The following is a 144179-nucleotide window of genomic DNA, read 5'->3' as shown; positions in this document are numbered from 1 at the left end:
GTCGCAAGATAGATAAAGAGTCATCGAAAATTGGCTCAATGTGTAGTAGTGAGATCACTTATGCTCGTCTTTAAAAACTGCTCACATAAACTCACACTTGAGCATTTCTAGCAGAAATTATTTCCAAGCATCCAAAAAAGAATTAACAATCTTTGGCCTTCAGCTCTGATAGTATATCATCCAACAATTGTAACTAGATTCTTGCATCATGGAATTCAACTTCTAAAAATCCCTTTCATTGCAAACTTTGCAATGAATCGTTCACAAGATAAGGATGATTATAACACTTTCTTAATGGAAGAAGGATACCCCTAAGTTCTTTAGTGTTATTTTTATTCGACGCTACACATAATGAATCTATATATACAATGAATTCTGACAGCTTTCCCTTCAGTTGACTCTCGACTTTTCTATCCAATATCAAGGAAGGCTAGAAGATGAGAAAATTCAGTAGAATTATCCTTCAATTGCTCATGGAAAAACACAAGTCAAAAATCAACAAGTAGGTGTTGCAAATGTTAGGAAAAAAAAAATGAAAGTTTTAAGTGGTTTCCCAATCATTGCTTCCCAATGAAGGAATTTCAAAGTGCCCAGATCCGTAGTAACAACATCAAAGTTCAAAAATACAATTTGAACAACACCCAAGCTTCCACATAATGTGTCTTATTCTCTAATACTATAATAAGCCACCATATTTATAGATGAATTCCAACACAAAAGTTCTGACTCCCACCTTAAAAGTTGATTTTCTTGTGGCAAATGAGGATATCCAAATTGTATCCAGCTATGAAAGGGTAAACAAGGCCCTCCAAATGACCCAAAACCTGTATATGGTTGCTTACAAATATAGTATCTTATAACCTCTCTAATGGGAATGAAATGACATCCACCTTTACCTCACTGTAATGTGCAGAACTAACCACTAAACACTTATCTCAACCACATAACAACATCAAAAATGCACCCAAGAATTCAAAGGTTACAACTGATATGAGCCCACCTTAGGTGGTTCCTTTCAAAATCATTCCCAAGGGGATGAGAACACCCAATAAGCTGGTATATTTCTGGAAAAACTTTAAAAAAAATTGTGACATTTTGCCGAGAAAATGTTAGAAAAAAACTCATAGCATTTATACAAAAGCATTAACACTTGAATCAAAAAGTAGTGCTACAACAAGAAAACTTTTTTATAAAGTTAAAGTTCCAACTTGTTTAAAAGTATGAACTTAATGCGGCCCTGATCCCCCTGCTTTCTGAATTTCCCTTGCGATTATATTTTTTGTTGACTCTTGTCAACTCACATCCTTGTCCTCTTGCTTGTTTCCCCTCTCTCTTGTCGCTTCTTCCTTATTATCTCTCTACGTGTAGGCCCATCTCTATCTGGATCTACTCCTTCTCATTGTCCCTTGACTGCTTCCCCTTCTCTCCTTGGTTGGACGGTCAACCATGATCAGTCCATCCCATGACTTCCCATTAGCCCAGGAGATTGTCTCTTTTAGTTCCTTGGTAACCAATGGGATGAAGTTTCATAAATCCCCTCCCTCTCATTTCACCAAAAATATCATTGACATTTCGAAGGTTGAAATTTCAGGCCCCCAGATTAGATCGTGAGCCCTTTAACTTTATGAGAGGGGTCTTACGGGTCAATTTATGGGTTTATGGCCCTCTCCTTGGACTATTCATAACTAGATTGAACTCAACTGGAAGCATCTTATTAATGGGGTAGACTTTTCTCCTTTTGTAGAAAATGGTTCTACACATTATTCTTTGAAAACAAGTCAGACAGAGATTTCATCTTCATAAGCATTTTGTACTTCATGGGTCTGCAGGGTCTCTAACTTGATTGAGGGATTCATAACTTCAATCCCCATTACAATATTCCCACTTCAATTAATGTTTGGGTTAATCGCCCCTTCCTCCCCCTCCACAATTGGAACGACCCCACTTTCAAATGAATTGGTAATTCCCTTCGAAAATATATCAATTGTGTCGAGCCCTAGGACAACCTCTTCTCTTATGCTCACATTTATGTTAAATTTTATCTCGAAAAAAGGTCTCCTAGCAATCAAATTTTGCCTCGATTGGTCATACATGAAAGAATTTAATTATGATCACCTTCCATTCAAATGAAAATTTGTCCATGATTATATGAACTTTTCCAGAAATTGTCCCAAAAGCAATGGGATTCAACAAAGAAATGGAAACAAGAAAATAATAAACAAGGTACCCCCTTTCAACATCCCCCCCCCCACCACCCCCACTCAAGCCTCAACAAATGAAATATGGTCAAAAGGAAAAGGACCTACCTCCTCAAAGAAGATCACCCAAGAGAATGGTGAAGGCACAAGCAGATGAGCAATCCTATAAATAAATGTGAAGAGGTACAAATCCCTAGCGATGCATTTGGAAGAAGGGGAAATCCCTTAAGGCACCCAAGGTCTAGCAAGGAAAACTGAGCAACCCCCTCTCCCAGAGCTGGAAGTTGAACCCAAAAATGAACCAAAAAACAATTTAGAGTTGTAAAATAATTCAAAAGAACAATCGAATGAAGAAGAAGCTTTCCTTTCTCCAAGAGAAGCCACAATCTTCTATACCTTCGCTAACTCAGCAGATAAAAAATTAGAAGCATATAAATATAAGGAAATCCAACGCCACTTGCACAGATCAAGGAGGAAAATAAATAGGGAATTATGTATCGAAAAAATAGAAAAAGAGAGGGAGCTTGGCCACCAAGATACCATCCCTCATCAACTGGAATCACATGGTAGCAAAGGAGGCAATAAAGGAGTGGGAGAAACCACAATAAAAGGGGCATCTCAATCTAAAAGTAAATGATGATCGTCGTCTCATGGAAATATAGAGGCATTAGATCAAGAAAAATAAATTTTGAAGCAAAATATCTAATCAAAAAATAAAATCCCATGGTGGTCCTTCTCCAGGAGACAAAACTGGAAGAATGTGAGATTTTTTCAAGATATTCCAAAATCTTAAAAAACGACGCCCTCTCCTCTATCGGCTCAAAGGGAGCCTCGAGACGTTTATGTAAATTGTGGGATCCTATCCATCTCTAGCTCATTAACGTCCACAGTACAATAAATTTCCTTGCAACCTCCTTCCATATCCTAGCAATTGATCATGTATGTGTTATTTTCAATTTTTACATGCCTATTCAATTTAAATAAAAACAAGAATGTGGGAACTCTGTCATGGGCCTTAAAGATTTTGAATATGGAATCAATTGTATCTTTTGAGGAGACTTCAACACCAGCCTCAACCATATGGATAAAAAAGGAGGCTCCATTATCCAAGATCCCTTCCAGGAATATATGGAATACCTCATAAATCACCTCCACCTACTTGATATCAAGCCCCCTAGATTTTGGTTCACTTGGAATAATAAAAGGCTTTTTCTCTACCACATAGTTGCTAGAATGGATCACTTTATTGCCTTTGAATACTTCCTAACCCTCAACATTTCACTCTATTTCTCCATCCTCCCTTGGAATGGTTCATACCACCGCCCAATCCTACTTGCTCTATCCTCCATATCTAACCATGGACCCATCCTATTTCATTATTCCTCACTTTGTTCCTCGTCCTCGTTCTTTCAATAGATGGTATCCTCTTCATGGTAAGCTTGGGTTGATGGAAGAATAATTTGTATTTGGGATTCCAAAATAAAAAGGCTTAAGGGTAGCATTAAACTCTAGCTTGCAGACTCAAAGATTAACAGAAAAACAGTATCCTAGAGATGGAGAAATAAATATCCCAAACTCAATTCCTTATAGAAAGTGAACCAGTCACAGATGCCTTTCTTTCTCAGGAGAAGACCACCTTTGCAAAGTACCATTCCCTCCTAAAAGAGGAGGAAGAATACTAGAGGCTAAAACCTCATAGCTTATGGCTCAAACCATGAGATAGAAAAACTAAATTATTTCATGAGAAAGCCAAGAATAAAGAGTGGAAAAATAACATCAAAGAAATTCAGCTCTATGAAACCAAAGTTGACAACTTTTAATCCATTAAAGAGGAAGCTGCTCTCCACTTAAGTAACCTATACAGACAGAGCAACCCACCCTCAACAAATGATGAAACTTATATTCTTAAGCACATCCACCACTATTTATTGATGAGATGATTCTCCCATTAACTTCCCACCCCAAAGAGGAAGAAATAAGAAAAGTGATCTTTTCCCTTCACCCTGATAAGACTCCTAGTCCATATGGGTTCTCATCCCACTCCTATCAGCGCTTCTAGAAATTCATCAAAATATATTTACACAAAATGATAGGATACTCTTTAAAGCATATTTGTATGGTTGTGGGGGGGGGGGGGGGGGGGGGTGGGGTGGGTTTAATTCTTCTTTCTTGACCTTAATCCCAAAAGAATACAATCCCTCCTTCTTTGATCATTTTTTCCCTATCTCCCTCTATAATGTCTGCTATGAGATCCTTTCTAAGCTTCTGGAAAACCACTTGAGGAAAATTATTCCCCTCATTATCTCTGAGAATCAAGGTGGCTTTGTCCCGAGAAGTTAGATTATAAACAAAATTATCCTAGTTTAGGAAGCCAATGATTCTAGCCGATCTAGAGGAGATCAAGGAATGCTCGGTAAACTGGACCTAGCCAATGTGTTTGATAGATTAAAAATAAAAATTCTTCTGAATTTCATGAAGAAGTTGGGTTTACATGATAAATTCACCCAATGCATTGCTCTCTGCATCAACTCTCCCTGGATCAACCCCCTAGTGAACGGTCGGGTCGCAAACTTATTCAAAGTGTTGCGAAGTCTATGCCAAGGCTACCCTCTCTCCCCCTTTTTATATATCATCATGGAATATTCCTTAAGTCATTTGGATCATGAGCGAAATAATGGTCATCAACCTAAAATCAAATATGCTCCTAATGTAAAAAATATCGACCACTCCCAATTTGTTGATGACATTATCATATTGGGTGGAGCTTCTTTAACCATAACTAAGAGATTCAAGCATGTTATGGATAGATTTGTTTCAACTTCTGGATGACTTGCAAATGTGGCTAAATATCACATCTTTTAATGGAACATAAATGGGGTCAAAAAAAATCAAATTTGGGATTGTCTCGGCTTTAACACCTATGGAAAGTTGGATTGAATTTAAGTATCTCGGGATAATCATCTGTCCCAAATGCTACTCTCCTCAAGCATGGTTTTTCACTCTAGAGAATATTAAATGAGTCCTGGGGTGCCTGATTTCTTAACTTAGTTGGGCATATCATTCTCATAAAGGAAATCTTATCAGCCATCCCCCTATTCCACATCTCATCTCATCTTGCTCCACAATATCTTCTTCATCGCCTCGATTTCTATATCAGGAAATTTCTTTGGGAAGAGGGTAAATCATCCACCAAGAAGTTTCACCTAGTTAAATGGAATAATGTGTGCACCCTAAATCTACATGGATGACCTGGCATTCAAGCCCCCATTTTAATGAATCAAGCCATAGGAGCCAAGCTGGCCCAGAAAATAAAAGATCAACCTGAGTCCTGGTGGGCACAAATTCTAAAAACTAAATATATGCAACATGGCTATCAAAGCGATATGTGACCCTTCTATCCCACTCATCAAGGATCCCCAATTTGGAAGCTTATCACTACCTCTCTGTTACACTAAAAAATGTCACCTTGACTACTTACAGTTAGTATGGCTCAAATCAACAGTCATGCTACCCTCTTAGGCAAGTCTCATGCCTCTGTTATCCATCTCAAACTCAAAGAAGAGAGAAAGTCTTGTAAAAACTATGTTTATCTCTGGGGTCGCAGGTTCTCTCTAGCCTTACCTGCGGGGACGCTGACCATGTTCACAAAAGGTGCGTCCTTGGACGCTCTGTATGTTAAGGGACAGGTGCGTCCTTCTGTAAAAGGCAAAATGCGCAAGTTTCATCTTAAAAAAGTTACTTGTGGTTACTTCTAGAACTTTCTAGAGGTCGGTTTGATGATTTGGATGCGCCTCCAATTGGTTCATGTATCTCTATTAAGGGGGAACTTATCCCATCAATAAGGGAGCTATCCCACCCATAGAGGGGGATGATCCCATTGATAGTGGACCTGAATAACCTCTTTACAGCACTATAAATAAAGGCATTGAGCCAGAAGGAGAGGAGGTTGGAGCTATACATTTTCTTTGGGTAAATGCTGCAGGATTTAGGTCTTCCATTAGAGCCTTTGTGAGGAGAGATTGTCTTCACTTGATTCTACTTGGGAGAGGGTGAGCTTTGTCAAAGTAGAGGAAAACCCTTGATGGACCCTGGGAGGAACTTGCACAACACCAAGGCCAGGTTGTCAGAGTTTCTTTGTTTCGTTATTAATACAAACTGGTTTATTTTTCTCAATAGCTTGTGTTAATGAGTTATTTCATGTGTTCCTTGGTCTGCATGTTGAATATATGTTTTATTATATGAAATGCAAGTGCTTGGTAATTGTTTGATTGTTTGTGGTTGCAGGAATTGACTTGAAGGAGGAGCTCATCCGGATCGTCAAGAACGGACTTCAACAACAGCGTTTTGGAATAAGGTAAGCCTAAACACTTGTAGTTTTCATGTTGTAAAAGGTGTATTTAGAGAAAGATCACTCCATTTTGTCTTGTTTGTCATTAGAATGTCCTAGACTTCTAGGAAGGTCAGTCGTGTCCGCACTCTTGACTGATTCCGTGTGACAAATTGGCGACTCCACTGGGGATAGATTCCATTGATGAGAAAAGTCTTTTCCTTTATGTGAACTTTGCTCTGAGAAAATCATTTTTATTTTTCTGGTTTTGGCTCTGTGATTCTGTCTCTGGGTGGGTTAGCTTAGGATTAGTTTTATTTTGGTTTTTCTTGAGTTTTTCAGACGGACGCACCCTCTGAGTGCTGCACAGTGCGTCCCTGGACGCACTTTTGCTGTGGGCACAGAGCGGGCCCGCACCTGTGCTAACGGGTTGCCTGCGTCCCCTGCCAAAATTTGAGAAAATTCCATTTTTTGCCTTTTTTGCTCTTAGATTTTGTTTTTTCTTAGTTTTTTCTGCCCATATTCATTAGTCCCTTGCCCAGAATCTTCACCTAAGCTTGTTCCTGCTCTTAGCTTTCATCAATTGGGTGTTTTGAGTCTCTTTCTTGAGAAATTCTTGATTTGATTTCCTTTGATCATTACTTGGAGGTTTGTCTCAGTCTTTTCACAATTTTGCATCTTTTTGCTTCTTGTATGAGTGTTAATCGCCTTTGAGTGTTTTTATGTTTTGGTCTTTGGAACTCTCACCCAATTTTCTCGACTTGCACTTGATTGGTTCTTAGATTACATTAGAATCATCTTGTGTTTGAGAATTCTCTTGCTTAGATTACATTTGCATAATTAGAATTCTCCTTTTCAGAATATGAATGAAAAATGTGCATAGATTACATTTGCATACTTTTCAAGTGAATTGTGCATAGATTACAATTGCATAGTTTACATTCTGGAAAATCAATCGTAGATTTAGATCAGTTTTCTTTGATTTGAATTTACACAAAAATAAAAATAAAAATAAAAAAATGGTTTGGAATTGATTTGCATTAGTTTTTCTTGATAAAATTAGTGCATTAGAGAATTTGTTATATTTTCTCTTAATGATCAATTTTTTGCATTGTTGGAAGTGAATGGAAACTCTCTCCTTACTTTAGTTAGGATTCATCGAATTGAAAGGATTGCATTATCATATTCGATTGCATTCAGTTGAGTCGGGTCATAACACCATTGGTTTCATCTCCATTTACCCATTTGAGTAATAACAGCCTTAATAACACAGCGCTTAATTAAAATTCATCTAGTAATTTTTACATTTCTAGGGCTCTGAAACACCAACATAGCTTAGGCTAGGGTCTTGGAGTAGGTGAGTACTTAACTCTCCAAGACTACAAAACCAAACAGATAGTTTATCTTGAGTAGAATAAATCCAATTGTTTCAATTGCACTCTGGGAAAGCTCCTCTTAAAGGAGAAGCACGAGCTCGTGTCCGAACCAGTGAGGGGATCATTCCCCCTCGTTGGGAACGACGCCAGACAGTACGTATTACAAACGGTAAACCTCGGATTAACCATTGTCGAGGAGCCAGGGGTCACTTATCGGTAAACCTTGGATTGTTGTCAAGGAGCCGGTAAGGGGATTGAGCTTGCTACTCTGCCCTTGCGTGCTGTCGGAGTTTAGACTGTTCCCCCAGGTGTATTTGTTACTGTTGGTGACCTTAGTGACCATAATCTTTAGGGTTCTACCGAGGTGACGGTGGAGGGAAGGTCCCACTGTACCTGGAGCAGACGTCGGTTATACTCACTTGGATTTTCCGGGGGGTTCACTTCACTTCGAGACGGTTAAAGTGGAGGAACTTGTGCCGGTCTATTCATTAAGCAGGTTGCCGGGGTAACTGTTCCACCCGCCATTTCTGTACTGAATTTTGCGAGGTTGGGCTTCATCACCAACTAGTGTTTTCGGTCCGGAGAGCTTACTGTTTGTGTGTGGTTTGACTCCTAGATTTGATAGCGCGTGTTAATTTGTTTGTTTTTACTTTTAGAGACCATAGGTGTGAATTGTGAATTTTAGTTGTTAAGTGTGAATTGTGAATTGTTAATTTTAGTTTTAAATTGTTAATAAAATTCACTGAAGTTGAATATAATGGCAAATGTTCCGGAATTTATCAACCTAGGAACCCCTCCTAATGAGAATCCTAGTACTTTTCCTTACTTTGGAAATGTTGGTCCTCCTTATATGGCTACTTTGTCATTACCTGGATTTACAATAGGTTTACCAATATGGTTATTTTCAACTTCGTTGGCCCAAAATACTCCAATTGTTCCATCTCAACCGGATGCTTCACCTCAACAGAGTTCACCATCTCAACATCACCAACCTTCTGTTGACCCTTTACCTTCTTCGCCTAATCTTTCTTCCTCCATTTCTTCCTCTTCGCCTGGTAAAAGCCTTGATGTTAGTAACCAGGAGGCTAAGAAGAAGAAGAAAGGGAAGAAGAAGAAGAAGAAGAAGAAGCAAGATAAGAAAGAAGTCAACCAACCAACCATGGCTGTAAGTGTTAGTTGTGTTGAGGAAAATTCCGACATGCATCGTAAACCCAAATACCCTTGCAGGCTTTGTAAGGGTGACCACTTCCTTGTCAATTGTCCTGGTATTCCAAAGGTCTTGGAAGTATGGTCAGAAAAATCTCATCAACTTTCCATTGATCCATCAACCAGTGATAGTCAGGTTCCTGGGAAAAAGGGTAAAGTTAGGTTTCCTTGTAAGTTATGCAAAGGGAGTCATCAAACTCACATTTGCCCTCACATGGATGAAGCCTCAACATTGTTGGAAAACCTTACTTTTCCACAGCAAGAATTTCCAACTGGTTACCGTAAACTTTCTCCCAACCTACCGTCAACTGACGGAGTGATTGATCTAAATTCAAGTACAGTCGATCACACTCTCCCATTGGAGAGTGAAACTCATGTCACTCAGGTTGATGATCCATTAGTTGATCAAGTGGTCGATTCAATTTCACATTCGGTCGATCACACTCTCCTTTTCGAGAGTAAATTTCATACCGCTGATGTTCTTCTTGTTACATCGGATTCTTCTATGCCGGGGGGCATTTCACCTGTTTCTACAGAACCCCCTCCAAGTACTGAGGTCTTTTCCTTTGATTGGAATAGACTGACAGAACCTCGTCTTCCTTCCTCCATCCCTTTCCAAATCATTGTCAAGGCTGGTGGTAGGGACATACATCGTACTCAGGTAGATGAAGGTGCTTCTGTTAGTATTTTATCCTCAGCTGTTTGGAAAGCTTTGGGTTCCCCTCAGCTTGCGCCTATTATGCAGAATCTGAAAGCTTTTAACAGAACCATTAGTGAACCTTTAGGGATCCTTCCTAAGTTTTCCATTACATTGGAAGGTAAAACTGTCTGTATTGATCTTATGGTAGTTCGAGGTCCCTTGGATTTCAATTTACTCCTTGGGCGAGACTATGTTTATGCAATGAAAGCTGTCGTATCGACACTCTTTCGCGTGATGTCTTTCCCTCACAATGGCAGTATTGTGACTGTAGACCAGCTTTCGTTCCCTAGTCTTGTTTCAACTACCAATAATATGACACCCCTAACTGTTCCTGATTCTAAAGTGGTATCTACCCTGCCACGGGTTAATTATGTGGCAACTGATCCCATGTTTTCAGTCACCGATGTAAGTGCGCCTCTCACTGTTGATTTAGATCCGGTAATTGACATGGAAAACTCTATGGGATTACTTGAACACGATGTTCTTATCCCTTTTGAGTCCCTTGACATGTGTTCCTTCCAGAGAACTATTCTTCCTTCTGATGAAGACCTCTTGGAAGCCATGATCAAGGTGTGTCCATTGACATGTCTTTCTTCCAGTTGGAAGCCATGATCAGTGAGTACGAGGATAGTTTGTTCCTCTCTCAACCTCGTTAAAAAATGAAATTGGATGTAACGAGGAAATTTCCTTTTACTGTGTCAACCTCGTTAAAAAATGAATCAGTGTGTGTGAGGATAGTTCCTTTTACTGTGTCAACCTCGTTAAAAAATGAATCAGTGAGTGTGAGGAAAGTTCCTTTTACTGTGTCAACCTCGTTAAAAAATGAATCAGTGAGTGTGAGGAAAGTTCCTTTTACTGTGTCAACCTCGTTAAAAAATGAATCAGTGTGTGCGAGGATAGTTTTTTCTTGTATCAACCTCGTTAAAAAATGAAACAAGGAGAACGAGGATAGTTTGTTCCTTTTTCAACCTCGTTAAAAAATAAAATTGGATGGTCCGAGGAAAGTTCCTTTTACTGTGTCAACCTCGTTAAAAAATGAATCAGTGAGGACGAGGAAAGTTCCTTTTACTGTGTCGACCTCGTTAAAAAATGAATCAGTGAGTACGAGGATAGTTTTTTCCTATATCAACCTCGTTAAAAAATGAAATAGGCTAGCATGAGGATAGTTCTTTTTACTGAGTCAACCTCGTTAAAAAAATGAATCAGGAACGAGGATAGTTCTTTTCCTGTGCCAACCTCGTTAAAAAATGAAACAGGCTAGTATGAGGATAGTTCTTTTACTGAGTCAACCTCATTAAAAAATGAATCAGCTAGATTTTAGGCTAGGTAGATTGTAGAAAGTAGCGTTTTGAGGACAGTTCCTGTTACTGAGTCAACCTCATTAAAAAATCAATCAGGTTTGAGGATAGTTCCTGTTACTGAGTCAACCTTGTTAAAAAATGAATCAGGTATGAGGATAGTTCTTTTCTTGTGTCAACCTCTTTAAAAATGAAACAACTCCCTTTTCAAGTTAAATATTGAAAGTAAACCTTCATTTCATCCAGCCGGTTGAATGCAATGAAGCCTGGGGGGCATGTACCTCGCTTTGCATCATTATGCTGGGGGACATGCGAACTTTTTGAGGATAGTTCCTTGTCTTGTGTCAAGCTCGTTAAAAAATGAAACAAGGGTAGGTTAAGTAGGTAGATTGTAGAGCGTAGTCATGAGCATAGTTCCTTGTCTTGTGTCAAGCTCATTAAAAAATGAATCAAGGATTTTAGAGCATAGTTCCTTGTCTTGTGTCAAGCTCGCTAAAAAATGAATCAAGGTTTTAGAGTAGAGTTTTTGTTAGGTAGATTGTAGAGTAGTTACGAGCATAGTTCCTTATCTTGTGTCAAGCTCGTTTAAAAAATGAAACAAGGGTTTTGAGGATAGTTCTTTTCCTGTGTCAACCTCACTAAAAAATGAAACAACTCCCACAAGTCTTTCCAAGATCTTGAAAGTAAAGCTTCATTCCATCCACCTCATTGAATGCAATGAAGCTTGGGGGGCATGTACCTTGGTTTGCATCATTATGCTGGGGGCATGTGAACTTATAACAAGCATAGTTTTTCGTTTCAAGCTTGCATAAACATGAAACTGAATCCGAGCATAGTTCTTTTCCTATGTCAAGCTCGTTAAAAAATGAAACAAATCCTCCTCTAATTGAGTCAAGAGATTGACTAGATCTCGTAAATGTTAAGTGTTTAGGTTAGTTATTTCAGTTTTTTGCATAATTTTCTTACAGTTTTAGGTCAAGTCTTTCAAATGATCTCGTACTTGAACCTTCATTTCATCCTAATGGTTGAATGAAATGAAGCTAGGGGGGCATGCACTCTATCGGTTATGCTTAGGGGGCATCAAGCATAGTTTTATCTCTGTTTCAAGCTTGTGAAAAAATGAAACTACTTTAAAGCATAGTTTTTATCTGTTTCAAGCTTTTGTAAAAATGAAACCTATCTCGAGTCACTTTCAGTTATTTTCAAGACTCGTTAAACTCATGAAAATCTCGAGATTATTTTGCTATCTTTCATTCTCGTAAAATAAATGAAAATGCCGAGTTCTTTCCGTCTTTTCCTGCTCGTAAATTAAATTGAAAGTCGGCCATATGAGTAAATTTTTATCATTTTTTCGAACTCATTAAAATTTACGAAAAAGTGAAAACCATGAGTACATTTTTATCCCTTTTTTCGAACTCGTTAAAACTTACGAAAAAGTGAAACCTCAGAGTCATCTTTTAAGCCCTTTTCTGACTCCTAAAACATGAAAAGATCGCCGAGTGTTTCTTTTTCACTCGTTAAAACGGAATTAAAAGACGGTCCCCTTTTAGCTCTTTTCTGACTGCAAAATCAGGAAAAGATTGCCGGGTTTTTGTCGTTTCGAACTCGATAAGGAAATAAAACGACGTGTCCTTGATCGCTTTTTACTTTTCAGGTTAACGACACTATTATGAAAGTACTCCTTGGTCGCAAGATCAAGCGGTTCCCCCAGGTATTATTTTATACTTTTTCGGGCTTGAGGGACACAAATATACGAAAAAGTTCAACGTGGAGTCTCCTTTAGTTTTTTCAGACTCTCTAAAATTGAAAAACGCCGAGTTTCTCCTATACTGGGCTCGTTAAACTTTTACAGTAGAGGACCTGTTCAATTACAAACAGGAACGAACCACTCCTTCCTAGGGTTCGAATTTAAACTAGGTTGGACTCGTCCGAAGGATGAGCTTATAATCAAGCATATGTTATCCTCCTCAAGCTTGTTAAAAATAAAGAGGTACTTGCCAGAAATGGTGGGGGAAAAGAGAGAAGAATGAACCTGTTTGTCACCTTTAGTCTCGGAAGAAACTTTATTACCACTCTTGAACACGACACTTTTCATTCACCTGGGTTGGGAAATCTTTTACCTCACAGTTGACCAAATCACTTTGAAAGTCTTTAACCGGGTTCCAGGGTTAACTTTGAGTTATACGTCACCAAGCCATCTGTTGTGTCGTTATGTGTTCAAGAGGTCTGCAAGCAAAAACTTTCATCTGCAAAATACTTGTCATCCATTTGACCATCCCTGAGTCAGTCCTTACAGCAACATTTCTTCAACTTGAACAATGATTTCGTGTTGCGGGCTTGCCTGCAACGGGTCGCTTTCTATCGACATCGACACATTATCTAGAAAGATGACTTAGGAATCGACAGTACCTTGAAGTCTGCATGCATCAATGGCAGGTTTCTCGCCTTTGACGTCAGTTTACATCATTGACTTTCGATCAGAGGATTCCGTGAAGTGTTCGACATCAAAACATCTATTCACATTTCACGGGTTGTGCTTGGTACTTTGAGAACCATTGACATCACTGGTGGTTTCTCTCACGCTTGTTAACGGTTTACATCATTGACTGGTAATCAAGTGGTTTCTACCATGTTCGACATCGAATCATTTAATCACATGGCTAGAATCGTACCAATTCGGGAAGTAGAAGTGAAGACCCTGGATCTAGTTTCTACCATCCAGGCTGCGAGGAGTTTTGTATTCATTATCTATGTAGACTAATCATAAACAGATGGCTGCGTCCATACTGTGTCTACAAAAGTCTATAAAAATGATGTACTGCAAGATCATTCCTGTATCAGAATAGTTAGTCCATTAGTTAAAGTTTTGAATCTGAGTATGGGAATGCCTACCTCAGTGATGATATAATCTTATCCATGTATTTTGTGTTGAAAATTGCAGGTTCCAACCAGGCCATCCACAAGGCAATCCTTGAAATGATAAAGTGCTTCACCCTTCCTAGAATTACAAAACCCTATTCTATTCCAGGCTTCGCACTTTAGGGGGCAATCTGTTACACTAAAAAATGTCACCTTGACTACTTACAGTTAGTATGGCTCAAATCAACAGTCATGCTACCCTCTTAGGCAAGTCTCATGCCTCTGTTATCCATCTCAAACTCAAAGAAGAGAGAAAGTCTTGTAAAAACTATGTTTATCTCTGGGGTCGCAGGTTCTCTCTAGCCTTACCTGCGGGGACGCTGACCATGTTCACAAAAGGTGCGTCCTTGGACGCTCTGTATGTTAAGAGACAGGTGCGTCCTTCTGTAAAAGGCAAAATGCGCGAGTTTCATCTTAAAAAAGTTACTTGTGGTTACTTCTAGAACTTTCTAGAGGTCGGTTTGATGATTTGGATGCGCCTCCAGTTGGTTCATGTATCTCTATTAAGGGGGAACTTATCCCATCAATAAGGGAGCTATCCCACCCATAGAGGGGGATGATCCCATTGATAGTGGACCTGAATAACCTCTTTACAGCACTATAAATAAAGGCATTGAGCCAGAAGGAGAGGAGGTTGGAGCTATACATTTTCTTTGGGTAAATGCTGCAGGATTTAGGTCTTCCATTAGAGCCTTTGTGAGGAGAGATTGTCTTCACTTGATTCTACTTGGGAGAGGGTGAGCTTTGTCAAAGTAGAGGAAAACCCTTGATGGACCCTGGGAGGAACTTGCACAACACCAAGGCCAGGTTGTAAGAGTTTCTTTGTTTCGTTATTAATACAAACTGGTTTATTTTTCTCAATAGCTTGTGTTAATGAGTTATTTCATGTGTTCCTTGGTCTGCATGTTGAATATATGTTTTATTATATGAAATGCAAGTGCTTGGTAATTGTTTGATTGTTTGTGGTTGCAGGAATTGACTTGAAGGAGGAGCTCATCCGGATCGTCAAGAACGGACTTCAACAACAGCGTTTTGGAATAAGGTAAGCCTAAACACTTGTAGTTTTCATGTTGTAAAAGGTGTATTTAGAGAAAGATCACTCCATTTTGTCTTGTTTGTCATTAGAATGTCCTAGACTTCTAGGAAGGTCAGTCGTGTCCGCACTCTTGACTGATTCCGTGTGACACTCTCCTTCTCTCATTAGCAACCATCTATGTTGGGTCCTTGGAAATGGTATGAAAGCTCAACTATGGATGGACTCAATTCTAAACTATCTTCCCCTTTCATAAATATGAAGTGCTCTACCCTCTGAAGTAATTCATTTGAAATGCAGGAAGAACTACCTTGGCTCAAATTTCCAAATGGATCACTCAGGAAATTGGTTGGGCTAGAATCTAGAGAATATCCCTTCCAATATTCAACCTTTCGCAAAAACTCTCAAAATCAAACTCGTAGGATGTGCTCCCTTGAACCAACATGTTCCTAATAAATTTGGTTGGAAATCCTCTTCTTACATGGTCAAGGAAGGATATAAGTAGCTCTTCTTCTCCTCGTAAAACCCTCCCAAGTCTTCTCTTTGGAGGAAACTTTGGCAAACAGATGATACTCCCAAATTAAATACTTTTTGTTGGATCCTCTCTCACAAGAATACGTTATCCTCTAAAAATATCAAGAAACAAGGAACCTAGGGCACGTCCCATTGCCCCTTATGCATACAGCAAGAAGAGTCCATTACCCACATATTTTTCACCTGCCCATATACTAAATTTGTCTAGGCCATTTCCTTAAATGCCCAATAGCCCCAGTTAAGATGTCCCTCGGACCTCCACACTTCTTTCCTTCCTATCCAAAGCACTATTATGTCTCCTTCTCGGGAAAACCCTACATAAGGAAACTATGTATCTCCCTTCCCAAATACCTCTGCTAGAAAATTTGGTTGTCAAGGAATAGAATTATCTTCAACAACTCCCCTGTCCCTCCTTGACCCTCTTCCTGTCTAGAACACATTTGTCTTTCTCTTTCCACTCCAAACTCTTCTTTAGATTAGTAGCCATGGTTTTTATTTTCATCAGCAAAAGAGAAGAGAATTAAATTTGAATTTATAACTCAAAATTTTGTCAAGTCAGCCCCAAGTCGGTTGGGCCCCTTTGAGGCACCCTTTCAACCTCTTTGGAAGACTATAAATATGTGAGCCTCTCCTCCTCATTTGGCACATCGATGATATATTGTTTTGTTTATGTTCTAGCGAAGGAGGAAGGAGGAGGAGGTTGAAAATTAGGGAGACTTGGTACTTATATCTGGTCAACTATTATGTTCTATTTTTCTACATGTATTGATGAATTTTGAACTCTCTCTCTCTCATAAGGAAATATTTTTGGGTTTTCCCCTTGTGGGTTTTTCCCTAGCCTCAGGCCTAATTTATGTGTCTCTTGTCTCGTTGTATCAAGGTTACTTTCGATTTCTCTTTCAAGTTTATTGGTTGAAATTTTCTTTTGTATAACTACTTAATGATATTGGATGTTATGTAATTAAGGCTAACTGATCATTGGAAGTAGTTATATGTTGAATAAAATTGTTTTGGCTTGTTTTCCCTAGAAATATCAGTATGGTATCAGAGCCATTTGAATATTAGTTTGGGAGGAAGGCACTTGAATCTGTGGCATGTCTATCTCTATTTGGTGGCCTAGATATCTCTGATATATATGAATATTTGTGGCTCCTTATATGTGAGGTTTTGTGGATTGTTGTCTCTAATTTATGTGAGCTTTATGGATCCTACATGCAAGATTTTTGTGGGCTTTGTGGCTACTTTATTGAGAGATTCCTATAACACCTAACTTATGAGGAAGTTTGTGGACCTAAAGCACTCATTCTTTGTATTGATTCCCTGTGGAAACTTTGCGAACTTGAGGCACCTATCTACTATGGAAATTTGTGAACTCTGAGGCACAAAACTCTTGTAGATTGATGTGAGGTTTGTGGTTCATTTTCACTATGGATTTGTGAAGTTCTAAGGATCATATCTCTACAAAGGTTTTGGTTAGTTTTAGTATGGACATGTGAACTCTAAGATACATTAAGTAAGACTTATATATGGCTGTAAAACTATGAAAATTTCCTCCATGGTTGAAGCAAACCCTGTATTTGTTTTGGGAGACATCCGAGCTCTTTGTGGCATCCGAATTTCCTCTATGATAATTATGAACTCACTATATCAAGGCATCTGAACTTTGTGTTGAATCGAAAGGTATTTGAGTTATCTTTGTGGTAAATTATCCAAAATATTTGAGGCATTGTCATTCAACTCTTATTTTTGTAAGTACATGATGATGGTTCGAGCTCTTTGTATTCAGAACAAATATTCATCTCTAGAATTGAAGCTTCATGGCATCTATGTTACAATTAAGTGTTAGATTATTCGAACTATGAAAAATCAAATTTTGCATACTAATATGGAGTTTAAAGACATAGTGCCTCATCTTTGTGGAATAGCAATATGAGATATTTGGCATTATAAAAAAAATATAAGAAATATGAAATGTGTAATCTGAGATATCTAATGTCATTCAAGTCTGAGTTTGTATACCATTAGTGAGAAGCAACCTAATATATTTACCTGAAATATGTGGCACTCTTTCTCTATGAATATGTGAGTTACTAAGACACTTTCTCTATAAATATGTGATTCACTTGGGCATTATCTCTGTTGATATGCGAGTCACTGAAGAAACGTATATTTGTGTTTATTTTCATGTAAACAAGTCCAAATTAATGATGACACCAATCCAAGTTTGAATACTGCTAGTCATTTGGAAACTTTGTCACAAAGAAGATCTCTATGAACAAAATTGGAGAATTCACCTGGTTTTTGAGCTCTATCTTATACATAGAAGTAGGATGACTATCATTGTAGAAGCCAACCTTATTATTGTTCTATCCATTGATTTCCTTTGTTCTCTTGAAGTGAAGATTGAATTACAAATGTTTGGGTGATGAGTGGCTTGCAAGTATGCAAAAGAAGGAATATTGCATTGCTTTTTAATCTCAAGTATTAAACAAGGCCAGAAATGGGTCTGCTAAATGTGCCTAATATCTCTACTAGAAGACCTCAAGTCTTATTTTATGAAGTATAAGACCTAATATATTGCAAGATATCATGCTACTAGGTTTTCTTGATTTGAAGTTATAAAGTCTCTCTCAAAATTTGTTACAGTTGAAGAGACTAAACCCCTCCTTAAAGACTAAAGTTGATCTTACACCTTTCTAAAGGGTTGAGGTTATGTGGCTTTTGAAAAATTGCAGCAAAGATCTAGGGCTTGGAAGACTATGTGTTGACCTATTTTGGATTTGTAAACCATAGTTAGGGTTTGAACAAGAACACCCTAGAGTTTGTAGACAAAATTCTAGGATTGATAACGAGAATGAGGAAGTTGGGAAAAGAATGTAAGAATGAGTTTGTAAAACCATATACTAAAGAATTATTAGGGTTTGGAGTCAAAACCATAGCTAAATTATTATTTACTCTATCTAATCAATTAAGGTTGGAGAATAAATCCTTGATTAATTGCTTCCTCTTAAAAGAAATAACCCTAGTTCCTAGAAGAATTGACATCTTGATTATGAGGTTAATTTGTAGGTTGGACGCAAGAAGGCTAAATATTAAGAGGGAGCTGACATGTTCTCAAATATAAGTATCTTGTATTTATTTTATTTTTTAATCATTACTGATGTTGTTTTTCTTCAAGTCCTTTTAGATCTTGTTTGGTTGTATTCGTTCTTCAATGATTGCAGGTAGATGATGAAGTTTGTCAAGTTTGTGGAAATCGTTAAAATACGGAAGAACAAAGTGAGAAGATGAATCTTGATTGGATGAGCTCTGGATTCATAGGGAGCCAAGAAGATCAACCTGATTAAATAACATTTATGATCTATGTGACTTCCAAGATGAACACGGTTAGAAGTTTTGAAGATAAATGTTTATTTGAATTTATTAAAGATAACCCCGTGATTTTTTTGTTATGTATTAATGATATGTTTTTCACAAGGGCCAAGGACTTACATGTGTAAAAGGGAGCTAGTGAAATCCTTGGTGTAATATGGCTTAATGTACTGCAATTCTAGGGACATCTCCATGATGAAAATTTGAAGAAGCTATAAGACTTTTTTGCTCACTTAGTTGATTCTTTGATTAGCTCGGTGAACCACTCGATGCATGCAATTGTTGACTCTATTTGGATTGGATGTATTAAAGAAATAAAGGGCACTTTTGGGTGTTGTGTATATTTGGACTGGATGTATCAAATAAAGAAAGAGCACCTCTCAGTTTTTTTTGGTTTGAATGACATGGATGTTCTTGCTACATGTAGCACGATTGAAGCTAGAAATGTAGTTGAATTATGAAGTAGTTTTCCTTATAAAGTTATTTGCTAATCTATTTGATCTTGTGTTGGAAATGACCATGGTATAAATGTCATTTGATGAGAAAGTTGTTGATTTTTTCTTCTGTGAGAAGCCACAACTAAATCTAAATATATAGTTGGTTGTTCAATGTATTTTTGTTTGTAGGAATGGTTGATAAAGTGTTGAAATTCACCATGGCTACTTTTCTATTGTTGAGAAGGATGTTGATGTTTTCTTCTATGAGAAGATTGGAATCTCTGAGAACCGTTGTTGGAGAGGGGGAATTTATTGATAGAATCATGAGAATATTACTTAGGAATTGGTTGAGAGATCATGGTTACAATCAGGAAGATTGTCACTCCCTTAGGTCAATTGATGAAGAGGCCAGTGAGTCTGGTTGGGGAGTTTGATTTTGAGGCCTGAAGTGATCCCTTAGGTTTTTACTAGGAGACCAATTTGGTCAGGGACATTGATTTTGTGATCTCTCCCTTAGGAAATTGTTGAGAGACCTATGGATTGGTTGGGGAGATTGATCTTGAATACCCTTCCTTGGGTCATTGATTGAGAGGCCAATGGGTTTGGTTAGGAAGGATGAGTTCTCTCCATTAGGTCATGGACCGAGAGACTGTATAGTTGGGGATTGAGATATGGATTCCTCCCTTGGGTCGTGGACCGAGATACCATGTTTATGGTTGGTGAGATGGACCTTATGTAACCATTGCATATGGTTGTAAAATTTGGCCTCATGAACAATATTGATCGAACGGAATGTGTTTGATGTTATGTATATTTTTCCTTATGATTAGACTTGTGATATCTCCCTTGGGAAATTGTTGAGATAACTATGGTTTGGCCGAGGAGATTGATCTTGATAGATAGATAGAATTGTACTTGTTATCTCTCCCTTAGGTTGTGGTTGAGTTACCTATGGATTCGTTAGGGAGATTGATCCTGAGAGAGAATGAAAAATACCTCCCTGGCTAAGAGGGAGTTGTAAATATGGTAGTCACAGTAGATATTTTCATCAAAAAAATAAAAAGGAATTAAATTTGAATTTATAACTCCAAATTTACTCAAGTCAATTAGGCCCCTTTGAGGCACCCTTTTGACCCCTTTGGAAGACTATAATATTTGAGCCTCTCCTGCTCATTTTGGCACATTGATGATTTATTGTTTTGTCTCTATTCTAGTGAAGGAGGAAGGAGGAGGAGGCCAAAAATATTAGGGATACTTGGCACTTGTTTCTGTTCAACTATTATGTGTGTGTGTGTTTTTTTTTTTTTTTTTTTTTTTTTTTTTTTTTTTTTTTTTTTTTTTTTGGCCTGGATGTATTGATGAATTTTTAACTCTCTCTCTCATAAGGAAATATTTCTAGGTTTTCCCCTTGTGGCTTTTTCCCTGGCCTCGGGCCTGATTTCTATGTCTCTTGTCTCATTATCTCGTGGTTACTTTATATTAATCTTTCATGTTTATTGGTTGAAATTTTATTTTGTATAACTACTTAATGATATTGGATGTTATTTAATTAAGGCTAATTGATCATTGAAAGTAGTTATCTATTAAAGAAAAAAATTCTAACTTGTTTTCCCTAGAAATATCAACATGAAAAGATTGGATGATCTCTCTCCCCATTCCCACTCATCTCTTCTCCTCCCCCTCCTCATGTCCTCATCCAATCAAGGAAACTTAACATTTATGCCTCTCTAATGAAGCCTTTAAAGACTGGAAAAGAAGTAAAAAATGTTGTATCCTCGGCTTTGATGGTGCCTCCAAGGGAAATACAAGGGTGGCAAGGGGGGCAGGGATTATCACTAATCTCAATGGAAAAATTGTAGTCAAATACACATGGGGTCTAGGTAAAAAAATAAATAATCAAGTTGAGTTATATGGTATACTTTTGGGACTAATCATATACTGTGATCAGGGAATTCTTGACCTCATCATCCTGGGATATTCGATGCTCACTATTCATCATTTTACTAATGACACTCACCCTGTGAAAATATCCTTGTGATTCTGCTCAAAATAATTAAGTGTGATCTCAACCCCATTCGCTCCATCTCTCTCTTTCACATCCTTCACAAGCAAAACGTCAAGGCAGATTATCAAGAAAATTTAACCTACCTTTTAGTTGAAGGGCAGAGGGATATCAATGGCACCAAGCACCTATTCCCCATCCCCTAGTTTCTTATGATTTCCCCTTACTCTAGGTCTTCCCCTCCATCCTGACGCATTAAGGCATCATTAGAGGTATTATATCCAAAGTTTTTGAAGCCTTGAATATTGATGTCGTGGCTTCTATTGCTAGTGGGTCCGACCATTATATCCCCTCGACTCTAGTGTTGCCAAGTACAGTCCATGGATCCTACACTCAACGGATTGATGGTGTTGGTGTGACTTATTCCCTAGAGCATTAATTATTATGAGATTAATCTCACATGGCAAGGATATATTCTTGGTGCTAAATCTATGGTCAAGCCTAGCTTCTCACACCATGTTGTTTCTCTATATTTAGCGAGCAAATATTTCTTTTATGGATATCATGCGTTGTTCCCCTCCTCTGGAAGTGTGGTCTCAGCTTGCTCGCGTCTCTTATGGCTCTTATGTGAGACTTGTGACTCTGATTCCACCAACCATATTCAATTTCCATCATTCTTCTCTGCTCCAATTAGCTCTGTAAAGTGTTCGACAGAGGTATCGGAATTGGTGACAACTCTATATTCAAGATATTTTATCCCTCGAGATCCCTCTCTGCAAAGATTAGAGGCGTTATTTTTGTGTGGGTCATCTCCAACTATCTGTTCTTCAATGAAATTAGGTATGAGTTTAGCTTTACAATTCACTATTCCACTATTCTCTAGTTTTCTTTCTCTTAGGTGGTGAGTTGTGCTCCAAAGATTTTCTTGAATTTCTCTGGCCCTTTGCTTTTCTAGTTTTTCTTGGCTACCCCTTGTCACTTCTCCCTTCCTATTTCATCAAACATCCCCTCTAAATCCTCTAGGATCTCTCGTATTTCTTTCTCTCTTCTTGTTCCCTACACTTTCACTATTGTCCTATGTGTTCCCCATCTCCATGCTCGCTTTTACTATTTCTTTGATTTTTCACTCCCCTACGCTCCTATCAGTTTCCCCCCATCCCAATATCATGTCTTCCATCCAAAAAAAATCAGGATCCTCTGAAATTCCCAAATCCATCATCAACAGCCTTGGAAATCCCCTCCATGTGGAAATTATGGATATTAAGTGGTAAATCCTCTAACAAGACAATTTCATAATATTTGTGATCCGGGAAATTTGCATGAATTCTTTCAAACAAAAATTTTCATTACAAAGGACCTTTTACCGATGCATATTTGCATGTGAAATCATGAGCAATGTGAATTCTTAAACAACACTTCAATAAACCATCAACATGAAACAAGGAACAAATAATAAGCAATCATATGTTGAAAAGTGTGCAACAAGAAATGCTTGTTGAGAATGCAACAAGATGATGGAGCTTAGTGAAAAGAGTCGCCTTCACTAAGTGGGCCCGCAGGAAAATTATGGCGCAAGTTCTATTTTTGATCCCAGCAGGGATGATCACAGTATGGGTGATCACAGTGTGGGTGATCACAGTGTGGGTGATCACAGTGTGGGTGACCACAGTGTGAGTGATCACAGTGTGGGTGACCACAGTGTGAGTGATCACAGTGTGGGTGATCACAGTGTGGGTGATCACAGTGTGGGTGATCACAGTGTGGGTGATCATAGTGTGGGTGACCACAGTGTGAGTGATCACACTGTGAATGATCAAAGTCTATTTTTAGACTGGCTGTCAAAAATAGAAAAGTCAAATATTATTGTATCATAATAATATTTGGACTATAAACTTGATCTTATTCTCTTGGAGCACTTCAGGATGAGCTACGGATGTGGTACATGCAGATCCCATAGGGAAATACGTGGTTACCTATGGGATGACTAATATTTGCATGCAGGACTTCAGTTAGAACTCAAGTGAGTTGAGTTTAGTGGACTGGAGGTGCAGTTGATGGAGTTGTGTTCAGTTTAGCTTTGTTAAACTGGTTGTATTTAGTCTAACTGGCAAATAAACTAGAGATGAGTTGGGTAATTTATTTATTAATTAATTCACAAGTTATTAACTCATAATGCAACTATAGAATACATCAGTTAACTCAGTTGCATGTCAGTGCATGTTCAGTTCAGCAGGGACAGGTGTTAGAGGATCAGATTGCTATCAGTTGTGACTATAGTTGTGCATGATGATTTGCACAATCAGAGGGATTGAGTATGCCAATGAATTGGCCAATATCAAGAATTGTAGCTTGTGCTCACGTCCAACAGAGTGTGAGTGATTATTTGCAGGTCAAATACAAGTTTGGTAAGCCATTCTCATCAGTTCTTGAGCAGGTATTGAGCTGGAGAGGCAGGCAAGCAGTGGAATAGATTTGGAGATCAGATCTGAGCTGTATTGTGTGTAACAGGTGGAGCTGGTAATGGATTGCTTGTGATAAGCATTGTACTTTGTAATGTTACATGATTCAATCACTATAATATACAGATAGTTGGGGTTTTTAGCGAGATGCTTTCACCGGGATACATACTGTGTTAATGAGTTTGATTGATGCTTCTATGTGCACCTGTGAATGTTTCTGCTTCTGTAAATTGATGATCAACGTAGAGGAGATTATGTATTATACATGTTCCGCTTATAATTGTATGATCAGGATAATCTTTGTGAATATGTGTTAAATTATTCAAAATTTCTACATCATAAACATATGATATGATATGTTCTCCTTCAGCATGACAAAGGAACTATCTCTCACATAAAGTGGCATACAATGATCCTCTCATAAAGTGGCATAAATGGATCTCATATTAAAATCATGATCTCAACAAAATAAAATGAACACATGGCAAAAACACACCTTATACCTCCAAGATTGGGGATGGTCTGAGAATAGGCTACTCAGACGAAGAAACAGCCTATGTCATCGCATTCCTTGTGAGAAACCGTGAAATTTGAGTATAAACACGACCCTTTTTGTCACAGTAAAATATGGGCTCCCCGATAATCTTTTAGATTCCTCATGTATAAAATCATGTAGATTCACAAGCTCATGCAATGTACTAAAGCACAAGACAATAATCACACTTCTATTTTCAACCAGCGAAAGCCAATAGATCAATGAAAACAATATGAACAAGAAGAAGATAAAGCAATGGCACATAACACAAGATGTATTTGGGGAAAGCCACTGCTCAAAACCTTGCTATCTATATTGCATATATCATAAATATGAGTGAAGATACAAAGCTTTTTCTCACTAGAACAATTCCGCACAAGTATGCTCAACTCTCTTAGCTCACAAGAAAGATCTTGGCCAACACTTAGCCAATTTTTCATCTCTCCAAGCCCTTAATCTCTTACCTAATTCCTAGAAAGAAGAGCCTGTATTTAAAGAAAATTCATGCTTCCAAAACTGGCCAATCCAAACATAGGTCCTTCTCTAATTGCATGCATGATCTATACAACTCAATAAATCATACAACTGATAGTACATTGTCCCTGCACTCTAGTCTCAACTGGATCTTTCTCTGAACTGACATGCATGAGTTTCTTATGATGGAATCTTCACTTAACTAGAGTCACACTTGTGGATGCATTAGTGCACCAACTGAATGTTAACTCTCTATTAGTTCCACAAACAGTTTGGAACTAATTTAACTGAACATAACTCAATAAACTGAGTTATCTAATTACAACTCATAATTAAACTCATCCTAGACCCCTAAAACTTAGGGAGAACATATACATGACTTCATAAAGACTTCCAAATTTAAATTCCTAAGTTATTAAGTTAATTAAACTTAATTAACTATTTACAAGTTTCTATGAGAATAGATTTCGATTTAATTCGTAGTTTAATTCAAGGACAAATTAAACTCGAATTTATTGTTGTCATTTCTCAACACCTCACAAGACTCTCTTCTGGACATCGGAGAAAAATTCATTGTTCAGATGAATAAGTGGATTGCACCTTCAAACTCCAGGTGAAATTTCTATACTGATGAGTATAAACTCGGCATGTTTCTAACACTGTCAAAATTTGCCCCCAGGGAATCTTAAAGATTCCTCATATAGAATATTATTTGGAATATTCCCTAACATATGCTATGAAAATATTCCTAGAATCTTCTTGAGATTTGTGTCTTCATTAGCCTACCTGCACTCTCATATCTCATGTATTATCCATGGTCCCCTTTGAACCATTTGAATGGAACTTTATAACAAAGTGTGAGGGTAAATAAGACAAAGTGTGTGGTTGGAATAATCATATTAAGTTACTTTTTGTTGTGGAGGTTTCTGTTTCAAAACCCATGGTCTCCCAATTTTGCTTCAATATGGTTTTAAAACCCAATTTTGGTTTTAATATAGTTTTCAAACCATATAATATATGGTAATCATATGTCCATATTATAACTCCCCAAACCATGAGAATAAGATAAAAATGGAGGTTGCACCATGCCAAGGCCACTTGGAACTAATTTTAAGTGTCGTGTGGCACCATGTTATTGATCCATATGGCAATCTCTCATTGGTCCACATCATAGGCCACTTTAGTCACCTACTTACCATGTGTCGACTTGTGGTTTTGCCACATCACTTGCTTATGGGTCCACCTGGTTTGCTGAATTGCCTACCACATTAGCTCTATGGGTCCCAATAGACCTATTGACTTCAATTCCACTTTCCATATATATAGTGTGCCATGTGGCAGAAGGTTGAGTTTGACTTTGACTTTTTTATTGTTTGGTAAAAATTCAACTTTCTCATATAGACTCGGATTGAGACGTCATTTGCATCACTTGAAAACTCTCACAGAGCTCTACAACTTGGTCCTAGTTTCATAAACTTTTGAACACTTTTATTTTTGAGGTTTCCTAGAGCCACCTGGATCATTCCTCCCCACTAAGGAGCTTTTGGTCCTCCAAAATCATAAACATGGTCTGCAATTTGTTATACTCCCTCGTCTACACAACAAGTGCTCTAACAAGCCACACTTCCTTATCCTTCACCTTTGTACTTCATAGCCATAAGTGATGAACCGACACCTGTATCTATGCAAACTTGTAGTACAATTTGCAAAATACATGTTATTTTTCAAGACCATACATGACCCAAGCAAACTCCCCATACTTTCCAAGAGTTTATAACACACTCATGGTTCTATTTACATCATAACAAAACCATATCCCAACTATCACTAAAAAAAGGCCAAAAGGATCATTATGTTGCATTCATAAGTGATGCAAAAAACTTCATTACTTTTACAAACATTTCGCAATATGTGATTTACAAAATGTTTCCATGCTCAACTACTTATGAATTCTCATTTCTTACCCAACCAGGTCAATGGGTCTTCTTCCGGTGGTCACTTCTCTTGTTGATCAACTTCATTGACTGGTCATTTTTCAATCGTTGCTCTGGATGGAGCTCGCAACATGTGGCTCTCTGATGTCCAACCTTGTTATAATGGCTGCAAAAATTCTTCTTCCTCCAAAATGTATTGACCTCTCTTCTACCTTTATGTGGAGAAAGGTCTTCATGTCTTGTCATATTCCTTGTTTCCGTTCTTTTCCAACACTTGGAAACAACATGGTTATAAAAGCCACAAAAAGTGCATGGTTTTCTATGCTTGTAATCAAAAGGAACATTATAATAATGATAGCTTTTATACCTTTCTTGGTCGTCTCTAGTGCAAGCCTAGTGATGAGATATTTCCTTAGCTCTTCCTTTGAAATGCTCACCTCCCTTTGGAAATGACCCACAATCATGATCATTGAAAGGTTTTGGTGCACTTTCATCATCTTTCATTGTCTTAGACTTGTCACTTGAAGACTCTCCCATATCTTCCTTCCTGGAACAGCCCAATCCTACATGTTGTGGTAATTCCACCACTTGGATGGGATTTACAATGCCTTGGCCATTATCTCTTAGGTCATTGCCTTTGTATCCCATATTATTCATTAATATTGAACCAATACTTGTAGTGTGCCTTTCAAAAGTAGCCAAATCATAATCATCATGTGAAAATGAAACTAAATAACTACCAACATTGTTTACCTCGGTTTTTTACTCTAAAGTAGGTGATGATAGCCTCACTAAGCCTTTGTTTCACTTCAACTTTTCCAAGGCCTCTTTTGTGGCTCATAATTGAATCTACAATCTTTGCTTCTCCCCTTCTACTTTTTCTAGAAGTCTCCTCAATTCAACATTATTTTCTTGAAGGCTCTGGTTTATCTCTTCACTTAAATGATGAGAAGAAGATTATTCACCTGAAGATGGAGATGGAGCATCTTCCTCTACTCTCTCTTTCTCATGTTCTTCTTTTTCCATTTTCTCCTCATAATCTGCAAACATTATATCTACCATGTTTTCCATCTTGTAGAAGTTCTCATAGAGATATTGGTTCTTCTCCATTTCCCTTCTTGTTTCACATTCAATCTCGCACATAATGACATTCACAATCCCTGGCAAAAAGGTTAGACCGCTCTGATACCACTTGATCCTGGAAATTTTTGTGAATGCTTTCAAACAAAATCCCCATTATAAAGTACCTTTCACTAACGCATATTTCCATGTGAAATCATGAGCAATGTGAATGCTTAAACAACACTTCATTAAACCATCAACATGAAACAAGGAAAAAATAAGAAGCAATCATAAACACATGATATAATAACGAAGTTTTTCCAATGTGGACTACATCTCTAGGCCGTGGGTCAAGAGTGGGGAGGCCGCTTCATTAATCATTGCAATAAGATGATAAGTACATGATGTAATATTCGTCAATACAAGGATGAACCCCCTTATCTAGAGTGGCATGTCTCTCCCAGGAGATATTCTTCTATAAGAACTCTCACTCACGATATGTTCTCCTTCAGCATGACAAAGGAACAACCTCTCACATAAAATGGCATACAATGATCCTCTCACAAAGTGGCATACATGGATCTCAGATTCAAATCATGATCTCAACAAAATCAAATGAACATATGGAAAAAACACACCTTATACCTCCAATTCTGGAGATGGTCTGAGAATCACCTACTCAGATGAAGAAACAGTCTGCACCATCGCATTCCTTGTGAGAAACCATGAAATTTGAGTATAAACCATTAGGGGAATTTTGAGGTCTAAAATGGGCCTCATAAGAAAAATGTACAATGAAAATAAACTTTATAAAAACCAATAGGGTTCAAGATGATGATGTCAACATGGGGGATGATTCACCATTTTTGCAGTAAAAATTTAAAACGATTAAAAAATAATAAAATAATAAAACTACTTTTTCAACTCGTATTTTCAACTTATCTCCCTAAGGTTTTACCCAAATTTCAAGCGAGAGTACTCACTGGATGCAAAATTTAATTCCTCATCCAAGGAGTACCCATGTTAAATACTTTCGATGGACCCTGCTACACGAAAAATGAGAAATAAATGAAAAAAACGTGATTGCAATCTCGTTTTTTCATGTATTTCTCATTTTTCGTGTAGCAGGGTCTATCGAAAGTATGCAACATGGGTACTCCTTGGATGAGGAATCAAATTATTCATCCAAAGAGTATTTTTTCTCGTAATTTGAGTAAACCCAAAGGGAGATAAGTTGACAATACGAGTTGAAAAAATAGTTTTTTTTCTTTTTTCCCTCTAAAATTTGATGACATAATCTTATCTTAATTTATTATTTCCACTATTATTTTATAATTTTCTTAGGAGGCCCATTTTAGACCTCAAAATCCCCTAATGCACGACCCCTTTCTTTCATAGTCAAATCTGGTTTCCCAAGGAATCTTTTAGATTCTTCATAAGATTCTCTTTTGGACACTGGAAAAAAATCTGATGCTCAGATGAAGAAATAGACTGCACCATCAGACTCCTGGCGAAATTTCTATATAGATGAGTATAAACTCGGCATGTTTCTGACACTATAAAATTTTCCCCTCATGGAATCTTAAAGATTCCTCATATAGAATATTATTTGGAATATTTCCTAACATATGCTTTGACAATATTCCTAGAATATTCTTGAGATTTGTGTCTTCGTTGGCCAACCTACACCCTCATCTTTCATGTATTCTCCATGGTCCCTGTTACACAGTAATTTGTCACCGTTTATCACCGTCCCTGTTTCCCCTCTCCTGTACATTGGAGGACTCATTCCGGGACTTGTGAGAAGTGACATAACTTGAAACCACTTGCATTATATTCCTCTAAGTGTGAGCTTCATATGCCCTGAAGACATCTCCTGCAGTATACCCATAAAAATAGCCCTTTTTGCATTAGCGCGGGTCCGCAGTGTACTTCCCGCGCCAATGGGGAAAATCCTCAAAAGAGGGCGCGCCAGTTGGCGCTCTGTCTCAGAGTCACACTCGCGCCAACCCAGTTGGATAAAGTTTTTAATGAACAAACTTCCGAAGGCTCTCCTTAACCCATTTACCAACTGAATCCATGTTGAGATAGGATGGTTTGGCTTCGAATCTCCATAGAAGGGAAGTGGTTTGCCACCTTTCATGGAAGCTTCTAAGTGATAAAACCAATCCCATGGAAATTGTGATTGATCTTATCTCCTTCCCCTCTATCTATAAAAGCTTGTCTCTATGCCTTGGGCAAGCTAGTGCTAGTGATAGTAAGAGTTCCAGGAGTTCAAGAGATTGAAGTTGCAAGAGCCTTCTTTGCATCCATAAGGCCAAATCTAAGTGAGGAGATTCTTGTCACCAAGGAGAGAGAGGCTTGTTTCCCATCCCAACAAGCTTTGCAAGACTTGTGTAGCTGATCACCCAGCCAAAGGAGGATTTGATGTCAGAACTATGGTTGTATTCTTCTTTGTTGTTTATCAATAATAGATGATTATCATTATGGTTCCACTCTCATTGTCCTTTGTAATGATTGATGTTGAGTTATATCTTTTCTGACTGATATATAATTGCATCTATTAGATTTTATGCTTGTATTTGTGTTGTTCTTTGCATGTGCAGGTGTCCAATCACGGAGATCGTGGGGATCGTGACCGACCGAAGCAAAGGAACGAGAGCGACGTCTCTTTTACGAATATTAGCGTTGGAATCCAAGTAGGTTCTCATCATCCACCTTTAATTTGCAATTAGGAACTTGCGTGATAGCATTGTTTGATTGTTGCTAGACTCGGTCTGGGCTAGTAGGGATCGCCTCTGTCCGCAGAGGGGATTTACCTCCACAACAATTTGGCGACTCCGTTGGGGAGTTAGCTTGTTGTTTGATTTGTAAACTTTAGACGGAGCCTGAAGTATGGCCAGATAGCCTTCGAAACGCTATTGCTTTGCATTAGCGAAGTAGATCAACGCCACTTCAGTCAATCTCCGGTTTGGTTTACGGACTAAACAACTTGGAGTTGTCTTGTCTCTTCGGTTCTCTTGTTTGATTGCTTAGATAGCTTTCTGGGTTGGATTTTTTGTTGTCTCTTGCTTCCTGGCCTGCCTGGATACTGTTAACCAAGCCTTGGACCGCCTGTTTTTATTTTTGATCTAGCAAACTTGATTAGCGCGATTTTTTCCTTGACAGTCGCGCCAGTTGGCGCATGTTGCTCAAAGACAACCCGCGCCAATCCCTTTAAAGCGCAAGTTACAGCCTGATAGTCGCGCCTGGCCTGTCAACTTTTCCAGTTTGCTTATTTGCAAGCCCTCTGAGCTTGGATTTGTATCTTGCCACATCTTTTTCAATTACTGGTGTGTGTTTGATCTTTGTTTGACTGGTTTTCGACCTCCATCCTTTGGGTGTTTGCCTCTTTCCATCAATTTCACATTTCAGCCCTAGGGCATCTAGTGGCTTTGTGCATCGAGCCTTCCGTAGGAGTCTTGGGTTCTTTGATCGTCCAGTCGACTTTGTGATTACTCTTTTGCACTTGCTCAGTGGTTTTCAAAGCTTTTTATTGTTATTCAAGCGATTTGCTTCTTTTCCGCTTGGATTTCGCTTGGCTTCGTTTGGGCTTAGATCACATAGCTCATAGAGGTCTTTGTGTTTTCTTTTTGGTTTGAAGGACTGCCTTGGTGTTTTGGGGACTTGATTGCGTTCTCATTAAGTGAAATTTGTCTCTTTTACTTAGTGTTATTATCTCTCAAAATTTGTTTAGTGCACTTTGCCATTGAAAAGAAAACGAACAGTCTCTTTTGCGTTGAATTAGTTAATGGAAATTAGAGCTTTTCATTGATTAGTGACTTTAAAGAAAAGTTTCGTTTATTGCCATTAGCTGCATTAGAGTGGTTCTTGATTTTTTATGGTCATTTTGTTTGATTGAAAAGTTCTCAACTCTCTCGTAGTTAGTGTTCATCGAACGAAATGATACTTTTTGGCATATAGCTTGCATTTAGGGAATTGTGAGAGATTACATACGGTAGGACCTGGAAATCGAAACCTAATCAAATATAAACCGTAAAATGAACTGAATAAACTTAATAACGCATTGGAACTTAACGCCAACATCTAGAGGTCTAGGCTAGAGACGTGTTCCGGCATCGTTAAACCTAGTCACTGTTGTTTCACATTATGGTTGGGTGATTCCTCCTTTTGTGACTCAATAGTGGTCTAACACAGATTTGTGCTCCCACGTACCGTCGAGTATATGGGGAGACCCCACTAGGTTATCATCCTTGATCCACAGGAAGCCGTGTCTGCCGCCTTACAAGCCATAACGCACCAAACACAGCATTCGGGAAGATTGATTGTCGTACGGGAAGTCCTTGGTTTTCATATGACTGCCAAGGTGTATATGCAGTTTTACGGATTTGTTTGGTAAACCTTTTTGCCTAGCTCTCCAGAGTAGTCACTTTTGATCCTTTTCAGACTCCTTAAACAAAAAGGCTCATCTGAGCATTTGTCACTTCGGGCTCACTAAACATTCGAAGGAGACTAGAGTCATATTTTTGTCCTTTTCTCGACTCTTAAAACATGAAAAGGTCAAGTTGTGTCCTTGCGTCTTAAAATTTATTTGGCCGAAATTAACATTACCTGGTTAGATCTTGTGTGCGTTAGTTTGAGTAGGGTCCTTTCTCGTCAGATTCCCTTAGGTTTTGTTTTGAAGTTTGTCATCCTAGCTGAACCATCGATCCTGTCTCCCGTTCCAAGTGATCAAGGGTCTCCGTCTTCCATTGCTCCTGAGGTACCGGTTGTGAGTGATACTCTTCCTGTTATCCCAAGTATCCAACCAATCAACTCTCGTGCTCCGGACGATGAGGATTATGAAATTCATTGGAACCCCATTTGGGAGCCTGAAGAGGACGATATTCCTTTTACCCCTCCTAGTGTTTCATCTCCAATGTCTACCTCTCACATGGATGAGACATCTCCTAGAGTGAGTGAGACACCCGTTTTGTCGAGTATCGAAACTCCTATCCCGGCCACTTCTCCGGTACCCTCACGCTATAAGTCATTGAGGGATAATATGAGTGCCAGGATCCCCGCTTCAAGTACCATGTGGGACCTCCGCATCACTCCCACCACGGGATCTTTTGTTTCACAAGTTCACAGTACACCCGTCACTTCAGTTCCAACGAATCCAACTGTTTTTGTAGCTCATTCAACTCCAGTTGTTAGTGCCGTTATGGCGTCTTCAACTGTGACTACTGGTGCCGGTCCGCCTCACGGTCAAGTGAGTAGTGGCCAGCCGGCACATACACCCAAAGTTGTTCATCCTGCACAAAGTGCACCACCCTCCTCTGGTCCTGTCCTAGGAGGGGGGCCGTATGATCAGTATATGCAAGCTGTTCAGGATCCGAACGCGCAAGGTCCATTTTATTATTACGATTCTACTGGTCAGTTCCTTTATCTTTCCAGACCCTTGCCTACTCAACCTGTTGTTGAGGTCTCGGTACCATTATCCGTTGCTTGGGGCACCACCACTTACCATGGGGGCCAAGCAATGCCTGCGCAGCTTCAGGGACCGCCTAACCAAGGCCAGCCGTCTTATACGCAAACCCCCCAAGGGCAGCAATATTACGGCCAGTCTTACCCAGGACAACCTGGGGGCCCACAAGGACAACCCTATCAGGGACAACCTTCGGCCGCTGGTGGTCCATCTTTTACTTATCTGACTCAACCTTCTGGTAATCCAGGGCAACCTGGTACCCAGCAAGGTTACCCGTCTGGACAACCAGGACAACCTTACATCCAACAAGGTCAACCTGGTGTCCAGCAAGGTTATCCCTCTGGACAAGCAGGACAAACTTATATTCAACAAGGTCAACCGGCAGTCCAGCAGGGGTACCCTTCTAGGCAAGGGGGTCAGCCTTACGTACATCAGGGCCAACCCACTACCCAGCCTAGTCATCCTTCTGGACAAGTTGGTCAACCTCAAGGTCAACTGGTCGTCCAGCCCGCTCAACCATCTGTTCCACAAGGACAACCCTCGGTTGCACAAGGACAACCTAATACCCAGCAAGCTCGTCCTTCTGGGCAAACAGGTCCATCCCAAACCCAACCAGGACAACCTTCCGGCCAGATGGTCCAAGCTCAACCTGTTCAAGGACATCCTTCTGGGCCCCAGACTCAAATTGGTCTTCAGATGCAAGGTGGATTGCAATCCCAACCTTCTTACCAAGCGCAGCCTGCTTACCAGGCTCAGTATGGAGCTCAGCAACCGTATGGTTACCAGCAACCCCAGGGGCAAACTCAGTTAGCCCCTTATCAAAATTATCAACAAATGCAGGTCACCCCTTATCATAATTATCAGCAACAGTATGTTGTGCCTGCAAGTCAAGTTGCTAATCCATGGGGTGCTAGGGGGCAGATCCAGAGTCAATTGTCTGCTTATGGATAGAACCCCTATGGAAAAAATCCCTATGGGCAGAACCCTTATGGGCCAGGCCCGTCCGGAAAAAGTCCATGGGGGCAACCACCACCTGGTTGGAACCCTGGTACTACCTCTCTTCCACGGCCACAGATGTCCTTCAATCCTCAGTTACCTTTCTTAGCGACGTTGGAACTGCCAGATGTGTCCAAATTGACAAATGATCCCATTCTTCATAATCCTTATTGGCCACCAGTTCCGACCAAGATACCCGGTGATTGCCCGAAATTCGATGGCAAAGCTAGCGAGGACCCTCAAGCCCATGTCATGACCTATCACCTTTGGTGCTCATCCAACTCGTGGCTTGATGATTCCATCCGGCTCCACCTCTTCCAAAGGACTCTCACCGACTCGGCCGCTAAGTGGTATATTGAGTTGAATCGCGGAACATTTCAAGATTTCAACTCGTTGGCAATGGCATTTCTAACTCACTTTCAGTTGCCCATTCGGTATGAGACAGGGACGCATCTCCTTACGTCTCTTAAACAGGACACGGCCACGCATATATCCGATCATATACATGAATGGAGACGGCGTCGTCGTTTGATCAAGTTCTGGATTCCTGATCAGCTCCTAACCGATTGGTTTACAACCTCCTTTGTCCCTGCGATCGCGCGAGACATTGCTATGGGAGCTTGTGTAACTGAAGAGCAAGCTATCACGCGTGCTCAGTACCTCAACTTAGTTTATTCTCAGTCAGGTACTTTATATGATTATTTTCCAGACGCCCCGAGACCCGGAACATCCAAAGCTCCGCCAAAGCCATCTATTGACGGTGTTATTGGCTCTGTAAATGCATCTTCAAAGAAATCATCCGCGAACCCTAGGAAGCAAAAACCGAACGCTCCTAGCGAAAACACTTCTCAGGGTCAATCTAATTCTGGAAACACTTCCGAGGTTAACATCGTCCAGTCCACCACGGCGGATAAAACCTCGAAAGGGAAAAAGAAAGAGAAAGCCAAGAATAAATCCAAACAGCCCAGACAGGACTCCCCTAAACCTCCACCCGAGGAAGGAGCCAAACATAAACCTAAGTATCCTTGTCTTATCTGTGACGAGGATCACTATACTAAAGACTGCCCCAGGCAGTCCGAAGTTAGTCGATTGTTGAAAGGTGCTCCTGGGACTCCTGCTGTGCTTAAAGAACCTTTCCCTTCACAGCAAACTCAAATGGTGGCAGATCCATTACAACCCTCTTCTTCATTCGGCTCTCAAGTATTTATGGCTGGGACGATTCTTGTCCACATCACTACTCGAGCAAAAGAATATCCGTCGCATGTCGGGAAAGAGCCTGAGGTCTCCTCCAGCGCTCCTCCGTCCAGTTCTGGTCCACTCCACATCGAGATACCTAGCACTGAGACGACTATCCGACCCCCTCCAAAAGGTGTACTCCGGAAGTCTTCTTACAACCCTAATTCTCGTGTTGCCCAGCACTACAGCATCGTTGAGGACTTAGCTCAGGCTCCGTCTGCTATGTCCACCCTAGAAGTGCTCCAGAGCTGCCCCTCCCAGAGGAAGTCCTTGCTATCAGCCATCGGTGGCATAGACCCGGCTGACTCGGATCTGATTTCTTTTGACCTCGAGGGCCATACGCCGAGACTTCCTCACCAAATAGCTTTCCTCATATAGGTCATTATCAATACTAAAACAATTCATCGTACAGTCATTGATGAAGGTGCTTCGACTTGCATCATGTCTGTTGCCTGTTGGAAAGCTATTGGTTCTCCGACGCTGAGCCAGTCTCCTACAACATTGGAAGCCTTTGACGGAAGAGAGTCTCGTCCTTATGGTATCCTCTGACGGTTGCCCATCTCTTTGGAAGGGGAGACGGTCGAAGTGGAGGTCAAAGTTGTCGATGTTAATCTTACCTACAACCTCCTCCTCGGACGTAGCTGGACATACACCATGCAAGCCGTGGCTTCCTCTCTTTTCCGTGGGAAGATTGTCACCGTGGACCAGCTCTCCTTCTTCGCCTCCTCTTCCGAAGGCAACGTGCCTTTCGTGGAGCATACCTCCAAATCATGTGAGAGTGTGGGAGCTGGACTCTTTAAAGATCCCGCAATGATGGGTGTCTTTTCCCTCCCACCTCCTAATCTCACTCCTATTAATATGATTTCCGTGCGCTCTGATCCGTGGGTCCTTCCTCCCGCTAATCAGATAGAATCTTGGGGCGATACGATGCCGTTGAGTCCCGCCGAGCTCAACTACGTTGAAATCGTTGCTGCATCGGCTCCCCCTCCCGAACCTGCTCCTCTGAGCAGTGTTCCCGACTCGTACGTTCATTCCCCTTGGCTTGGAGATGATGCTACTTTGGATCCATTAAAAGAAATATTTCCTTCCGATGAAGCCATTATAGAGACCATGTCTCTTGAGGAACCTCCTTGGTCTGATTATCACCACCGTTCCTCGTTCCTCCTTGCCCATCAGGAAATGATCGCCTGTCTCGAACGGTTTGCTTCTTGTATCCCATTTCAGCCCCTTCAAACACCTATTCAAGTTTATCAAAAATCTTCTGAAGGCAATATGGGAAACATTACGCAGACCCAACCCATCGACATCTCTGTGAAACCAGGGATTGTCGAGCATATTCACATTGGAGTCACTTGTACTCCAGAGGAAGTTCAGCTCTACACCAATCTTTTTCGCGAATTTCATGATGTCTTCGCTTGGTCCTACGAAGAGATGCCCGGCATTGACCCTAGCATAGTGGTGCATGAGATACCTACGTATCCAGGTGCTAAGCCCGTTCGTCAATGCCTACACCCCGTGCACCCCCGAAAGGCTGCAGCCATTAAAGCAGAAGTTGAAAAGCTTCTCAAGGCTGGTTTCATTTACCCCATTCCACTTACGGATTGGGTTTCTAATATAGTCCCTGTGAACAAAAAGCAGGGTACCATTCGAGTCTGTGTTGATTACCGTGACATTAACCGCGCCTGTCCTAAGGATAACTTCCCCACACCCTTCATCGATCAACTCATTGATGAGTGTGCAAGAAGTGAAATCTATTCATTTATGGATGGTTTTTCCGGGTATAACCAAATCAATATTGCACCTGCTGATCAGCATAAGACTGCTTTTATCTGTCCTTGGGGCACTTTTTCTTACAAGAAGCTCCCTTTCGGTTTGAAGAATGCCGGTGCTACCTTCCAACGTGCAATTTCCTATGCTTTTCATGACATCCGTCACATTATACAGCCATATTTGGATGATCTACCAGCTCATTCAGCCAAATGCCAGGACCATCCTTCCCATCTTCGTGAAATCTTTCTCCGCTGTTGACACTACCGTATCAGGCTCAATCCTCATAAATGTGTCTTCTACGTTGAATCAGGCCAACTACTCGGGTTTATCGTCTCCCAAGAGGGCATCCGTCTGGATCCCCTCAAATTCGAGGCTATTCTGAATCTTCCTCCCCCTACTTCTTTGCAGCAGTTGCAGAGCTTGCAAGGCAAAGCAAATTTCCTAAGACGATTCGTTCTGAACTATGATGAGGTGGCTAAAGGTTTTACACGGTTATTGAAGTGAGATACACCCTTTCATTGGGATGCTATCTCTCAAGACTCTTTCGAGCGTCTCAAGGGTCTCCTTGTTTCTGCTCCATTATTGCGACCTCTGGATTACCATCGTGATTATACTCTGTATCTGGCCGCCGCCGATACCACTATCGGCATGGTTCTCGTGCAAGACGACGATGATGACAATGAGCACGTCATATATTACCTCAGTCGCAACCTCTTAGACACGGAAACTCGATATGCTTACGTCGAGAAGTTGGCATTGGCCGTTGTTTGTGTCGTCCAACATTTCCGGCATTATATCTTGCTGCGCACCACGACCGTGATTTCTAATTGCAACCCGATGACGTACATTTTGTCACGTCAGTTACTGGGGGGCAAATACTCAAAGTGGATCGTCATCCTCCAAGAGTTTGACTTGGAATTCACTGCTGCCAAGTCTAAGAAGTCCCTGGTCTTTGCTGAGTTACTTTGCTCTTTGCCATCTCCTTCTACACCCCCTCACTCAGAAGATCATATCCCGGACGAAACTCTTTTTCTGATCAGCACCCTCGACCCCTAGTACGGGGATATTATTGTATATTTGCAGACGTCCTCTTTCCGCCCCACTGTATCCAAAGATGCTCGGCGGCGGATCCGTCATCAGTCTCAACCCTACCGTATCATCGGGGACACCCTGTACCGTCTCGGCGTTGACTCCGTCCTCTGCCGATGTCTAACCCTCGAGGAAGCTGAGAGAGTCCTGAATGACTGCCACTCTGGCGCCTGTGGTGGTCACATGTCTGGATATGCCACAGCTCAAAAAATACTTCGCGCTGGTTATTTCTGGCCCTCTATTTTTAAGGATTGCATTCTCGCCGTCCGTTCATGTCATGCATGCCAGATATACCAGCGGAAGATGCGTGCGCCACCAGCTCCGCTGCACCCTGTTGTCACCGTTGGCCCTTTTGCAAAATGGGGCATTGATTATACGACCTGTAAGCCTCACTCGGCCGGGGGGCATGGGTTTATTATCGTTGCTGTCAATTACTTTACAAAATGGGCCGAGGCGATGCCCACATTAACTGAAGACGGTCACACAGCGGCGCAGTTTTTGTTCAACCATGTTATTACACGGTTCGGAGTTCCGCAGGCCATCGTCACAGATCACGGGAAGCATTTCCGTAATCACATGATGACCGAACTAACTACCCAACTAGGCTTACGGCATGATAGTTCGACCCCGTACTATCCTCAGTCTAACGGCTAGGTTGAAGCCGTTAACAAGATTTTGGTTACGATGCTTCAACGTATTGTTGACATGCATAAGTCTAATTGGCATCTGATGTTGTTTCCCGCCTTGTGGGCCTACCGAACCTCTGTGAAGGATGCCACCGGTTTCACTCCATTTCAACTAGTTTACGGACTGGAGGCTACCCTTCCTATAGAATGTGAAATCCCTTCGTTAAAAATAGCCGTCGAGTTGCTTCCCAACACTACTCTGGTAGAGGAACGGCTTCTTTACCTAGAACGGCTGGATGAGACCAGTCGCCTAGCCTCTCTAGCTATCAAAGCTCAAAAGAAGAGAGTTAAAACTCACTTCGACCATACCATCCATCCTCATTCCTTTGTTGAGGGAGATCTAGTCCTGCTATACGACCAAGCAAATGAAAAGCTGGGGGCAGGCAAACTCGAGCCCATGTGGCTAGGCCCTTATATTGTAAAGAAAGTGTTGCAGAAGGGGGCATATGAGCTAGTTGACTACGAAGGTAATCCTCTTGATAAGCCCTGCATTGGGTTGTACTTGAAAAAGTATTATGCATGATTCCATGCACTTCGATTTATACATGCATGTGTGTGTGTGTGTGTTTTCATGTTTTTGGCTTGGTGTGAAGGCGTGATTGCCCCTTATTGTGTTTTTGCTTCTTGTGCAGATGTCAGGTGCACCTTATGTTGGTTTCGCTAATGGTGCCTGCCGCAGCACTCGCAATTTGTCCTCTGCAACGTGGGTGATCTACGATCCTCACGGTGAGTTGATAGATCTTCAAGGTGTGTGTTTAGGCTGTACTAAAAACAATGTCGCTGAATATAGTGTTGTTATTGAATTATTAGCCGAGGCGATTAATCTCAGTATTCGTACATTGGTTGTTAACCTAGACTCTCAGCTTGTCTTCCATCAGCTCAATGGGCGATATTCCGTCAGAGACTGTCACATTTTAAGGTTGTACTTACGTGTTAAATTGTTAGAAAGGAATTTTGACTTTATCACATATCAGCATATTCCACGACAATTAAACACATTATCTGATGCATTGGCTAATCATGTATTAGATAGACATTTGCGTAATTTATAGTCAAAACATCATACAAGCAAGCACATAAAAGCACAATAATAAACCATAGGCATATGTATATATATGTGTGTGTCACAATGTTTGCACCACGTGCATTATATAGTTCAAAAAATAATACATGTTCATCCTGATACATACGAAGACGACATGTCCCTCAAAAAATATGCATAAAATAAGCCTAGAAGTCTAATCGCGGTGGTGCTCATGATAGCACGTCACCGCGCGCACCAAGCGTCTCAACAGACGATGGATACAACTCGGCACCCCCACTGTGTGCCTCTGGTATGCAAAGGGCACATCCGCCAGTCTAGCGTAATCCAGAATCCCTCGAGTGAGTCCCTCGAGATTCTGAACCAGCTCTTCCCCCACGGCACCCTCTGCTTGAGGGTCAGCTGCGGGCTGGACCCTCCGCGCTACGGGAGACAAGCCAGCTGGTCGCTCTGGGCCAACGTCTGCATATACATACAACTGTCATCAGAACATGCATGTATTGACAAAAACAAAAAATACATAAAACATCAAAAAACAAAGAGATCATACCCAGCTCCTCGTCCCACTCCTCTCCCTCTGGCAGTGGGAGATCTGGATCCTCGGTGAAATCAGTCCCCGCGTATGGCCAATCCTCCACCATAATCAGCTAAAGGCGGAGCCATATAAAGAACTCGGGCCACCAGGACATCTGCTGGCCCCCTCCTCCTCTGGGCATCAGTGCTGCCCAGCGAGCCATCCTAGGCTCTCATGGCAATGGATCAGCCACTATAGCTCCCTGAATCTGAAAAATGGGTAATCGTTCCAAGAAGAACGACACCACAATTGAGCCGTACCCGAACTGTTTCTCTCCTCCTCGCTTACACTTTGTAAGCTGCCTCTTGATATTGGTGGTCAACGCTGTGGCCCAGTCAAAAATGGTGGGGTTGAGGCATTCTGTCGCTAGTAGCAGATGATTCTTGCTCGCCTCATGGGGCGCCTATACCCCGGCTACACAAGTGATGGTGAACAGTATCACCCTGAGAACCAAGTCCGGAACGGTGGCGATATCCACCTTGGCACTGTTTTTCCCAAATTGTGCCCCTGGACAAACTCGATCCATCACTTCAATCATCTTCTCCCCAGAAGGTCTACTTCTGGTCAAGATGGGCCTCGCCCCTCTCCGTGACAACCTAGTGATGAAATACACATCGGACACGTCAAGCTCTAATGCTTGGTCCCGTAAGCGGAATACTTGGTCATCAACATCCCAAGCGTCAACTATGAACTGCAATAGCTCGGGCTGAGCTCGCAGGTAAGATGTGAGGAAGAATTTCTTGAGACCACAGTCTCTTAAGGCGTTCATGCATCCCTCGTCCTCTATAGCCAAGGCATCTATGACATCATGTTCCCTTTCTTTCCATTCCACCACCATTTTGCCTGTTTTCCTGCACCCACAAGGATGAATAAATCATTATTAGAACACTAGTAAGCCTACAATCCAGACAAATTTAAAATGCAATGAGAAATTTCAAAGGAAAAATTAGGTTGCGCGGTTGGCGCGACTGTTTCCAAAACAGTCGCGCCAATAGGCGTGACCCCTTTAGAAAAATCACCCCATTAGCGCGGGTCCGTGCCGGATACCCGCGCCAATGGGCGCGGCCCTAAATTTTGAAATCCTCCTTGCAGAGGCTCAATCAGGGAACAAAAAGCATGAAAAAGGTATGGAAATGGAGCAGAGAAAGAGGCCTCTTACCTGACACTGACGGCGCTCCGATTGGTCACCCGGATTTGTCGCAATCGTCGCTTGAAGATTGCACACCAAAAGCTCCAAATGTCACTCTCAAAGGGTAAAAGTGAAAAGTAATTCTTGTTTTTACTATTTCACCCATTTTATAATTTTTTTTGACCCTCGATAGGTTTAAAAAGTCATTTCATGAATATTTATGAATATATTTGTGTCGAGAATGGATTTTACACCCTTTTTGTGCAGCGACAGGTGTTTGTACAACTTAGGCGACGAAACGAGCTGTATTTTACACTTTTTCATGTCTGCTTTCAGCTCTTTTCCGACCGTTTAAAGATGAAAATATTGTCGAGTTCCCTCTTGACTCGTTAAATGGAAATAAGAGGTGGTCGTCTTTAAACTCTTTTCCGACCCTGTAAAAAACAAAATATTGTCGGGTCTTTGTCGTTTCAGGCTCGTTAATGGTTACGAAACGACGTGATATCGATCGCTTTTTTACTTTTTCAGGTCGATGTCACTACATATGAAAAGTACTCCTCGATCGTAATGATCGGGCGGTTCTTTCGAGCATTGTTTTATACTTTTTCGGGCTCGCGAGACACAACTTTACGAAAAAGGACCCCCCTTGGAGTTCACTTTTTTGTTGTCTTTTCAAACTCTCTAAACATGAAAAGACGTCGAGTTCTTCCTTTGTCAGGCTCGTTAAAACCTGATGACATCGGATCCCGTCGGAATGACGCCTCACAAGGATATGCTATCCCCGTCAAGCTTGTTAAAAATAACAGGGGTACTCGCTAGAAATGGTGGGGAAAATGGACCCATAATTATTGTCGTGTCAGCAGTATGTCGCTCTTAAACATGGCACTTGTCTGCTTTCGTGTCTAGGTGGGGACATCTCATCTCGCTTTTCACTTGCCTCCGTGGGTTTTGGGTGATCCGATTTGACCTCTCATCTACTCATTGCCTCGTCACCATGACCTTTGATCCGTTGATGTCAAATACTGCCAAGTCGACTGTCGTGCCGCCGATATGTTCAAGAGAAGTTGACCTCTGCAGAATTACAACCTCCCTCTAATACCTCACATAATTCTGATTCACCACAACATTCTTCCTCTGTCTCGTGTCAATGATGTGGGAAAAACTATGGCCCACCTTTGATCAAGGTCACTTCCTGTCGACTTCAGCTCATTATCCAGGAAGCTGATCTAGAGACTCCCTTCCGGTGCCTTGGAGCCTGCATGCCTCAATGGTAGGTTCTTCGTGTTTGACGAGAGGTTTTCATCATTGGCCTCCGATCGAATGATTCTACGGGTGTTCGACGCCAGCTCACTCATTCGCACGCCGTAGATTGTACCTATAGTACCTTGAGGTCCATTGTCATTATTGGTGGTACCTCTCGCATCTGTTAACAGTTTTCACTATTGGCTGGTAATCAGACGATGTTCATGCATGTTCGACTCCAACTCATGTATTCGCATGCCTGAACTTGTACTCTGTTCGGGTCGAGATGGAGCGCAAGACCCTGGATTTTGTTTGTTGGAATCCAGGCTGCGATTTGTGGCTTATTATGATCATTACATGACTCATTCACTGGATGGTTGCGACCATGCCTGAGTCTATTTATCGATCCTCACTGGATGGTTGTGCCCATACCTTGGATCTAGATTCTTGTATGCTCTGTTATGGATGGCTGCGCCCATACCACATATATCATGTACTTGAGATATCAGTTGTACTTCTTTACGCAGGTTCTCCGGCGGCAGTGTTTTCAGTTACGCATGTTCTTGTAAAAGAATTTCACCCCTCTCTCTCCCTCGGGCCTCATGCTTTAGGGGGCATCTGTTACACAGTAATTTGTCACCATTTATCACCTTCCCTGTTTCCCCTCTCCTGTACATTGGAGGACTCATGCCGGGACTTGTGAGAAGTGACATAACCTGAAACCACTTGCATTATATTCCTCTAAGTGTGAGCTTCATATGCCCTGAAGACATCTCCTGTAGTATACCCATAAAAAAAGCCCTTTTTGCATTAGCGCGGGTCCGCAGTGTACTTCCCGCGCCAATGGGGTAAATCCTCTAAAGAGGGCGCGCCAGTTGGCGCTCTATCTCAGAGTCGCACTCGCGCCAACCCAGTTGGGTAAAGTTTTTAACGAACAAACTTCCGAAGGTTCTCCTTGTTGAAAAGTGTGCAACAAGAAATGCTTGTTGAGATTGCAACAAGATGATGGAGCTTAGTGAAAAGAGTCGCCTTCACTAAGTGGGCCCGCAGGCTATTTTTGGCGCAAGTCTATTTTTTAGACTATGTCTATTTTTAGACATATGGATCATGTCTATGGATGATTGATCAAGTTGGGAAAAATAGATGGACTTCTATTTTTGATGAAAGTGTGAGTGATCACAGTGTGAGTGATTACAGTGTGAGTGATCACAGTGTGAGTGATCAAAGTCAAAAATAGAAAAGTCAAATATTATTATCTCACAATAATATTTGGACTATAAACTTAATCTTATTCTCTTGGAGCACTTCAGTTTGAGCTACGGAAGTGGCACATGCAGCTGTCAGAAGGAAATTCATTTTTCTTATGAGTCAGTTGAGTTGTTGCATGCATGACTTCAGTTAGAACTCAAGTGAGTTGAGTTTAGTGGACTGGAGGTACAGTTGATGGAGTTGTGTTCAGTTTAGCTTTGTTAAACTGGTTGTATTTAGTCTAACTGATCAATAGACTAAAGATGAGTTGGGTGAATTAGTTATTAATTAATTCACAAGTTATTAACTCATAATGCAACTATAGAATACATCAGTTAACTCAGTTGCATGTCAGTGCATGTTCAGTTCAGCAGGGACAGGTGTTAGAGGATCAGATTGCTATCAGTTGTGACTATAGCTGTGCATGATGATTTGCACAATCAAAGGATTGAGTATGCCAATGAGTTTGCTCACGTATCTTCATGATATTATAGCTGTTGCTCACGTCCAACATAGTGTGGGTGACTATTTTGCAGTGTAAAATCGAGTTTGGGAAGCTATTCTCATCAGTTCTTGAGCAGGTATTGAGCAGTGGAGGCAAGCAAGCAGCGGGAGAGATTTGGAGATCAAATCTGAGCTGTATTGTGTGTAACAGGTGGAGATACTTGTGAGAAGTATTATGCTTTGTATTGTTACATGATTCAATCAATATAATATACAGATAGTGTGGGGTTTTTAGCGAGATGCTTTCCCCGGGATACATACTGTGTTTATGAGTTTGATTGATGCTTCTATGTGTGCCTATGGATGTTTCTGCTTCTGTAATTTGATGATCAACGTAGAGGAGATTATGTATTATACATGTTCTGCTTAAATTGTATGATCAGGATAATCTCTGTTGAATATGTGTCATATTATTCAAAATTTCTACATGGTATCAGAGCAGCTTGATTTGTAGAAGAGATTTTTACAGGATATCAAGCGAGGATTGATCATCAGATCTACTATTCAGTCACGAATTCTAGATCGGAAGCAGTTGAGTTGGTTGCTGGTGGAATTCGAATTTGCAGCAGTGTCTTCTTGGTGACAACGCAGCAATGTCTTTCAACGAATTGCGATTGGAGTATGCTCTTGAGGGCAGCTCAAACTATATTGCATGGAAGGACAGGATGGAGGCAGTATTGGATGATAACGGGCTGAAGGAGTTCATAGATACGGATATCCCAAAGCCTACTGATGCTACTCAAGCTGATGCTTGGCAAAAGAAGATCGCAAAATGTCGAAGAATTCTGTTGGAGGGCGTGAAGGATCACATTGTGTCCAGCCTCCATGGAAAGGCTACTCCATATTTGATGTGGAAATCACTAACAGAATTATTCCAAAGCAAGAGCGATCAGAGGAAGCTGGCGCTCAAAGATAAACTCAGAAACATCAAATGCGAGAAGGGAGACAGTATTCCCAAGTATCTCACGAAGTTCACTCAGTGTCGAGATGAGCTGGGAAGTGTGGGGGTTACTGTCGATGATGAGGACTTGGTGAGCTTGGCTCTCCTTGGTCTTCCGAAGAGTTGGCATTCCTATCAGGACTCTGTCAATGGTCGGGAGAAATTGCCAGGATGGGAGAGACTTTGGTCGGATCTTGTGCAGGAGGAGATCAGGCGGAGCACCAGAGACGGTTCTTCATCCATGCAGGATGAGGAGAACTGTGCCTTAGCGAGTAAGGCGAGGAAGGGGAAGGGGAAGGTTTCTCTTTCCGAATCCAATTCTTCCAATGATGGGAAGAAGGTTGACAAGGCGAAGGTGAGATGCTTTCGTTGTCATGAGTTGGGTCATTATGCTACTAATTGCCCAAAGAAGAAGTCCAAGAAGGGATCCGGGGAAGGATCTGAAGGTGAGGCAGCCTCACTTGCTTCACAGTTTGAGTTGGACTTCACACTCTTCGCATGCATGGTTTCATCCATGATGGGAAGTGGTTGGTTTCTTGACAGTGGAGCTTCTTTCCACATGACCGGTGACAAAAGTTGTTCAGTACTTTGGAGGAGAAAGATCTCCAGATACTCATAGGGATGGGTAATGATGAGAAGTATAGTGTCTCAAGTGTAGGCACGGTTATTTTTCAGAGGGAGCATGGAGCTCGCCTTACCTTGACCGATGTCAAGTATGTACCAGGACTGAAGAGAAACTTGGTGTCGATCGCGATGTTGGAAGACAGAGGATATGATGTGGTCTTTACTAAGGGAAAGGTTTTCCTTAGACACATCATCACTAGACAGGTGAAGCAGATTGGTTCACGGGTCAAGAACCTGTATGCTCTTGAGGTTCAAGATGCATGCAAAGCCTTGAGCAGCAAGGCAACTGATGGAGACTTGGTGGTTGAGAGGGAGCGTATATTACCTCTCAACATGCAGAGCCAGAAGAAGTCTCAGACGATTGTGGAGGAGCCACGATTGGTGCAGCAGCTTCAGGAGGTTGTGGAGCAGCCACAACAAGGGAAGCTGAGAGGAGATCGAGTAGAGACATCTACTCATCCAGAGACCTCCAGTAGGGGGAAACTTCAAGCCAGGTGGGCTGAGGGATCGCATGCATCCATACCTCCAGGTAGGAGGTGGGGTGATGTGGATTGATTGTCCCAAGGAGGAGGGGCAAGATCCTTGAGGTACCCAACCTCTTGGATGAGACCTTGCTACGGGAGCCCCGATGCATAGTAGCAGGAACTGACTGATTGGGTAGAGACAGATGCGGATGGAGCGGCAGAGAGAGCGACAATGCAGGGAATCCCAGGACAGCGCATAGCTAGCAGGCTGTAGCAATGCGAGAGGCACAAGTGTTTTGCACAGTGTTAGGTGGCACAGAGAGGTGTGCAATGGTGCGAGATGCATGGAGATGTTGCAGTAGCGCAGATGTCAGAGAGGGAGCACTTGTCAGCTGCAGGTAGAGCTTCAGCATCAGAGGATGTTTCTATCCCAACAGGGAGGTCAGTTGGGAGGTGCAGTGCGGATGCAATGCTGGGAGATAGAACCAGCAGCAGCACGGATGCAGTCAGAGATCAAAGTGACAGAGGCTAGAGCAGTCAGATACTGAAGAGCACAGAGATGCAGAGTTTCAGTTGACAGAGGCAATAGCAGTCAGAGACTTTGATGACAGAGCAAGTGGACCGGCCAAATGTGTTGCATGGAGAACATTCCAGAGTTACAGGATCGGGTTTGAGAGGAAGCCTTTCTTGTTGAGAGGGAGTGTTGAAAAGTGTGCAACAAGAAATGCTTGTTGAGATTGCAACAAGATGATGGAGCTTAGTGAAAAGAGTCGCCTTCACTAAGTGGGCCCGCAGGCTATTTTTGGCGCAAGTCTATTTTTTAGACTATGTCTATTTTTAGACATATGGATCATGTCTATGGATGATTGATCAAGTTGGGAAAAATAGATGGACTTCTATTTTTGATGAAAGTGTGAGTGATCACAGTGTGAGTGATTACAGTGTGAGTGATCACAGTGTGAGTGATCAAAGTCAAAAATAGAAAAGTCAAATATTATTATCTCACAATAATATTTGGACTATAAACTTAATCTTATTCTCTTGGAGCACTTCAGTTTGAGCTACGGAAGTGGCACATGCAGCTGTCAGAAGGAAATTCGTTTTTCTTATGAGTCAGTTGAGTTGTTGCATGCATGACTTCAGTTAGAACTCAAGTGAGTTGAGTTTAGTGGACTGGAGGTACAGTTGATGGAGTTGTGTTCAGTTTAGCTTTGTTAAACTGGTTGTATTTAGTCTAACTGATCAATAGACTAAAGATGAGTTGGGTGAATTAGTTATTAATTAATTCACAAGTTATTAACTCATAATGCAACTATAGAATACATCAGTTAACTCAGTTGCATGTCAGTGCATGTTCAGTTCAGCAGGGACAGGTGTTAGAGGATCAGATTGCTATCAGTTGTGACTATAGCTGTGCATGATGATTTGCACAATCAAAGGATTGAGTATGCCAATGAGTTTGCTCACGTATCTTCATGATATTATAGCTGTTGCTCACGTCCAACATAGTGTGGGTGACTATTTTGCAGTGTAAAATCGAGTTTGGGAAGCTATTCTCATCAGTTCTTGAGCAGGTATTGAGCAGTGGAGGCAAGCAAGCAGCGGGAGAGATTTGGAGATCAAATCTGAGCTGTATTGTGTGTAACAGGTGGAGATACTTGTGAGAAGTATTATGCTTTGTATTGTTACATGATTCAATCAATATAATATACAGATAGTGTGGGGTTTTTAGCGAGATGCTTTCCCCGGGATACATACTGTGTTTATGAGTTTGATTGATGCTTCTATGTGTGCCTGTGGATGTTTCTGCTTCTGTAATTTGATGATCAACGTAGAGGAGATTATGTATTATACATGTTCCGCTTAAATTGTATGATCAGGATAATCTCTGTTGAATATGTGTCATATTATTCAAAATTTCTACACTCCTTAACCCATTCACCAACTGAATCCATGTTGAGATAGGATGGTTTGGCTTCGAATCTCCATAGAAGGGAAGTGGTTTGCCACCTTTCATGGAAGCTTCTAAGTGATAAAGCCAATCCCATGGAAATTGTGATTGATCTTATCTCCTTCCCCTCTATCTATAAAAGCTTGTCTCTATGCCTTGGGCAAGCTAGTGCTAGTGATAGTAAGAATTCCAGGAGTTCAAGAGATTGAAGTTGCAAGAGCCTTCTTTGCATCCATAAGGCCAAATCTAAGTGAGGAGATTCTTGTCACCAAGGAGAGAGAGGCTTGTTTCCCATCCCAACAAGCTTTGCAAGACTTGTGTAGCTGATCACCCAGCCAAAGGAGGATTTGACGTCAGAACTATGGTTGTATTCTTCTTTGTTGTTTATCAATAATAGATGACTATCATTATGGTTCCACTCTCATTGTCCTTTGTAATGATTGATGTTGAGTTATATCGTTTCTGACTGATATATAATTGCATCTATTGGATTTTATGCTTGTATTTGTGTTGTTCTTTGCATGTGCAGGTGTCCAATCACGGAGATCGTGGGGATAGTGACCGGCCAAAGCAAAGGAATGAGAGCGACGTATCTTCTATGAATATTAGCGTTGGAATCCAAGTAGGTTCTCATCATCCACCTTTAATTTGCAATTAGGAACTTGCGTGATAGCATTGTTTGATTATTGCTAGACCCGGTCTGGGCTAGTAGGGATCCACAACAGTCCCCTTTGAACCATTTGAATGGCATTTTATAACAAAGTGTGAGGGTGAATAAGACAAAGTGTGTGGTTGACATAATCATATTAGGTTACTTGTTGTTGTGGAGGGTTTGGTTTCAAAACCCATGGACTCCCAATTTTGCTTTAATATGGTTTTAAAGCCAAATTTTTGTTTTAATATAGTTTTCAAACCATATAATATATGGTAAACGTGTGTTCATATTGTAACTCCCCAAACCATGAGAATAAGACAAAAATGGAGTTTGTGCCATGCCAAGGCAACTTGGGCCTAATTTTAGGTTCCATGTGGCACCATGTTATTGAGTCATGTGGTAGGCTCTCATTGGTCCACATTGTATGCCATTTTTGTCACCTACTTTCCATCTGTTGACTTGTGGTGCTACCACATCACCTGCTTGTGGGTCCTCCTGGTTTACTGACTGGGCTGCTACATTATCTTTGTGGGTCCCATTAGGCCTATTGAATTCGTTGCCACATGTCATCTGCACAGTCTGCCACGTGGTAGAATGTTGACTTTGTAGGTTTTAACCATGTACAAAAATTATCTGCATACGAATTCTAAAAACAGAAAATAAACAATGGTGAGAACATAAAACATAAAACATATATACATAGAGATTTTCCCCTGGATCCCAAAACTGGGATTACCATATTTATTTTTCATCATATTCATTTTAATGTTACAATATATATATATATATATATATACATGTCGAAGCATTCATAAACCCCATTCCATTAACCCCTAGATTAAAACATAATTGTAGTTCACTTGACCAGATCTACAAATAACCATGGGCAGAAAACCATCATGCCCAGAACCATGTGCAAATCCCATGCACAAAACCATAGGTAGGTTCACCCACCTAATATAGGGTCCAAAACAAATTGTTGGGGCACTGCCCCAGACCTTGTATAGGGGGCTACTGCCCCCCTAAAAACCTCCGACACGGGGGGTTGCGCCCCACCTGTGAACCCCCCACGCGTGCGACTAGTCGTGGAAAGAATATAACACACACCCAACATTCTCCCACCTATTGTTTTCTTTTCCACACATGGGGTCACATGAGAGCTTAGTCATTGGTCCAGCCCTGCAATGCCCATTTTTTCTCTACACCAAGAAAACTTCTCAGTGCTCACAGACTTCGTCAATGCATATGTTGCATTCTTCAAAGTTTCCACCTTTACCAGCAACACCTTTTTTTCCTAAACTATATTCCTCACAAAGTGATATTGAACATCAATGTGCTTTGTCTTTGAATGATAAGCAAGGTTCTTTGCTAAGGAAATTTCACTTTGGCTTTCATAGTCTATCCTTATAGCTCACTGTACTAACCCCATACTTGAACACAATCTCCGCAACCAAATTGCTTCCTTGCTTGCATGAGCGGTTGTCATGTATTCTACCTTTGTAGTTGAAAGTGTCACTATAGACTATCTCTTGCTCATCCAACTGACTGCACCTCCAAATAGGTTAAACACATACCCACTTGTAGATCTTCAATGATCTAGATCTCCAACCTAGTCTACATCCACAAAGCCGCGTATGTCCAAAAATCTATCCAATAATGGTCTTCCTTGGTAGCACATACCATAATCACTAGTGCCATGCAAATACCTGAAAACCCGCTTCATTGTTGTCTAATGCTCCTTCCCTAGTTTTGACATAAACCTCCTCAATACTCCCAGTACATGTGCAATGTCTAGTCTAGTACAAACCATTGCATAGATCAGGCTATCGACTGCACTTGCGTATGGAACACGAGACATGTCCTCTTCCTCTTCTTGTGTCTTAGGACATTGTTCATATGATAACTATACACCTACAGGAATAGGAACCTTCGCCGGTTTACTATCTTGCATATTAAACCTCTACAGTATTGTTTCGGCATACTTCCTCTGGTTTAACCAGAGCTTCCTCTTTGCCCAATCTCATTTGATTTCCATGCCCAAAATATAGTTTGCAGCACCAAGATCATTCATATCAAATTTGGAGCACAATTTGGTCTTCAAATCCTGGATAATTCTTTGTCATTTCCAATCAACAACATATCATCCACATACAAGACCCGATAAATAACACAGTCACCAATTAATTTAAAATACACACAGTGATCCACTTTGCTTCTGGTGAAGCCAAGTCCTCGTATATATGTATCAAATTTCTAATACCACATCCTTGGTGATTGTTTTAACCCATACAGAGACTTTTTTAACCTGCATACCAGTTCTTTCTTTCCCTTCACCTCAAAGCCTTCAGGTTGCTTCATGTAGATCTCTTCTTCTAGATCCTCGTGAAGAAATGTTGTCTTCGCATCTATTTGTTCTACCTCAAAATCAAAAGCAACATCAACAGATAAAAGCAATCTAATAGAAGCTACCTTGGCAACAAGAGAAAAAATATCACCAAATTCAATTCTCGACACCTCGGAATAACCTTTTGCTACCAATCGAGCTTTGTATTTCTCCACCTTGCCTTATGCATTCATCTTCTTCTTAAACACCCATTTCTTCCAATGGGTTTCCTTCCAGTCAGCAACTCCACCAGATCCCAAGCCTCATTTTGTAGAAGTTCTGCAAATTCTCTACAAATCTCGCTCTGAGACCATATAGAAAATCTGACTGTAGATTAACCCAATAATGTAATATACCAAAGAAAAATACTATAACCTACTTCTACTATCAATTTGTGGAAGCTTAAAGATTGAGCAAGATTGATCTGAACACATATAACCAGAAGAAGAAGAATCAATGCACATGAAACACAGAAAACACTCAGGGGAAAGCCTCAGCTAAAAACCCCACTATCTGTATTATCATACAAGGTGGAAATACATCAAAATTATACAAAGCCTTAGCTCTCATAGCTAGCCAGCTCTCAATACAATCCTCCTGGATGCTCACATGCAATCAAAGGTTCTCACAAGCTTTCTCCTATGCCCTCCAAGCTCATATTTCCTGGTGCAATTACCTCTAGGATGATCTCCTTCACTCAGTGTAAAATTGCTCTCACACACTGCTCTAACACATTATCAGAACTACGCAATCCTCAAGGAACCTTACCTTGACTGCATGCATGAGTTTCCTTTATAGGAAAACACATGCAACTGATAGTACACTTTCCTTGACATTTAGCTCAACTGGGTCTTTCTCAGAATAGACATGCATGAGTTTCTGATGAGGGAATCTTCAATTACCTGGAGTACACTGATTGAGTGCATGCATGCATCAACTGGCTAATAACTCACAATTAGTTCCTCAAACAGTTTGGAACTAATTTAACTAGACTTAACTCAGTAAACTAAGCTAACTAATTGCAACCCAAATATAACTCAATCTTATCTCCTTAATTAAGGGATAATCTCCTTAATTTAAGGGATAATTGTTGCATTACTGCAGAAAGACTTCTAACTTCAATTTCTCCAACTAATTTATCCATAATTAATTAATTAATTAATTCCAAGCAGCTAGTGACACTAAATTCGAATTTTAATTCAAGGACAAATTAAAATTGGAATATTCTGGATTCTATTTTTATCATTTCTTGTTGTTATTTTCAACACATTTTTATCCAAATATACCATTTCACCAACCATGGCCTCTTTCCAGAGTTTTCCATCCTCTGAATCCACTGCGTCCCTGATAGTTTTGGGATCACCACCAATAATAGATAAAGAAAAATTTGAACAGAAAGCAAATGGACTATACCTTTCTCGGTGCCTTCTTTCTCAAATTGATCTTCTCACAACTAGAGTTTGTGGCTCTTCATCTTCTAATTCTTATTTTTTTGTAGAGTCTGGTTCTTCCTCCTTTAGCTCAAACTCCGCCTTCTCATGTTCCTTTGGTAGGAATTCATGTTTAAAAACATCTTTCACCTCTCTAAACACCACATCTTGGTTGTACACAAACTTCCTTGTTTCTGGGTTCCAAAGCTTATAACCTTTTAAACCATCCTTATACCCAAAAAAATGCACCTTTTAGATTTACTATCCAACTTGGTTCTTTTCTCCTTTGGAACATGTACATATGCATCATAGTCAAATACCCTCAAATGTGAAAGAGAGGGTTTCTTACAAGTACATACCTCATGTGGAGTCTTATCCTCCAATGTTGATGAAGGTGATCTATTAACCAGGTAACATGCAGTCTCCACCGCCTCTGCCCAAAATTCATGTCCTAACCCAGCACCATTGAGCATTCTTCTTTCCTTTTCCATCAATGTCCTATTCATTCTTTCTGCAACTCCATATTTGCTAAGGTGTGTATGGAGTAGTCTTCTCTAGTTTTGTACCACATTGCTTACAGAACTCTTCAAATTCCTTCTTGCAGAACTCTCCACCATTATTTTTCCTCGACACCTTTATCTTCTTCTCTATTTGGTTTTCCACCAAAGCCTTAAATTCTTTAAACCTATCAAAGACTTTAGATTTATTTTCTGAGGAAATATATCCATGTATTGCTTGAGAAGTCATCTATAAATGATACATAGTACACAAACTTGCCTAGTGATGGAACCGACACAAGTCCAAACACATCACTGTGCACAAGCTCTAATATCCCTTTCGCCCTCTTAGCACCAGAGGGGAAACTCACCCGATTTTGCTTCCATATACACAATGTTCATGGAAATCAAAATCTAGATAGAAATTAGACGTACATTCTAACATATTATTACCATGAAGTATTCGAAGGCCTTTTTCTCCAATATGTCCAAGCCTTTTATGCCATAGCATGGTCTTTTCTCCAGAGACCACTAGTTTTCTGCTCCACTTTCAGGAACTATAGAATTGTTGCACCGAACAGTACTACCCAGAAGCTTGTACATAGTTCCAATATGAAATCCCTGCATCAATATCAATTCTCCCCAAACCATCTTGCAGGTGTTTTTCTCGAACATTGTTTTTGCACCTGCATCATCCATCTTGCTTACAGAAATCATATTTTTTGCCAATGTAGGAATATGCGGAACACTTGGAAGTGTTCTAATCCTTCTACCTTGCAACTTCAACTTGACTTTTCCACGTCCAACGATTCTATCCTTCTTGTCATCCCCTAAGAATACATCACCACCATCATATTTCTCATACTCGCAAAACCACTCCCTATGGGGATTGAAGTGAAAGGATGCACCTGAGTCAATCAACCATGCCTCATGGTCTACATGTGTACTTGAAGAAGAAGCCAAGTACACATCTCCACCTTCATTTGAGGTGGTTTTCGCCTCTGCAGAAGGAGCATCATCAGATCCCTTTCCTTTCTCAGGAGCTTTAGATATACAATCCTTTTTGAAGTTCCCTTCATTTCTGCATTTCCAACATACCTTTACAGGTTTTCCTAGAGATTTAGATCTCCCTCTAGATTTAGATCTCCCACTCGAGGACTTATTTTTGTTTTTGTTTTGGGAGTGTCCTCATATAGACAAGGCATCTCCATTCTAGCTCTCCATATTTTTCCATCTCATCTCCTCTGACAACAAGGATGAGACTATTTCATCAAACTTCAAGGTAGTTGTATTGCTACCTATAGCAACAACTAGACTATCCCACGAATCTGGTAGAGAACACAGCAAACTGATGCACTTATCTTCATCTGAAATTTTTATATCAACAGATAACAATTGGCTTACCACATTATTAAATGCATTTAGATGCTCTGTCACTGAGTCTCCATCCTTCATCCTTAGGTTATACAGCTTTTTCGCAAAAACAATTTGTTCACCAGGGACTTAGATTGGTACAAAGTCCCTAACTTGAACCAAAAATCCTTCATTGTAGCTTTCCCTGATACATTCAACAATATTGAATCTGAAATACACAACTGCATTGTGCTATTTGCATTCTGATCCAACTTCACCCAGTCTTCTGTTGACATTGTCGTTGGTTTAGTACCCGGATCTACAGTGATCCACTAATGTTTATCCACCAGCAGATCCTCCATCTTGAGTTCCCATAGCTCAAAACTCTAACCATTAAATTTATCAATCTCTATTTTTCCACTGCTCGCCATCTTCTTTCACCACAAGAATCGATCCTGCAGATCTCCCACTGAACAGGGTCTACCATAGGCCCGAGCAAAACCCCTCAACAGCGAAGGCGTCCCCTTGAAGCCGAAACAATTTTGATCCCAAATGTAGGTTTTAACCTTGTACAAAAATTACCTGCATAAAAATTCTAAAAATATAAAATAAACAATGGCGAGAACATAAAACATATATACACGAAGATTTTCCCTTGGATCCCAAAACCGGGACTACTAGATTGATTTTTCATTATACTCCTTTCAATGTTACAATACATATTTATACATGCCGAACATTCATAAAACCCAATCCATTAACCCTGAATTAGGACATAATCGTAGTTCCCTTGACTGGGTCTACAAAATACCATGGGCAGAAAACCATCATGCCGAAAACCATGCGCAAAACCCATGCACAAAACTATAGGTAGGTCCGCCGACCTAATATTGGTTCCAAAAAAAAATTCCCAGGGTGTTGTACCCGGTGCAACAAATAGGGGGGGCTATCTCCCCCCCCCCCCCCCCCGCGTGTGCGAGTAGACGTAGAAAGAATATAACACACACCCAACAGAGTTTGACTTTTATTTTTTATTTTTTTGGTATAAACTTCAAACTATAAGAACTTTCTAATACGGACTCGGTTTGAGGTGTCATTTGAGTCATTGGAAAGCTCTCATTGAGCTCTATCACTTGATCCTAGTTTCATAAAATTTTGAACACTTTTATTTTTGAGGTTTCCTGGAGCCACCTAGATCACTTTGTCTCTGATAAAATCCAATCCCTAAAGCACAATTCTACTTGCCAGGAGGATGAGGTTGATGCTACCCACAGACAGCTTGAATATTTCTGCCTCAAAGGCAACAATGCAAAAAATGAAAATCAAACGAAGCTACAGGTGCATCTAAGGGCCATCAGACTTTGACTTGAATCTTCCAACAGATGAAGCTCCCCACTCTCCTCTGTGTTGGGAGCCTTTTGTGAATTTAATTTTTTTTATCTCAATTTTACATAATATATGTATCTCACAACGATATTGTAGTCTTTTTGGTTTGTAGTCACTTAGTCCCGATAGTTTGTCCTCTCTTAAAGGACCCTCTGAAATTGGTGAAATGTAATGATTTTACATTATTATTACATTATTATTATGATATTATTTTACATTATTATTATGAATTTATGGCACTTTCTATGGTTCAGATTTGTTCCTCGATTGAGTCCCTTTTCTAGCACCATGTCCAAACCACTCACGCTTCTATCAGGTTTATGGATCTTAAGATCCCACTTTATAACTTTGGGAAAATTAGATAGTTGGTTGTGATCATGACGAAACAAGTGGTCAATTTCGACGAACATGCAAGTTGGGTCCTCACCCTCAAGTATGACTAAGAAGTTATTTCAAGGTCTAGGGTTGTCTTCTCCATTTTATGTCTCAAATATTGGAAAATGGCTCAAAAGGATATATGGAAATTCCCCCACCCATAGTGGGTTGAGGAGTCACATTGATCAATTCAAACAAGAGTTGTTTCATTTGCAACTCCATCACCACCAAACAATATCCACTCACTATGGAACTTTGTGTGGAGTGTAGAGTTAAAATGCAAAGTACTAAAGATGAATTAGTCGCCCTTACGCAAGAGCATAATGATCTCCAATTATCTATTAGCCAACTTCAATAATGTTGGTTCTCCCTAGGAAATTCAGAAAAATTTTCCAATTTTTCCCTTCCATACTTTAATGTATGTGTCTCCTATGGAGAACACTGCTAAACGAAATGAGCTCCCTCCCCCTGCAAGCAGTGCCTATGCATTACAATTGTGTTAAGATGCTAAATAGTTTTTAGAGGATCAATGTAACTAGGCAAAATAAGTTCTGCAACCGCCATTGTTAGAAAACTTTGATTTTTGTACGAAAATTAGCCCAATTTCATCTTAATTCTTAGCAACAATAATTATAATTTTTGTACTCTTTAATGTATAGTCTTGTTCTCAAATATGGATTTTTAATTATTTTATAACACTTTCACTTTAATATTGTTTTTTTAATATTTTTTGTTTTATAAATATTTTAAAATTTTTAAAATTTCTATGGTTTCTATAATTAAATGCATATAATTTTTTCCTTTTCATTTTATTTTTAAAATATATAAAAATATTTATAAATAATAAATCCATTCAATTATTACCATAAAAATTTATAATATTTTAAATTTAAAAAAACTTCCAAAACTATGTATGTTTTTATTCTACGTAATTTTTGAATATATGTTCTTTTGCTAAAAGTTTAATAATTTTATGTAGTTATAAATGTATTAAAGTAAAGTTTTAAAAAAATATATTTAAAAATAATATATTACATTGTAGTATGAATTTATGGCACCTTAAATTAATTAATAATAGATAATTTAATGAAAATCATTAATTCAAGGGGAAATAGTAAAAGGCGTTATTCTTAACCTAGATGGAACAAAGAAATTAGTTTATTCATGTAAATTGGGACATTTAACCAATAATCATAATTTAATGAAAATCATTAATTCAAGGGGAAATAGTAAAAGGCGTTATTCTTAACCTAGATGGAACAAAGAAATTAGTTTATTCATGTAAATTGGGACATTTAACCAATAATCAAGTTGAATCTTATGCCTTTTTCAAAGAGTTCCATTTGACTTCTTCATGATAGACTAGATAATTATAAAACCCAAAAAAAAACAAAAATCAAATGTCAACTCATTCATAGTTAGCAACAATAATTATCAATTTTATACTCTTTAATGTATGATCTTGTTCTCAAATATAGATTTTTAATACAAGTATTTCCTATTACAAATAATAGTAATAATAAATTATTTTATTACTGTTTTTCTATTAATTTTTCAGTATTTTTGTTTTAAAAATATTTGAATATAATAATATTTTTATAATTTTTATAACTAAATGTCTATGTTATTTTTTAATTAAAATATATAAGAATGGTGATAAATAAATAAATCCATTCAATTATGACTATAAAATATACATAGTATTTTAAATTTAAAAACAAAAACAAAACAAACCTTCCAAAGCTATGTATGTTTTTATCCTATGTAATTTTTGAATATCTGTTTTTTTTCTTAATATTAAATAATGTTATTCAATTATAAATGTATTAAAACAGAGTTTTAAAAATATATATTTAAGAATATTATTTTACATTATTATTATGAATTTATGGCACCTAAATTAATTAATAATAGATAATTTAATGAAAAATCACACTTCAAGGGGGAAAAGATGGGAAAGAGTTATTCTTAGTCTATATGGAACAAAGAGATTATATTATTCATGTGAATTGGGACATGCAACCAATAATCATGTTGAATCTTATGTCCCTTTCAACAAGTTCTATTTGACTTCTTCATGATAGATTAGAAAATTAATGGTCCCGAGAGATTTAGAGATAATTATAAAACTCATGCAAAAACAAAAAGCAAATGTCCACTCATCCATGGATAGAACAAAGAAGAAGTTAGATTATTCATGTAAATTGGAACATTCAACCAATAATCAAGTTGAATGTTATGCCCTTTTCAACGAGTTCCATTTGGCTTCTTCATGATAGATTAGAAAACTAGTGGTCCTAGGAGATTCAGAGATAATTATAAAATCTATGCAAAAACAAAAAGCAAATGTCCACTCATCCATTGATCAAAATTTCAAAAAGCAAATGTCCACTCATCCATGGATCAAATTTGAAGAGGTAGAATTTTTCCATATGCTCAAAAGCATAATGTATGTGTCAATACTTTCGCCAAAGAAGCAACCTCCCTTCGACAAGGATTCTTCCTTACCTCTTTGGGGAACTGTTACTTCCATATTCCCTAATTGTTTGTCTTTATGCAGTTAATCCATGAAAATTTGGTTTTTGTCCCAGTTATCAACACTCATTCAAATTATTAAGCCTTCTCTCCACAAGCATGACATGTTGCATCACATTTTGAACCTCTTCTGCATATTGAGGTGGATGGCACTTTACCTCAAGTGGATGATTCTCCCTCATTTATTCCCCTCGCTAGAAATGTGATTATCCATGGTGGCATAATCTCTCCAGTTTCTGTGATAAGCAAATATTCTTGGTTTATTTACAAGTATTTCCTCCCAAATGTTAACCAATATTTCAATGGAGTCCTCCCGCCAATGTCATGGGTCTCACTTGCGACTTCAAAATGACCACAAACCTCCATTTCATTTTCTATTTTAATGACCCCTTGATACCCCTTTAGGTTTTCGCTTCTCTTCTAGAAACTTTCATTTTCTCTATCTCAATCTTTGTTTCACCTGGTCTTTCGTAATATGAGGTTCTTCACTTTTCATTTCTTTGTGGTTGAGTGTAGAGCAATTCAAACTCCTCTCCACTCTGAGTTATTCCGAGCATCCACAATGTGGCATCGAGCCACTTTCTATTCCAATTATGAAAAAGATGTAAGCATTTTGAACCTTGGAGATTAAGTTAAAGGCACAAGGTCTCGATTTAGAGCAAATTAGGCAACTTCAAATCAATCAAAGTCAAGCTCGTTATCAAGAAATAAGAAGTGCATTTGGGGTAGAGATTTCCACTCGAAAAATGGAAATAGTAAGTTTTCAGGGAAAAAATGCACAAATGCTTTGATTGCCTCCAAATCCAGGAAAATCCCTACAATAGCTCCTTCATTCTAGCAAAAAAGGTTTCAATTAATCAAGGTCAAAGAAATAAAGTTCATGGAATATTGCTCAAGAATAATCCAAGGGAGCTCAATATCCGATGAACCTAGACATGAGTTTGTAATGTCTAAAGACTTTGATATTTTGTAAGGTTAAATTACTCCAAAGTTCATATATAAGGATCCATACTAATAGTTTTTTTCAAGAAATCAAAGGCCTTAATCTTTTTTTAAGGCAACAATTCTCAAGAAATCTTTGTATCAAAACTCTCTATCATATTCATTGCCTATAATGCAACCCTATCATAATACCAATTTGATTTTATTTTTTAACATTGAAAAAAAAAGGAAAAAAAAGTCGTTGAAAAAAAATAGACCTCTTAGACAAAATATGTTTCATGTATCTCGTTAGTATATGGACAATTGAGACAAAAGGCATGCAGACATGGACTTTTGTCACAGGTCTAGTTCATAATCAAGCAGACCACAAGAAAAGAATTTCGATTACATAGTATCAATTTAATAAAAATAAACTTGTTTACAAAAAAACAACAATAAAACAAAAAAATATATGAAAATGTTAAAAAACTAGCTCAAAAAAGAAGGGTGCTACCAATGGAACCACCTTCTGAAAAATAGTCATTGAATGTGAGTTAAAAAAAAATACTCTAGAGAATTTTGAATTTCCATTACATGGTATCAATTTAATAAAAATAGACTTATTTACAAAAAAACAAAACAATAAAACAAAAAAATATGAAAATGTCAAAAAACTAGCTCAAAAAAGAAGGATGCTACCAATGGAACCACCTTCTGAAAAATGGTCACTAAATGAGTTAAAAAAATGCTTTAGAGAATTTTAATCAAAGTTGGTCACTACATTTTGCCCATGATTATAGGTTTTGAGTTAAAAATAAATTGTTGTTTAAAACTCAAAAACAATTTACACGAAACTCAAACTTGTGTGGAATTGTGCAAATCTCAACTTTGATCAAGCCACAAAATACAAGCAAAGTAGATTGATGTTAATTTTCTTAATCTCAAACCTCTACCATTGTTCCTTGAAATACATGATAGTTTAGTACCATTACTCGTAAATGTTGTGTCCCTCCTTTAATATAAACCAAATCTCAAACCATAGTGTTCCTTGACAAAATTGTGCTATGCATTTAGAGTAGTCTCGCTTTAAGGTAGGAAAGCAAAAGGTTTGTTGAGCATTAATGGTAGGGAACTATTAGAAATTGATATTGCATCAAAGTTTAGACAACTATGTAGATAGGGGAAGTCCTTATAGCATGGTAATGACACCCCACTAGTAAGTCTAACTGACACCCATAACTGACTACATTTATCCTTATTTACTCTAACAAGTTTGACTACCCCTATGATTGTTGCCTATTATATTTAAAATCATAATCTTTGTCGTAACCAAAAAAATTCATAAGCATCACAAAGGCTATTCATGTTGAATGTAAGAGGAAAATAAGCCAAGGTAATTGATAACAAACCACATGCCAAGTGTTAATGCATTTGTATTTTATAATTGTGGTGAAAATTAAGATTTTTTTGATGTTCCTACCTCAGCAAACATTCTTATAACTAATATGGACTAAATAGTGATTCATCGATGGCCACTACCCACAAATGATGGTTGATAAATGACTTTGAAAACTATAAAATCAACCTTAGATGGATTCAAGATTTGAGTTATATACTCTTCCCAATTTGTTTTGGAGAGTTTGCTGGAGGAACCCAATTTCAAGAACATCAAGTATTTTAAAAACATTTTAAATGAGGAAATAGATTCCACACATCAATGAATTTGAATAAAAATATAATATTGCAAACTGTTATTTATGCTTTAGCATTATTAATCTGCGAGGAATTATGTAAAAAATAAGACAGTGCTATTAAATATGCTGAAAAGCATCTTATTTATTTGTGTAGAATTTGAATATAAATATATTATTGCAAACAGTTATTTATGCTTAAGCAATATTAATATGTAAAAATAAATAAGACACTGCTCTTAAATATGTTAAAAAACATTTTATTTATTTATGTAGAATTTGAATAAAAATATAATATTACACTGTTAATTAAATTTGAGCAATATTATTCAGTAAAGAGTCATGTAAAAAAAATAAAGCAGTGATATTAAATATACTAAAAAGTATCTTATGTGTAAATTTACATGTAAACCTATCTTATAATAAATTCTAAAAATTGGCATGAATTTTATTAACATAATTTTGATTTGTGATATTTATTTTATATGTGAATGTGTAAAAGATTGTTATTTATTTCACATAAAATTTATTTTATTAAATTAAAATTATTAAAATTTTTTCACATTATTAATTGGATTGAAAACATGAAATCTTGACATAATAACCTTGAGTGATATAAGAATATAATTAATGTGAATTTAGTTAATGAGTAATATAGGAATAGATTTTATGTAAATTTAATTAATTATATATAATGTGTTTGATTTAATGAATAGTATGAATTGTGTAATCCAAAATTATATTTAATTTCATTTATAACATAAACCACTCAAGAATATAATTAATGTGAGTGATATAAGAATAGAATTAATGTGAATTTAGTTAATGAGTAATATAGGAATAGATTTGATGTGAATTTAATTAATTATATATAATGTGTTTGATTTAATGAATAGTATGAATTATGTAATCCAAAATTATATTTAATTTCATTTATAACATAAATCACTCAAAAATATAATTAATGTGAATTTAATTAATGAATAATATAGGAATAGATTTGATGTGAATTTAATTAATTATATATAATGAATTTGATTTAATGAATAGTATAAATTGTGTAATCCACAATTATATTTAATTTCATTTTATAACATAAATAAATATTATTCCTAGTTACCATGGCAATTCAATTGGTAATACCCATGATATCAGTTTTATAGTTTGAAGTTGTAGTTTGAAGTTAAAAAGCCATGCATGTGGTTCACCTAAACCCAGTTACCAATTCTACAAAGATCAAAAAATGATACACTATTACACTATTAATAGCTATAACTATTATAACTAATTACTATAAAGTGTCATAGGAAAAGAATTAATAACTATTATAACTAATTACTATAAAGTGTCATAGGAAAAGAATTATGATTTTTGGGATGTGTCATAGGAAAAGAATTATGATGTTTGGGACGTGTTATTAAGCACATAATGTAGCAAAACTTGTTAACAAATTAAAAATCTCAATCTCCATGAAAATATGGGAATAAATCTTCATAAATAAAAATCTTTTTTATTCATATATATATTTAACTTATAATAGTAAATTTAAAATAAAATTAATTTATTTTATTTTATTTTATATATATATAATTTTATTTTTTTATATGAAATTCTACAATGCTTATTATGAATGCATCCTTATCCGCATATACCGGCAATTTTAATTCATGATTTATGACTGAGCTAGTTGTAAGTAACTAGTAGAAATCTTTCTTAGCATTTCAATTTTAATTTGTCATTTATGAATGAGCTAATTGTAAGTAACTAGATGAAATCTTTCTTCGCATTTCTTAACTATCATATCAGGAAGAGATGAACTATGACACATAACAAATGAATTGTCGATAACTAACACAACAACATCCAATACTGAACCTTTCTGCAAAATTCGCTACTGGGCATTTAATACTCTGGTCGAATTTTTTGAACTTACAGTCCACGAATGAAGGCTGAAAAAGCTTGGTTGGCATAACGCACAACCAAAAGCAAATTATGGAATGCTATTAATAAAGCTCTCTAAAATAAGGTTCAGCAAATCCAAAAGAAACCAAATCTATGACAATTCTAGTAAGAGATATTAACAAAATTTAAACGAATAGTGAAATAATTTGGACAGCTAAGCTCTCAGGCTACGGATGGATTCCACTATAATTCTTCCAAATAATATCCGAATTTCAGCATCTAATGGCGACAAGAAGATATTTACAGCCGTGTTCATCCTTTGTGCTAATGGCAAGTACAGGAAATCCTTCTTGTCTTATAGAATTTCAGAATACGAGCAAAGAGAAAAAGTGCAAGCAATTAGCAGCTAAGTCATTCCAGAAAACAAAAATTGTCATAGAAAATATGCTGAAAACAATCCCATTTGAAAACTTTGGGATTTGCTGAGGAACAATTTTTAATAAAAGACCATACAGAACACATCTCGGATTTACTTTCCAGTCAAATTTGACAAATGTTTCAATGAAATATTCAGTTCAATAAGATATCCCATTTGAGATTCTTGTCAAAGAAGACTCTTAACAAATAGATTCACAGATACAAAATATCTTTTAATATTTGATTTTCACCATTTGAGCTCACTGATACACAGATAATACCCTGGTAAAATGCATATGCTGTAATGGACTATATCTGAAACTCAAGCTGATTCCTTTTCACAGAAAGAACGGCTTTAAGAACTTTTGTTTTTGCTCTTGGATTCTGATCTCTCCCTCTCACGCTTAATGTAGATTCTCTCCAAAACACGCCTTGCCTCACACTGCGGAAAATTGCTCAAATCATAATAATGTGGTGCGATATCAATCAGCCTGTTAAAAACATACAAAACAATGTCAATCAGTCTTGCCATCATAATAGTATAGTAACAAAATACACACCCTTCAAAGCATACAGCATTAATAGTCTTAATTTTTTCCCCCAAATAACAGTATCAGTAACATAAGATTGACAAACCCACTGTCATACGACAAAACTGTGTAGCCAGTCCAAAAAAGCCCCAACCTTGCATTTAACCTTTGGAATTATGAATGTGCTTAAATTTGAACAGGCAGCCAAGGCAACAGGAAGGAAAGCTGGATGAGAAAAATCGTATTTAAACATTTTATCTGGTCCTAGTATGAACAAAATTGGATGGGAACACTTTCCTCATAATTAAAATCGTATTTAAACATTTTATCTAGTCCTAGTATGAACAAAATTGGACGGGAACACTTTCCTCATAACCTGATTATCCTATAATAATCATAATAACTAGTAAATCACCATTATCTGCAAATATAAATGCAAGGAGTCTACTCACCACTCTCCACGAACATCTGTGACAGTGCGAATGAAGTTCCTGCTTGTCAATACATATTCGTTGTATATGACCCATTCTGGCTTGTGGTCAAGACAATTAGATGGATGTAAATGGACTATCTGCCATAAAAATAGGGAGCACAGTTAAAACAAGCAAATAAACGAAAATCATAAACAAATAAACAAATACAACTGTGAACAAATAGAAAAGACATTGGGCACCTGATTGTCTTTAACTGTTAGATAGTGGCCTGTACGCTCCATGTGTGCTGCATGCATGAAATACCCTGCTAGCATTGCCTTCCGTATATTCACATAATAATCACGACTATTGAAGTCAGTGCTGCACAACTTCAGGTTGTATCTGTTCATTATGCGTACTAGTTGCTGTCTCACATTGTCTGCAGATTTGAGGGCTCTTGTATTGATAAAATTCTCGTAACACCATGTTGGATCCTCATCTGTGGGCTCATGCAACACGCAAAATATAGTTAGATATATTCTGCTTAAGAATAATGGTAACACCAATGTTTTCATCAAATTACAAACACAGCATGTGAAAATATGAAAACCAAACAGCATCAAATTGAAAAACTTACTATTCTGCTTATAAGCGTGGTACACATTTAACAGCGTCAGGTGATCTCCATCAATGTGCGCAAACCGAGCTTTTGCTTCATCTGCAGCTTTCTGAGCTTCCCTAGGCCGCAGAAAGCAATTGGGGACTAAAGAAAGAGCAATTTGTTATCACAGATGAGGCCCACGGAGGTCAGCAGACGCATAGAGGCGAGATGACACCATGTACATCACGAGTGATGCACTCAGTACTGCAGCTATCTGCATCATCGCTAAACTCAAGGAATCTATGTCATGCAAGAACTAGACAACAAGCATGGATGATGCTTTGATGCAAATGCAGAACAACTAGTACTGAGTGCCTATTTATTGCTACCCTAGAAATGCATGACTGGGGAGAGACAACTAGACAGCATAGAATACACACAAAAGCCAGACAATAACTCAGTAATTACATATTGTGCACTGGAATATAAAAACATACCTGATAGCATTGCAGTGATGGAAAGAATTTCATTGGAGCAGTTGAATTCTGGGCTGACAACTAACATTTTTGACATTTGAGGATCCAAAGGAAACTCACTCATTAATTCTCCCAACTTTGTTAGATTTCCATCATCATCTAAAGCACCCAAATAATTCAAAGTCTCCAATGCTCGCATCAGAGTTTCTGGAGCAGGTGGGTCCATAAAGTCAAAGTGTACTAAGTCGTCAATCCCCAACTTCTTCAGATTAAGAACCACATTTGCTAGATTGGAACGTAAAATCTCAGGGTATGTCTGTGCTTGAAGATCATTATGGAAACTCTTTTCTGTATAAAGTCTGAAGCATTTTCCTGGCTGTGTTCTACCAGCACGACCTGATCTTTGATGAGCACTTGCCTTTGATATCGGTGAAACTAGTAAAGACTCCACACGTATTCTAGGGTTGTAAACTTTTTGCTTTGCAAAACCAGGATCAATCACATAAACTATCCCATCAATTGTCAAGGAAGTTTCTGCAATGTTAGTTGACACCACAACTTTTCTTCCAGGAGGACCACCTTCCCTCAATGGTGGTGGAGCTGGTTCAAAAATCTTTTGCTGCATTGCTGGGGGTAGGGTTGAATAGAGTGGAACAGCTTTCACAGGCCCAACCTGATCACCCAGGTTCTGAATCTCTTTTGTAATTTTCTTACATGCATCTTCTATTTCCTCTTCTCCAGTAAGAAAAACAAGTATGTCCCCAGGTGTCTCACACGTATGTATCTGTACAACTGTCCTAATTGCCGCTTCAAGATAATCCCTCTCTGGTTCCTGAGTGTAGAATATCTCAACTGGATGTAATCTGCCAGGTACTTTCATGAGAGGAGCAACATTGAAATAAGCTTGGAACTTTTCAGCTTCCAAAGTAGCACTCATAACAACAAGCTTCAAATCTTGTCGATTTCTTAAAACTTCCTTTAGAAGGCCAAAAAGAACATCAGTAGCCAAGGTTCTCTCATGTGCCTCATCAAGAATGATCACCCTATACCGCTCTAATAATGGGTCAGTCATTGCTTCCCTAAGAAGCATACCATCTGTCAAATACCTGCAGGAAAAGTGTACAAGACCATGACAGAATATCAATATCACAAAAGCGCATGAGCAAGCTTTCTAGGAAACTTTACAGGAACTTAAGTAATACAGTGATACATTTGCATTAGGACATTAACAAAGACAGAGAAGCCAAATAGCAAAATAAAATGCAATCCTACATAGGTGTGTAAATCTGACAAGTCATGAACTCTTCCTGCTAGTTCTTTCTTTTTTGCTTAGATAGCTTGGGCAAGTGAAAATCATGTTTGAAAGTACAATCTAGTAGTTCATGGATTGTTTTACACATTTCATGTTGATTTTGTTAATATGTTTAGAGGAATCCATGTTTGATGACTCAAAAATACTCACTTAAGAACAGTCTTTGAGCTGCTGCAATCTTCAAATCGAATACTGTAACCAACTTCTTCCCCAATTGTCACATCCATTTCCTCAGCCACTCGTCGAGATACAGACATTGCTGCCACTCTACGAGGCTGAGTACAGGCGATCTGTTTGCGATTTGAAGTGTATCCCGCCTCAACCACAAATTGAGGAATCTGTAAAAGAAAACATTTCAGACTGAGAAACCATAAATTTTACAATTGATATTAACCATGAGTAAATTTCACAATTTTACTCCTAAAGTAGCACAGTTTTGAAAATTGTCTATACAAGAAATGCAATCATTATATAGAATTAAAATAACTGGTAAAAGGCCATTATTTCTAGTCTGATGATTAATTTGACAACTATTTGGATATAGAAAAGGACACATAAGATTCAATGGACTTTTAGTAGTAAGAACTCCAGCTGATATGTCCAGACTGGTGATTAATTTTGACAACAATTTGGATGAGGTGAGCCAAGTGTAAGAAGTGAAATTCTAACAATTAGAACACTGGCTGAAACTACCAAATTACATATGCAGGCGTCAAGTACAAATGCACTTACGAAATGAAAATAAATAACATAAGAAATTAGTCATTCTGCTGTTTTCAACAGAGAATAAAGCTAAAGCACCAAACATTAAAAAAACAGAGGAAGTCAATGACAGGAAATCCCAAATATTAGATAATGGAGCTATCCAGATTTGTCTTTTTTCCATATAAAAATAGAAAATGTCAATATTTTGGCAATATCCAAATCGAAAGATCAGGGACAAAGTAGTTCTATTGAGAACTCAAACATCTAAGAAATGAAAAGTATATATCTATATTAAACAATAATAAAATATTGATAGGCTTTACTTCGATGGTTAAGCAGAGGAGACATATGTTTCGCCCATTGGAGTGCAGCATCTTATCACAACAACCTGTGGAGTAGAATACAATAAAGACACCAAGTAAAAGAAATGGAAAACGATCACAAAGAGTAAGGAGATGGCTCTCCTTCCAAATAGTCACCAATGACCTGAGAAATTGAAAACATAGGGAAGAGGAGAGGAGCGGGTTTCCCCCTAACTACTCCACCCCTACCCGGGACCCTAGAGTGGTTTCAGATGCTTGGCGAAGAACGTATGTTGGTGGCAAGGCAGAGCACGAAGAAGATTGTATAAGAAACGACAAAACGATAGATTAGAAAGGCATATTCTAGTATAAAGCTCGGGGCTGCTGTTGTGGGAAGAAGAATGTCATGGCAAGTGGTGGTCTAATTTCAGCACAGTGGTTACAACAGTAAGTGCCCGCTCCCAAACAACTCTCGGCCTTATGGGTAATGATGTTATTCAGATCTAGCAATGATAGCGGTAATATTATGTTTTCCTGTGTTCCTTTTTGTTTCGGCCATTGATTTCTTTACTGTACTGATGGCTTTTCACACGAGCTCGTGCCGCTCTCTTGACACATGCCTGAGAGCTTGTAAAGGAAAGAAATAAATGAACAAAGATATTATATTTGTCTTAAGGTGAGTCTACTGCAGATTGATTTTTAAATATTTTGACTCTGTACATCAATTTTGTAGGGATAGAAACTATTAAGCATATTTTTAAAAGGCGATGTATATAATTTCATTTCACCATAGTTCCAGGGCTCTTAGGAATAGAAGTCTAATTTTAGGCGGTATAATAAGGGTTTGATGGGAAACAAAAGTACCACTATAGTCAAAGATGCAATACAACTCAGATCAACCATACCTGGCGTCATAAATTTTTCCATGAGAGTTTATTTAAAAGAAAGAGAGAGGATAGATCGTGATGCATACCTGTGTGGTCTTGCCACTTCCAGTTTCTCCGACCAAAATCATGGTCTGATTCTTCTCCAGCGTATCCAGAAACTCCTGCTTCTGCTGCCATACGGGGAGGGTTTTTCTCTTCTCGAGAATCTCATAATACCTCTGAGAGTATGGCCGCCCATTCCAGCGATTGATGCCGGGCACTCCATTAGGGTTTAGTTTTTTGGTAATGGCGCCTTCGTCCACCACATCGAACAGGCTAAGCTTCCTCTTCCTCTCCGACCCCATCTTCACAGCCCCGAATGGAATGGAAGGAAATATTCAGAGCAAATATTCTGCTTTTATGGCGTCCTGCAAGCACCGCACCAAACCCTAACTGAATCACTGTAGTAATATTATTATTTCGGCCTGTCTACCAATTGCAGCCGTAACCTAGCAATGAGGAACCGAAGATGTGTGCTGATTCTATTTATCAAAGATGAACCATATGGCTTCGATAAATATCCGGCTTCTATTGTTTTACCATGGAGTTATTATATTCGATTTCCCTTGGACCGAATTTCACTTTGAAAGGATAAATTTTTGTACCGTTCTGTCGGTCGTGAAGGGCTTCAAAATTGGTCTCATTGAGGTGGGTACCTTACTAAAGATTGGGGGTGCTAATTTATTGTTGAGGTGGGTACCTTACTAAAGATTGGGGGTGCTAATTTATTGTTGGGGTTGGTTGTAAAAAAATTCCATTTAAGTTTACATTAATTAAGTTTACCTTGAGTTTAGGTTAGGGTTAGGGTTACCTTCCTGTGCAAGATTCAATTCAGTTTTGTTGTTTATAGGGATAGTTTTAGTTTTTACAAGTGGTTTCACCTTTAAGGCTTTTGTTAAAAATTTGAATCCATAATTTGATGGACTTAAATCCTAGGCAAATAAACTAATCTATATCTCATAAGTTAACTATAAATTTTTGTTATTTGTTTTGATTGGATAATAAGTCATTAAATATATTTTATGAAATTTTTAATTCTAATTTTTTTAATGTTTTTTATTTAATATTTGCATTCTTTTATTGAAAAAATAAGTTATCAATGATATTATATAAATGTATTAGCAAAGAGTCATCAACCTCATCCATTATGGAAAGAGTCTTTGGTTATCATAAAGATAACTTCCTTTTAGCGTGATCGAGACATTTTTTTATTGAAAAAATAAGTTATCAATGATATTATATAAGTGTATTCATAAAGAGTACTCAACATCATCCATCATGGAGAGGGTCCTTGGTTATCGAAAAACAACTTCTTTTTAGCGTGATCAAGTCATTTTTTTTATAAGAGGAAGGAATAAGAGAAAGAGAACGAAATTTGAAAGGTTAAGGCATTTGTCTTTGATGGTGATGTTGACATTAACAAGAAGTTAAGTGTTGCTTTTGGGATGAAGTATCACTATTGATTCTCAAGTGATACAAAGGTGAGAGTGGTTGTTTTAAATATGACACTTAAAGCTTCTTTATTGTGAGAGAACCAAAGTAAGTTGGCCCAAAAGGGTTGGATCTAATGATTAGGAGTGAGGAGTTTTTTTCTTAGTGGGCAATGCTCAATTCTTGTGAGGGTTATTCATGGAACCATGGGGTCAGCTTGAGGTAGTGATTGGACGTATGGTTGCACCCAATGAAATTATATTGAATGATTCCATGACTAGTGCACATATAAATGGATTAAAGTCCACCCTGTGTCCTTCAAAATTCAAAAGGATATCATGTGGTCATGAGTGAGATGTTAGATCACTCCCCAAATTTGAGAAGGTCACCAATTTGACTCTTTTGATCCCCTCAAGGTTAGAGGCTTGACATATCGGCATTTATGCTTAACCAGAGTTACCACTTATCAGCAACGATGAAGTCTCTAAGGGTTTCCCATGCTTGGGTTACATGGAAAGAATTAAAAATCAAGAACCAAATAAACTTAGAAGAATATCAAGGATAAGGATCTTTTATGGAGTAAGTTCAAGCAATATTTTGAACAAAGTGCTTATCTAATTGCTACTATGAGCAAAAGGTACTTGAGTACAATAACCTCTAACTATAAGGGTAATTAAAGAATGCAAGAGAATTCATAAACTCCTAAAATACCTTCTTGATTTCTCATGAAATGTGGAGCTTGAATTCTTATGTTTCCTTATCAAGCTTTGTTGAGGCCCTTAATGGACCCTAGACACCCATGCTTGGGGACCCTTCAAAATTTTCAAGCCTCGCAATAATATTTTTTGTGTGGCTTAAGCTTTTGATATGATTGGGGCTCTCAAATGATTTCAAGTTCTTTGATTAGTTTTCCTATCTAACCATGTACTTAAAGTGTGCATGAATGTTATGGGTGCTATGTTGAATGATTGATTTGTGGTGTTTAATGTGATCTTGATGTCTTCTCCTAGATGGATTTGACTCACCATCTGCTTATGTTGATGATGAATGAATTATATGATTGTTTTGATTTGCATAAATAGTATATTATGAGTGTTGTGTTCTCTTTGGGCCTTATTGCTTCGTTAAGCTCTTTTGGTTTACAATTGGGATGATCCTTGCTTGCTGCTTCACATAGTCTTTTTTATGTAAGGTTGGTTGAGTAGTTTAATATGTTTTTCCTCAAGGGACGCAACCACTCTCTCATTTGGCTAATAATGACTTTGTGTTTTTTTATTGTTTCATTCGTGATTACCATGTCTCCTTGTTAAAATTGTTTTGTCTATAAGCAGGTTATGTGAATTTTTAATTGTATTAATCATCATTCGTTGCTCCACTGAGTTAGGTTCATGTTACCTAGGGTAATTAGTTCTCACTAAAAGATCAGATAGGCCACTACTTGTTTGTTTATTTGATCTTACCTCTTTCTTGAAAATTACCTTTACATATTTCACATGTGTTGCTCCTCTAAAAAAACCCTAATTGTCACATTGCTTTTATAGTCATTTAGCCATAGGTTTGATGTTAAGAGGGGCTTGTCCTCCCCCTTTTGAGGCTAATGCTAACCTTGTTATGTTTCACTCTCTCAATTCTTCATTAGGGAAATCTATTCATAAATCTCCCCTTCTAAAATTTGTTAAGAAAATGGAACAGATCATATATAGGTCAATCTCCCCTATTATTCATCTCATCATATGGCTTTGGCCCTTACTAAATGGGGACTTATTGGGAAATTAATGCACATTTGGTCCTCTTCTGACATGATGGGCATATTTTGCAAAAGAACTAGATAGTTATGATTAAAGGCAAGCTTACTGATTATTTATATGGCAAAGGAATTTGCGCTTTCTTATGTGAAGCGAAAGAAGAACGAGATTTGATATTCCTCTATGGACCTTACTTTTTGGAATACCTTAAGCATTAGAGCCCAGATTTCGATCATAAGCTTAAGGTCCCTTTTATTGTTCCTTTGTTGGGTGCATTTGCCCCATCTTCCTCTTCATTAATGGGGAGATGATTCCTTGAGATATTGGAAATGCACTTAGCAAATATATAGATAAATCAAAGTCGAAGGTAGGAATGTTTGTAAGTGCAAGGATTTGTTTGGAGGTGGAACCTAAAAAAGGGACTTCTAGAGGTTATTCTCCTCTCCTTAGATAAGTAGAAGCATGTACATAAACTAGATTGTGGGCAATTGTCGTTCAAATGTAAGTATTTCCACAAATATGGTCTCTTTGCCAAATATTTTAGTGAAATTCAATCCCAAGCCCCAGTAGCAACCAAAAAAGACGAGAAATGGAAAATGGTGAAGGAAAAATTGAGCACAAATCCAAAAGCATCAACTGGAAATTACTCTGTCAACCTCAAAGAAACTTGTCACAGTAAGCTTGAGTCAAACAATCCCTCGCGGGTCATATTCATCAACACCATTAGCATTTAAGAGCATATTCAATGTAATATCTAGTGCCCAGCCTCAAATCATCCCATTTTAACAAATAGGTTTGAAGTTTTATCTCAACAAGGAGAAATGATCATGGTGGAAGCACATGCATCAACAATTGAGCATGTGGGATTGAATCCAGTTCTCATCCCTCAAGCATTTTAGCAATCCATCTTCTTAAAAACTCTTGTGGAAAGTCCTCTAGCTCTAAAAGAAGATCTTGCCTCAAATTGATAGAAAGAGATCAACCATATCATAAGGAAAATCAAACCACAAATTAGTTGTGTCACGACAAGGAAGAAAATTGATCAACAAATAGACGAAGAAGACAATGAAGAGGAATGATCCCCAAAAAAGGTCAAGAGGAAGCCCACAAAAGATAAAAGGGGGGAAATTGTAAATAAAGAAAATTCATTGGGTATACAAACCACAATAAAAAGCTTGTCAGGGGCAAGGATCAAATCTTAATTTATGAACAACACGAGACTTCAAGTTCCTCTAGGCCTTTTAGGAGGTAGCACTAAACCATCAAATGTTAAATAATACTTTTTGTCTCCTAAAATTTTAAAGGCCTAGGTAGAAAAATTAAAGAAAATGCTCCTAGAGGCCTAATAAGAGTTGAAAATTTGTCAGTTGTCCTCATCCAAGAGACAAAATTGAAGGAGAAAAACTTCTAGCTATTTGAATGAACCATTGGAAAAATAATGTTGAAGATGCAATTAGTGCTACGAGAGTAGTGGGAGGATTTTGTACTCTCTGGCACTCATGCCAACTTATTTTAAATTTTCCCCAACACACTCAACATTGGATTCTGACTTGTCTTACCAATCAAACTTTAGGTCTTTCATTTCATCTATTTAATGTTATGTGCTAACTCATTATATGGAAAATGTAGACTAATGGTTATCCTTAAAGGCACTTAAAGGATAAACAATCATCATAATTAGTATAATGGTAGGTGATTTCAATTTTGTTTTGTCAAACAAAGAAAGATGAGGAGGCAGTATGGTGAGAGGTCATTTTCAAGAATGGATGGAAGATTTTGTAGCAAAATAGGACTGATCCATGTGGATATTGGTGGCCACCCGCCTATTCCACTTGGACCCCCACCACTGTTTCTTTATGTTTTTCAGTTTCCTTAATTGTAGCATAGTTTACTATTTTTGGCAGTTTTTGGGTATTGAACTTCGGAAGTCGTTTTGAGGCCCTAAACAACGCTTTTTTTTTTTAAACGGGCAAACTCAAAGACTCATGTTTGCAGCCGAAATTTGTATTCCTCGAATAGATCTTTCTAATGAGGTATTGTGCAAACGGAGATCGTATGCCAAAGTTACAACCCCGGGAAGTTGATGTACCAATTTACTTAAACAGGGCCCACAATTTTGGCACTTCATCTCCTAGGGTTAGGTTTTTGGATGTTTAGGGTTTTCCATTGTTTCTCAATAATAAATAGGCCTTCGAGCCTCATTGTAACACAATTCAGAGGCATGTAGCTGCTACATCTCTTCTCAGAGATAAGCTACCATCGCCCGAGCTAGTTTATTTCCATTATGTATGTAAGCATATTTTAGTTCTTTGATATTAATGAAATGAAGTATTATTTCTACTACAACTCTGTATTTATGGTTATATTTGTGCTTTGTTGCGTTCATGTTTAAGTTTGGATCAAATGGTTATCCTTAAAGGAACTACAAGGATAAAAAATCATCATAATTAGTTAATGGTAGGTGATTTCAATTTTGTTTTGTCAAACAAAGAAAGATGAGGAGGCAGTATGGTGAGAGATCCTTTTCAAGAATAAATGGAATGTTTTGTAGCAAAATAGGACTTGGTGGATCTCAAGCCAATAAAAGGGAAACACGAATGGATCTTTGAGAGGTTAGGCCCTCACTACACAACATTAAGATTAGATCACTTCCTCATTTATAGTGATTTTCTTCTCTAGGATTAACATATCACCTGCAAGGCCATCCCTTTTATTGTCTCAAATCATAAGCCCATCTCTCTTTCTTTTAAGCAACATCAAACTCTTGGACCCATTCCTTTCCAAAATTTCCCCTTTACTAGAGCACCAAAACACTAGAGGTCATGTATGAAGCATGAGGTAAGTTCGTGTTTGGTTCCCAATCATATGCATGGAAGGAAAAACTTTGAGCTATTAAGCTTGCTCTAAAGCAGTGGCTTGAGAGCTCCTATATCTCCCTTGTCGAAGAAAGATTACACCTTCAAGGTCAAATTCGAGCTCTTCAAAATAGAATGGAGAAAAGGGACATAAAAAAGCAAAGGCTATTCAAGGAGAGAGATTTATACAAAATAAAATATATAGAGCCCATCACAAGGAGGAAGAGGAATGGAAAATTAGATTTATAAGAGGCTGAAATTTGACAACAAAAATCCTCTCTCTTTCATAAGCAAGCAAAAGCAAAAATATAGAAAAATGCAGTAGAAGAAATCAACCTTGAAGATGGTACATAGTTCAATGACTTTGTATCAGTCAAAGAAGCAACATGTGTTTACTACTTTATATATAGACAAGGAAGAAGAAAATCCAACTTCCATTCAAGAAATGCTAATTTGTAATCCTTATTTGGTGGCCCTTAAGGAGATTTCAAATTTGTCTAGAGAGATGGAAGAAGCATGCATCATAAAAGTTATCTAGAGTCTTAATCCAATAAGGCCTAGAGTTTAGATTGGTTTTCCGTTCACTTTTATTGGGTCTACTAAGCTATTATCAAGCATGGCTTGAGGAGATCGTTGGTCCATTCACAAAAAAAGAGTAAAGTCAGAGGAAGCATCAATTCCTCCCTCTAGTCACTTATCCCTAAAGAGGTTCAACTTATTTCATTGTGTTACTCCTCATACAAAATTCTAACAAAAATAATAACTAGAAAATTCAAGAAGATTGTCTAAAAAATTCATTTCAGAGAATTAAAGTGGATTTATGCAAAAAAAGGTGAATTGTGGATAACATAATTATGGTTCAAGAGGCAATACATTCTAGCAAAGACAATAAAGAAAAATGTATGATTATTAAAATGGACATGAAAAATGCTTTTGACGGGGTACACCATTCATTTTTGTTTGATGTCCTCCCTAAATTTTGGTTTGATGAGTCCTTTGTTCTTTGTGTTGAAGTTTGTATGAAGTCTCCCTAGTTTTATCCCCTCGTGAATGGAAAACAAACCTCTTTTTTCAAGAGAAAAATGAGGTATATGGTAAAGATGGCCTCTCTCCTCCTTGTTTTACACAAGTATGGTTGAAGCCTTTAACAAAAAAATAGAGCATGAATGAATCTCAAGTAAGGTGTAAGGGATCGACTTTGCAAGAGGAGTAAGAGGCACTGATCACTCTTAGTTTGCAAAGAATACTCTTTCATTGGGGATGCATCAACCATTATTGTATAATGAATGAAACTCATATCTGATTGTTTTCTCAATGCATTTGGAGGGAAACTGAAAAGTGGGAAAAGTCTAATAAATGCTTAGAGTATCAACGCTTATTGATTCTAGGCCATTTCTAGAATATTATACTTTCCCCATCTATCTTTATGGGCTTACTTTAAATACTCGAGGATTCCAAATTCTTTAAGTAAATCAACATCATATACTTGTCAAGGAGTCACATGTATTATAAAAATCAAATTATAGAAAAGGGGTTCATAGCGGTTGAATCCAATATGGAGGGTCATCCTCATCAAGTCTATCATATTAGCACTTCCCATCTTTCGACATTCAATAATGTCAACTCCCATAGGCATTGTGCAATAGGTTTTAGAAATTCTTGTGGCAAGGTGGGGGGGGGCATACCAAGAAGTTTCAACCTAGGAATTAAAGATCCAACATTGAATAATTTAGCAATGCGAGTAAATATTCTTTGGTAACTCGTTTACAGTTAGTAAAAGTGGTGGAAATCTATATTGGTCAAGAAATATTTCCGTGATAGCAAGAAATAATTTCTAGATACCCCACTAATAGAAGTGAAAGGACCTCCAATTTGGAATTTTGTAAGGTTATGGCTCCTCTAATTCAATCACAATTAACTTTGATTTTTCAAAACAACAAGTTGTTTAAAATGTGGAATAAGGGACAAGGGATTACAAATTTTTTCGATCTCTCTATCTAGGATGCCCTAGATAAAAACTAGTGGTTGATTTGGAAGCCCCTTTCTCCCTTTCCACATCTTACATTGGTGCTAGATATACTTTTCTTTAATATTTCGGTGTGTTCTCCTATGGATTGATCTCCTCCTAATGAAAGCGGTCAAGGTTCCAATGGATTCAAATTCTCATTCAAAATGGGGTACAATTGATTACTCTTTGATCTAACTTTACCGCCTAGTTCATGAATTTGGAATCATATATGGAGTGGGGATATCCTACCTAAAATTAATACCTTCTACCAGATCATGGTCCATTGAAAACTATCAACATGGAGAATCTTCAAAGGCAATTTATAGTAAGACCATCTAGATGTGCCTTGTGCAACAATGCAGTTGAAACACATTGGCCCTTGTTTTGTCCATTTTTAGTGTAGGTTTGAAGTTATGTCTTTGAAGAAATAACCCATAATATGGTCTTGCTTGAATTCTGGAGAGATATGTTCACATTATGGCATAACAAATATTATCGACATTTTTTAATAAACCGAATTTAAAAGGAGTGTTGATTTTGATGCCAAAAGGGACATGTTGGGGAATTTAACTTACAAGAAATAAGGTTGTCTTCCAACATATTAATACAATTTTTGATCAATTTAATTAACTTAAAATTTAGACATTGAATCATCAATCTGGGGGGAAAAGCTTACGAGATACTAACATTTTATGTGTAGGGTTTAGGACATAAATGGATTGTCTAACCTATGGGAAATCTCTTAAAGTCTGATCTAATACTGCAAACATAAGATTAATATTTCAAAATCAAATAACCCAAATCAAAGACTAAGAATGCTACATATATCTCGCTCATTGGATGGTAAATCAGAGAAATGTTTTGTTGGGCATACAATACAATCTTTCACTCAAGTGATATTCCTAAAAGTTCTTGTACTTGTTTATGAAGCAAATCTCATTTCCGCTCTTTAATGAGACTTATTCTTTTGTAGGTGATAATTTTAAATTAAATTGAAACATACAAACATATATTGAAAAGGAAAACAATCCACTGCATAAGTAACACTTCACAATGTGTTCCCTCATCATTGGATTGAAAACAAAGACTTTTCTTAATATCACAGGTTGCAAATATTTCATTGTTACCAATTCAAGTGTTCATAGAACATAATGAGAAACATAATATACCATTCAACCTTTAATAGAGACTTGTCTTCTCTACAAATGAATAACACACACTAAGAATATAAACAAGGAAAACATGACAATTGAACTAATTAACCAAACACACAAGATTCATGAAATCAAAAGAGTAAACTGCAAATCAAATATACTTATTAGTCTATGCTTCACACTTCTTATAAAACTACAATACCACAAACCAAATATGCACATAAAATGTTTCTCGGGATATCAACTCAACTGATTTATATTAATGAAATGAAGGTTCATCAATACATGGCAATAATATCTATATTCCTTAGACTAAATATTGATGTGTCAAATGATAGACTAACTCATTAGTTACATTGATAATTCACCAATTAAAAGGTTACATTACATCACTTCGTCGATGGCTTATATAGACTTTACATATTACAAAAGGGCATACAGTTGAACCTTGTTCAAATCCCCTCTTCCACGCATCAATTACATCGAATACATATCATGAGAAACGAAAGGTAATTTGGTAAATTTCTTGGCAAGAATAGACCACAATCAAATCAAATGACATAAGAAGATCTTCAACCGTTGGCCTCAATTGATTTGTTGGATGGATGTGTTGTTCTTGGCGTAGTTTGACCACAGGTCTGATCGGAGGATAATGCCTACCCTGACTACTTTGGAACGGATTGGATGAACATGGAAGCATCTTATAATGCCCTACTTGATCTTATCATGCTAATTTTGATTAGTGTTTAATTAACCTGAAAATATTGACTTATAATTATTAAGTAAGGGCTTGACCCTAACGATTTGGCTCCTAGACATCTAAGCCCTGGTCCTCTAGCCCTAGACTAACCTAAGACCTAGCGTTCATCCCTAAACCGTAACGCCTTGCCTCTTAGAACTAGGCGTTATCCTCTTCCACTCTCAAAACCCTAATGGTTTCACCTTTAGGGCAAGTTGTTTCCTCTATACCCCTTAGAGAACCCTAACGATTTTATCCTTTAGTCCTTTAGACCGTCCTAGAGGCAATGGGATACAAAGTCTATGGCAACTTGAAACTCCGGAATGACCTCCCTACGTTATTGTAAGCTGTAGGCGGCGTCCAAAAACACTCTGCGTAGGTGTCATTCTATTGACGATGGATTTCTTCCCTCATCACTCCCAGCTCAGCTATTGTGTTGCTAATTTCTATGGCCAACTGATAATATTGGTATATACCTACACTTGCGAATCTATAATTTTATTTTACTAATATGGATTTTTATTATTTGTTTTTATTCAATTCTCATGGTGTCTTCTCAAATTTACTTTTGGATAAGATATGGTTTTCTCCAAATTATTTCTAAATCAAATATTCATATTTCGATTCCCAAGGTGTCTTCTCAAATTTACTGTTGGATAAGATATGGTCTGCTCCAATTTATTTCTAATTTAAATATCAATATTTCAATTCCTAAGGTTTTCCAAATTGTTTTCTCCAATTTAATTTTGAATTAAATATTAATATTTCCATTCCCAATGTGTCTTCTCAAATTTATTTTATGATAAGATATGGAAAGGAAAGTCAATGTCATTAAATTAAAAGGATGAGGAGGTAGTCATGGCATTAATGGTAAGTGGTTGAGGTGGATGAGAGGGAGAGTCATAAAGGGAAGGAGGATGAGAGGAGAAAGGGGAGATCCTTGTTCTTTATTTTGGCATTGGAGGATTTTATTTTGGGGGGAGGAATGTGGAGAAGAAGGGAGAGAATGGAGAGAAAATAAGAGAACTCAAATTTGGATCTATTGGAGAGTGTTTAATTTAGACACACTATAATTGGTTGGACTTAGGCTCGGAGGGCTAGGGAACATGTGGACGTTCCCTGAGCTAGGAAATCATTCCTAGTTGGCTGGGAGGTAAATTCAGTTGGGTAGCCCAATGGGAGCATCCACACAAAGTCAGAAGTATCCCAACCAAGCCACTAGAACAAGTATTCTTCCATTGTTGCTTGTTTATGTAAATTATTACAAATGATTTTTCTTACATGTTTAATATGTTGTAAATCAAATTGTACTTGTATGTTATTATCAAGTAAATGTATAGTTATAAACATGTTATTTTTCTTCTTATTATAATTAAATTAAAGGATAAATCTGTTTTAGTTAGAAGATCTAGGTCAGGTCCTCAGGTCCTCACATATGCTATCAGAGGTAGATTCAAAATCTGGACCTAAAACCCACACTACGCTTGTAAAAAAAAAAAAAAAAATCGTGTTTTGAGTTCCATCCACTTCATTTGATAACTTGCAAAACTCGTAGAATCAGAGACCGTTGAAAATCACTTAAAAAAGAAAAAGCTAAAAAAAATAAATATTAGATTTGCTCTTAAAGATATATTTGCAATCCCTTAAAGAATCTTCTACTAAAGAGAGGGCATGTAAGGGGTTGTCAGTGTATTGTCTTTATCGAACACAATCCTATGAAATCCTTACTCCATCAACTCTTTCTCGTTTATCCATCTTCTATCCGGGACATTAAATGTTGTAGAGCCAAAATCTACTCCATAAATATTTCTCAGGTTGGGCATAATGCCTTCTCCTTGTTTTTCCCTACCAAACTCAACAAAGCTTCAACCATATCTCCAACCACAAAACAAAAACAAAAAAATCTCATCACTTGCTATTTTTTACACATGACAATCTTCCTCCTCCGCTTCTCTAAAGCAACCACTGCAGCTTCACACTCTGCCCTAGCTTCCAAATATGACCCACATGCCACTTGAAGAGGCCCTGCTATTATATTGACTAAATAATAATTCTACACCACCAAGGCTACACATAAGCCTTTCTCCTTCTCCATATCTATATCCATCACCAAAGAAAAGAGGAGGTTGCAAGTAGTTAGCAAGATGCCTTCGAAGGAAGACTGAGGGGACAGAATGAGATTGGGGATAGACAACTCGTGAGAAATAACTCCTACTTTTTCTTTTCGTCGGTAAGGCCTATGCTTCGGTTGAGATAGGATGATATCCCCACTAGATGATAATCTCCATTATGGCTCTCACCACTGCACAGTCTCTTAAATTTAATGCTTCCATGGCACTAGAACTAGAGTGGAAGGTCGAAGCCAATGTATAGGAGAGACCTAGATCTCAGACAACATCAGTCTTCCTAGAAGTTGATTGTCAGGTTAACGGACATTGAGCTTGTTCCAATGCCTCTTTACTGTTCAATTTTCTTTTAGTTTGGCCCTTTTTCAATACATCCGGTCACCCGCCCTTATCCATAAATTGGGGGCACAGACTGTTAGCCTGCCTTGAAGTATGTATGGCGTAAGCACATCCCTCTATGCCTACCATAATTTTTTAATACAACCAATTACAACATGTTATCTCCTCACCTTCAAACAATTACTATTTTTAATTTTTCCAACTACTAATCAGGGACAAGAATAGCTTACGAGGCTTACATGGGAATAAAAAGGTTGAATGAGGAGTAAATGAAAAGTCAACGATGACCCTTTTGTGATTGTTATTATTGGAGATGATAACAAAGAATCTAAACTAAAGAGTACCCATAACGAAAGCGACAAAATTCTTTGTATCCTATCCACATGTATTGATAAACATTTTTAATCAAATTATTTCTGGTCTAGTCATAGTTGTTATTATACATACACAAGTCTTTCCACTACCCAATTAAAACATTTATTCAAGGATAAAACCTAAGATATTCTTATCCAAGAGTGGTTGTTTTCTTAAATCTGAGTAAAAAGGCCCTTTGCTTAAGGAAAAAAAATCCAACATCCATTTAATTGAATTGTTGCAATATGACTTACAAATGATCAAAATCATTTGGAAAAGAGTGCTCAAGTGTCCCAAACCAGTGAAAAGAGTATTCAAGTGTTGAAAACACAAAAATATCTAAATGACATAGCAGGTGACAAAGAGTTTCTTCAATGGTGTCCTCAGAGAGTTAGCATGATCGAGTGAGTATAACCAAATAGATAATCTAGATGAAATTCAAATCTACGTCTTGGATTTTTCCTGAAGAATGTGGACTGCAATAATAAAAGAATTGAGGTTAACAAGCTAAAAATTGTAGAAATTTTGAATAATATGACACTTATTCACATAGATTATCCTAATTATACATTATTGCGGAATACATGCATAATACATAACCTCTTCTACGTTGATCATCAATTTTACAGAAATAAAAACAATCAAACATCAATCGCATGCGCACATTAACACCGTATGTAATCCGGGGAAAGAATACAGCTGAAAACCCCACACTATCTGTATATTATAATGATTGAGAACATGTAACAATACATAGTACAATACTCCTCACAAGTACTCAGTACTATCTCCACCTGTTACACACAAACTAGCTCAGTTATGAATCAATCACAGGTTCAAATCTCCTCCACTGCTTGCCTGCCTCCACTGCGCAATCCTGCATGAGAGTAGATGAGAATGGCTGATCCAAACTTGTATTTCCCTTGGGTGAACCACGCAATCCTCATTGACAATACTCAATCCATTGATTGTGCAAATCTCATGCACAACTATAGTCACAACTGTTAGCAATCTCAACCTCTAACACTTGTCTCCACTGAACTGTCCATGTACTGAGTTAAATGATGTATTCTTTAGTTGCTTTATGAGTTAATAATTAGTGAATTAATTAACAATTAATTCACATCACTCATCACTAGTGTATTTGCAGTTAAACTAAATACAACTAGTTCAACCAAGTCAAATTGAACACAACTCCATCAACTCCTCAATCAACTCCACCAAACTCAATCAATTGAGTTCTAACTGAAGTCCATCATGCAATAGCTCAACTGACCCATAAGAAAAGCGTATTTCCTTCTGACAGCTGCATGTGCCACATCTGTAGCTCAAACTGAAATGCTCCAAGAGGATAAGATAATGTTTATAGTCCAAATATTATTATGAGCTAATAATATTCGACTGTTTTATTTTTAGCCTAGCAATCTAAAAATAGACACCGCCCATATGTCTAAAAATAGAAGTCCATCTATTTTTACCAACATGACCAATCATCCACAAATAGCATCCTGCAACTCATAGACCATGATCCATATGTCTAAAAATAGACTTTGCGCTAAAAATAGCCTGCGGGCCCACTTAGTGAAGGCGACTCCTTTCCACTAAGCTCCATCATCTTGTTGCATTCTCAACGCTCCCTCTCAACAAGATATGGATTATCAACAACCCCTATCCTGCCTTGGTGGTATTCGAATTTGCTCCTAGTGAGCGCCTTCGTCAAGATATTAGCATCCTGATCCTCCGTTGGAATGTATGAAAGTAACATGATTCTCCGTTGCACACAATCTCTGATATGATGGTACCTGATGTCAATGTGCTTAGATCTATCATGAAATACTGGATTAGCCGAGAGTTTAATGCAACTCTGGTTATCACAATAAATCACAGTAGGCTCCAAGTATGAACCGAACAACCCGACTAGGATCTTCCTCATCCATATAGCCTCGCATGCAGCCAAACTTGCTACCATATACTCGGCCTCTGCTGAACTGAGTGCCACGGATCTCTGCTTCCTGCTGTACCAAGAAACTGTTGTCGACCCGATACTGAAAATCCCTCTAGATGTGCTCTTTCTGTTCGTTGGGCTCCCTGCCCAATCTACATCCGTGAAGCCACATAGCTTCACCTCATCCTCCTGTATGTACCACAATCCATATCCCGATGTGCCTCTGAGATAACGCAATACATGCTTGCCTACCTTCCAGAACAGCTTGGTTGGCTTAACCAAAGCTTGTGAAAGCTGGTTAACGGCATAGCATATATCAGGTCGTGTATTGACCAGATACATAAGCGACCCCACCAACTGTCGATAAACAGTGGTATCCATACTTCTGCTGAAGTAGCATCCTCCTTCCTCCAACCTCCAGGAAGAGGAGTATCAACAGGATTGCAGCCATGCATGTTGAACTTCTCCAGTATCTCCCAAGCATACTTACCCTGAGAAACAAATAGTCCATCACTATGCTGCCAAATTTCCAATCCTAGGAAATAATGAAGGAGGCCCAAGTCCTTCATCTCAAACTCCTTAGCAAGATCATCCTTGCATGAAAGTATCAACAGCTCATCACCTGTTAGAATCAAATCATCTACATAAAGTACAATGATAAGCAACTTACCCTCCACCACAATCTGGTATAGGTTAGGATCCGCCTCACTCTTGGAGAATCCAAGTCTGGTGAAATAACTGTCTATCCATGTGTACCAAGCACGTGGTGCTTGTTTCAACCCATACAACGCTCTCTTGAGCCTGCACACATGCGACTCACTGCTGAAGATCTCAAAACCTTCAAGCTGATCTATGTACACCTCCTCCTCAATGACTCCGTTGAGGAACGCAGTCTTCACATCCATCTGATGAATGTGCCACCCCATCTGCGTTGAGAGAGCAAGAATTGTTTGTATGGAAGAATACCTTGCGACAGGTGCAAAGGTCTCCTCATAATCGATCCACTCTATCTGTGAAAAGCCTCGGGCAACAAATCTTGCCTTGTACTTCTCCACACTCCCGTCAGCTGCCTGCTTTACTTTGTAGATCCATCTCGAACCCACCACTGATTTCCCTTCCGGTCTTGGGACAATCTCCCATGCACTGTTTCTGACAATCGAATCATACTCTTCCACCATGGCATCTACCCATGCGGGATCCTCCATAGCTTCCTCGAAAGAGGATGGCTTAGTCACAACACATTTTCTCACAAGATCCATGTATCCAGTGTATTGATCAGGTGACTGTCTCTGTCTGCGTTGAGCTGTAGGTGGTCCTACAACCTTCTTTGCATCTTGAGCCAGTCGCTCAGCTTCTGTAATGCACTTTCTGCCGTCTGATGGTTGGCGCTGCATGAGTGGTCTCTTCCACTCCATGAACTTCGTCCTGTGGCTGATCCACATCCTGAAGCTCATCCTTAGGAACTAATAGCTCCTCATCTGCATGCAAGTGTGGCTCCCTCTCAAGCGAACACCTCATGGCTTTCTCCTCCTGAAATTTGATATCCTGTCGCACAACAGTCTTGCGACTGTCTGGCAAATACACACGATAGTTGTGGGGCGTATCAGTGTACCCCACAAATATCCCAACCTCTGTGGTCAGCTCCAGCTTCTTCCTGGCATCCTTTGTCACATGCATGTAAACGTTAGAACCAAAAATCCTCAAATGAGAAATACCAGGCCTCTTACTAGAATAAGCCTCCTCGGGTGTACTCATGCCAAGTATCCTGTGAGGACAATGGTTCTGCACATATACTACAGTATTGCATGCTTCCGCCCACAAGTGAAGGGGTAGGCCCTGATCATGCAACATCGCCCGTGCAACACCCACGATCGTTCTGTTCTTCCGCTCAGCAAACCCGTTCTATTGTGGGTTATGGGGAGCTATGAGCTCTCTTTGAATCCCTTCTGCGTTGCAGAAGTCCTTGAACTTACCAAAGATGAATTCACCACCATTGTCGCTCCTAAGAGCCTTCACCTTCTTCCTCAACTCCTTCTCAACCAGTGCTTTGAACTCACAGAACTTTGAGTATGTCTCACTCTTCTTTTGCATGAAGAAGATCCAACACTTCCGAGAGAAATCATCAACAAAGATCACATAGTACTTGTGCTTTGCTGTCGAAGCTATTGAGAAAGGTCCACACACGTCTGTGTGAATTCTTTCAAGGATCGTCGTGGTGCGACTATCCTTCTCGTGAAAGGTGGCTTTCACAAATTTTCCCAAAGTACACCCCTTGCACTGATTTGACTGTGCAAGGGTGCCTTTAGGAAGCCCTGTAGTAATATGCTGCAGTATCTTCAAGGCTCCATGGTGAAGGTGGCCCAATCTCCTGTGCCACAGCTCACCATCATCCCGGCTCACCAATCCTTCTGCCTTGCATGCCATTGCTGCGCAGCCATCTACATGCAACTGATAAAGGTTCCTGACTTGAACCCCTATCTTCCGGGTTTCTCCAGTTGTCTTACTACGCAGGAAAGCCTTTCCCTCGCTGAAAACAACATCATATCCCTTGTCTTCTAACATCGCCATAGAGATAAGATTCTTCTTCAATCTTGGAACATTCATCACTTCCTTCAATACGAAGGGTTTACCAGACTCCCTCTCAAAGGAAATGGTACCGATACCGGTCGCACTATATCTACCATCATCGCCCATCTCGATGTGCACTCCAAGATCTTTCTCCTCCATATTAGAAAACAAATCTCGATCTCCTGTCATGTGAAAAGACGCACCACTGTCCAAGAACCATACCGATCCCATCACACTTGATACCAAGCATGCGATCAACGAAAAATCAAGCTCAAACTACGAGGCTAAGGCCTCTCCTGCTGCAGATCCAGTAGCTTGCTTATTTTTCTTTTTCTGCGGACAATTTGTGGCATAATGTTTGTGCTGGTGACAATGAAAGCACTTCACCTTGGACATGTCCTGCTTCTTGCCTTTCGCACCGGAATGAGAAGCTTTCTTATTTTTCCCCTTCTTTGCTTTGGCAGCCAAAGCGTAATTTTCTTCATCAGGTGCCTTTGATGAAGATCTGTCCCTCGTGTTCCGCCTGATCTCCTCCTGCACAAGATCTGACCAAAGTCTCTCCCATCTTGGCAATTTCTCCCGACCATTGACAGAGTCCTGATAGGAATGCCAACTCTTAGGAAGACCAAGTAGAGCCAAGCTCACCAAGTCCTCATCATCGACAATCACCCCCACACTTCCCAGCTCATCCCTACACTTAGTGAACTTCGTGAGATACTTAGGCATACTGTCTCCTTTCTCACACTTAATGTTTCTGAGTTTATCCTTGAGCGCCAACTTCCTCTGGTTGCTCTTGCTTTGGAATAGATCTGTCAACGCTTTCCACATCAAGTATGGAGAAGCCTTTCCATGCAGGTTGGACACAATGTGATCCTTCACGCCCTCCAACAGAATCCTTCAACACTTTGTTGTCTTCTTTTGCCAAGCCTCAACTTGAGCAGTATCAGTAGGCTTTGGGACCTCAGCCTCTATGAACTCCTTCAGCCCATTGTCATCTAACACTGCCTCCATCCTGTCTTTCCATGCAATATAATTCGAGCTGCCCTCAAGGGCATACTCCAATCGAAATCCGTTGAAAGACATTTCAACTTTGACACCAAGAAAACACTGCTGCAAATTCGAATTCCACCAGCTCAAAACTCAACTGCTTCTGATCTAAAATTCGTGAGAACAAAGTATTTCTCGTACAGAGATTGATTGTATGGGCTTTTACCGGATATCTCACCTTCCAAAGGAAGGATGAAGCCAGAGGCTACCTGGCCCGATTACAGACTCTGCCTGAAGAAATAAAATGTAACCACTTTCTGAATAATAGATCTAATGATCAACTCTCTTCTGATACCATGTAGAAATTTTGAATAATATGACACTTATTCACAGAGATTATCTTGATTATACATTATTGCGGAATACATGCATAATACATAACCTCCTCTATGTTGATCATCAATTTTGCAGAAATAAAAACAATGAAACATCAATCGCATGTGCACATTAACACAGTATGTAATCCGGGAAAAGAATACAACTGAAAACCCCACACTATCTGTATATTATAATGATTGAGAACATGTAACAATACATAGTACAATACTCCTCACAAGTACTCAATACTATCTCCACCTATTACACACAAACTAGCTCAGATCTGAATCAATCACAGGTTCAAATCTCCTCCACCGCTTGCCTGCCTCCACTGCGCAATCCTACATGAGAATAGATGAGAATAGCTGATCCAAACTTGTATTTCCCTTGGCTGAAGCACGCAATCCTCATTGGCAATACTCAATCCATTGATTGTGCAAATCTCATGCACAACTATAGTCACAACTGATAGCAATCTCAACCTCTAACACCTATCTCCACTGAACTGTCCATGCACTGAGTTAACTGATGTATTCTTTAGTTGCTTTATGAGTTAATAATTAGTGAATTAATTAACAATTAATTCACATCACTCATCACTAGTGTATTTGCAGTTAAACTAAATACAACTAGTTCAACCATGTCAAACTGAACACAACTCCATCAACTCCTCAATCAACTCCACCAAACTCAATCAGTTGAGTTCTAACTGAAGTCCATCATGCAATAGCTCAACTGACCCATAAGAAAAGTGTATTTCCTTCTGACAGCTGCATGTGCCACATCTGTAGCTCAAACTGAAGTGCTCCAAGAGGATAAGATAATGTTTATAGTCTAAATATTATTATGAGCTAATAATATTCGACTGTTCTATTTTTAGCCTGGCAGTCTAAAAATAGACTCCGCACATATGTCTAAAAATAGAAGTCCATCTATTTTTACCAACATGACCAATCATCCACAAATAGCATCCTGCAACTCATAGACCATGATCCATATGTCTAAAAATAGACTTTGCGCCAAAAATAGCCTGCGGGCCCACTTAGTGAAGGCGACTCCTTTCCACTAAGCTCCATCATCTTGTTGCATTCTCAAAAAAAATTCACAAAACTAGAATCCAGAGTTGGAGTTGTTGTATCAGTGAATTGTGGCTTCCAAAACCATCTTGATAGATATGGAATTGATACACTTGAGATTATGAAATCCAAGAATGAAATTTAGATTACCAACAAATTGAAACATTCCAAGAGTAAAATGGAACAAGGATGGTCCTCCCCATCATATATGTTACTCTTGAGAACTCCCCTAAGCCATTAATGATTTCGTGAACATTTATTGTTTTCTAAGAGTAGTAAGTGAGTGCTCATTTTATTACAACAGTGCAGAAGCTTTTCAATTAACAACCAATGTGTAAATTACTATTATATATATATCAATAAGTAAACTATAAGAGTATTCCTATTTTATAACAGTAGTATGGAATCTTGTTAGTCAACGTGCAATGTGTAATTAGATATTTTAAATAACAGTAAGTACACTGTATATTTTGTGTCATTTGCAGCATAAAATTTAAAAACTTTTATAGTAAATGAGATATTGTTTTTACTGTTAGTCATGTTAGAATAAAAGCAATAACAGTGCAAACAATTTAATTATATGAAGTTACATTCAAGCGATGAAATTGCTTTGGATTATCACTTGGCTTGAAGTGAAACTGAATTAAAGTCAGTGGCTTTGATTTCCGAGAAGTTGATTTAGCATGAAACAATTCAAGTTAATTTTAGTTGCTTTTAATTTCCAAAAATAAATAAATGATTTTGAATTGGCCTTAAACTTAACTCCATGGGTATCGACTCCTACAGCCATAGACACCCATCATGCACCAAGCACAACAGCTGCTTGATGACCAACACTGCCACAGGGGTGCGGTTATAGTGCGACACCCAGAGCAAGTTGAGTAATCCTGCCTTCCCTACTCCTGTGAGCCACTTCCACGGCTCCAACGTAGTCATCCTCGTATTCATGTCTATGATGCAGCACATAAACTGTTTGGTCGCCAGGTGCAGGAACTTCTCGTGGTCCGCCAAGTCCCAGTCTTCAAGCTTCAATATCGACACCCGTGCCAAACACGGACCGTCAAAAGCAATTTCATCTGGTAGCATAGGGGTTTGCAGGGGAGTCTTACTTTCATCAATGTCCTTCGGGACCTTAGACTTAGGCTTGTGCGGAGGGACATACTCCGGCAACTGTGTAATAGGGCCCATACCCTGGGATTCAACCTTCTCTATTTCCACTCCCACATCCTCATTGTCCATGGGGATGTCTTTGATATCCTCCTCTTCTGCTTCTAGGTTTATAGCCTTGCCTTTCTCTTAGGTAGTGGGCTTTGGTGGGTTTCGTCTTGGCGACGCGCGCACCGGTATGGCAGGCTGCTTGCCCTTCTTGTCTTTCATGGTCTCCTTGGTTGGGGTTGGCTTCGGTCTTGGCGTTCTCGGGGATTTAGGGACCTCCGCTAATACTTCGGCCACTTCCGGGGTAGCTACTTCGGTCCCCATATCAATTTCCTGCACATTTTCCTTGGCTGCCACTCCTTCGGTGTTCATAGCTTCTGCGCGGGTCGACATGACGCTATTCACTAGTGCTTGTGTCTCCTTTGACAATTGTTCAAACGCCGGACTCGCTATCAGATCTTGAAAGAATTCACAGTTCATGTGCACCTAAAAGCGCAACAACTCAATTCTCAAAATGCCAAGTGTTTTTTGTTGGGCAACCACTTGTAATTTATAGGGCATTTTGAATTCAAATCCGACCGTTCCCCCCAAAATCGATTCATTAATGCCGGATTGGTGGAATATTTTCAAGGATCTAAGCCATAAATTTCATCTTAAATGTCGGTCGCCCGCTCCATTTGGCCTCACTTCTGTCGTCTTTTCATGAACAGTGACTTTAACAGTCACTTTCCAACCGACCTACGTGATTTCTCCCTGGGTAGCGCAACTCCCTCCGCGCTGCCGCAGACTCGGTGACACGTTTGTGCTTCGCACCATCTTCCAATCGCGTAGCTCCCCAACCTAGGCAGTGTAGTTTATAGTTCTGCACATCCTTTCAGCTGCCTGGAGCGCTAAGACTATGCTACTTTCATTTAGTCACATGGTTGGACCGCCAGTGTATGGCTTCAAGTGACTGTCATTCACCTTTCCTGAGAAGGGTTCTCCATTTAACTTGACCAGTTGTACCGCTCCTCCGTCGGTAATTTCCTTAATAACATAAGGCCCTAACCAGTGCATCCTGAATTTCCCTGGAAATTTATCAAACTTACTATCATATAAGAAAACTAGGTCATTTACATTAAATGTGCGCAGCTTGATGTGTCGATCATGTCATGCATTTTCGCGCTGCTTTTGGACCTGCTGGTGAAATCCAGCCAAAAATCTTTCTTCTTCAAGCTCATCCAGCTACGCAAGCCTCTCCTCTAGGGCTCTGCGATCCGTCATACCTGTGAGCACTGTTATGTGCAGACTAGGCACGATGTATTCCATAGGCATTACGACTTTCACACCATAGACAAGCTTAAAAGGGGTTTGTCCCATCAACTTCTTACATGTTGTTCGATAAGCCCACAGTACTGCAGGGATGCGTAGGTCCCAATCACTTCGCTGAGCATTGCAAACCTTGGTCAGCACATTTTCGATCACTTTCTTGAACACCTCCATTGTCCCACTAGCTTGTGGGTGATAAGGTGTGTTCTTCTGGTGATATACCTGAAATTCATCTGTTAGTGCGCTGATCGTCTCATTCAGGAAGTGCATACTACGATCACTCATCAATATCTTCGGACATCCAAATCACATCAGTACATGCTCAAATAGGAACTCCGCGACCGTCGCGCCCGTGCAATCCTTCACCGTCTGCACTTCTGCCCAACGAGTCAAATACTCTGTCGCAGTGATAATGTACCTTGCTCATGTCTTCCCTTGTAGCTGAATGGGTCCTACAAAATCTATCGCCCACTTCTTGAAGGGTTGCAACGTCATTTGTGGATTCAAAGGCATTTCATCCCTTCGCAATGGCATGCCCATTCTTTGACATACGTCACATGCCTTGCAATATGCTTTTGAATCCTGATGAAGGGTTGGCCACCACAACCCTGCGCGTAGAATCTTCTGCGCAGTTGCTCTCCTTGCATAATTTCCTCCTGCGGCGCCCCCATGAGCATCCACGAGGATGATGCTTCTTTCGAACTCAGGTACATACCATCACAATATCTCATCAGTCCCCATATTGTATAGATGCCCAAAAATGACAAAGAAATCGGCCTCGCGCATTGTTGGGCTGCTAGTTTGTCATTATTTTTTTTTCTAAGTAAGTTTAATATATTAATATGATACAAAAAAAGGATTACAGTGAGGCTCGACCACAGAGGATCCTAGCAAAATTCATCACACAGTCATAATAGCTATTTTTGACTGCCCCAACAAAGGGGAAACCAGTCCAGAAAAAAAGTATGAGTCCAAAAATAGCCCACACAGGGGTAACCAGTTTTACCACAGCATAACAGAAACATTTGAACCAAATCATAATCCTGACCAAGAGACACATAAGACTGAACAATAATTGAACCATCAAAATGACAAAACGTCCACTTGGCTAACTCGACACTTGGCACTTAGTCGTCCGAGGTTGGTTCCTCCACAATCGGACACGCATACATGTCTGGGTCGTCATCCTCGTCCGACGCGCCACGTCCATGAACTGGTTGGCCTCCCTCAGTGCTGCATGCTCCAACATGCGGTCCTGACGTGTCTTCGCAGCGACTACCAGAACCCTGCGTGTAACTGAGCTTGCCTTTCTCAACATGCTGACTGCCAGCAACTACTTGGCCATGTAGGGTGGCCCAAACTTCATCAGCTTCCCGATCACCATTGTTGTCCCGTCTCCTGCTGCTTGGTCCTGCTCTGATCTCCTCTACAGCGTGATCAGCCAGAGGAGCTAGTGGCTCAATTTCTTCCGTGAAGGTAATTGAGACGGTAGTGACGATTACTGGGCGATTTAGAAGACTGCGAAAGTGGAACTACATGGTGTGAGGAGCAAGGTGCGGAGGAAGGTGAAAGATAACAGTGCGGAAAGCAGCATCTCCACTACCAGTGCCATGGAGAAGTGCTCTGCCTCTGCCGCTTAGAGTCTCAGGGTATTGCCCCACGAAACTAATTGAGTTGGGGTTGTCGGCGGAGGAGGTAGGGGAAACCGAATCGGGGCTAGGCATTGCATGAGAGCGTGAGCTTCCGCCTCTTGTGCTTCCTCTTCTACTGCGCATATGATGGCGGACCATGGTAGGGATGGAAACAGGGGGAAAAGCAACAAGGATAGTGGATGAATTGACAGAGGGGCGGTGCGGGGAAGTTACAGAGGAGTTGTGATCATAAGTAAGAATGCGAGGTTGGTGTGGGAATGGTGGAATCCATTACCCAGATCAATACAACTTAAAAGCCAGCATCTACAACCAGTGACGATGCACACATTAGGCTCTCCCGCCTGCGGAGGACAAGCACAGTGAATCAGGGGGGAGGAATAACAGAGAAATTCACAGGCTCCATGGTTAAACTCACCTGGGCTATGTGGGAACTAGCTTTGCCTCAGCCTGTGGAGTCATTTAGTGGCTTCTACAAGGTGCCATGAATGTCATTCATAGTGGCATGGGGGAAGTTGCAGGGGGCCATGTGGCTAGCCCATCCGCCGCCTTGCCGTCTTGTCATTTTAATTCCTGGGATGAACACCTACATCCAGGTTGCTAGTTTGTCATTATTATTATCACTCTTTAACGCCTATTTCACCCATTTCTACCATTCTTTATCACATCATTTATCATGGTTTATCATCTTATAATTATTTATGCTCTTATGGATAAATATTATTTCTTCTCCTTTATTTTTAATAAATTGATGATTATTATGCATGATTTTACCAATGATGGTTTATTAATAAATTTGTTGTAACATCACTCACCATTTTAGCCTCCAAAATATTTTCCATATTGCAGATTTGATCTCCAGCTCATAATTAAATGTGCCAACTTAGAAATTCGCTGAAATAAGAAGTGACAATTTTGCATTGGATGTTTTGGGCAAATGGAAAAGAATCTGGAAAATCCGAAACATGGGTTTTGTCCAGAGCAGACCAAATTAGTTTTGTATTGAGTCATTTTCCCAAATTCAGTCCGTATTAAGAGAAATGGAAGGTTCTTTGAAGACGTTTTTCTCAAATTCGTTGTTGTGGCCGTTTTCCAAATTATCTCAGTTCCAATACCAAATTAGACATGTTCCTGTTGTATGCTGATGGAAAGATATTTTAGATATGATCTTGTTGATCAATTTGTTGTGAACAATCCAATTTTGTAATGAGAATCATTTTGTAATCATCTTTGTTGTAACTTCTCTCTGCTCTCTGTGTATTTAAATGAAAACAGAAATCAAAGACAGGAGAATGGGAATTATGGGGAATTAGATTGATTATTAGATTAGAGATAGATAGGATGGGATAGGAGGAGAGGGGGATGGAACGGTTATTATTCCAAATTGTAATTTTATTTGCAGACTCTCACTGCTGAGAAGACACAAATTACTGTAACACTACCTGATTTGATGATTAATACATAAGTAGAGTTGTTGTTCCTTTGCATCTCCTGAAGTAATCTGACGGTATTCACCGGCGGCTAAGGGCTCGGCCCCTGGTGGATTCACTTGTTGTTCTTGTATCATGCATTTCTGATTTCCGAAGTGTGATGGTTTGATTGAATTCTTACTTTCTATAATTGTATCGCTTTGCTTTTTCTTATTTTCCAATCTTAACAGAATCATTTTGCTTTGTATAATCCGTAGTAGTGTTGTTGATTCAGTTTACTATTATTTCAGATTCAGTTATTTAATTACATATTCTGTTTGAGATCATCAACTGTAAAGAGTATTGACTATCGTTGTCGAAGCTCTCAGATTGGGATCGTTTGCTGCTTGTATTGGTTATTGAGGATTGTGTTTGATTTAGATTAAATCAGTTAAAAGAGGAATGAGTTATCACTATTGTATCCTCGACTGATGATTGTTGTTACTTTGATGAATGTATGATTTGATTTCATTAGAGGATTAAGTTTTCTTTAATTGCAATTGGGATTTATTAAAAGCATCCATTTACTCTTGTATTTGAAAGATCTATACTGCAATTTAGGAAACATTACTCTCTGGGATTATAGCGTGCACATATTGTGTACACTCTTGAAATAAGAGGACTTGCCTGGGTTGATAATTAATGTGGGATAATTAGGAGTTTTAAAAGGCACCTTTTATCAACCAACATTTTGGCGCCGTTGCCAGGGAGAGTGTTGTCATGTCATAGAGAGTGATGTATGTTTGTTGCTGGGAAAGAATTGGGTATTAAAAACGGAAGGTAAGAACCTACGTAACGAGCAAGTAAAGTTTTTGCTCCTCCGCTCGCTTTTCAACACAATTGCATAGAAGTTGAAGTAGGTGTTTGATGTTTGTTTGCTGTGAAAGAATTGGGTATTAAAAACAGAAGGTAAGAACTCGTGTAATGAGCAAGTAAAGTACTTGCTCATCCGCCCACTTTTCAGTAGAATTTCATAGGAAATTTAGAGGTAGATTTTTTTTGAAAAAAATCTCGTAATTCCACTCAAGTGGTGATGTAAGCACCACCCATTTCACTAACTAATTGACAGGAACATTTGAAGGAGGAGCCTTAAAGAAACACATGAAGAACATCTTCTATTATGGTAAGAAATGGCTCACATTACAACTTTTGAATTCCCTATCAAAGATTTAGGAGGAGTGACACAAATGCACATAGTTCCTCCATCTTATCTACCAAATCTTCATGGTTTGACAACTAAAGATCCAGATACATTCTTATTTGAGTTCGAAATAATTTGTAGAGGATATGATTATTGTACTAATGATCAAAGGTTGAAAGTGTTTCCTCTTACTCTAAAAGGAGCAGCTTCTCCAATGGTTCAAGAGCCTAGGTGGGAACTGCATCCAAACATGGGAGGACATGAACATATTCTTGAAGAAGTACGAGGACTATTGCAAGGAAAATGAAGATATTTTCAATATGATACAAGGGGAAGATGAAAGCTTGGAGGACGATTTGGAGCGATTTCAATATAACCTTCAAAAATCAAAGCATAAGTATTTGGAAAAACAAATCTTAAAAACACTCCTACACAAAGGAATCAAATAATAATTTTTAGAACTCTTAAATTTGATAGGAAAAGGTGATGTTTTTCAGTTGTCATATGATGATGTTTGTGAATTGTGCATAAGGGATTCAAGAGGAATCTCTAAGGCTGATAAGAATTCTAGAGACATTTTTTATTTCTTTTCCAAAGCCGCTACAAGAACAAGAGATATAAGAACTGAAATTAATGTTTTATTTGAATGTTTTAAAGCTGATTTTATTAGCTCACTAAATTCACAATTGGACATTTTGCAAGTTCAAAAAAAATCAAGAATTTGATGAAGTGTTTTGCCCTCATTACCAAAAGGAGCATCCCATAGATAGTTGTTCTTCCTTATCTAGGATGGAAGTAGTATATCAAAGAGATGAGGAAGCGGCAACAAGGTCAAAACCATGGGAAGCATGACCTACAGGTATGGTTCAAAACACTTCCTCACCATTCTCTTATTTGCATAATCCATTATGGAATACTCATGTGATAGGGCAGTCATGTCAATCTCAATATAACCCCCACAAATCTTGTCTACAAGTTTGGCATGGTTCATCTTATGATTGCATGACTACTCTAACTCATCTTGTAGCACAAACACATCCTCCATATTCTTCACTAGCTCTGCCACAACATCTTACTTGCCTATCAAAATCATCCACTCAACCCAATCAACTACATCATCAAAATGCTCCATTTCGTACACAATTTCTTGCTCAACTCATTCCACACCCTCACCACAATAAACCAGTACAACATGCTTACAATGTTGAACTGCAAAATTTACCCACCCTTCCCACCCATTCTATCTCACATGCACCATTGGAGAAAACTTACAATGAGATTCAGAATGTTTCAAATTCAAAAATTGTAGAAGTTATGGCAAAAATTGAGGTTTTTTCTAGTCTGCATCAACAAGTCATTTTAAAAGCTCAAGAACTTCATTATATGATGGCTATGAGAAATCAAGAAAGTAAAGGATATATTGAAGATTAATTTCACTCCATCATTTGTTTGCAACATCACTCCATACTTCAACAATTTTTGATACCATCTTTTCAAGGAAAGTTGGCTTCTCATACCCTAATATTTATTAACATGCATTTTTCAAATTTGGGTATGAACATATTTGAAGCCTTATTTTGAAAATGGTTCCACTAGAAGTATTCTTATACATAATCATATTCATTTCTCAAATCAGAGTAGGTTGGTGTAAAAAAAATAAAATAAATAAGGACATAAATAAATACATTTTGTTTTTATGTAACAATAGTTGTTGCAACACGCTGTGGAAGTCAACATCGGTGATAAATGTTTTAGTTCATTTGTGTATGTAGATGAATTATAATGGAAATAACAGTTCTACAAACACTCATATTCATTTTTATCACTGATTTAAAAAAAAATAATAATAAATAAATAAATTATTGAATATCATATTTTTGGCTTATGGGCTTGATGAAATTTCGGAAAATACAGTCGGGATAGTCATGTTTTGAGGGACCAAAAGGGAATATTTTTAAAACGTGTTTCTATCCTAAGTAGCCCTTAATGTCTACTTTCCAACCCAATTTGAATCACTCAATTTGAATTTGAAACGAAAACATTATAACCAAAACATTGACTACGTGTCGTAGGGAACTCAGGAACAAAGTTGGGACAGTCAGCTTTTGGAGGCCTAAATGACTATATTTTGAAACCCTTTTTTATGGTATATTACCCTATGAATCTAGTTTATAAAGCAATTTGAATCACTCATTTTCGATATCGTATGAGAAAGTTATGACGAAAATATTGACTGTCTATCGTAAATCAGCACTCTTAAAACTCTGTTTTTCCTGCTGTTCATTAGAATATTTGACCTATCAATTCTTCTTGTTTTCAAAACCTGTTTCTATTGGATATAAATAAATGAATCTACTTTCATTTCCAATTTGAATCATTCAAATCCGTCATCAAACAAAAAAGCTATGCTGAAAATATCCACTATTGTTCTATATGGGGAAATCGAAAATGACTCTGTTATGCAGGCTTTTCTAAGTAAAATTGACATATCATATCATTGAATTTTTAAAACTTGTTTCTATTGGCAATATACCTTTGAATTATCTCTCATATGGCTTTAGAATCATTCAAATTGGATAAAAAACGAAGGAGTTGTGATTAAAACACTACTGGTTGTTATGGTCGACCACTGTGCTCCCGCAGGTGAAATAAATTTTACTTTGTTATTTTCTCCGTAGATTTGTTTTACAGAGTAACTATTTGTTATTTTTTGCATAATTCTTGGATTAGGGGATCCCGATGATCTCTCTTTCTCCATGATTTAATTTTTTATTGCAGATAGACACTCGTTTTTGCAGGTCTTAGGAGAATAAAGAAGTCAATTTATGGACGAACGATTCTTGAAAGAAATTTTAATGAAACATGAGAATTTCATCTAATTCATTATCCAACAGATTCATAACAAAAGCAATGAAGAATTGATTTCCATTTGAAGATTCATGTCACTGTTGTCAATACATTTTTCCAAAAGATCATTTTGTTACTTGGCTTAGAAAATAACATCATAACTGTTGTAACTTAATTTATTTACAAACTATTTTTAAATAAGGTGTTGTTTCTTTTTTGATTTTTCTTATGTTTTTGTGTTTCAGGTGTTGCTTCCTTCGAATTGTAATTTCCGCTTCATTGATGATTGAATAAATAGGACCCTAAGATACAAATTCTTGCTGCACAAGGAAACTCTTCGACAACACCAGTCCACTAAACAATTTATTCTCTTGAAACCTGTACATAAGTTTACCTTTTTTGTTGTTTTCTTTTTATTTGATTGGATTTGCTTGGATAATAGATTGTACATTAGTTTCTTTTCTATTTTTCCTTTGTTGTTCCCTACAAGGAACAACAATTTTCATGTGAATTTTGTCTGTTGTTCCCTCTAAGGAACAGTTGTTGTTCCTTCTAAGGAACAGTAATTGTTGCATGCATATTTTCTTTTCATTGTTCCTTTTAAGGAACAGCTGATATTTGTTTTAAGGAACAACACCTTTTCGCATATATTTTTTGTTGTTCTTTTTAAGGAACAACACTTTTTTGTGTGTACTTTTTGCTGTTCCTTTTAAGGAACATCGCCTTTTCGCATACATTTTTTTGTTGTTCCTTTTAAGGAACAACACTTTTTCGCATACATTTTTTTTGCTATTCCTTTTAAAGAACATCACTTTTTTTGTGTGTATTTTTTGCTGTTCTTTAAAAGGAACGACACTTTTTCGCATATATTTTTTTTGCTGTTCCTTTTAAGGAATAACACTTTTTTGTGTATTTTTTTTCCGTTCTTTTTAAGGAACAACACTTTTTCGCATGCATTTTTTGGTTGTTCCTTTTAAGGAACAACATTTTTTTGTTTGTGTATTTTTTGCTATTCCTTTTAAGTAACAAAACTTTTTCGCATATATTTTTTTGTTGTTCTTTTTAAGGAACAACACTTTTTCGTGTGTATTTTTTGCTGTTTCTTTTAAGGAACAACACTTTTCCACATGCATATTTTTGTTGTTCCTTAAAAGGAACAACATTTTTTCGCATACATTTTTTTGTTGTTCCTTTTAAGGAACAACACTTTTGTGTGTAGTTTTCGTTGTTCCTTTTAAGGAACAACACTTTTCTACATGCATTTTTTTGTTGTTCCTTAAAAGGAACAACACTTTTTTTGTGTGTATTTTTTGATGTTGCTTTTAAGGAACAACACTTTTTTGCATACATTTATTTGATGTTCCTTTTAAGGAACAACTTTTTTTATGTGTAAGGAACAACACTTTTCCGCATGCATTTTTTTGTTGTTCCTTAAAAGGAACAACACTTTTTTGCATACATTTTTTTGCTGTTCCTTTTAAGAAACAACACTTTTTGTGTGTATTTTTAGCTGTTCCTTAAATGGAACAACACTTTTTTGTGTGTATTTTTAGCTGTTCCTTAAATGGAACAACACTTTCATATGCATTTTTTGTTGTTCTTGTTAAGGAATAACACTTTTTTTTATGTGTATTTTTTTTTTTTTTTTTTTTAAGGAACAACACTTTTTTCGCATACATTTTTTCGTTGTTCCTTTTAGGGAACAACACTTTTTTTGTGTGTATTTTTTTTGTTCCTTTTAACGAACAACACTTTTCCGCATGCATTTTTTGGCTGTTCCTTTTAAGGAACAACACTTTTTTGTGTGTATTTTTTGTTGTTCCTTTTAAGGAACAACATTTTTTCGCATGCATTTTTTGTCGTTCCCTATAAGGAACAACACTTTTGTTTGTGTGTATTTTTTTGTTGTTCCCTACAGGGAACAACACTTTTTGGCGTGCATTTTCTTTGGGGAACAACACTTTTGCATATATTTTCTTTTGTTGTTCCCTATAGGGAACAACGCTTTGGGAGTATTTTCAAGAACAACCTTTCCTTCCTCTTGTGGGATTATTCCTAGTTCATCTCAACCACATTTTACTGATTCCCTTTCATGGCATGAAGTACACTACTTTTATGAGGACAAGAATTATGGATTCTATTGAAGCGAGTTAATATTATTCACGTTATGATCTTTAACAGGACAACTCTTTGATGATAGATTATTTTCAAAAGGGACACAATTATTTATATAGTACTTTGCTGCATTATTTTCTGTTGTACATGATACTGATTGATCATATTAATACCATGTTGGTTCTGCTATTCCTGGTTATAATCTTCTCTGTTTGTAATAAATGAGATTATGGGTATATTTTTTCTATTAACATGTTCAACTTCTTCCACCATCCTTGCTATTAAGGAGTACTGAGCCTCCCTCCTTTTATCATAAAATTGTGTAATAACAACAAAATTTTGTTCGCAGATGGAGGATAGGGGGTCTCATTACGAGCTAACCTACCATGTTCATAAGGCTGTAACAAAGTGACATTCCCATTATGGCCACCACACCAGGGTTATGATCCATTGGATAGCCAAATTATCCTTGGAACAGGAGGTCTCATCATGAGCCAGCCTAATAATTTTTGCTACATCCCAATGAATGACAGTGTGGTTATTTGGTTACCATGCCAGCACACTGATCTTTTCTATAGAACAACATTGGAACTCTCCATTTATAAATTGAGGATCCTGGCTCATATGGGTTAAAAAGCAACCCTGTCGAGGCTATGGACATCTGCTGGCAGCAGAGGCTCTGCTTATGGTATTGAAGTTATATCTTATCATCAATTATTACTATAATACCCTTTTCTTATTCTCTCTTTTTATCGGAGAAGTTATTTCCTTAATTTTTCCTGTTTTGAACCTTTACACATGAGAAATTGTTTTCTGATCAATCACATCATTTTTCAGCTAGAATACCGTCAGCAAAGCATCATTTTTGCATATTGCTATCCTTTTTTTTCTTCGCGTAACTTATCATCAATCCAAAGCGTCATATCTCTTATTCATAACTATCTTTACACACTCTGCTCTCATTATAACCATAACTCTCGCCGTCCTATCATTGATATGTGTACTCTGCTTCATTCACTACCGTATTGTTCATTCCCTTGCCTTGCCGTCAGCACAACACCTTTCATATGCTTTATGGTCATGGAATCTCTTTTCCAATTGGAGGGGGGAATGTATGCATTATGAGATAGCATGTGATATAATTACTGAACTCTGTCATAACTTGATGATTTGACAAAATATTAGTATTGCATTTATACAAAAGTTTTTCTGGTTGAAATTCTTGCATGCATCTTATTTGTTGCTATTCCAAACTAACACAGTCGATTCACGGAAATTGCATGCCAAATAGTGAATTGTTTACAGGAGAACAACAAGTATGGGCAGAATTCTATTCGCAGCATGATCACACTATTGCAACTAACAGAAGAGGCTTAGGCAACTCGCGAATGCGAACAATTGTTCAGACATGATGTGCTTGCCTGGATTCCACCTTTTGCATCACTTTCAGCATCAACTCTGCCTACACCAACGTCAACAAATGCCAGTCCATACATGACATTCTACATTTTTTTGGAAGTAAAACTTGAGGTAAAATAACAAAATTTTCTGATTTATTACGAATTTAGGAGAATTTCATGAAAATCCATTAAGCGTTATTTATCATCATTCATTCCACATCTTTACCACTTCCCATTTTTCAGAGACATCTCATATTTCAGTTTGGGGGAGTGTTGCTTTCATTCATTTCTTTCTTAGGACCATGCCATTAATATTCTTTATTATCCATTGATATTCTTATTCATTCTCAACACCTCCCTTATTCCATGTTGTTTTACACCAAGCATAGATTTCAAGAGAGTGTAGCAACCATCTCAATTTTTTTTCTCGCATTGCATGAGGGCATGCTAACTCTCTAGTTTGGGGAGGAATTGCTACACATGATGGATGTTTTCTACTTTCTTTCTCATTTAAGGCATATAATTTCATTTTTATACAGTGCATAAATTAATTTGCGTATATCTTTAAAACTATGAAATGAATACTTGTGATTTTTGGATAATAAAAATGTATCATTAAAATACACAAACCCAGAAAATTTCAAGTTAAATTAGTTCATAAAATTTAGGAAATCATGCATTCTCACCTACAGCTATTTTTCTTATATCTCATGATCCGTGCATCAAAACGATTTGATTTTTGGATCATAGAAGCATTAATATAGTAGAAATCTACTTGCAAAATTTTAGCAAAAGCTGGTTTGTAGTTTTTTAAAAAATGGTTAATGAAGTTTGTTGTTACTAATTTCAAATTTTGCTGCAACTTCATATACATATAGTTGAACATCAATGTAAAAATTGTTACACCTTCATCAACATTGCTAAAATTGAATATCCATTTGTTTTATCCATTTCGTAAATTGGGATGGACAATTTTTGTATTATTGTTTGGTTAATACAGAGTCTTTGGGTTGCATGAGGACATGCAATATATTTAGCTTGGGGGTATGTTGGGCTGCTAGTTTATCATTATTATTATCACTATTTAACGTCTATTTCACCTATTTCTACCATTCTTTATCACGTCATTTATCATGGTTTATCATCTTATAATTATTTATGCTCTTATGGATAAATATTATTTCTTCTCCTTTATTTTTAATAAATTGATGATTATTATGCATGATTTTACCAATGATGGTTTATTAATAAATTTGTTGTAACATCACTCACCCTTTTATCCTCTAAGATATTTTCCATATTGCAAATTTGATCTCCAGCTCATCATTAAATGCGCCAACTCAGAAATTCGCTGGAATAAGAAGTGAAAATTTTGCATTGGATATTTTGGGCAAATGGAGAAGAATCCAGAAAATATGAAACATGGGTTTTGTCCAGAATAGACCAAATTAGTATTAGAATGAGCCGTTTTCCCAAATTCAGTCCGTGTTAAGAGAAACATAATGTTCTCTGAAGACGTTTTTCTCAGATTCGTTGTTGTGGCCGTTTTCCAAATCATCTCAGTTGCAATACCAAATTTGACTTGTTCCTGTTGAATGCTGATGGAAAGATATTTCAGATATGATCTTGTTGATCAATTTGTTGTGAACAATCCAATTTTTTAATGAGAATCATTTTGTAATCATCTTTGTTGTAACTTCTCTCTGCTCTCTGTGTATTTAAATGAAAACAGAGATCAAAGATAGGAGAATGGGAATTATGGGGAATTAGATGGATTATTAGATTAGAGATAGATAGGATAGGATAGGAGGAGAGGGGGATGGAATGATTATTATTCCGAATTGTAATTTTATTTGCAGACTCTTGCTGCTGAGAAGACACAAATTACTATAATGCTGCCCGATTTGATGATTAATATATAAGTAGAGTTGTTGTTCCTTTGCATCTCCTGAAGTAATCCAACGGTATTCACCGGCGGCTAAGGGCCCGACCCTTGGTGGATTCACTTGTTGTTCCTGTATCATGCATTTCTGATTTCCGCAGTGTGATGGTTTGATTGAATTCTTACTTTCTGCAATTGTATCACTTTGCTGTTTCTTATTTTCCAATCTTAACAGAATCTTTCTACTTTGTATAATCCGTAGTAGTGTTGTTGATCCAGTTTGCTGTTATTTCAGATTCATTTATTTAATTACATATTATGTTTGAGATCATCAACTGTAAAGAGTATTGACTATCGTTGGCGAAGCTCTCAGATTGGGATCGTTTGTTGCTTGTATTGGTTATTGAGGATTGTGTTTGATTTAAATTAAATCAGTTAAAAGAGGAATGAGTTATCACTACTGTATCCTCGACTAATGATTGTTGTTACTTTGATGAATATATAATTTGATTTCATTAGAGGATTAATTTTTCTTTAATTGCGGTTGGGATTTATTAAAAGCATCCATTTATTCTTGTATTTGAAAGATATATACTGCAATTTAGGAAACATTACTCTCTCGGATTATAGCGTGCACATATTGTGTACACTCTTGAAATAAGAGGACTTGTTCGGGTTGATAATTAATGTGGGATAATTAGGAGTTTTAAAGGCACCTTTTATCAACCAAAACGCACCACTAATTCTTTCTTTTGTTGGACAATGTATCCTTCTGGTGCAGTTCTTGCTGTTAGGAAGTGGATTATATCCTCAAAATGACCATCCACGACACGCACTGCAAATCGCTATGCATCAGACAATCCTTCTTCCAAGTTAGTAGGTTCCTCTCCTGTTTCGATGCGTGACAGATGGTATGGTCCCACGTTCAATACTTCAGGCTTCACAACAACTTCAAAATCGTACTCTTGGAACAATAAGGAGCCATCTACAGATTCGCCCCCCCCGCCCCCCAACACAGGCTTATTGACCAAGTACTTCAGTGCATAGTGATCCATATACATCTTAAAGGCCTCCTAGCAAGTAGTGCCTATACTTCTGGAGCGCATACACCATAGCTAGCCCCTTACACTTAGTGGTAGAATAGTTCTTCTCTGCTTTGGATAATCTGCGGCTTGCGAATGCGATAGGATGGTCCAAGCCTTCTCCACCAGCCTGTTTCAGTACTGCTCCCAGTGCTATATATGACGCGTCAACATGTACATGAAACTTTTTCTTCTAGTCTGGGAAGACTAGAACTGGCATGGTAACCATCTTTTCTTTCAATATATCCAAGCTCTTCTTATAGTCATCGTTCCAGCAGAATGTGACATCCTTGTTCAACAATTTCTCCATAGGCGCGGTGATCTGGGCATAACTTTTGATAAACTTTTTGTAATATCCTGTATGTCCCAGAGTAGCACAGCTATTTCACACTCCTCGGTGCTTCCAAGTTCAGTATCACTGTGATCTTTGTGGGGTCTACCATCAGTCCTTGTTTGCAAACCACATGCCCCAATAGGTTCCCAAAAGGAATGCATAACAGACACTTCTTGAGATTGAGCGTGATCTGGTATCTTTGACAGGTATCCAGCATCAGGCGCAAGCTTTTTACATGGCGCTTAACTAGCCCAAATATAGTCTAGTCATCAAAATATACCTCCAGGAACTTATGAATAAATTCCTTGAATGCCGCAACAACCACGCGTGAAAAGATTGCAGGCACATTCTTCAATCCAAATGGCATTACAGTGTATTGAAAACAACCCCACTCAATTGCGAAGGTTGTCTTGCTCTTATCCTCTGGTGCGATTTTGATTTGGTGGTACCCAGGGAACCCATCAGTCAAGGAATATGCTTCTTGGCTGCCTACATTGTCTAACACTTCATCCGTGAATGGAGTTGGGAAAGGATCATGCACACAAGTGTCATTTAGTTTTATGAGATCCACGCATATCCTTATCTCATCCTTCTGCTTCTTCTCTTGCACCACCATTGGGCTCACCCAATCAGATTCTTCCACAGGCTCAATGATGCCTACCACGAGCATCTTGTCCAGTTCTAAGAGGACCTTCTCCTTATATTTCAGATTGAGATGGTAAGACCTTTGCTTAACTGGCTTCGCATCGAGCTTTAACTGATTTTCATCATTCCTAGGTCCCTGATTATTCCTTTTAGATCAGTGGACTTGGTAGGGAATAAGTCCTAGTATTCGCGGAGCAGTTTAGCAACCTTATCCACTATCGTGTCATTCCAGTAGTCTCCAATCTTCGCGAATTTGAGTTCTGCCTCCATACCAATGTTTACTTGTTTCGTTTTCAACGACGTGGTTATATTAGGGTTCTCAATCTACGATCCTTGAACCTCACGTGACCTTCTATTTCTGGAATGTTAATCTTCTACGGAACCTCGTCCTCTTCTTCAATAGTTACATTATAACATTCCAGCATGCGACTCAGCTGAGTAGCCCATTCAGGTCGAGTCAAGTCTAAAGGATCTTGCGGTATCCTAAAGATTACTACTTTCACTTCTTGTAGCGCTTCATCAATATTGTCAAACCCATCTTCAAAATTAAATGTCATCATGAATCCTTCACACAAGATATTCCATTCACCTGTCCCATGGTGGAGCTCTGTTTCTATATACCAATTCATTGGGATAACATCCACGGTATGACAGAATAGGTTCACCCACTCAGGTTGGGACTTTTCTCCATAAACTTGGGTCCATTTGGCCAGATGCGCGCACGGATCATTCTGCCCATCATACTTGTCTATCAGTCGCATATTAGGCTTCCCAAATTGTGTTCTCATCATCCTCCTACATTCACACCAATCATCAAAGCTTCCCTTGTGTGTACCCCACCATCTTGCGGGCGTAGCGCGCAATGACCAGTCCAAGGCTTAGAAGCATTGCTTTTCTGGTACCTCCCTTTCAAATGCATCCAAAAATATATCTACCTCATTCAGACCATCATAAGTAGGCAAATTTCTTACCTCTAATGACACACAGCACAGCGACCGGGTCATCATGTTGCAATTCAGCGTAGTTACTTCATGTAACCGATTCTGCCAACATTCTATTTCTTCGTCAGAGTCCGAAGTGCAGGAACTCTCGCAATCCCATGTAATCCATCCATCCGCAGTGGGATTCACCCAATCTTGGTCTCGCGTTGTTATCTTATAGATACAGTCCATGTCGTTATCACTCTCATAATTGCGGACAGGTTTAGTATAGCGTGATTCTTCACCAAGATCGAGGGGTACTATTACGCACAACGATTTCTTCTCAAAGATCATCTTTCGCTTCTTCAGATTGATTACCCTGTTCAATTCCCAGGAGCGCAAGATAGGGATTGTTGTCTTCCACTATCTATATTACTTCAAAGTCAGCCAGCGCGCTCTCCCCCTCAATATCCACAGTCACCCCCTGTAGCCATCCCATGGGGATGATCTTCTGCTGATTCGCCATCCTTAGCTGAATTGGAGAACATTGCAGCGCAAGTCTCCCCATTCGCTCCCAAGTCTGTTTTGGTAGGACATCCGCATCTGACCCCAGGTCCAAAATGACCTGATCCATTTCATACTCTCCTATCTGTGCGGTCAGTCTCATTTCTCGTCCCGTCCTTGCTTTATGCTTGCCAATCTTTCGTACTACATGAGGCTCACCTCACGCGGTTCCAGCACATCTATTGATTAGTTATTGTAACCCTTTCACAGCCTTACTGTCGCGCAATAACTTCATATAGGTTTCCAGGAAAGTTGTGAGCATAGAGGGGTCCACCTCCTGCTTAGGCTTATCCTTGCTTCCTGAGATGGAGGCCTCAGCGAAGCTTTTCTTAGCTTCCACGAAGGCTTCACGAGCATGCTCCAAATCAGACTCATCATCCTTTGTCGGGGCTTTGCGAACCCATGTACTATCTTCTGGTTGTTTCCCCTTATCATCTCTTGTCGCGATTCCACTTCTGAGCACTATATTTACGTTTGGATCTTCCTCGCGCGGCTCAGACCTCATCATCTGCAGGTTCTGAGTCAGTGGAGGTGGTAGCGCCCTTTTGTCACGTATCTTAACTATCAACGTAGGATAGTATTCCATTTCATGATCAAACAGTGTGCAATATTTGCATGAGGGACGCGTTGGATTAGTGCAATCATGGGCATAATGTCCTGGTCTTCTGCAATTGTAGCAAATCAATTGTCCTCGACCTCTACCAGGTCCTCCTCCACCTCGGCCTCTTCCACGCCCCTGAAATCCTGTTCGCGCCATCCCCGTGTTCTAGTTAAGGGGTCGTGTTTCGGCCTAAACCCTATAGGCGGGAGTTCTATTTGTCATTAGTTCATAGCTCCTACAAGTACACTCATCATGCCCTACTGACCTACAAAAGTTGTAGAACCGCTGTTGTGGTGTCTGTACAAACTTCTGTAGGAAGTGACAATTATTCGTGGCATGTTTTCCGGCTACTTGGTAGATAGCGCACCATAATGCAGGCCCCGCACTAGGTCTTTCTTGAGCTTCTAACCTTAAAGGCATTAGTCCTCCTCTTGCAATATAGTTTGCAAAGACCAGGCAATGGTCTTTGTCCTGACCCTGACTCTTGCATTTCAAACACCATACCTCCTTGTGTACCTCTAGTCGAACCGTCCTATCTTGCTTTAGGCTTTGCATCTCAAGGCACAGATTCTTCAGTTGTGCATGGATCTGCTGAACTCCTAGATTAGGATCTTACATCGGGGTTTCATGTATTCTCATGGCAATCTCCAAGGCCTCTCCCTGAGTTATTATCTTCTACTGCGATAGTGCACTCCTTAAGTGTGGTAGTAGCGAAGCCACAAACCACTTGCGATGTTGTCCATTTGTCAAATTCATGTTGGCTTCGGGGATTATACATTCCACCCTCTAATCTAGTTCCCAAGACATCTCGCCTAGTTTCATCATGATCTCTTTGAATCCCATAATCAACTGCACCTCAAATTTAGGCCTACTAAATTTCCTATTTAATGTTGTTTGGATGTCTGCTACTCTAGCATTCGAGTTATTGTTAGATTACTTAATATACCAGGTTAATGCGCGATCTTGCAAAGCACTAACCAGTGTCACCTTCTTTATATGATCATCTGTAACACCTTGAGCTTCCCATACAGCCTCACAACGAACCAGAATTGGTCCAAGTCCTCATTTCCCAAGCCTTTGAACAAAGGCAACTTCACTATATTTGCCATGCTAAATCGCGATGGAGGTGGAGGTGGTATAGGTGAAGTTGGAGGTGAGGGTGGTGAAGTTGGAGGTGGTGTGGGTGGAGGTGGTATTTGCGGGAATCCTTGTCTTATTAAATGAATAGCACTTTGTGGAGAAACTTTCGCTATCCCTTCTTCGTCACCTCGCGGAGGCGAAATCAGGGGACTATACTCCGAACCCTTTTTTCCTTCGTTCCTGTAAGTTTTTCCGCTTTGCGTAGTCCCGAACATCAAGGTAGTTGCATAACCTATTTTTCGCACAATAACATTTTAATCTAGGTATTCAAAGATTTTACGTACTTATCTCGCGGTTCTTTGAAAAAACGTTGCTCTGCCTCGTTGTAGCTAACTGAGGTGTCGACCGCGAATTTAGTCACAAATTCTCCTATGATGCGATCGAGCCAATGATCGACAACGTAGGCAATCTTATCCTCCAATGCTTCCAATCTTCGCACTAGCTTTGGGGTCCACACAATAGGACCATCAAGTTTCCACCTTCCTTGGCTATCTGCTAGCTTCGCGATCCACTCGTATAGCTCGATAGGGAAGGAGCAGAAAAAGATCTCGTGGATCTCTGTATATAGGTATCTTTCCAACCATTGTTCTTTTGTCAGTCACGAGTTTCTGTTCTCTTGTGCCACGAATTCATGGATATTTCTATCCAACCAGTCTCCAATCTCCTTCTTAGTTGGATTCCAGTGAGATGACATCACACATCTTTTATGCAGATTCTGGTCTCGTCAACGGAACCATTTATTGGCTTGAGGGGGCCTGACCCAAATTCAACGTTACTTAGCCAAACAAATCCCTACACTACTGTCCCTTTCGGCATTAGCTCGCAGAGCGCAGACTAAAGTCTCACCCGAAGTAGTACGGGGGGATGCTGGAACCAAGTTTCTACAACCTGAGATGGTTATGATGTCGTTTGATTTCTTCTATCCCTGCCTTCACGCAGGTGGTCTTGCTCTAGGGCTTGTAAGACAAACCCTTTATTTCGACCTTCAATACCTTCGCGAAAGTATACGATCAACCTTCGTGCAACCTTAACCTGTGGCTCAGGTACTTTCGTGCTGCTATGGCAGCATGCTATGCAAATTCCTCAATTATCCTAAGTGATTTGCTTATCTTGTCAAATACTTGAAGTTATTACCGCGTAAGCAGATATTCGCATTTGCGTTTAATTATTCAATGTAATTGCATTCATTCACGCATCATATAAGCGTAATAAAGGAAATTCATACACAAAATATCCAAACCCATCAACATAACAAATACCCAGAAATTGCAGAATAACTCTTTTTATTTATATCTTCCAAGTGTTACAGACTCTGTTCACCCTGCGCACGCAGCTGTAGGGGTCCGCGCACTCAGCTGCAGAGCCTCTATCTACACTACAACCCAAGAATTAGACTTCTTGCTTCAAAGCTATGACCTTATTCCATGTTCGATCCATTCCCTAAACTACTTAGAGCTTAGCTCTTTTTATACAATCCCATAGTCCGCAGACCATGGATAGGTCTTTTATAGCCGACTTTACTTTACAAAACTAAGGGCGGACTACCCTTTTTTACACATAACACCTTTGCGCTCATCGACCACAAAATGCAGAGTCTTTACATTTATATTACAAAAATTGACTTAACATTGGCTTTTAGCCCCCAAACTGCCCTTGGGGGATCCCGCTCGCAACAGTGCATTATCTTCATTGCAGAGTATTTTCTCTCAGCCCTCTAGTTCTCAATTTTACATTTTTGGAGGCACATGCTCCAAAGCCCTGTATACCTCTCCAACAAGTTTCAACATTTGTTAGAAACAAGCTTGCTCATTGTGGGCATATGCAAGTTGCTTATATAAGTGGAAATTAGCTATAAATCTTGAGCAAGTTTGATAAAATAATAACCAAGGTAGCGAATCAAAGAAAACTTTTATAAATGATTAAACATATATGTTTAATTAATTAATATCCTATATTGGATATTAAAAAGATGGTGTTGTTTCCACATGCTAACCCTATATATACATATATCAACTAGAATCATTATAATACATGAGATACAAAAAATTGTTGATATATAAACTAAGTTCTAAGAAACAAAAAAAATTAATGATTTGAAGAAAAAATTGTATATACATTGAAGCTCTAAATAGCCTTTAAAGTCCAAAGCCCACCCAACCGTACATAAGCTTTAATTGATATCTTAAACATATATGTTTAATTAATATCCTATATTGGATATTAAAAAGATGGTGTTGTTTGCACATGCTAACCCTCTATATCAACGAGAATCATTATAATACATGAGATACAAAAAATTGTTGATATATAAACTAAGTTCTAAGAAACAAAAAATTAATGATTTGAAAAAAAAAATTGTATATACATTGAACCTCTAAATAGCCTTTAAAGTCCAAAGCCCACCCAACCATACATAAGCTTTAATTGATATCTTAAGTTGAAAAACCATCACACTATATCTAATAAATAATATCAAGTTAATGCCAACTGGGCACAAAGAACCTTGAAAAGAGTGTTAGTGAGGGGAGGACACGTGAGCTCCATGAATGTAAGACTTATGATCGATGTGGCCGTTCTGTTGGTGTGTCGTTATAATATGTTGGTTCTTAATGGTTATTAATTTACTTTGATCACTTTTTCCTTTATTTTTCTCTAATATTTTATTTAAAAGAGTTTTTTTTTAATATTAGTGTTTTATAATTTTTATATTTTATTTCATATTTCGATATTTACGCCGTAAGGCGTTCCCTCTGAGAAAGACATCCCTAAAATGTGACGTGTGCGATCCTGAGCCATTGATTATGTGTTAGACGATTGGGGTGTTTTCAGCCGTTGATTTAATATGTTTTTTTAGTTTAAAATGTCTTTTTTTCCACCGCGCCACACGAAACGTGTCTTTGTTTCTTCCCTGCATGACGGCCGCGTAGCTCGCGTAGCGTTCTGCTTCCTACCAGAGCGGCCGTCTCGCGTAGCGTTCTCTTTTTTTCCACCGCGCCACACGAAACGTGTCTTTGTTTCTTCCCTGCATGACGGCCGCGTAGCTCGCGTAGCGTTCTGCTTCCTACCAGAGCGGTCGTCTCGCGTAGCGTTCTGCTTCCCACCAGAACTTTATATAAGCACAGATTGTCTTTGTTTAGGCACAGATTTTCATCCGGAGGTAACCAGCTGCACACAAGGGTAACCAGCGCCACAGAAGGACAGGTAATCATTTGTTTTCTGTTAACGTTTTGTTTATGAAACTAAACTCAGTCAATGTTCTGATTTGGAGCTCAAAACATAGAACCTATTTGCACAATCGCATTGATTCCTCACAGTGCTCCACTATTCATCATTTATTCCATTGTACATATCGACACTTATTTCGGACTTGCATCAACTGAGCATGGCCAGTTTTCCTAATCAACAGAGATCTAAGCCTTGCATATTACCCTTTGCAATCGACTTCTTAAACTGTTCAATTAAACTGCAGAGAGTTTGCATTTGGGAAACTTGCTTTGTATTATTGTATTATCATGGTTTAAAAAATGTGGCCATGTGCCTGTAGCTTTAGTTGGGGGGCCACTGGTAGGGTTGGGGACCCCTCTGGTAAAAGCTCTGAACACCCTGTACTAGATGAAGAAACAATTAGTAGGAATTCTGGTGGTATTAGGATAATACTATAGCAGATATTAGGGCAGACGAATGATATCCATGATGGAAATTTAGGATTTCGTCATTCTTATGCTATAGTGATAAATCATTATGATTGGTGGAAATAATTCAAGCTGCTGGATTTTCTCAGAGATATCGGGAAGCATGCAAGAGTGGGCACCGTGATTGCCAAGGAGAGTGTGAAGAAGAGGCTGCAGTCAGAGGAGGGGATGAGCTTCACTGATTTTTCATATCAATTGCTGCATGGTTATGATTTTCTTCACCTATTTAAGAATGAGAATGTTTCGGTTCAGATTGGGGAAGTGATCAGTGGGGGAATATAACTGCAGGGACTGAATTGATTGGGAAGGTTCTTCAGCAAGAAGGGACTTATGGGTTGACATTTCCACTTATTTTGAGAAGTGATGGGACCAAGTTTGGGAAGTCAGAAGATGGGGCGATTTGGCTCTCTGCTTCCATGCTTTCCCCTTACAAGTTTTACCAACATTTTATTGGGATCTCTGATGCAAATGTGATAGTATTTTTGAAAAAGCTTGCTTTCTTGATCCTGGAAAAATTTTCTGAGCTTGAAGAAGGCATGAGAAACCTTGGGTACGTCCCCAATTCTGTTCCAAGCAAACTTGCTGAAGAAGTGAATTGTTTCGTTCATGGTGAAGAAGGATTGGAGGCCTTGAGGGCAACATAGGCTTCGGCTCATGGTTCAAAGACTCACTTAGAATGGAAAACTATTGATGCCATTGCAAATGAAGTGCCATCCTCCTTGTTGTCGTATAATGAGGTGTTGAGTTCATCTCTGGTGGATTTATCTGTGAAAGTCGGGTTGCTGCCAACTAAAGCAACAGTGAAGCGTCTCATTAAGACAAGGAGGTCTCTACATGAATAACCAAAGAGTAGACAACGAGGGGAAAATTATTGAAGCAACTGATATTGTCGATGATAAATTGTTGTTTCTATCAGCAGGCAAAAAGAACAAGTTGGTTGTAACGATAGCTTAATTCATGCGGATGGCTTTCAGGACATTGATTGTTTGAATGGATAAATTACCTAAAATTTGTTTTCAATGAACCATGATAGTAGGCTTGAGATTGTTTCAGTTATGTGTGTCTTTGCTTCAAACGACTGATGTAGTCAACTTGTCAATGTTCATGATACACACTTAACTGATTTCAAATAGACATTTGTAGGTGAGTTGTTCTAGCTTGGCACAATTTTCTTAGATTCATAGATGCAGTTTGACATGTATGTTCACTCGAGGTATTCTCATGAGATTTTGGGCAATCGAAACAGATACAGTAAATTTATACATTTCTTAACATTTTAAGGCGTAGGGATATCTTTCATAAAGTTAAAAGGTCATTTTCATATATAGGCAATAGACCTGATCGACTGGTTCCTCAGCGAGCACTGTAATATCCCGGTCCCCAGCTCTTAACCCACATTGACATTGTAATATCCCGTTCCCCAACTCTTAACCCACGTTGACATTGTAATTGTAATTAATTACGTTATTGATTCTTGTATGGGAATATAATCCCCAGCACTTAACTCCCATTGATGTTGCTATTATAATTAATTATGTTAGTGATCCCTCTGTATGGGCATGTAAATGTAAATGGGCAAAGACCTAGAATAATTGTAATTATAATCTAATAACAACTGATGAAGAGGTGAAGCCTTGATATGAAGACATATATAATTATAATCTAATAACAACTAATGAAGAGGTGAAGCCTTGATATGAAGACATATAAGTCCCACTATGCCATGATCTTTATGCCAATGAGGGTGTTCACAGTGGTATGTTAAATAACACTGCAACTACTTAGTGGATTACTGAAAACTGAAACCAAATTTACTTCACAGTGGTATGTTAAATAACACTGCAACTACTTAGTGAATTACTGAAAACTAGGCAACTGAAAACTGAAACCAAATTTACTATACCATGATCTTTATGCCAATGAGGGTGTTCACAGTGGTATGTTAAATAACACTGCAATTACTTGGTGAATTACTGAAAACTAGGCAGCTGAAAACTGAAACCAAAGTTACTATACCATGATCCACTGCAATTACTTGGTGAATTACTGAAAACTAGGCAGCTGAAAACTGAAACCAAAGTTACTATACCATGATCTTTATGCCAATGAGGATGTTCACAGTGGTATGTTAAATAACACTGCAACTACTTAGTGAATTACTGAAAACTAAGCAACTGAAAACTGAAACCAAATTTACTTTCACCAAGATACAGAGTAACTTTACTAAATTCTTGTAATCTGTTGCATAAATTCAACCACATTTCTTCATTTCTTGTAATCTGTTGCATAAATTCAACCACATTTCTTCATTTCTAAGGTAACTCAGAGTAGACCCTGTATTGATGTCAATGCATCATCCCATAATTTTATCTTCTTCCCATTGTTTACACCCCAAAACACATGATTGTCCAATGTCAACTAAATGTTTGCTGCTCATAATGTTATATCGATGAGCCCCTTTAGGGAGAGTGGATTGGCCTTCTAATGATGTTAGGCTTTTGTTACCTAGATTAATTTTTAAGATTCCGATCCAAAGCTTCTCACCTTCCACTAATAGCCTCCAATACACTTTCTTTTTAATTGAATTCTAGAATACAGGGTGAGAATGTGAGTTTTTGAACGTGAGTTGTCGACTTTGCAAGCGCTGCAACTTGCCACTTCAATACACTTTTGCACAAAGGGCTTTCTTCATTTGCTCCAATTTTCTTATCCCTGCACCTCCAGCTCAAATGGGGCTTGATACCGATCACTAATTTAAAAGGTGCAATTTTTTCTCGTTGGATGTTCCTTATCACGGGAATTGTTGAAGGATGCCTTCTATTTCATTGATCACTCTCTGTGGTGCCAGAACACTGGAGCTTTGATAAATCGGAATGCCTTACATGTCAGGTTGAATGAGGAGAGTTCTACCTACTAGGGAGAGGGAATTGTTTGTTCATACTTCTACCCTCTTTCTTATATTATCAAAAACATCTTTCCATTTTTTGCAGCATGTCTTCCATTTGCTACTGAAGAGTAAACGGTAGGAAGAGTATCTTCCTTAATTCCCATCATTGTCAGGATTTTGTTCTCCAGCCCCAGGTTTACATTCAGGAAAAAAATAATTTATTTGTCTTTATTCATGTCAAATAATCTGACCTGTGGGTGTTTTAAATACTTTGATGGCGTGTCTATTGCTTTGGCTTTTTTCAGACTAGCAGATCCCAGAAGTAGGGGATCTTCTTCATTTGTACATGGGAAATAGGGCCAAAAATAGCAAAGGAAATGTTGAAGTGAGTTTGGGCGGATATTTTGTTTGAGTATCTGAAACATGCACACCATCAATTTGGAGAAGAGTTAATGGTCCACACAGTGTTGCTGGATCTAGAGCCAAAAAGAAGATAGTGAAGATTCAAGAAGTTCATCTTTTGTGCAGTTGACAAAGCTACCGACCGCTGGTTATTTGGGCATCACCAAATGTGACAACCATACATTACAGGGCAGAGCATATGAACATGTTATCCAAAAAAAATTACATTTACAGACGTGTATACTTTTTCTTTACCTTTATTCTACAAGCACAGGTCCTTTCGATTCCTTGTTATGTCAATATGTAGTCTTTTATGAGGTCTCCTCACGACATTGTTAAAGATTCGTCGTCCTCAACAGAACAGGTGTCGCTTTATCTTTATCAACGTGATGCACACAAATTTAGGAACTTCGGCTTATTACTTCTTGCACACAGAGACCCAGTCTTTAGACTTGGTGCTGGCCCCTTTCGCTATTTTTCTTCTCACACGCTTTCCCTTACTCTACTTCTCACAGACCAACATGCCTCAATCTTTGTTAAAAACTTCGGGTGCCATAGATTCGCCAACAAGTTTGCGGTAGGAAATACATTTGGTTTTTTGTTTGGGTGGTTTTGGTTTGCAATGTTCTGGTAAAACTGCCAACATCTGAACCAATTTCTATACCATAGAAACCCCAGAAGCTCACTGCCGTCATTGACGTCCTGATATTCAACTAAAGGGAGCCTGCATCTTCATCACCTTATCGTGCGAGAGTCCCCATTATCTCAAAGTACTAGGAAACCCCCACTATGTCAGTTGAACAGAGGAGAGGCACCTAGTGATAAAAAAAGAAGGGCAGGTCTTAATTTCATTTAGAAGGGCACACATTTAACATTTAACATTGAATTGATTTACTTCCTCTGTAGTAGGTGACTGAACAACACATCTAGAAATGGTCCTTGTCAAGGTCATTATCACCGATAGAGATATTTTGACAAAGGAAATTTGACACTGCACACAATCTACAATCACAAACAAATAAGAGATGGATTAAAAATAAAATTCCTATTTCCCACAGCCAAAGTGATGATCAAAGATTTTAGTCGATATTTTCAATACAACATAACAACACTAAACATTGATAAATCATAAACAAAAAGAGGCATACCTTCATTGCAAGTTCCTGATCGATGTTGCAACGATATCTAGCAGCACCTTCTAGGGGACAGTTTGTTCCTTTATACAAAAGATTGATATTACAAAGAGTTGAGAGCTGCATAAGAGCATCAGCCATAGGCCCCAAACCATTTTCATCAGCTGCAGATATATTGTCAGATTGTAGATTTTCCAATTCTTCATTTGCCACTGCTGTGATGCATTGGAAGATTGCAAGCAGCCTCTCCAGAGGGAAACTCCCTGGACCTTTAAGGAACTTTTCTTGTTCCTCATGTTCCTTTCTCTCTGTGGATTTTACACTCCTATTCACAAACCAACAAAAGAGAGTATACAATAATTACTCCCAAAGTGATGATTGGGATTGCATAATTATATGGAGGAAATGTTAACTTCTTGCTGCCATGAAATGGGAAAGAGGGCATAGTATTCAGATGAGCTGGAACTTCTAGATAAAATAAATCAGATCCTTCCTTCTCTTGATATCATTTTGCACACCTTTAGATTAGTCATCCATTGGTGATTCACCAACATTCATTTTAACTAATTCCAGGAGCTTACTTCTCATTGAATCAAAATGTACAGTTTGGCCATAGTCTTGTACTATAAGCCTTGATCATTGTAAAAGAGGCATCTCTGTTTAGCTGGGAATTTTTTTTTGTTTATTTAGTTGTCTAATACCAAATATTCAATAAGAACTTTTCTTGCAAGGTGTGCTTCTAGTTAGTATAACTTGAATCCCCTGTTGTCAATTAATTTGCTGATTCATTGTGGTCAAAATTTTCTTGGGCAGAATTTGGCAAAAGAAATTGTAAGATCGAGGCAAGCTATTCAACGCCTTTATGAGAACAGGGCACACCTGAATTCAATATTCTACGCACCTTGGAGGAAGTGTTGGTAATTTTTTCTTTACTACTTGTTCTCGGATCATCTTGCATGCAGTTTAATCTCTGTTCTGTTATTGAATTTTGATGCTATGCGTAATTTGGAAAAGGCTTACAAGGTAACATTTCCCCAATTTTTTTTGAAATCATGGTATATATTCTGAGATTTTGAGGAGCCATTTACCTGAGGCATTGTGGTTGTTTGTGTTCTTAGTGTCACTGCTAATCTAGATAGTATCATAAGGAGAATCCTCACTAGTGCATTGAACAGAGCTGTCTTGTTGTCCATCACATAGAAATATGCTGGCTTCTTGGAGGCCGTCTTCAATAATTAGAGCTGAGAGCACCCTTTGAACCAAAGCCACCATTGTCTAACTACTAATGCTTTCAAGCCTGACTGTAGCTAACCTTAGCATAGAAAAATTAATAAAACTTGAGATAAATATAATGCCTCAAATAGACCTGTGTCATTCTTGTATCTTATGATTTGGTGTATTTAACTTGGAAAGATACACCTTCAAAACAAATGGTTACAAATGCCATCAGATGTATCTATAACATTGCCTTCACGTGAGAACTTATTGATTGCTTTGTTAACATCTTTCTTTCTTAAATTCTTGAAATTGCTGTGACTCAAGCTTTGGACGACTCCCCCCAACTGTATTCTCTGTATCTGGGTGGATTTTTCTCATTGACCAAATCAGGTACAGGTCCCACCATAACATAATCCGAAGGATTTAAAAAGAATGGGATAGGGAACCTTTCCTTCTTGTCATTCACCACCACCATATGTTCTATACTTTCATATTTGTCTTTGCTCCAAACCTGCACAACACAAAAAAAGGCTTGTTTCTATGAAAACTGTAGGGTGCTTAAAACAAAATAAGTTGCTTCTAAGGCAGCACTGACAGAATGAATGCAAGCTATATATGGCCATTCACTCATAGATCAATATATTTTATTTCCAGGCTAATGCAATGTACATAGCCAAACATATATTGCCTTAACCATTTTGTTAAAGCTTGTTTCTTCTGGCTTCACTTGTAAATAAAGAAAAATATCATTTCATTAACAGAGACAACTGATTATTTAAATTGTACAATCTATTTCAATTAAGAAACCAACAATTTTTTTTGTTTCAGTCCTAGGAAACTAGACAGTTACATCATACATGGCTTTGAACATATCAGATTAAAGATATCCCGAGGACTATTCTGCATACCATGAATTTGTATGGGCAGGAGTAAGAGAATTTTGCTCCAATTTACATACCCCACAAACCCATCCAATAATGTCATACATTCTGTCATGTGATACCCCAGAATATAGTTATGGATTAGCTCAAGCATCCAAGGTTTCTGATTTTCCAAGACTTGAGTTTGCCTTGCTCATACTTACACTTTCTTAAGAGGCAGTACCACTGCAGGCACTGCTGTGGGTGGGATGATTCTTACAGCATGCATTCTGTTTTTCAAGCAAAAAGAATAAGATGATATCCTTGTCTGTAAGATGACATCTTTGAGGTAAAAAATCTTTGTCAATGTATCATCAAAGGAAACGCAAAGGAAACCTTATGCCTTACTGCGTTTTCTTTGGGCATCAAAAGGAGGTTCTTTCACACCATTCCCTCCCTCTGTTAGAAACCTCTCTTGCAGATAAAACAACAACAATTTCTGCAGAGCAGAGATCTCTCTATCCTTGCCTTCCAACTCACCTACTCTGGTTTCAAGCTCTCCTGCTCTTTCATTCATTTTTGTATCCAACAACCTTATGAGCTCATCTTGAATCACCTTCTGTATCATCTGGGACCTCTTATACTTGTCCACTTCCTGAAGCCACATGTTTGCGAATTGACAATCTTTCCAGGCCTCGAACCAAGGACCTCCCATTGTATAATGTATAGCTTTGGGATTTTTTTTTTGTTTATTTAGTTGTCTAATACCAAATATTCAATAAGAACTTTTCTTGCAAGGTGTGCTTCTAGTTAGTATAACTTGAATCCCCTGTTGTCAATTAATTTGTTGATTCATTGTGGTCAAAATTTTCTTGGGCAGAATTTGGCAAAAAAAATTGTAAGATCGAGGCAAGCTATTCAACACCTTTATGAGAACAGGGCACACCTGAATTCAATATTCTACGCACCTTGGAGGAAGTGTTGGTAATTTTTTCTTTACTACTTGTTCTCGGATCATCTTGCATGCAGTTTAATCTCTGTTCTGTTATTGAATTTGGATGCTATGCGTAATTTGGAAAAGGCTTACAAGGTAACATTTCCCCAACTTTTTTTGAAATCATGGTATATATTCTGAGATTTTGAGGAGCCATTTACCTGAGGCATTGTGGCTGTTTGTGTTTTTAGTGTCACTGCTAATCTAGATAGTATCATAAGGAGAATCCTCACTAGTGCATTGAACAGAGCTGTCTTGTTGTCCATCACATAGAAATATGCTGGCTTCTTGGAGGTCGTCTTCAATAATTAAAACTGAGAGCACTCTTTGAACCAAAGCCACCATTGTCTAACTACTAATGCTTTCAAGCCTGACTGCAGCTAACCTTAGCATAGAAAAATTAATAAAACTTGAGATAAATATAATGCCTCAAATAGCCCTGTGTCATTCTTGTATCTTATGATTTGGTGTATTTAACTTGGAAAGATACACCTTCAAAACAAATGGTTACAAATGCCATCAGATGTATCTATAACATTGCCTTCACGTGAGAACTTATTGATCTACACTGCCTGCACATGTTTCTAAATGTATTTTTCCCACATCAATACCACTTGAGACTATATGGACTACATCCTGGTTACTCATGGGTTCACCATTCTCTTGATATCGTTTTGCACATCTTTAGATTAGTCATCCATTGGTGATTCACCAACATTCATTTTAACTAATTCCACGAGCTTACTTATCATTGAATCAAAATGTACAGTTTGGGCATAGTTTTGTACTATAAGCCTTGATCATTGTAAAAGAGGCATCTTTGTTTAGCTGGGAATTTGTTGCTAACCTTAGCATAGAAAAATTAATAAAACTTGAGATAAATATAATGCCTCAAATAGACCTGTGTCATTCTGGTATCTGATGATTTGGTGTATTTAACTTGGAAAAATTGTATCCATCTTTTACAAAGATTCAACTGCACCACCCCAAATTCCAACATTTGTTGTCGTAGATTTCCCCAAATACATTGGGCCTCCTTGGGATGAAAGAAACTCCACTCACTTGCCTATTCCAGCTAAAAAAAGAAATGGTCGTACACAAATTCCACTGAAGATGGCTTGGGCTTTAACCATAAATAAATCTCAAGGTATGACACTTCCAAAAGCAACAATTGACATTGGAAAAACAGAACGTCAAGGTCTCACATTCACAGCTATTTCAAGAGTGCCTTCTCTACAAGATCTTCGGATTAACCCCGCATTCGGTTTCGATCGTTACAGTAAAATGAAGGACAACAAAAACATTGCTCGCAGAAAAAACACCGAAGAAATTCTCCGTTCAATGCCGCCCCCAGATAATCTGCTCCAACCCATACTTTGACTTCACCAAAAGGTTTCCTCCATTTATTTACCTCATTCTATTTCATAACATACTTTTCATATCTTTCAACAACAACCAACTTTAATCAATATTAGTAAATAAGCAAATATTTGAATGTCTTTATATTATCTGTACATCTCATTCTAGCCTTCTCTTTCTTTTGCAACAGGCCACATGGACTCAGAAATAACATACCTGCACAACTACAAGTCGCCTGGCAAGCAAAAAAACTGCATCTCCAGCTACGCATTAACCTCCAATGGTGTTCAATATGCCGTTATTCACCATGCATCTTCCACTAACAATATATAAATCCCCATAGCAAAGGTAACTTCATTTCCATTCATTCCAGATTCATTTTAACACAGCTCACCTGCAAAGTATTACTAATAAATTTCCGCAACTGATTTACATATTGCTAATTCTAACTAAATATACATTTTGCAGGTCCATTACTGCTTCTTCAGGTCTTCACTACCTCCACCATTTTTTCATACAACTTCAAATATGGAATGAAAAGCACAGTGTTCTTTAGACTATTATATTCCTTCTCGAACCTCTTTAGACTATTCACATTTCAATATTCTTTCACACACTATGCCTTACGGCATCTTCTTTGCAACATTGGGTGCAAATGCTAGTTTATTTTTATTGACCTGAAGGCTCATTCTATCACTTAGTATGAGGGGATGTGAGTTTGTTTGTTTTTCTATGTTTTTATAAATTAAAAATAGAAATTAAGAATTATGTTCTAAATAGAAAAATAATGTTATTGATAGTTAAAAAAATGAATATGCTGTAAAATAATTAGAAGTAAAAAAATGGGCGAATCAAATATTTAAATTTTATGCTTTTCAAAAATATATCTTAATTTTTTCAAAAATATTTCAACATGAGGTTTAAATAAACTATTTGAAGATTTATGTTAACTAATCTATGTCGATATCAACTTGATATATATCTATATATATAAAAAATAAGTTTTTATGGTTAAATTTATTTGGTCCTATATATACTTTATTTAGTATTCAAAAATACAATTTAAACAAAGAAAAATAAAGCATTGTATTTTATACTCTAAAAATATTTGCACGTGAAGAAATTTGATCCATCTTGGTTCATGTTAGATCCATACTTAAGATGGACCTATGTTGGTTGAGCTGAGAGACTCATTTTACAACCTAGTATGAGAGGATGTGTAAGTTTCTTTGTCCCTTCATGCCCCCCTAAAATAAAAATAAAAATTAAGAATTATGTTCTAAATAGAAAAATAATGTTGGCTATAATTAAAAAAAAATGAATATGAAGTGAAATAATTAAAAGTAAAAAAATGTTGAATTGAATGCTTAAACCTTATACTTTTCAAAAACATTTCAACAAGAGATTTAAATAAACAATTTGAAGATCTATGTTAACTAATTTATGTGGATATCAACTTCATATATCTATATTTAAGAAAAAAAGTTTTTATGGTTAAAATTTTTATTTGGTCCTATATATACTCTATTTAGCATTCAAAAATACAATTTAAACAATAAAAAATAACACATTGTATTTTGCATTCTAAAAAACTCTACACACGAAGAAATTTGATCCCTCTCGGCTCATATTAAATCCATACTTAAAATGATATCCCTAATTAAAATAAATCTATATTAATTTACTCTAAATTCCTAAAAACACAATACTAGGTCCTTGATTGTTATTAGTGAAAGCTTTGTTAGTAGTGAAAGCTTTTCTCTTGAATCTTGACATTTTCCTTAAAAGCGTAAATCACTAAAATACAACCAATACCTTGAGCACAAAGTCGTTGGAGCATTGAGTGGTTTAAGGAAAAGGTTTAGAGGGCCGCAGTTGAAACAACGCGTGATTAATAGATGGGCCAATAGGAATCTTGGTGCCTTTGAACTTAAGAATGATCTTACCAAGGCCATGCTTAAAACATTCCCACAATATGTGGGCGCTGGGTGATTCAGATTGTGGAAGCATAAGGGAATTTTTTGTTTTTTCAAATGGAGCTCGTTAATGCTTATGATGAAATAACTAGCTAATCAATTTTGGTTTTTTTATAAAAAATAAAAAATTGGAATCTCATATGTATTAATATAAGAGTTTTTTTGGACATTCTTTATGTTAAGATAAACAAATATATTTATCAAGAATTACTACTCACCATAATTTATACACTGTTTTGCATAAATTTAGATAAGAGTAAATATGAAAGTATATAAACTTAGTGAGGTTAGTGTCCACCAAAATTTATGGAGTTGTGTCAAACACTTGAGATAAAAGAATTATTGACATAATCAAAGTGAACCCAACTATGTGTCCGAGAAGGTTGTAATCTCCTATAGGGTTAAGCCCCTATTAAAGAAAAACAACGGTTAGAATTGTAGTGGTATTATGGGTGTTACATTTTCCTTGTACATCAATGAGATTAACATGGAAACTTATAGATTCATTCAACATAGGTGTTATAATAGTATGAAGAAATTAATTTCCTTTATCTTTGTTTTGCCCTAGTAGAGAGTAGGGTGTTGATAAGCATATAACGAGTTATGGAAAACTAATAATATATATTAATTTATACATTCTTGGGGTGACGACAACTTATATTATAGTCACAATGAGGAAAATAATTTTCCAAGGAAAATTTTCATTAGAAGAAGAGAATTAGGGAAGAAACCTCATATAGTTTATTAAGGAATAAAAATTTTCATTCACTATTAGATGAAAATTTCCCCTTGATCTAAAACTTGGTTACCTTAGAAAGTTTGTAAGAGAATGAAATTCATGATTGATTAGAGATACTGGAAAAATGATGTATTTATATCATCAATGAATATGAAGTTGTGGACACGAAAGCAAAAATTTAGGTTGAGATGTTGGTTTACGTAAGTCTTCATACAAGATGTATAACATTTCTTTGACCATAGGGTTAAATCTGGGATAGATGATACCAACAAAACATACAAACTTTTCAAGATAACTATTAACATCTTATAACAATAAGCATCAATGCGACAATTATGTGGCACATTCTAGGATAATAATAATCACTTTAGATAAGAAGGAAGGTGTAATAAAGTGTACTAAGGAAACAAAAGAAAAGAGATAACAATTTATATGAATAAGTATGAGGATCATGAACAAAGTGTTCGTACTTAGTTAAATGGAAAGAAAATTTGAGTTCTATACCATTGATTAAATGAAGGTGGGTAGCATAAGAAGGTGGGTAGCATTCTACAAAATGGGAATCTAAAAATAAATAGTAATAAAATGGACTAGAGATGGAATATTTATGAGAAAAGATTGAATATATGATCATAAGTTCATTGGTGGATTATAAAGTTTTTGAAAGACAACATGACATATAGTAAGAGAATCATGATCTTTTCAAGGTAACATTAATGAGGAGAAATACAACAAATGATGAAAAAGAAAAATAAAATGGCTAATGGAATCAAATAAAAATCCTAAAAGATAAATAAATTGATTTAGAATATGTGGTGCCACAATCAATCTACAATATTATGTGGAATTGACTTGATATCAATAGTAAATGGTTCGCAAGGGGTAGGGGGGAAGTAAGTCATAGCAAGGGATGATAGACATAAGTTATCTACTTGTTTACACACTTCACCCTTCACCCTTCTCACTTCATAGCATGACTTAGAGGTGGTGCTTATGTTGGAAAACTATGGTTGGGAGGTGAACAACTCTAATTCAGATAATTACTATAGATAGTCCTGAATAAGATAAACATTCTTACTATTTACTTTGTTATGTTTGGTCATGCTATAATATTTCCTTATGTTACTTTTAATCCATGTTTGTAAACTAGCTATTTAATTTCCATTCCTATTGAAAGTATTGTTTGTTCAAGATAATCCTATATATATTACATAAGGGATTATTCTAAAAGGAAACTAAGTGTGTTGCATGCATATTTGCATATGGGGTTGTCCATGTGATATGGTTATGAGAAAGGCATTTATGAAACTAATATGCCTCATAAAGAAGGTTGAGAAAAAGGTTTTGTATTGCACCAAAGTAGCTTTGTTTGTTAAAATGTGGCAACAAGAATATTCCAATTTTAATTTGTCCTTGAATTAAAATTTGAATTTAGTCTCACCAGCTGCTTGAAAAATAATTAATTAATTCATCTTGGATTAATTAGTTGGAGAAATTCAAGCTAGAAGTCTTTGTGAAGTCATGCAACAGTTATCCCTTAAATTAAGGAGATAAGGATGAGTTATAATTTAGTTGTAATTAGTTAGCTCAGTTAACTGAGTTATGTCCAGTTAAATTAGTTCCAAACAGTTTGAGGAACTAATTGTGAGTTCAGTCAGTTAATGCATGCATGCATCAAATTAGTGTACTCCAGATAACTGAAGATTCTCTCATAAATAACTCATGCATGTCTATTTAGAGAAAGACCCAGTTGAGATTAAAGATAGGGACAATGTACTATTAGTTGCAAGAATTTTCCTATAAGGAAAACTCTTGCATGCAAAAGGAATTCATTCCTTGAGATTTGCGCAGTTTTACAGGGTGTAAGATCAGTGTGAGTGATCAGTGTTACACATGGTAACAGTAGGATCACCTAGGAAAAACTGCGCTAGGAAATAGGAGCTTGGAGGGCAGTGTGGAGGACTTAATGAGAAGTCTATTTTGCTTGTGAGCATCTGTGAGGATTGTACTGAGAGCTGGCTAGCTGTGAGAGCTAAAGCTATGTGTAATCCTGAGATATTTCCACTTGTATGATAATAAAGATAGCAGGGTTTTTAGCTGAGGCTTTCCCCAGAGTATTCTTCTGTGTTTCATGTGCATTGATTCTACTTCTGGTTATATGTGTTCTGCTTGATCTTGCTCAAATCTATTAAGCTTTCGCAAGTTTGATTGTAGAAGTAGATTGAAGTGTTTTGCTTTAGTTATATTACATTATCAGGTTAATCTACAGTCAGAATTTATACATGGTATCAGAGCAAAGGTTATCGGAGCTATGAATAGTATACAGAGAAGAGAATTTGAAGTTTGAAGTTCGGGATTGCAGGTACAAATTGAATTCATCTCATACTTCAGGTTGGTCAATGGCATTCTATGGCTTGAGACTCGAGTATGCCTTGGAAGGCAGCTCAAATTACATAGCATGGAAAGATATAATGGAAGTTGTATTAGAAGACAATGGTTTGAAGGATTTCATTGATCATGAAATCCCCAAGACAACTTCAACTAATGCACAAGAATTGACTGAATGGAAGAAGTGTGTGGTGAAGGCGAGATAAATTCTTCTAGAGGGAGTTCAAGACCATATTGTCTTGAGTCTCCATGGGAAGGATACTCCATTTTCAATGTGGAAGACATTGAAGGACCTCTATTAGAATAGTAGCGACTAGAGGAAACTAGCGCTCAAGGATAAGCTTCGAAAATCAAGCTGGAGAAGGGCGATACTATTTCTACATATCTGAACAAGCTCACCACTTGCACAAATGAGCTTGGTAGTGTGGGAATAACTATTGCCGATGATGAGATGGTGAGACTTGCTCTCCTCGGTCTTCCAAAGAGTTAGAATAGCTACCAGGACTCTGTAAATGGAAGAGAGAAACTGTCAGATTGGGAATGACTGTGATCAGATCTCATGCAGGAGGACATCAAGAGGAGCACTCGAGATGGTTATTCATCAAAGAATGATGATGAAGAAATTCTGGCCTTAGCGAGTAAGGAAAGGAAATGGAAAGGGAAGGCTTCCCATTCCAAATAGAATTCTTCTCATGGAGGGAAGAAGGGTGACAAATCTAAAGTGAGATGCTTTAATTGTCACGAGATGGGACATTATGCAACTAATTTCCCATTGAAGAAGTCCAAGAAGGGATCCACAAAAGGATCGGAAGGTGAGGCATTAGCCTCTTAGTTCGAAATGTATTTTACCCTCATTTCATGTATGGTTTCATCGATGGTGGGTTGTGTTTGGTATCTTGACAGTGGAGCCTCATTCCACATGACCGAAGATAAAAGTTTATTTAGTACCTTGGAGGAGAAAGACCTCAAGATGTGCATAGAGATGGGTGATGACAGAAAGTACAGTGTTTCAGGAGTGGGCACGGTTGCTTTTTAGAGGGAGCATGGAGCTCCTCTCACCTTGATAGATAAGAAGTATGTGCCTGGACTGAAGAAGAACTTGGTATCAGTCGCAATGTTGGAGGACAAAGGCTACGATGTTGTCTTCAGTAAAGGAAAGGCGTTCCTAAGACACATAGCCACGGGTCAGACCAAGAGGATTGGGATTCGAGTGAAGAATCTCTATAAACTAGAGGTAGATGGCTGTGCTTCATTGAGTTCGAAAGCAGAATTGCTGCAAAGCCAAGACATTGGCAAGTTATGGCACAGGCAGTTGGGCCATTTGCATCATGGGGCCTTGAAGATAATGCAACAGATATCTACAGAACTTCCCAAAGGTAAAGTTGAGCAAGTTGACACATGCAAAGGTTGTACCTTGGGAAAGTATGCCAAGTCTTCCTTTCCTAATTGAGACAGTCAAGCAGAAGCGATCTTAGCACGAGTTCATACTGATTTGTGTGGACCATTCTAGACGACATCCACAACAAAGCAAAGGTATTATGTGATTTTCATTGATGATTATTCTCGTAAATTCTGGATTTATTTCATGCAGAAGAAGGATCAAACCTTCTCAAAGTTTTATGAGTTCAAATCTTTGGTTGAGAAAGAATCAGGGAAGAAGATCAAGGCCTTGAGAAGCGACAACATTGGAGAATATGTCTCTCAAGAGTTTAAGGACTTCTATGCAGTGGAAGGAATTAAATGGGAGTTGACGACCCCTCATAACCCACAACATAATGGGGTAACCGAGAGGAATAACAGAACGATTGTAGGGGTAGCATGGGCGATGTTTTATGACCAAGGCCTACCACTTCATTTGTGGGTTGAGGCATGCAACACAACAGTTTATTTGCAGAATAGAAGCCCGCATCGCATACTTGGGATGAAAACACCAGAGGAAACTTTCTTCGATAAGAGACCAGATGTGGGTCACTTCAGGATCTTTGTCTCATTGGTATATTGCCATGTGACAAAGGATGCACGAAAGAAGCTTGAGCCGACAGATGAATTTGGGATACTTGTGGGATACACTGATACACACCACAACTATCGGGTGTACTTGCCTACTAGTCAGAGGACAGTGGTTCGCAAAGATCTCAAGTTTGATGAACAGAAGGCCATGCAAGTTTCCCTTGAGAGGGAGCTCCAACTAGAGGCTGTGGAGGAACTTTTGGTTCCTAAGGAGGAGGAGCCTCAGACTGATGCGGAGCAGCCGCATGTAGAGGTTCCAGGAGTGGAGACATCCACTCAAGCAGAGTCTTCTAGAGATGGATAGAAGTGCACAAGAGAAGCTGACAGATTGTTGTCGGATGTGAGAGAGAATGTGGGAGAACCATCTTCTCATCGTAGACAGAGGAGGTCACCTGAGAGGTACACTGGATACATGGCCCTTGTTGGGGAATGTTTTGAGACCGAGCCATCTTCCTTTGAGGAAGCAGTGCAGCAGCCGATTTGGGTTGATGCTATGGTGGAGGAGTATGACTCCATAGTTCAGAACAGTGTTTGGGATGTGGTTCCAAGACCAGAGAACAAGTCAGTTGTGAGTTCCCGTTGGCTTTACAAGGTAAAGAAAGCTGCTGATGGTAGTGTGGAGAAACATAAGGCAAGATTTGTTGCCCGTGGTTTCTCACAGGTCGAGGGGATCGACTATGATGAGACTTTTGCTCCTATAGCAAGGTACTCATCTATTAGATCGATGTTGGCACTATCAACACAGATGGGTTGGAAGATCCATCAGATGGATGTGAAGACTGCATTCCTCAATGGCAAGATTGAGGAAGAGGTGTACATAGAGCAGCCGGAAGGTTTTGAGAACTTCGATCGTGAGTCGCATGTGTGCCGACTCAAGAGAGCTTTGTACGGGTTGAAGCAAGCACCTCATGCTTGGTACACCAGGATTGACAACTAATTCACCGGGTTGGGCTTCACAAAGAGTGAAGCAGATGCGAACCTGTATGACATCATGATGAAAGGTAAGCAGTTGATCATTATACTTTATGTTGATGATCTCATATTGACAGGTGATGATCAGTTGATCATGTCTTGCAAGGAGGACCTTGCAAGAGAATTCGAGATGAAAGACATGGGTCTCATGCATTACTTCCTTAGCATGGAAGTATGGCAGAAGGATGGGGAGTTGTTTGTGTCTCAGGGCAAGTATGCCAATGAGATACTCAGGAGATTCCACATGGAGAAGTGCAAGCCCATGTAGACTCCTCTAGCAAGTAACTGGAGGAAGGAGGATGCTACTTCAAGAGAAGTAGTAGAAGCTACTGTGTATAGGCAACTTATGGGTTCACTAATGTACTTAGTGAACACACGACCAGATTTATGCTATGCAGTGAACTAGTTGAGTCAAGCTATGGTTCAACCTACCAAGATGTTTTGGAAGGCGACAAAGCATGTATTATGATACCTCAGAGGCACATCTTAGTATGGAGTATGGTACAGATGAGCAGAGGGAGTGAAGCTACAGGGCTTCACTAATGCAGATTAGGCAGGGAGTCCATTAGATCGGAAGAGCACATCAGGTGGAATTTTCAACCTTGGGTCAGCTGCAGTTTCTTGGTACAACAGGAAACAAAGGTTGGTTGCACTCAGCATGGAAGAGGCCGAATACATGGCTGCAAGTTAGGCAACATGTGAGGCCATCTGGATGCGGAAAATTTTAGTTGGTTTGTTTGATCAGAGGATGGATCCAACTGTGATCTATTGTGATAATCAGAGTTGTATCAAACTCTCTGAGAATATAGTATTTCATGACAGGTCCAAGCACATCGACATTCGGTATCATCATCTCAGAGACTGTGTGGCGAGGAGGATCACGTTGTTGTAGTATGTTTCGATGGAGGAGCAAGATGCTGACATTTTGACTAAGGCATTGTCAAAGTGTAAATTCAAGTTCCATAGAGACAGGATCGGGGTGGCAGATAATCCCTTTCTTGTTAAGAGGGAGTGTTGAAATGTGGCAACAAGAATATTCCAATTTTAATTTGTCCTTGAATTAAAATTGAGAATTAAAATCCGAATTTAGTCTCACCAATTGCTTGAAAAATAATTATTTATTCATCATGGATTAATTAGTTGGAGAAATTCAAGCTACAAGTCTTTGTGAAGTCATGCAACAATTATCCCTTAAATTAAGGAGATAAGGATGAGTTGTAATTAGTTAGCTCAGTTAACTGAGTTATGTCTAGTTAAATTAGTTCCAAACAGTTTGAGGAACTAATTGTGAGTTCAGTCAGTTAATGCATGCATGCATCAAACTAGTGTACTCCAAATAACTGAATATTCTCTCATAAATAACTCATGCATGTCTATTCAGAGAAAGACCCAATTGAGATTAAAGATAGGGACAATGTAATATTAGTTGCAAGAATTTTCCTATAAGGAAAACTCTTGCATGCAGAAGGAATTCATTCCTCGAGATTTGCGCAATTTTACAGGGTGTAAGATCAGTGTGAGTGATCAGTGCTACACATGGTAATAGTAGGATCACCCAGGAAAAACTGCGCTAGGAAATAGGAGCTTGCAGGGTAGTGTGGAGGACATAATGAGAAGTCTATTTTGCTTGTGAGCATATGTGAGGATTGTACTGAGAGCTGGCTAGTTGTGAGAGCTAAAGCTAAGTGTAATCCTGAGATATTTCCACTTGTATGATAATACAGATAGCGGGCTTTTAGCTGAGGCTTTCCCAAGAGTATTCTTCTGTGTTTCATGTGCATTGATTCTACTTCTGGTTATATGTGTTCTGCTTGATCTTGCTCAAATCTATTAAGCTTCTGCAAGTTTGATTGTAGAAGTAGATTGAAGTATTTTGCTTTAGTTATATTGCATTATCAGGTTAATCTACAGTCAGAATTTTTACATTGTTTATTGAGCTAAAAATCATTATTTAGAGTAAATTGAAGCAAAAAAAAATGTTTGCTCTATTGTTATTGGAAAATGGAAGAAACAAAACTAAATAAAGCCACAATGTATTTGTGTTCATTATATTGATCTAGATGGATGTTGGTGGCCACTTGCCTATCCACTTGGATCCCCACCATTATTTCTTTAGTTTTCTAGTTTTTGTAATTGTTGCACATTTTACTATTTTTGACAGTTTTTCGAGTTCTGAATTTCTGGAGCCATTTTGAGGCCCTAAATAGTGTTTTTTGTTTTTTGTTTTGTTTTTTGGTTTTTGGTTTTGTTTTTTTTTGTTTTTTGTTTTTTGTTTTTTGGTTGGTTTGTTTGTTTGTTTGTTTGTTTTTGTTTTTGTTTTGTTTGTTTGTTTGTTTTTGTTTTTGTTTTGTTTTGTTTTGTTTTGTTTTTTATTATTATTATACGTGAGTCTTTGATTAACAATTATAGTTGAAAGTTGTAGTCCTAGGATAAATCTTTCTAGCAAGGTATCGTGTGCATCAAACAGAGATCGTATGCCAAAGTTATGACCCTGAGAAGTTGATGTACCAATTTACCCCAACAGGGCCCACAATTTTGGCTATTCATCTCCTATGGATTAGGTTTTTGGATGTTTAGGGTTTTCCATTGTTTCTCAATAATAAATAGGCCTGGGAGCCTCATTGTAACATAGTTCAGAGGCATGTAACCGCCACTTCTCCTCTCAGAGATAAGCTACCATCATCTGAACTAGTTTATTTCCATTTTGTTTGTAAGCATATTTCAGTTCTTTGATATTAATGAAATGAAGTGTTATTTCTGCAGCATCTCTGTATTTGTGGTTATATCTGTATTTTTTTTCATTCTTGTTTAAGTTCAGATCAGTGGTATTAGAGTGATCTGGTCTTTCTTTGTTTTTCTTTGCATGTCCCCAACGAGGTCGGGGTATAAGGAGTTAGGGCTCGAACTAGTTGAACCCTTGCAAGACCAGCCTTGCAAACCCTGACGACCACCCATGGCGGAAGAAAAGAAATATGAGGGAGTAGGAGATCCTTTCAAAATATTTCTCAAAGAAGCCCTCGAGCGATAGAAGAATGTGATGATGGACAACTTTGCTTAGATGCTTCGATGACTACCCACAGGCAACACATCTTCTTTCGGCAACCACTCAGGGAGTGCCACTCCCTTTAAGGTACAAGTTAATTTTAACATCATGATATTTGAAGTTCTGATAGATGTGGATGTCGTAGATAAATGGTTAAATTTGCTAGAAGAATATTTCTCGGTTCATGACTTTTCCAACTGGGAAAAGATTACTTTTTCACTCCTCAAAGCCACCTCCAAGTCAAGGAATGGGGGGAAACCTACTACGAGAAGAGGGAAGAGAGTGAACCCTCACTATTCTCAGCCACACCCACTTTGAATTCTTTCTGAGATGCCATCAAGGAGGAGTATTACCCTATCGGGAGATATGAAGATAAATACATAGAGTGGACCGCAATGCAGTAGGGAAGGGACCAAGATATGCTAGAGTTCACAAATATTTTTGCACGAATTTGGGTATCAAGGATTATGAGCAACATTTGGTACTCAAGTTCTACGGCTATCTACACAATTACATCTAGGATGAGATGGAATTCTTGGACATTGCCTCGCTTGGCGCTGCATATCGATAAACTATCAAGATCGAGCACAAATTTAAACAAAAGAAGCGAGACTTTGGATCTGTGAATCCAAAGCAAGGGAAAGGCGCCCCCAAGCCACAAAACAAAGGACAAAGCCAAGGCAGGGCAACCTAGGACAACCTGTCGAAGCTGCAAGGAAAGAACAATACCACGAATACAAAGAAGGGCATGGGGAAATGGTGTGAGTTCACTAAGAGCCCACTCACAATGCAAGTGAGTGTCAGACCAAGTAGTCATTGGTGGCTGAGCTAAAGGCTTTCGAATTAGATGCATGTTCCAACTCCAAGTCAAAATCTGACAAGGGGAATGAAAAAGGGAAGCAGATTATTGATGCAGAGTCCAATGCCACTGTTGCCACCACCAAGATCCAAAAGAATGAGCTCGAAGATCCAGAGGAGGGGGAGCGCCTCTTCCACTAACAAATGTGGGTGAAGGGTTCTTTGTTGTAGTTCATTGTTGACAACGGGAGCCAAAAGAACCTCATTTCAGCAGAGATCGTGAAGTAGTTGGGCATACCGACCACAACACACCTGTAGCCGTACACCTTCGGGTGGCTTCACCAAGGGTGAGATCTCTGTGTCAGCCAACAATGCCGCCTTCCCTACAACGTCAAGCCCTTCACAGAGGAGGTACTGTGTGATGTTGTTCCTCTTGAAGTTTGTGATATATTATTAGGACAACCATACTTGTGGAAGTGACATGATGTGTATGAGTCTAGGCCCCACAGTGTTATTATTACTTTAGGCAATAAATTGTGTAGGATACCAGAGGTAGCACCACCTACCACCATCTCTTTGATCACTATGAAGCAATTAAATAAGATCATTTCCCAAACCAAAAAAATTGTTTTCCTTATGATTTGCCCTTAGGGAAAGAAGAATATTGTGGCCATGGCGTCCAAACGAGGCTCCTCCGCACAAAAACAATAGATGGACAAGGTCGTGGAGGAGTACATGGACATCTTCACCTCACCCACAAGGGTACCTCTACACTGTTAGGTCAAACAATCCATTGATCTAACCCTAGGAATGCTACTACCCAATGGACCAATCTATTAACACTATGTTCTGGAGAACGATGAAATCAAGAGACAGTTTCAAGAGTTGTTGCAGAAAGGGCACATCAGGCCAAGTTCATCACCCTGTGGGAGCCTGATCATGTTGATACAAAAGAAGGACATGACCTAAACACTATGTATTGGCTATCGGGCATTGAACAAGATCGATGCCTGGAATAGGTATCCAATCCCACAGATTGATGACCTTTTGGACCAGCACAAGGGGGGGAATATTTCAACAAGATTGACTTGAATTATGGGTATCATTGGGTACCAATCAAACCCTTTGGTGTGTGGAAGACTGCCTTCAAAGCCAAGGAGGGCTTCTTTGAATGGCTGGTCATGCCTTTCGTGTTGACAAATGCCCCCACAACCTTCATGAGGCTGATGGATGACATCTTGCAACCCTTCACAAACTCATTCATGGTGGTATATTTGGATGACATCTTGATCTTCATCCAGAGTTGGGAAGAACACCTCCACCATATCCAATAGGTCCTCTAAACTCTGCGACAACACAAGTTGTGTGATGATTTGGAGAAATGCACTTTTGGTACGACCCGGGTTCAATATCTGGGGTACATCATTGATGAGTGAGGTGTGCAAGTCGACCCAACCAAGATACAAGTAATTCAGGATTGGCTAACCCCCCATTCTAACAGAGCTCCACAACTTTCTGGGTCTTGCTAATTTCTACCACAAGTTCGTGTTGGGGCTCTATCATATCACTTAGCCTTTGAGTCAAGTCACTAAGGGCGGAGTGAAAGCAAAATTCTTTTGGTCTAAATCCCAATTGAAGGCATTTTCTGAGTTGAAGCACCACCTATACTCTGCACTAGTTCTCACATTACCAGACCTGCAACAACTATTTGAGATTGAGACAAATGCCTTCGACTATGTTATTGGTGCAGTTCTTACTCAGCAGGGGCATCCAATGACATATCACAATGAGACGCTTTGAGACCCAGTCCCAAAGTATCCCACCTATGACATATAGATGTATTCCATTGTGCAAGCCTACTCATAATGGAAGCATTACATTTTAGGGAAGGAAACAATCATCCACAAACACCACTAACCCCTGTAGTTCATACAAACGCAAGGGAAGTTACAGAACGATCGGCATAAAAAATGGTCCACATACTTACAATAGTTCCAGTTGAACATCAAGTATAAGAAGGGAAACACCAATAATGTTTCAGAATGTCTCAGTCGACCGCTAGTCATGGCGCTGACCACTGTGCTCGACTCTTGTGGGCATGAGACTTCGGGGTGGCGCATCTGTACAAGAGTGATCCAGAATTCAGCAAGACATACCAGACACTCTTGGAAGGCAAGAAAGTTCCAAATTTTGACCTCCAGGATACATTGTTATGTCACCTGGGACACCTCTATGTTCCTTCAAGTGAGCATGCCAAAGATGATTTGGGAGACGCACTATAGTAGGGTTGTTGGACACTTCAGAGAAGAGAAAATAGTGACAGTGCTGCAGAAGTATTTTTATTGGCTAAACCTTAGACATGATGTTGGGAAGTGCATCAAATCCTGCACTACCCATGCCATTTCCAATCTAACCATCAAGAATCAAGGCCTATATACACCTCTACCTACTCCTATTCGACCTTGGGAATCCATATCCATGGATTACATGTCGAGCCTTCCTTCTATAAAGCATGGTAACCACTGTGTTTTCATGGTCATCGATAGATTCTCTAAGATGGCCATTCTGGTGGCCTGCAAGAAGACTATCACACTAGAAACCACTGCTAAGCTCTTCTTTGGACGAGTGTGGGTACACTTTGGGATCCCATAGTCCATTATCTCAGATAGGGACAACAGGCTCCTAAGTACATTTTGGTCAAGTCTCTGGTCGATGTTGGATAACATGCTCACTAAGTCCACGACTTTCCACCCTAGACTGATGGCCAAACAGAGGTCGTCAACATGATGATCATACACATTCTGTGCATGTTCAACTTAAGGCATCCACACACATGGGATGAAAACCTCCCATATGTCCAAAAAAACTACAACAGTTCTCTCCATAGATCACCTGGACACAACCCCTTTTAGGTGGGGTTAGGATTCCAGCCATTATGTCCCATTAATGTGCCATACCATTTGCAGCTACTCAGGCAGATTCGGCTCATGTCCAGTCTGAAGTTGACAAGGCTAACAACTTCATTGAGTGCATTCAACGCATTCGCTAGAAGGTCCATGACATATTAGATAGAGCCAATGCTAAGTACAAGCGATGACATGATCAACATCGGGTGCCACACAAGTTCCAAGTGGGTGACAAAGTTTGGTTACATTTGCAGAAAGAGCGCGTCACTGGGCCCCACTGCAAGCTTCACCCACTTCAATATGGGCCTTACACCATAACTAAGGCTATAGGGGACAATGATTTCGATCTCAAGATTTCACCATTCCTTGGCTTATAACCAGTGTTCAATTTCGACCGTCTTCAACAATACTTTCCAGCATTACTGGACACATCATACATTACAAAACAACTCACACCAATAGAACTAAACCCAGACTACAAGGAACAAGCCACAAATGATCGGATCATGGACGCGCAGATCGAGAACACTCACCAGTAGAAGGAAAATGTATCTGGTTGTTAAAGCTGGTAATCTCCTGCACCAAGGAAAGTGGCTCACTAGTGTCCAAGTTCTTCAGAAGTTTCGCCATCTCATGGAGGCACTCAACACAATGGGGACCATTGCTTCTTAAGGGGGGAGGAATGATCCAGGTGGATATTGGTGCCACCCTCCTATTCCACTTGGATCCCCACCATTGTTTCTTTCAGTTTTTAAGTTTCCTTAATTATAGCACAATTTACTATTTTTGGTAGTTTTTTGGGTCTTGAACTTTCGGAGACATTTTGAGGTCCTAAACAACATTTTTTTGGAAAACAGGAAAAAATTAATCCATGATTGATGTTTGTAGTCAAAAGTTGCAGCCATCCAATATATCTTTCTAACGAGGTATCATGCATGTTAAATAGAGATCGTACGCCAAATTTATGACTCTGGGAAGTTGATGTACCAATTTACCCCAATGGGGCCCACGGTTTTGGTGATTCATCCCCTAGGGTTAGGTTTTTGGATGTTTATGGTTTTCCATTATTTCTTAATAATAAATAGGCTCAGGAGCCTCATTGTAACACAGTTCAGAGGCATGTAGCTGCCACATCTCTTCTCAGAGATGAGCTACCATTGCCCAAGCTAGTTTATTTCCATTCTATTTGTAAGCATATTTCAGTTCTTTGATATTAATGAAATGAAGTGTTATTTATATTGCATCTTTGTATTTGAGGTTATATATGTATTTTGTTGTGTTACTATTTAAGTTTAGACAATATATGTACACCCTTTTACTGGAATTTTTAAGAAATCTTGTTTTAAGGGTGATAGACACATGGTTGAAATTGCATTAAGTCGTGTATTACATTTCTAGTAGAAGGCTATGAATACAATGTTAAAATACCTAGAGGAGACAATGTTATGTTAAAAAAAATAAAAATTGAACCAGTTGTTCAAGTTGGATGGGAATGAGATGTTGTGACGATCCACCTAGAGTGTTGGTATTTTTTATGGTGACAAGACCCAAATGATGCCAATTATTGCATCCATCAATGCAAATTATTGATGATTGATGCTAATGATTTATGGAATGTAAATGACAATGGAAATTCCATAAAACCCAAAATTAAAATATTAAGGAAGAGAATTCACAATCTCTTATAATCATGTAAGTTCATGAATATTCTTTTCATAGTTGTTCACATCTTAATTTATAATTATGATCTACTTCACATTCAATGTCATTTGGGGAATGTAGTATTCAAGAAAAAAATATCTAGCTCCAAAATACATGAGATCTTTGAATATAGGAACTAAACAACCTAGTCATAAATAAAGAAAAAACCCCATCACATAACATGAATTCTCTATAGTAGCATACAAAGTATTCATAAGATACAATGGGACAAGTATAGCCCATGATTTGCTACCTAGGAGGATGCAAAAACTATACGTTGCAACTACCCCTCACTTTTGACCATCTGTGATGCCCATTTTGACTTAGATAGCTACCTATGTTAAGGCTCTATTTGTAGTTTCTTGTTATTTTATTTATGAACGCTATGTAATATTGATGCATTTTAGTTGGACAAATGAAACTACTTATATAAATCATTGGATTAGGTATTTTTGATTAAAATATTTGATGTATGATTTACCTAATGTACCACTTACTTGGTTATTATTTATCTAGTGTATAACTTATCAAAGTTATAGTTGTTTGATGTATGGCTTAAGGGGATATGATTTATCTAATGAATGACTTATCGAAACTATGATTTATCTAATGTAGCGTTTATTTTTAGTATGTTGTTACGAAGTACAAAATTGACACATGGATACTAAACTTAATAACTTGATGATTAAGATCACTTATCTATAAATATATTTTGTTGTTATGTAAATGCGTGAATGATAACTAACTTGCAGAATGGAAATAAATAAATGATAACCAAGATCTACGCGTCCAATGGGGGAATGTTGAGACATCCAATGAGGAATGTATGATGTACGTTGTTCTATTACATTTTGTATCTACTTGATATACACTATTATGATATGGGTAACATGTAAATGGTAGGTGACAAGACTGCTTGACTGGATTATTCGATGACAAGTATCCAACCAGCGTCATAGTGTGGTCCATATTAGGGTGTTGACCCTAGTTTTGAGGAGGGATGGAGGCATTTCTCACCGTGTAACCTCCATGCTTGGAATTGTGGGAGGGCAGTGATGGAAACGCTCCCTTGGACGTGTGATGACGATTTCCAGTTGCCTACTGGGGAAGTTAGGTCGACATAGTCGATGCTTTCACCATATTGGTTTTATCAGTGGTTAGATAGGTATAGTCGATGCCATAGTGGAGGTTGGGGTGAAGAATCCTATTGCTAGGATTGATTTAGTGAATCCAATTATATTATTCATAACATGATGAGAGAAAATTGAAACATTAAAATGTGATCTTCCCCCATTGTATAGTTAGTCAGTTAAAGTTGTAGTTCCATTCATTTAGAGTTACTTAGGTTAGTTAGTTATCTGGTTAGTGTCATAGTTCTAATAAGGTAAAGTTAGTTGGGTTAGTTAGTTATTCAATTAGATTCATAGTTCTAGTCAACTAGCAGTGGTACTAGTTTCTTCTTAGTCTAGATTGGATGACTTAAAATCATGGCTTAATTGATATTTCTTTTGAAAATTCCTATAAGCTTATTTACCTGTGTTGGAAACGAAAAGGTTATTGAAATACACTTTGAAATTGAAAATATATTGCTTTGTTCTCAATTATATGAGGGAATGTTGAAGAAAAGGTCTAATTAATGGTTATGATAGCATATTAATGGAATTGATGGGAAGTGGGTGGCTACAAATTGACTGCTTACATTCTAGGAGATGCCCATTGTGTGAAATCACCAATATTCACAAAGTTATGAAGAGACAAAAATATATTATTACAGCTGATAGGAATTTGATTTTCTCTTTTATTGGTAGGATGCATTCTCATGAAGAAAACACAAATAATGAATATACCTCCATCCTAGAAAGATTGCATAGTCAAAAGAGGCGAATAGCCTCCCTTTAAGTTGAGTGTGTTGTTCTTCAACAAATGGCTGTGAATATGCTTAGAAGTCCCATTTTAGTTGCTTCAAATGCCAAACTATTTATTGGTTTAGTAGTCAAGGAGTTTAAGGAAGATGAGATTATAACAACATGATGTGGAAATGCTAGGTGTGGAACATAAGTTTAGGCCATCCCAAAGAATCAAGAGGAAGCTTACAACCATCATGCTTTTATTCAGTATCGATGTTCAATGTTTTGGAATTTTTCTTAATATTAGGTTTTTTTATAGAGTTTATACCAGTGGTACCTTTTCAAAATCTTATATGAAGGGTTGTTATGTCTCTTTAGACAATAACCTCCAAATTCTGGACAAGTTAGAGGATCTCTTTTTAAACACACTACACTACATTAAGAAATTTAATCCCTATTGGTGCTTGATAGATCCAATTTTAAGACGGATCTATGCTAGTATATAGAACATTCATGAATACGAAGACCAAATGATAAAAGGGTGCAATGTTAGATTTATTTAGATTATTGACTACCACTTCATTATGTGTAGTGTTGCTACAAAACTAAACATCTATTGTCACTAAAATACAAAGAATTGATGCGTTGAGTAGGGGAAGACCCTCCAAAACTAAAGATGATTTTTTTGTGAACAAATACAAGAAGACAACTATAGGTTATTTGGGAGGTAAATGAGCATAGTTTGAATAAATCAATAGCTAATAAGGAAACCAAAGGATCTAAATTTGTTGGATCTACCATGAAGTGTAGATCAATAATATGGGTCAACATAAGCATAATTGAACACATTATTTCATCGTGAATATTACATGTTCTAAATATCCTAGGATGGAATCAAGTGATGACAAACACTTCTTGGATAGTGAATTGTTTCTTAAAGACTTTGGGTACAATATTCTAACCTAACAAACATTTAAACACATCATTAGACTACACAAATATGTGGTTAGCCTTTGGACTCTATATCAAGGGATTAAAAAACATATGCAAAGCCTAAATTCATGGCTAAGGAAGTTGCAAATGTGCAACAAAGTAGTAATGATGCATATTAGACATTGAGATATTGTGAGACCTTGTTAAAGACCAAAAAAATACTATGAGACAATGTGCATTATTGAATGTGTATGCCTATTCCATGGGCAAAGAGACACTGCATTTTCCTCCAATGCATTATCATACCCTTCCAAATGAAGAAAAACACACGAGGAAGTAGGACACACCACCTTATGGGTTTTATTTATTGTTCATTCCTTTAGTTTAGACTCTCTCTCTCTCTCTCTAGACTTGTGTATGTGATTTTTTCATCAATATGATGTGTTCATAACCCCACACATCAAGAGGCATATGTTACCACACAATTTAGGTGTTGGGGCGATTGACATTAATGGATTAGGTGTGAACGGGATCAAGGCTATTGGATTAGATGTTACGGGGAGTTTTGTGTTCAGAGGGTGGTGGGGTATTGTGATAGTTGTTAAGGGAGTTAAGGGCAGGGTTTTATCATGGATATAAAGTAAACATGGATCAACTTATATACAAATTAACAAATCATTTATGATGATAAAGATTGATGATCACTTAAGAGTTTTATTATTAATTGTTGCAAAAGAAATTGAGTATTTATTTGCAACATGATGGTTCAAATTTGTCAATCAAGATAAGTTTATTGATGGGTGGTAAGTTGTAAGAAAATAAATAATATTATGGTAACAATTATTGAGGTGAGAGGGCAATTCTGCATCCCAATATGAGGGTGATGCATAATTTCATTCATGTTCAACGTGGAGTTGATATGGGTCCTTTTAAAATAAAAATAAAATATTCTTTACATTAAAAATAATGTGGTTATAATTAAAATAGAAAACAAATACACATATTTTGTTAGTTTTACTTAAAAGCATTGTAAAACATGCCCCCTCATATTTTTTTCATATATGCATACATTTAATTGTTTTTATTATTAATATTTTCTAAAATATTACATATCAAATCCATATTAAGCATTGAAAAAATTACAAATATTCATCATACATTGGATTACAAAGCAACTACTAATGGAATAATTCTCTCAATCTTTCTCTCTATATATATGTTTCATGTTAAAATCTTTCACTCAACCTGAGTTTTGAAATATTTTACTTATAACCTACTTTAAACTTTTCTTTGTTATTGATATTTTTAAAATCTTATATATCAATTTCATATTAAAAATAAAATAAATTTCATATATCCCTAGTTATGAAAGTTATGGAAAATGAAAATATAAGATTTTTTTAATTTAAATTACTTTATTTTTCTCCATTTAATATGGACAATAAAATATTTTTTGTTATTATTATATTTTTGTTTTAAATAAGCATCATGTAATATCAATAATATTATTTCTTGTCATCTCTTCTTACTAAAAGGTATTTTTTAATATACTTTTGGTTACTTTATATCTCTATGTAAAATTAAGGTGCAAACTAAAGTATTTTAATTATACCTACATTAATTTCTTTTGTTATTACTATTTGTAGTTTGTTAATTTAAATTATTATTTTACTATTTTTAAATACAACATTATGTAACAATCACACAAACATGTGAATATAATATATTATTGTTATTTTATAATTAAATGTTACATTTTCATAAGTAAATATTTATATTTATATATATTATATAATTTAAGTGTGAAAATGTTTTTATTCTAAATCTATATTATTTTAAGTATGTTATAATATAATTATAATATTGCTATGATTTTAGTAAATAAAATACCCGCGCGAGACATTCGTAGTATTGTCCACTCATATTGCGCCAAACACTCGAAAAGGAAACACAAATTCTCATAAACAAAAAGATATTCCTTCTTAAACAGACAAAGAATCAAATCCATTCTTATGATACCTGCGGGCGAAGGTTTTATAAGATGGTCAAATCGGGTGTAAACATAAACTAAAAAGTTTGTGTAGATCGGTCCATAACATCTAGCTACTTGCAGTGGGACATATATAATGGATGATCTCAAGGCTAATCCCAACCAATATGGTGGATTGATTTCTGGGATCTGGATCAGATAAGAGAAAATTTTCAATCTAAATCTATTTAAAGCATATTTGGGTTGAGGAGTTCCGGGATTAGAGGATATAGTGACCGGGACAAGCGAACGAACATTATATGTAGGTAAGGGCTCCCAGGGTAGTGGAAAGCTTTCGTGTTCCAATTCCTGCCAAAGATAAGAGATATGGTACCCATACCCAAATGGATCATTTGGGAATCCCTCTTTAGGGTCTCGGGTGTCCTTTCTGGTGGGGGGGCATTCCACATTGACTGATGGGCTTAGGGGCATTCCACCGCGTATTTCATATCAATGAAAATCTCTTTGATGGCAGTTCATGAGGCACATAAGGAAGGCAAGGCATTAAGGCTGGAATTAAGGAATTAAGGCTGGATGGAATCTGCTTAAAGATTTGAAGTGATAAGCCATCTTAGGAAAACTCTCTCTGCTGAGGAAGACCGCTACTGCCACTGCCTATGCCACTGCCTATGTTACTGCTGGTGGGACGGTTGAGTCACAACGCGTACCTCGCCCTCCTGCTAAGGGCATGCGAAAA

The 144179-nt window shown here is 38.2% G+C and overlaps 1 protein-coding gene and 1 pseudogene across 1 annotated transcript; one reads left to right on the top strand and one right to left on the bottom strand.

Moving 5' to 3' along the window:
* Positions 1–64399: 64399 nt before the first annotated feature.
* LOC149169094 (putative pre-mRNA-splicing factor ATP-dependent RNA helicase DEAH2) lies at positions 64400–70139 on the bottom strand. The gene is made up of 7 exons (XM_089428552.1): positions 69686–70139; positions 67856–68043; positions 66415–67499; positions 65954–66079; positions 65577–65815; positions 65356–65474; positions 64400–64864 (listed from the first exon to the last, which is right to left on the bottom strand). The coding sequence occupies exons 1-7, from the start codon at positions 69941–69943 to the stop codon at positions 64729–64731; spliced, it is 2151 nt and encodes a 716-aa protein (XP_089284678.1). The 5' UTR covers positions 69944–70139; the 3' UTR covers positions 64400–64728.
* A 23557-nt stretch (positions 70140–93696) lies between these two features.
* On the top strand, positions 93697–114241 carry LOC149169093 (tyrosine--tRNA ligase, chloroplastic/mitochondrial pseudogene; annotated as a pseudogene).
* Positions 114242–144179: the final 29938 nt, after the last annotated feature.

Source organism: Pinus tabuliformis, chromosome 4_2 (assembly GCF_031772625.1).
Source record: "Pinus tabuliformis cultivar Carrire ecotype Pingquan chromosome 4_2, CPIR1, whole genome shotgun sequence".
In the NCBI taxonomy this organism is placed as follows: Eukaryota; Viridiplantae; Streptophyta; class Pinopsida; order Pinales; family Pinaceae; genus Pinus; species Pinus tabuliformis.
This window is presented reverse-complemented; position numbering and strand designations above follow the sequence as displayed.

Coding starts and splice junctions, on each gene's coding strand:
- LOC149169094 (XM_089428552.1), bottom strand. CDS start 69,943: ATGGGGTCGGAGAGGAAGAGGAAGCTTAGCCTGTTCGATGTGGTGGAC. Junction 67,500..67,855: donor AGCTCAAAGACTGTTCTTAA/GTGAGTATTTTT, acceptor CTTTTCCTGCAG/GTATTTGACAGATGGTATGC. Junction 66,080..66,414: donor CATCACTGCAATGCTATCAG/GTATGTTTTTAT, acceptor CTCTTTCTTTAG/TCCCCAATTGCTTTCTGCGG.